The 144,179-nt window shown below is 43.6% G+C and overlaps 1 protein-coding gene across 4 annotated transcripts; it reads right to left on the minus strand.

Annotated features, from left to right (window-relative positions):
* Positions 1 to 45,870: 45,870 nt before the first annotated feature.
* On the minus strand, positions 45,871 to 90,691 carry dipk1c (divergent protein kinase domain 1C). Of its 4 annotated transcripts, XM_080193767.1 has the most exons (5): positions 90,022 to 90,690; positions 55,697 to 56,392; positions 53,569 to 53,733; positions 49,034 to 49,183; positions 47,577 to 47,663 (listed from the first exon to the last, which is right to left on the minus strand). In XM_080193767.1, the coding sequence occupies exons 1-5, from the start codon at positions 90,238 to 90,240 to the stop codon at positions 47,658 to 47,660; spliced, it is 1,236 nt and encodes a 411-aa protein (XP_080049893.1). In that variant the 5' UTR covers positions 90,241 to 90,690; the 3' UTR covers positions 47,577 to 47,657. The 4 variants fall into 4 exon arrangements, with proteins under 4 accessions (XP_080049895.1, XP_080049892.1, XP_080049893.1 ...); XM_080193769.1 differs by lacking the exon at positions 49,034 to 49,183 and having other exon boundaries at positions 45,871 to 47,663; positions 53,661 to 53,733; positions 90,022 to 90,691; XM_080193766.1 differs by having other exon boundaries at positions 45,874 to 49,183.
* Positions 90,692 to 144,179: the final 53,488 nt, after the last annotated feature.

Here is a 144,179-nt window from a genome sequence, read left to right on the forward strand (position 1 = left end):
TAACCTTGGTGCTGACTTTTCATGTGCAATAGTAAGGCAGCATTTGAGATAAGAAAGGAATCCATTTTGTATGAAAATAATCTTTTAGTATTAGGTTCCACGTTAAAGAATTGAAACAAACATTCATTTATATAGTCCCAAAATATTTCGGTCAATGAAGTACTTGTGAAATGTAGTCATTGTTGTGATGTGGGAAACACAGCAGCTGATTACTGCATAGCAAGCTCCCGCCGCAGTAGCAGCATGAGAATGGACGGCACGGTAGCACAGTGGTTAGCACTGCTGCCTCACAGCACCGGAGGCCAAGGTCTGATTCTAGCCTTGGGTGACTGTGTGGAGTTTGCACATTCTCCTTGTGCCGGTGTGGATTTTCCCCAGGTGCTTCGGTTTCCTCCCACAGTCCAAAGATGTGCAGGTTAGGTACATTGGCCACGCTAAATTACCATCTAGTGTCCAAAGATGTGCAGGTTAGGTTGATTAGCCATGGTAAATGCATGGGGTTATGGGGACAGGGCAGGGGGTTGGGCCTGGCTAAGATGCTCTTTTGGAGAGTCATTGCAGACTCAATGGGCCAAATGACTTCCTTCTGCATTGTAGTGATTCTATGATGACTAGATAATCTGTTTTAATCATGCTGGTTGAGGGATAATTATCAGCTAAGGATATTGGGGACGTCTCCGGACACTTCTTTTGAAATAGTACTCTAGGATATTTCACTTCCAGCTGAAAGGGCAGACTGAGTGTCAATTCAACATTTCAACCAAAAGCCAACACCTCCAGCACTGTGGTACCCCGTTAGTACAGAGTGTCAGCCTAGATTTTGTGCAGGTTTCTGGGGTTGGATTTGAACCCACAACATGCTGACTTAGAAGTGAGGATGGTATCACTGTCACTGAAAGCTTTCACTATCTGTGCGGAAATACATAATCGTTCATTATGCCTTGCTAATCTTAATTAAATCTGTGTTGGTCATGGGACATAGATGGCAGAAAGAAAGTCTTGTGTAATAGACGTTTAGAATCCCATGTGATAGGGACACATGCAGGCTACCACCAAGAAATATGTTTAAAGGGATATGGAATGCCGATGCCCATGGATTTGTGTTGTTTGAAACAGAAAATCAGGTGGAATTGTAGCTATAAATTGGAAGAAATCAGAAGTGGAGAGAGAAGAAAAGGTTGAATTAAGCTGGCTGTATCATCAATTCTTTTGTACATGCATCTTATGGAATCTTAGTGTTGGCTGTATATGTATTCACAGAGCCCTTGATAAACCTTCATGTCTCATTATTGGCACAAAGGTGAAGGACTTATTGGTGTAACAAATTGTCCCTAAATTAGTCTTCCCTCAATGTGGAATGCCATAAGCATAGACATAGGTCATGGGTGGAGAGGGGACTCATAATGTTAAAATGGTGGCGCGGGCTCATTGGGCCGAAGGGCCTGTTTCCCAGGCTGTTTTGTTCTTTGTTCCTTGACTTCAACCTCTTTTCATAATATGACAAAATTTACATTCCTAACAGGATATCAACTATCAACAGGATGTAATAACATCCTTCAAAGAAAATAATCAGCAAAATGATATTATTCCATGAGTATTTTCACACCTGAGAAAGCAAGAATGTTACTTTTTCATAGATATTAACTTTCATCGAGAAAGTTCTGAGACGTGTTTGTTCTTGCAGAGCTTTTTGTTTGAATGTTCAGTTGCATTGAATTTATTCAATACAGTGGATCCAATTCCCTGGAGGGATAGTCCACAGCTGTAACTTAACCCACTTAAGGAGCATCATTGCTCACTTAAATCTGAAGTCTTGGTACAATTTTATACAACATTGATTAGGCCACAGATGGAATATTGAGCGCTGTTCCGGCTAACTGGCTTTGAGGAGTGGGCAGTCGAGGTGGCAGGGGTGGAGTGCAATTGATCTATTGGAGATAGAGAGTGAGGATCAATGTATATCATGGAAGCCCAAGGGGTCAAGGGTGCCTCCATATTGGAGGCAACACATGCAGTCACTCACTCTCTCCTCTCTCATTTACAGGTGCCACCAGTAAGAGACAAGGCCTGCAAGTGAGAAACTCCTGTCCAACCCCACAGTTGTGTGCCACATGCCACACTATTGGAAGGATGTGATTGCCATGGAGAGGGTGCAGAGGAGGTTCAAAGGATGTTTCAACTATGAGGAGAAACTGGATGGGCTGTGTTTGTTTTCCCTGAAGCAGAGGAGGCTGAGGGGCCATCTGATAGAGATATACAAAATTATGAGAGGAACAGATCGGGTAGATCGTAATTAATATTTCCCCATGTTAGAAGTGTCTAAGACCAGAGGGCATAGGTTCAAGGTAAGAAGTAATGATTTAGAAGGGATCTGAGGAAAAGATTTCTCACTTAGAGGGTGGTGGAAATATGGAACGCACTGCCTGAGAGGATGATGGAGGTAGGTACTCTCCCAATATTCAAGAAATATCTGGACGAGTACTTAAATCACCGAGGCATAGCAAGCTATGGACTAAGTGCTGGTAAATGGGGTTAGCATTGACTGGTATTTGATGGTCGACAAAGACATGGTGGGCCGAAGGGCTTGTTTCTGTGCAGTATGACTCTGAAATTTTTTATCAAGGTTTTCATGAAGAGGAAAGCTAGCTTCAGGAGCTTTTGGAACATATGGAGAATTTTAACAGAATCAAAGAAAAAGATTGCAAAGCAGGATACAAGCCAAAGAATACTTGGAAGGTCTGACTCAGTACATCAACAAAAAGTGATCAATCGCTTAACACTTCAAAACTAATCTACTTCTGCATTAAAGGGTGTCATTTCTAAATAAGGGTAAAATTCTTAAGGAATAACCTGGAGGCATACTAATGTAACTTTGTCCTCTAAACTCTGCCAAATGCAAAATCCAACCTTGGAAGATAAATGTCAGTATAAGTACAGGGTTAAATCTAGCTGATAATGTGATATTGGATGAGCGGAATCTTGCCAAGTTATATCAAGGATCTGAATTTAATGTTGGCAAGTGCGAGGTGGTCCACTTTGGTAGGAATAATGGTAGGAAGGACTATTACTTACGTGGCGAAAAACTGCAGCAGGCGACGGTGCAGAGGGACCTCGGGGTCCTTGTGCATGAGTCGCAAAAACCCAGCCTGCAGGTGCAGTAGGTGGTCAGGAAGGCGAATGGGATGCTGGCCTTCATAGCGAGGGGGATTGAATATAAAAGGAGGGGGGTCTTGCTGCAGATGTATAGGGCATTGGTGAGGCCACAGCTGGAGTACTGTGTGCAGTTTTGGTCGCCGCACTTACGCATGGATATTTTGGCCTTGGAGGGAGTGCAGAGGAGGTTTACTAGGCTGATACCGGAGTTGAGGGGGTTGAGCTATGAGGAGAGGCTGAATAAACTAGGCTTGTACTCGTTAGGGTTTAGAAGAATGAGGGGAGATCTCATTGAGACATATAAGATGATGAATGGGATGGATAGGATAGAGGTGGAGAGACTCTTCCCGCTCAAAAAAGACAGTAGGACTAGGGGGCACAGCCTCAAGATAAAGGGGGGGCGGTTTAGAACGGAGTTGAGGAGGAATTTCTTCACTCAAAGGGTGGTGAATCTCTGGAATTCTCTGCCCGTTGAAGTGGTGGAGGCTGCCTTGCTCAATATTTTTAAGACGCGGGTTGATAGGTTTTTGATAGGCAAGGGGATTAAGGGTATGGGGAGAGGGCGGGAATGTGGAACTGAGCCAAGACAGATCAGCCATGATCTTATTGAATGGCGGGGCAGGCTCGAAGGGCTAGACGGCCTACTCCTGCTCCTATTTCTTATGTTCTTATGTTGAATGTGATTGTTTGGTTTTTGACAGTTCCGGGGTAATTTTAACCACACACCTACTTGGCCTCTTTTTAATTAGATTTTTAATGATGTGATTACAGTTGGAATGCAGACAGACCATTTCAGCAAGTCTCATGATTGTGACAGAGATTTGTTCTGGAGTCCTTGAAATGGTTTGAATTATTCTGGTTGAGGCTTGAAGTAGCCCTTACTGAGTGTGTGGACCGTAAATGAGCCCTGATACTGTTATTGACTGTGCATAAATTGCAGAGGCCCCTATGCACAGGGCATGCATATTGTAGCAGTAACAAAAATTGCTCAGGGCATTATAAAATCTATGGTTTTTAACCAATATTGTGCGCTAGAGAATTACCCTGTGCACAAACTCACCATATTGGATCATTAGTTCCCAGTGTATGTTCAAATCTGACTTGATGACAATAAACCTCTTGAATATGAAAGATAGGAAAAGATAATGCAACTTGCATAATCTTCTTACATCAGTACTCTCCACCCACCTAGCAACCAACCACTCAATTTACAAAGAACAAAGGACAACACAGCACGGGAAATAGGCCCTTCGGCCCAACGAGCCCGCGCCGCCATCTTAACCAAGCATTTTTCCTACACCTCCCTTTACTTATGGTACCCCCATTGGAAACCAGATTCAGGGGAGAATAATTTAGGGACAACTTATTCCTGCCAATCAGCCTAAGAGCACATCTTTGGGGTGTGGGAGGAAACCGGAGCACCCGGAGGAAACCCACGCAACCACGGGGAGAATGCGCAAACTCCCACAGACACAGGCCCAAATCCATGTATCTGCACAGCTAGCAGTGATAGTCACTGAGCTGTTGTGGTGCCCATCTGCTGGTCCAGTTTTAAGCACACAGAACGACGCGAAGTTTGTTTTGTTTCGGACTTCACGGAGGAGGACGTGAATAATTTTCCGGGCGTTAGTGATGGAAAGATGGTAGGAGTGGAGGGCCTGAATGACATTATTGTTACTAGAGAGGCAGTGCTCGACAGACTGGAGGGACTGATTGTGGACAAGTCCCCAGGACCGGATGGAATGCATCCAAGGGTTCTGAAAGAAATGGCGGAGGTGATAGTGGATGCCTTGATGATTATTTTCCAAACGTCGATGGATTCTGGGGAAGTGCCGGAAGATTGGAAAACGGCTAATGTTACGCCGTTGTTTAAAAAGGGTGGCAGGCAAAAGGCAGGGAATTATAGGCCGGTTAGTTTAATGTCTGTTGTAGGTAAAATGCTAGAATCCGTGATCAAGGAGATAATAGCGAGGCATCTTGAGGAGAATTGTTTGATAAAGCAGACGCAGCACGGTTTCGTTAAGGGGAAGTCGTGTTTGACGAATTTATTGGAGTTCTATGAGGATGTGTCTAGGGCGGTGGACAGAGGAGAGCCAGTAGATGTGGTGTTTCTTGCTTTTCAGAAGGCGTTTGATAAGGTGCCGTACAAGAGGTTATTACAGAAGGTCAGGGGGCATGGAGTTAGGGGTGGGATGTTAGCGTGGATAGAGGATTGGCTGTCAAATAGGAGGCAGAGAGTGGGGGTCAATGGGTGCTATTCGGATTGGTGGTTGGTGACTAGTGGAGTGCCCCAGGGATCGGTGCTGGGGCCTCAGCTATTTACCATTTATATAGATGATCTGGAGGAGGGAACCGAGTGTAAGGTGTCGAAATTTGCTGATGACACCAAGATTGGTAGAACGGCAAATTGTGCGGAGAGTGTGGAAAGTCTGCAGAAGGATCTAGATAGGCTGGGCAAATGGGCCAGGAACTGGCAAATGAAATTTAATGTTAGCAAGTGTGAAGTTGTCCACTTTGGTAGGAATAATGGTAGGAAGGACTATTACTTACATGGCGAAAAACTGCAGCATGCAACGGTGCAGAGGGACCTCAGGGTCCTTGTGCATGAGTCGCAAAAACCCAGCCTGCAGGTGCAGTAGGTGGTCAGGAAGGCGAATGGGATGCTGGCCTTCATAGCGAGGAGGATTGAATATAAAAGTAGGGAGGTCTTGTTGCAACTGTACAGGGCACTGGTGAGGCCGCAGCTGGAGTACTGTGTGCAGTTTTGGTCGCCGCACTTACGCATGGATATTTTGGCCTTGGAGGGAGTGCAGAGGAGGTTTACTAGGCTGATACCGGAGTTGAGGGGGTTGAACTATGATGAGAGGCTGAATAAACTAGGCTTGTACTCATTAGAGTTTAGAAGAATGAGGGGAGATCTCATTGAGACATATAAGATGATGAATGGGATGGATAGGATAGAGGTGGAGAGGCTCTTCCCACTCAGAAAGGACAGTAGGACTAGAGGGCACAGCCTCAAGATAAGGGGGGCAGTTTAGAACGGAGTTGAGGGGGAACTTCTTCACTCAAAGGGTGGTGAATCTCTGGAATTCTCTGCCCGTTGAAGTGGTGGAGGCTGCCTCGCTAAATATATTTAAGACGCGGGTAGATGGGTTTTTGATAGGCAAGGGGATTAAGGGTTATGGGGAGAGGGCGGGAATGTGGAACTGAGCCACGATGCGTGGAGACCACGCCGCCCAACGGGAAGCCTGACATATGGCCTCCGCTGGAAGTTCTGGTCCAGTGATAGGGGCACTACCACTGTGCCACAAGGCCACCTGAATCTTAACAGCACTGTGGGTGCATCTACACCACATGCAGTTCAAGACAAGTGGAATGGACAATAAATCTGGCCTAGCCAGCGAAGCCCACATCTCATGAATGAATAAAAAATAAATAAAGGGCTTTTAGAAGTACAGTTACTATAATAATGTAGCAAATGCGGCAATCAATTTACACACGCACCAATGTGATAGTGATCGGATCATCTGTTCTAATGGAATTCATTGAAAGATAGTTATTGGCCAGGGCAGCAAGGATAACTCCCTGTTCTTCTTCAAATTAGTACCATAGGATCTTTAGCATCTACCTGAGGAAACTGACTGACACTTAATGTCTCACCTAAAAGATAGCAGCTTCACCAGAGCAGCAATCCCACTGGAGTGTCAGCTTAGATTTTGTCCTCAAATCTTTGAAACATGTCTTGAATCTATAATCTTCTGACTTAGAGGTAAAAGTGCCACAGCTGATATACAGTGGAAGCATTGTGCATATTAGTTGGACCATCACCAAATATATGAATCATTCTTGGCAAAATACTGAAAGAAGTCAGGACAGACAAAGACTTTGGTGTTTTGTGCAGAGGTCACTGAAGGTTCACGACCAATGTAAAGAAACTGTCGCTGAAGATATCAGAGGGACACTTTTTCACACAGAGGGTGGTGGGGCCCTGAAATGCACTGCCAAGTAGGGTGGTGGAGGTGGACACGTTAGGTTCGTTTAAGACTTACCTGGATAGTCACATGAGCAGTCTGGGAATGGAGGGATACAAACAAAAGCTCTAGTTGGACCAATGAGCGGCACAGGCTTAGAAGGCCAAAGGGCCTGTTTCCTGTGTTGTACTGTTCTTTGTTCTTTGTAAAGCTAAAATGTTACTGTGTTGTATTAATAGAATGTGGTAAGAAGTCTGACAACACCAGGTTTAAGTCCAACTTGTCAGATTTGTTGTCAGACTTCTTACTGTGTTTACCTCAGTCCAACGCTGGCATCTCCACATCATTAGTAGAATGTAACAGTATATTCAAAAAGCATCATTTTGTCACTACATAGGTTGTTGGTCAGATGGCATGGAGAGGACCAGACCCAGTTTTGGTCCCTCGGCAGGATGGATGATATAATGGTCTTAGAAAAGATCCAAATGAGAGAAGAGAAATATTCTTGCATTACAGATCTTCAGCTTTTCTGATAGTCTCAAGAGCCTTGGTCGATTTACTTCAGAGAAGCATAAACTTAGAAGTGACATGATAATGATCTTTAAAGTAATTGAAGATCTGGATCACATCCCTGTTGACAGATTATTGCAGTTTAAACAGTTAGGGAGGGCAATGTGACATCATTTTAAACTATGTAAGAATATGAATAGTCTAGATATTAGACAATTCTTATTTTCCCCTCAGAACTGTGTGTCTCTGGACTATGTTGCCTGCTGGTTCGAAGGGTGTTAACTCACTGCACATTTTTAAGAGGGAACCAGACTGGTTCATTATTTTATTTCAGGTCAACTTGATGGAGGAGGTGGTCTTTTTCCACCTGTTATTTCCTTATGTTGATAATACATGTATTTATATTATCTACTGGACACAGGCACGTCCATCACATTTTATCTGGAACAGATAGCAATGGCTTCCTAAAGGTTCTAACACCCACAGAAAATGCTGTAGTATCCACGGACATGTGTTGATGTTATTCAGATTGTTGATAATGATAGTGAGGAACATTAGCCTAACAGTAAAACCGACAGTTCTTCACCAATAATTCCATATCCAATCACCAATAAGGTACTTCCACTCTGCACTATTCCCACCCTCTTCCTGGCCTTAATTCATCTGCTAATGAAATCCTGATCCGTGTCTTCTGTACTTCCAGACTTAACTGTTCTAATAATGATGTCCCACATTGTAGTTTCCATAAATCTGCACTCATTTCGAACTCTGCTGCCTGTATCCTATCTCGCAGTAGGTTCTGCTCACCATTCCTGTTCTCATTGGCCTACATTGGGGTGCCAGTCTCAATTTTAAATTACTCAATTAAAAACGGAAGATGCTGGAAATATTCAATAGGTCAGGCAGCATCTGTGGGGAGAGAAATAGAATTCATGTTTGACCTTTATCCTTACTCTCAAATCCTTCCATAATCTCACTCCTCCCTACCTCATTAATTTCCTCCAGCCTGACAAATCAACATGATCTCTGCACTCTTTCAATTGCAGCCTTCTGCATATTCCTGATTTTCATTGCACCACAGCTGACAGTCATGAGTTTAGCTATGTAGGTTTCAAGAATTGAAATTCCCTCCCCAAACCCTTCTACCTCTCTGTCTTTCTTCCTTTAAAATGCTCCTTAAAATCTATCTTTTGACCAAGCTGCTGGTGACCTGTCCCAAAATCACTTTATATTACTCTGTTAAATTCTCTTTGATAACACCCTTGTGAAGTGCTGCAATACTTTATTATACTAAAGGTGATAAATAAATGCAAATTGTCGCTGTTCTTGGAAAAATTGCTGCCCTTAATGATAACATTCAGTCAACAACAAATGCAACCATTAATCTAAAGATCAACCTTACTAATTAGCCTTTGCACCTTGTCAGATGCATCCAAACAGTGAAATCTTCAAAGCCTCCTGTATGCATCAAACATCTAATAGTCTTCTCAAAAAAAAATCAACTGGGTTAGCCTTTTTCCCAAAAGCCACATTCAGAGACTCAAATAACTATCTTCTTTGTCAAGATATTGACATGAAAAAATTAACATGGTCAATTCCACCATCTGGCCTCAAATCTAAGTCAAACCATATGGGCCTGCAATTTCCTGTTTCTAATATTGGCCTTTTTAAATATGACCAACTTCGTTCCGTGGGAACAGTCACGTACTCTGGTGGGCCATTAAATAAACTTGCCTTATCAGTGACCACCCTAGAGGTTTGCCACTACAACCAATGTGAGCAATGTGCGGGGGAGGGGTGGCAGTGGGAGGTTTGCGTGCAAAATTATTTTTCCTTTGTTGCTTTATTTTGCCAGAAGTTTTCAAATATGAAATGCAAGTTTCAGAAGTGTATCGTGATCTGACTTAATAGTTCACTTCAATGGGAAAATAACAACTCAGACCGGCAGTCTTGGATCTGGAGAGCAGAGGCTCACTGGCAATAACATATACGTTACAGTTCAGCTGAAGTGAACTATTAAAATCAGATGACTTCTGAAACCTGCATTTCATATTTGAAAACCTTTGGCAAAATAAAGCAACAAAGGAAAAATAATTTTGTGGGCAAACTACACCCCCCCCACCCCCCCCCCCCCCCCCACACACACACACACACACACGCGCGCATTGCACACATTGGTTGTAGTCGCAAACCTCTAGGGTGGTCACTGATAAGGCAACTTTATTTAATGGTCCACCAGAGTGTGTTGGAATTTTGCCAGATATAATGCACAATCCCCAGAGAGCTTAAAGGTGTGACCAGAAACCTGCTACAAAATAACATTTGTGTATAGAATTGCTGACATACTGTTGCCAAAATGCCACACTACATATCAAGTATTGATTATCAGATGAGAAGCACTTTTGGTTTTCACTTTGTGGCCACAAATGGTTAAAGGAAGACTGGCCAGCTGTCTTGGAGTGATGAAGTTATGTTTCATGTCTGTATTTCCTGTGGCGAGGAGGATAATTTTGAACAGTTTTCTTGTTGGAATCATCTGGCCTGGGAGTAAAACATGTGGCTGATTTGTTTGCCACCCATCTTGTGATGCTGAACAAGACCAATTTCAGCCTCAAGCTCTGTTAATAGGAAGGTGACAGCAACAGGCACAGAACAAAACAAAGGAATAGCTATTACATTAATGGCAACTATGCATCATCAGCAGATCACGTCTCTAAGACTCAGAGAGAGAGCCTTATGCTTATCCATCCATGTACTTAATGTAAACAGTTAATAAATGTTTGGAAGTTCCTTGTTTCCAATAGTTTATATTAAATACGCTCTGAAGGGCCCATTTCCGATATTCCTACATGGTGGCAGTGGTAAATTAACCAATTCATAAGGATCGTCAACACATCACCAGTGGCAGGAAGGGAAAAGCCATCAAACAGAAAGCAGTGAGGGAGTGATTGTAGCAAGGAATAAAAATAACTGCCAACCGAGTCCCAAGATTAAAGTAGCAATGAGCTATGGAAAGGCCCTACCAATATACAACATTTTGACCACATGGAAGGCCCTGACCAAGCCTTTCACTGGAAAAACCGGGGTTGCTTCATGGTTAGCACAGAAGCCCAATAAAGAGCAGGTCAGCACACTCCTCAATTTCATTAGTAAATGACTGTTGTAAGGCAGGGTGTGAATGAGGACACAACAAAGAGGCATCAGGCCATTGACTTGTATATTTCAGTCTTCAGAGCAACATTATTACCCACCAAGCGTTATCTGACTTTCTGCAATCCAGAAAAAGGTTAACCTTACCCAAAGCCATTCAATTAGTCAGACAGGCTGAGCTTTGGAAGTGGAACTTGAGCTTTAATCTGTGGTAAAGGACAAAATTTGTGGAGTCAGACTACTGACTCTGTCCAGTTTCTGAGCAATAGAGATAAAGGTACCAAAGTACTCACTAAAAATAGCCCAGAACTATTATACAATGCTGCCATTCAACATCCCAACGTTCCAGGTCTACCAGCAGTGGGGCCATTTTAAAGTGGTATGCCACAACCAAAAGCTTCCTATTTGGAGATTCTAAGTGAGACTAACCAGATCAAACAGTATCCAGAAATAAAGGATACAGAGGAACACAAAGTGCCTTTCTTGGTTGAAGTTGCAAAATCCAAGGAGACCTTTCGGAGTATGGATTTCCCAGTGCACAGCAGACACACCAAGAAACATCCTTCACCCAGTTGAATTTCCCTGGCACCATCTTGACTTGTCCCTCTCCCTCTGAGTGCTGCACCCACCTCTTAGAACCCCTCAAAGTATTGTTTCAGTGGCACCAATGCTGTACCCTTCTTGATGGTGGATGCCATGTGTGTTAGCTTTGGCCAATGGGTGACCTGCCAGCTGATAGGAACAATCTTCTTCTGCGTGGGGTTGACAACGTTGCTTCAGAGCACGTTAGGATACAGGTATTTATTTAATCACTGCCACAGAACAAGGTGGAGAAAAGAACCCTTTGCAAACACACATAAGCATTGGCATCGTGTGTCGCATTGTGTGTGTGAGTGTCACTGGCAAGTGCGATATTTTTTACTCATCCCGAATTATCCTTGAGCAGGTGGTGCTGAGCTGGAATACTCTTTCTGTAAGAGCAATGTTAATCTGCATCCTTCTGCATCTTTGACTTGTGTCAATCCAGTTGGCTTCCATCTCTAACATTTCTGATTGAAAGAACTGTTGAGGCAGATCAATGGCCCTCTTGTTTGGTAAAAGGTCAAAGCCAGGAGGGGGTGGGGTGGGGGGCTCAGAACGAGACACCCATAAACAGGAAGACGTGGTTTCCACACCCCAGCCCTGCACCTCTCACAGTCACAACATAAGCGGGTGTACAGGTACAAAGGTTTCTAGGTGTGGCAATGCAAGTGGAGAAGGTAGTCAAGAAGGCACACGGCATGCTTGCCATCATCGGCTGGAGCATTGAGTTTAAAATTTGACAGGTCATTTTGCAGCTTTGTAGAACCTTAGTTAGGCTGCATTTGGGATATAGTGTTCAATCCTGGTCAACACACTACCAGAAGGATGTGGAGACTTTGGAGAGGGTGTGTTGGAGAGGTTGGAGAGGGTACAGAAAAGATTTACCAGGATGGCAAATGCCTGGTATAGAGGGTATTAGCTATGAGGAGAGGTTGGAGAAACTTGGTTTGTTCTCACTGGAACAATGGAGGTTGAGGAATTACCTGATAGAAGTCTACAAGATTATGAAGGGCCTGGACAGGGTGGATAGTCAGAAGTTTTTTTCCCAGGGTGGAAGAGTCAATTACTATGGGGCACAGGTTTAAGTGCAAGGGGCAAGGTTTAAAGGAGATGTACGAGGCAGATCTTTTATACAGAGGGTGGTGGGTGCCAAGAACTTGATGCCAGGGGAGGGGTAGCGGAAGCAGATATGCTAGTGACTTTTAAAGGGCATCTGGACAAATCCACGAATAGGATGGGAATAGAGGGATATGATCTCCGGAAGGGTAGGGGGTTTTATTTCAGTAGGGAAGCATGGTCGGCACAGGCTTGGAGGGCCCAAGGGCCCGTTCCTGTGCTGTAATTTTCTTTGTTCTTTTCTCATTGCACTGCTGTGGGCACATTATTTAACATAGAGTATGATTCTGGCTATGGGCCCAATAATGATATGCTAATGCATTCCAATGAGGTTCTACACAATTGAATTGCAGGAAATGTGGCTGATTACTGACCAATAAAGGGGATGATCGCTTCCTATTTTTATGTCTATATGAAACATGACTTTGGCTTTCTTGCAGTATTTTCCACTTTCGCTGCCAAACCCACCCAAAGGGAGGGGAAAATCCCAGCCACAGTTTTCCAGCAAGCATTTAAACAATATGGAGGCACCTCAGATCAAAACACTGAGACACGTTGGATCATATTATTCTGTGACAGACTCATCTCTACCTGTTGTTTGAGGTGCAGAATGCTGGTCTGAACTTCAGCTTGTCAGGAATATTGCGTATTCGTTATATATGGAATCATGATAATTGTACTGCACAGATTAGATAGCACAAAAGAAGCAATGATTCATGAGCCTCACTAATAGGATTGTGCGCCTGTTAAATTTCCCCACTCCTTAGATTAATCATGCTCCTGTGTGTAACAAAATTCCTCCACGCAGCATAGTTTAAAGGGATTTTTTTCAGCTGAAAACCAGTGAATGAATCTGAACATTGTTAAGAGGACAAAATCCAATAGAGCAGATCACGAGATTACATTTTAAAAACGTAAAAAGCTGCCTGAGCAAATGTAATTAAGTGGAAAAGGGTTCTGTAAAACTACCAGTATTTAGAAGCAGTACTTAATTTACTGAGCTCATTTAATTTAATATCAATAAGGATGAAGGTTTTAGCAAGACTTGTCTGGCACACAATTACACAAACTCCATTAACATTTTAAACAAGTGTACTGAATGTATTCAAACAAAATCCAATGGGTATTACAAGAATTCACTACACTGTGCAAATAGAGTGTATTGAACTACTGTAAACAAAGTGTTTTATGGGTTTGCAAAAGATTTAGAGAGTGGGCAGTATAAATTCACCTTAAATTCTTTGTGGAAATCAAAATGGGCTGACAATTTGCTCTTGACTTTTGTGCTAGTTGCCAACACAAACTGGTATAAATGTGGCTCCTAAATCTTGGGCTAGATTTTCAATCACCCACAGGGTCGAGGCACATTTTGAAAGCAGCACAACCCAAATAGAGTCTCAGTCTTCTGTTGTTTCTGTTGCGTGCGGAAATTTTCAAAGGGAAGTATGGAGAGAGGAGAGTCAGCCACCCACACACCTCCAACTAACTCATTTTAAGTTGAGCTTTCTCTACACCCTAGCTATGCATGTTTCATTACATTCTGCACCCTTCCCTTTCCTTCTCTATGTTCAGTATGCTTTTTCTGTATAGCCCACAAGAAACAATACTTTTCAATGTATAATAACACATTGGTATCCGCAAAGGAAAGGAACATGCTGACGATGGTGTCTCAGACGGGTAGGTAAACTCTCTAGAGCAAGTTATTATTATGAAGGAGAGAGTGTTAGGTGTATTAAAAAGCATTAAGGTAGACAAATCCGCAGGGCCGGATGGCATCTATCCTAGATTAATGCCTCTAACAGAAATCTTTGTTTGCTTGTTGGCGCAAGTGAATTCCCAGAGGATTGGCAGATAGCTAATGTTGTCCTATTATTTAAGAAGGTTAGCAAAGATAATCTGGGTAATTCTTACTAGCGAGCTTGATGTCAGTGATAGTGAAATTATTGGCGAAGGTTCTTAGAGATAGAATCTTAGGAATAGAATACACATTTGGAACTTATTAGCGACAGACAACGTGGTTTTGTATAAGGGAGGTCATGTCTCATTAATTTGATTGAGTTCTTTGAGGAGGCAACAAAAATGATTAACAAGGGGAGGGCTGTGAATATTGTGTACATGGATTTTAGTCAAGCATTTGACAAGGTCCCTCATGGCAGGTTGATGCAAAAAGTTAAATCGTACGTGATAAAGGGTGAACTAGCCAGATGGATTCAGAATTGTCTTGGCCATTGAAGACAGATGATAGGGTGTTTTTCTGAATGGAGGTCTGTAATTAGTGGTGTTCTGCAGGGATCAGTGTTGTTTGTAATATATATAAATAACTTGGAAGAAAATGTAGCTGGTCTGATTAGTAAGTTTGCGGATGATACTAAGATTGCTGGAGTTGTGGATTGCGATGAAGATTGTCAGAGGATATAGGATATAGATCGGCTGGAACATTGGACTGAGAAAGGCAGATGGATTTTAATCCGGACAAATGCGAGGTATTGCATTTTGGTAGATCTAATTCAGATGGGAGCCTTTCAATAAATGGCAGAATCATCAGGAGCATAGACACACAAAAAGATCTGGAAGTACAGGTCCACCAATCCTTAAAAGTGGAATCACAGGTGGAAAATGTGGTGAAGAAAGCATATGGCATGTTTGCCTTCATTGGCTGGGGCATCAAATATAAAAGTTGGCAAATTATGTTACAGTTATGTAAAAGGTTGGTTAGGCCACATTTGGGATACTGTGTCCAATTCTGGTTGCCACACTACCAGAAGGACATGGCGGATTTGGAGAGAGTACAGAAAAGGTTTACCAGGATGTTGCCTGGTATGGAAGGTATTAGCTATGAAGAGAGATTGAGTAAACTAGCATTGTATTCCCTCGAAAGATGAAAACTGAGGGGTGACCTAATAGAAGTTTATAAAAATTGTGAGGGGCATAGATAAAGTGAACAGTCAGAAGCTTTTCCCAGGGTAGAAATGACAATTACAAGGGGGCACAAGTTCAAGGTAAGGGGGGAAAGGTTCAATAGAGATGTACTGGAGAAGGTTTTTAGACAGAGAGTGGTGGGGGCCTGGAATGCACTGCCAAGTGAGGTGGTTGAGGCAGACATGTTTGTGGTTTATTTAAGACTTATCTAGATAGACACATGAACAGGTGGGTTATAGAGGGAGACAGGCGGTTGGTCTACATAGGACAACATGATCGGTGTAGGCCTGGTGGGCTGAAGGGCCTGTTCCTGTGCTCTACTGTTCCTTGTTCTTATGTGATAATAGTAAATCAGATCAAACTCATTGAAAAGTTTGTTAATGGATTGCAGAGGGTAAGAAAATTAAATTTTCAAAACTAAGAATGGAAAGAGGGAAAGCTATTGGGAGCATGACAGGAAGCCATTATTTATGGTCTCAATTTCTTTCATGGGATGTAGGGGTCTCTGGCAAGGTCAGCATTTGTTGCTTATCCTTATTAGCTCTTGAACTGAATGGTTTATTAGGCCATTTCAGAAGGTAGTTAAGACTCGATCATATTGTGATTTGAAATGTTGGAAGAGAAAGAATAGTTAAATTGAAGCGTTCATTCAATGGCCCAAAGTTGTCATCACTTTGGCAGAATGGCTTTATTACATGATGAGTGAGCACTTTGGTGAATGATTGGACCATTAGGCATCGGGTCCTCTGCTCTCGTCCCTGGTTCAGCCCTAAGTTAATGTCAAGTCCGGTCATGGTTTTGGGATTCACCCTCCAGAGCTAGTTCCTCACTCCAGGCAGTGGCCAGTACGACTAATTGTGGACACTAAACTTGCTTATCTAAATTGCATTGCATCACTGATGCTGACGTGTCACAGTGTTGGTACTTGGAAATGTTCCTGGTGCCACATTCCCTAAATTATCACTCAGTTTCACAGTCCAATGGAGTAATAATAGAGATAAAATGCAAGATGTCACGTCATGATTATTGTCCATTTAGTGCCATACCTTCAAACCACTGATGGAGGATAAACTTATATTAAGTGGAGGTAGTTCTCCTTCAGAAGAAAAGAATGATCAGAGGGTATATTATGTAAATGGCTACAGTTGGTAATTGTCAAGTACCATGTATTAATTGTTAACTAAACATGATGGCTGAACTAATTATAACCAGTTGACTAAAGTGGAACACTGGGTAAACTCCAACGGGAATTTTAAAGCCTGTACTGGCAGAAATCCTAGAACTCATAGCATGACACTGGCAACCTCTCATTCAAAAGATTGGAATGACTACAATTGGATAAAACAAAAGCAATCACCAAAGCACAGATTACAATGTCATCAAATTATACAATAGGCCATATGCAATCCTGTAGTCTAACTCAATAATGTATTCAACAATGTAATAATGTAATTCAATAATGGGCAGCACTGCTGTACAGTGGTTAGTACTTCTATCTCACAGTGCCAGTTTCCTGGGTTTGATTCCCGGTTGGGTCACTGTGTGGAATTTGCATGTTCTCCCTGTGTCAGTGTGAGTTTCCTCGGGGTGCTCCAGTTTTGTCCCATGGTCCAAAGATATGCAGGCTAGGTTGATTGGTCATACTAAATTGCCCCTGAATATGGGGAGATTTTCAGGGTAAATAAGTGGGGTTATGGGGATAGGGCCGGCTGGGATTGTTGTCTGTGCAGACTCGATGGGCCAAATGGCCTCCTTCTGCACTGTAGGAATTCGATGACTTCAAGCTCAACTCTCCCCACACTTGAGAAAAGAAGATTGTCTTGTAAGATTTTGATGTATTTGCATGAAAACCATTTCCTGTACACTTTGTGTGTGTGTGTGTGTGTGTGTGTGTATATGACTGCATGTGTGTATGTGAGTATCTGCATGTGTGAGCGCATATGTGTGTGTGTGTGTGTGAGTGTATGTGTGTTTGTGGGTGTGAGTGAGAGAAACCATGATATTGCACTCCAGAGTACTGCAATTCTATGTATGCCTAAAACTGCAAAAAGTCAGCCTAGATGCTTCTTGCCGCGTGTGACATGGCCTGTGTCTGTTGCCCTGACTGATCTAGTGTGGGCGAGCTACTTGTGTATTGAGCATACACAGTGGGTTGATTGTGATATCAAGCAGTCTCTAAAGCTGATTTCATGCGTACTCTGCCATTCTAGACCATGTAGTTTCTGTCAATAACATAAAAACTAGAAGTATGAATAGGCAATTCAGCTCCTCAAGCCCCTTCTGCTGTCCAATATGACCATGGCCGATCTTGTCTTGCCCTCAACTCCACTTTCCTGCCCATTTTCCATAACTCTTAAACCCATTACTGATTAAAAATCTATCTCCTCAAATTTACTCAATGTCCCGGCATCCACCACACTCTTGGGTAGTGAATTCCACAGATTCATCACCCTTTGAGAGAAATAATTTCTCCTTATCTCAGTCTTAAATCTGCTACCCTTATCCTAAAACTATGACCTCTCATTCTATATTGTCACAAAAGAGGAAACATCCTCTCTACTCTAGCCAGTCAATCCCCTTTAACATCTTATATGCCTCAGTTAGATCTCCCCTCATTCTTTTAAATGCTAGAGAATAGGCCTAAACTGCTCAATCTTCCTTCATAAGACAAACCCATTATCTTTGGAAGCAATCTAGTGAACCTCCTCTGAACTGTCTTCAATGCAACTATATCCCTCCTCAAATAAGGGGACCAAAGCAATGCACAAGACTTCAGGTGGAGTCTCACTAATGCCTTGTATAATTGTAGCAACACTTTCCTACTTTTATACTCTATTCCTTTAACAATAAATGCCAAAATTCCATTTGCCTTCCTAATTACCTGCTGTACCAATATAATAGTTTTCTGTGATTCATGCACGAGGACACCCAAATCCCTCTGCACTGAAACACTCTGAAGTTTCTCTCCATTTAGATAATAAGTTGCCTTTCTATTTTTCCAGCCAAAACGGATAACCTCACATTTATCCATGATAAACTACCTGCCAAATTTTGGCCCATTCACCTATTCTATCCATATCCATTTGTAAATTGCTTATTTCATTACTGCAACTTACCATTCCACCTATTTTATTGTCACCTACAAAGTTGACTATAGTACCTTCTATCCCTGCATCCAAATTATTCATGTAGATTGTAAACAGTTGGGCCCGAGGACAGAACCCTGTGGCTGCCCCCTGTAGTTACATCTTGCCAACCAGAAAAAGACCCATTTATCAGAACTCTCTGCTATCTGTTGGTTAGCCAACCCCCTCTCCAAGCTAACAAATTACCCCTAATCCCATGTGATCTAATGCCCTCTCTTAAACACCCAAGTTGGAGCATATACTCAGCTGCACAAGGGACTCCACTTGTGCTGTTTAAAGGATTAAACCCAATTTTGAGCAAGATGCTTTTGGTCTACTTTTACGGTGCAGAGCTATGTTCAATGCTATTGGAGGAATTTGTCAAACATTTTGCATTTACAATTAAGGAAATGATGCTGGATCTTGACAAGGAGGTTTGGGAATCTGGTCAGCAGAAAGTTTGTTTCAGGCTCATACTTTCACCATGATGGAGACTGCCTACTGTTGAATGTAGTCAAACTGTCTACAAATTATAAGTCCCACTCCTGAACATGACACTTCCACTTCCACTTTAGCAGGGGTGGGAATGGGGGAGGGGTGCGTATTGTACATACATGGCTTTGGTAGTTGAGAACTTGAGGTGTGTGAATGCACAAAATAGAGCTGGTAAGAGTATCTCTGAGCTGGGTGTATTCCTTTAAATAGCATGGGAAGAAGTGTTTGGAATAGGGCACCTCTGTAGTTTTTCCCTTAAAATTATATTCACAACGCCAGAAGTGGCACAAAAATTTCAACAGTCTTCCCATAACCCAAGGGAGTAAGAATGTGGGACACTTGGTCTCAATGGCAATTATTTTTGCCCCTACTGCCTCGTGCGCCTGGGTGCCAGGAACAACTTGGTGCTGAAGAAGGGCACATTGCGCTTCATGCAAAGAAATAGAAGATGGACGTGGCACCTTGCACTTAGAGGCCATAGAAACCAGTCACCATGGTCAGTAGGAGACCAGAGAGAGGGCAGGAGGTCAGGAGGAATGGGCTGCTATCTGCACGTCAAGAAGAATGTGGAGCTGAGGCAGGACAAACAGGTTAAAAAGGTGCACAGAATTAGGAAATCCTATCTCTAACATGACAGAGGTTATTGCCTTCATCCAGGCCAATATGTAACATTGTAGTGTGGATGAATGTGTCAAACCAAGCACTTGTGCTTAAGATGTACCTGCTCCCCGGCATCATTGAACCTCCCTTAAACACAAGCTTAAATGGACAATGAAAAATACAAGGAGCATTTCAATGCTTGAGACTTTGAACAGTGGAATCTTATACAACAGAGAAGGAAGACGCCTTCCAAAGCATCACAAATTTGCTGAGAAGCTGGATCCTGTTGATGGCACACAGAGATGGCCCTCAACAGGCCATCCTCATTATTACAACTAAGAACCAACTTCATAATGTTACCTTTTTTTTGAGCTCTGTAGTGTACAAACATATATGTCATGTACAAGTGTAAGTAGATATATTTAAGAAGTGCTCAAGTGTGCTATAGATTTCATAAAAGTACTTCAATGTGGAATGCCATAAGCATAGACAAGGGTCATGGGTGGAGAGGGGACTCACAATGTTGAAATGGTGGCGCGGGCTGGTTGGGCCGAACGGCCTGTTTCCCGTGCTGTGTTGTTCTTTGTTCTTTGTTATAATCATGGTGAACCTATTAGTGGTGTAGGCCAGATGGTGTCATTTGTTCTCTCACATTCCTACAAAGTGCCCCTTCCGGAATTGTCTCAGAGAAGGTAGAGGCACTTGTCTGACTCCTTGGATTCGGGGAACACTGCCAGATTTCCATATATCTGTTGCTGATTAAACCAACTTTACACCAAAGGTTGTTCAAAACATTGAGGACCGGGAATGGGGGTGTGATTTTCCTGTTCTGCTCTGAGCAGGCTAGGGGTGGACCATGGAAAAATCCATTGACCTTGGGTGGGATTTTCCAGTTTCAGGGTGAGCATGGCCAAAAAATCCTGCCCTTCATCTGGAGTACTGTGGACAGTTTCGGTCTCATTTAAAAAATGATATAAATGTACAAGAATCAGCTTAGAGAAGGTTCGCTCAACTGATAGCTAGAATTGGGGATTTATCTTGAGAGGTTGTACAGGCTGTGCCTGTATCCAATGGTGTTTAGAAACTGATCTCACTGAAACACAGGATCCTGAGGGGACTTGACAGGCTGGATGCTGGAAGGATGTGTCTCCTTGTGGAAGAGATTAGAACTAGGATACACAGTTTAGGAATCTCCCACTTAAGAAGGAAATGAGATGATTTGTTTTCTCATGAATAGTTGAAATTCTCTTCCCTGGGCAGCAGTGGAGGCAAGGCAATGAATATTTTTCAGGCAGAGGCAGGTACATTTGTGACTCAGAAGAGAGTCAAAGGTTAGTGTGGTAGACAGAATGTGGGGCTGAGCTCCCAGTTGATTAGCCATGATCTTATTGAATGGCAGAGAACGAAGAACAAAGAACAAAAACAGCCCGGGAAACAGGCCCTTCGGCCCAACGAGGCCGCGCCGCCATTTTAACACTACCAGTCCCCCCCCTCCACCCATGACCCTTATCTATTGTTTTATGGCATTCCACATTGAGGGAAACTAATTTAGGGACAATTTATTACTGCCAATCAGCCCAATAGCACATCTTTGGGGTGTGGGAGAAAACCCACGCAAGCACGGGGAGAATGCGCAAACTCCCACAGACACCGGCCCAAATCCATGTGTCTGCACAGCAATCGGTGATAGTCACTGAGCTGTCGTCTTGCCCAGCATCTGGTCCAGTTTAGGCACACACTAACGACATGAAGCACTAGGCCAATCTCGAACAACCAAGAGCAGCCCAAGTACAACCCATCACGTGTATGTCCCTCGTTGGACAACAAGGCGGACCGACTTAAAACCTGTGAATGAAAAGAGAAAAAACATTATTATCATACCACATCCATTTACCTTACCAGGGACGCCCCAATGCTAATGAACCTTATTTAAAACAATCTCTTATATCCACCCATCTCCGACCCACTCATGTGCCTGTCTAAATTACTCTTAAACAACTCTAGCGTGTTTGCCTCCACCACCTTACTTGGCAGAGCATTCCATACACCCACTACTCTCTGTCTGAAAAACCTCCCTCTAATATCTGTGTTATACCTCTCCCCACTCACCTTAAGCCCATGGCCCCTCATACTGTGTGTCTCTATCATAGGAAATAGCTTACCTCTGTTTACTCTACCTATACCCTTCATAATCTTATATACCTCTATTAGATCCCCCCTCAGTCGCCATCTTTCAAGGGAAAAGAGCCCCAATTTGTTCAATCTTTCCTCATAACCCAGTCCTTCCATACCAGGCAACATCCTGGTAAACCTCCTCTGCACTCTCTCCAGAGTTTCTACGTCCATCTGGTAGTAAGGCGACCAGAACTGGACACAGTACTCTAAATACGGCCTAACCAACATTCTGTACAACTGCAACATTAGACTCCAGCTGTTATATTCTATACCCCTTCCTATAAAGGCTAACATACCATAGGCTTTCTTCACAACATTCTCCACTTGCACTGCCACCTTCAAAGACTTGTGAACTTGCACCCCCAGGTCTCGCTGCGATTCTATACTCCTTATAGGCTTACCCTTTATCATATAACTACCCCCTACATTATTCCGACCAAAATGCATCGCCTCACATTTATCTGGATTAAACTCCATTTGCCATGTATCTGCCCAATATACCAGCCTATCAATATCCCGTTGTATTGCCAGACACTGCTCCTCACTGCCCGCCAATCCAGCCATCTTGGTGTCATCAGCAAACTTGCCCTGCGGCACACCACTAGTGACAGACCTCCAGCTAGAAAAGGACCCTTCCACTATTACTCTCTGTCTCCTCTTTGCAAGCCAGTTCTCAACCCATCTAGATACCTGGCCACGTATCCCATGAGCCTTAATCTTTTCTACCAACCTACCATGAGGGACTTTGTCAAACGCCTTACTGAAATCCATATAGACGACATCAACGGCTCGTCCTTCGTCGACCGTTTTTGTCACCTCCTCAAAAAATTCTACCAGATTCGTAAGGCAAGACTTCCCCTTTACAAAGCCATGCTGTGTATCCTTAATCAGATCGCAACGCTCTAAGTGCTCATACATCCTATCACTAAGAATCATCTCCATCAACTTACCTACCACTGACGTTAAACTCACCGGCCTATAGTTACCTGGGTTATCCCTCCTACCCTTTTTAAACAACGGTACCACGTTCGCTATCCTCCAGTCCTTTGGGACCTCACCTGTGTCCAAAGAAGAGACAAAGATTTGCGTCAGAGAAGGCTCGAGGGGCTGAATGGTCTACCACTCCTAATTTATATGTTCTTATGTGTGTTTGTACGATGACAGCGTTGTCTCAAGAAGCGGGTCTATGGCCTGGCCCATGACATAACCTTGTAAAAAGCATCTGCTCCCTGTGGCCTATAGCACAGGTAAACACAATGAAAGTCACCTTTCTGCTGAGTGTAGAGATTTCCAATGAAAAGTAAATGAGATAAATTTCTGACACTTTCTTAGTCCACAACACATCACTGCTGGCATTCAAATTAAAAGAATAAATAGATTTCCTCAGCAGAATGTGCCCGTATCAGATTGGATGAGGGGAATGATGAGGAGGCTGGCACATTTGTGTAAAACTCTGCTACTACATTCTGACCACGTACCAGAAAGACCAATCTGGAAATCCTGCATGCTCATTCCACCACTCACCATCTTTTCACTTCAAAGCAAGCAAAGTTGCAATCTGGAAATATGTGTGGTTTTGCAATTTACATTCCCAACTTGCACCAAGCGACCTTGCACCCTTTTGTTGGAACAGAGCAGAGAGAGTTTTGCAGTGTACTTGGTAAGACCCCTGGATTTGGATCAATCGGTAATGACAGCTTCATTATACTGAGCAGAAGGTAATTAATTTTAATGAATGGAAAGTTGTGGACCCTGGTCAATCAGGGGTGTGCCTGAAGTCCTGTTATATGGTCCTGGTGTGCAAAGTCTTGCATTTGGATTAAGTTATGGGATAAATTACAGTCAGACCAAGATATATTTTAACTGTAGATCAGAATTTCCCAGTCTTTCATCATAAAAACTTCACAGAAAGTTTGCTTGTTTTCTTAATGTGGTTATTTATAAATTGTCCCGGGCAGCTGGAACAGTAACTGGAAGGGGTGAAATCCTCTGAAACCAGTCCAAAACCTTAAACTCATAAAAAGCTGAAATTAACAATGATAATGTTTCAAACATACAATTAGAGTCATGTTGAATGTTATTCAACTCTGCAACTCACTGTTTTAAGCTGCATTGCCATATCCCAGTCCTTCCCCATCTATGGTTCTATAGAAAATTGTAATCAACCACAAAGCCCACTTACAAACACTGGAACTAAAATTGGCAGAATGATCAAGAAAGACGTACCTAAAGCTCTCAAGAAACAAGATGAACATTGAGAACTCTACATGATGTGTACTTATTCCCTTTGGAAAATGCACCTGTGGCTATGTAATATGTGGCCTGTTTAACAGTGTTGTGGACAACCTTTACAGTTATAATGAGGGAGAAATTAGAACATAAGAGAACAAAGAACAAAGAACAACACAGCACAGGAAACAGGCCCTTCGGCCCAAACAAGCCCGCGCCGCCATTTTAACATTCAGTGGACACCTCATTCCAATCCTTCTTCTACCTATAACTTTTGCCTGCGTCTCTTGGACTCCACAATAAAGGTGTGCAAATTTAGAGAATTATATGTGTGCCAGATTGAGGGAGGTCTAATTTAGGGACAATTTGTTAAGACCAATCAGCCTAAAAGCACGTTTTTGGGGTGTGGGAGGAAACCAGAGCACCCGGAGAAAACCCACGCAAGCACGGGGAGAATGTGCAAACTCCCACAGACACCGACCCAAGTCGGAGATCCAACCCAGGTCCATGTATCTGCACAGCAAACAGCGATAGTCACTGAGCTGTCGTGTTAGTGAGAATGGGCAGACAGTGTTACAGTGAGTAGCACTACTGCCTCACAAATCCAGGGACCAGGGTTCAATTCCAGCCCTGAGTCACTGTCTGTGTGGAGTTTGCAAATTCACTCTGTGTCAGCGTGGATTTCCTCTGGATGCTACTGTTTCCTCCCACAGTCCAAAAATGTGTGGGGTTAGCAGATTGGTCATGCTAAAATTTCCCCTTAGTGTCAGGGGTGATAGCAGGGTAAAATATGAGGGTACGGGGATGGGGCCTGGGTGAGATTGTTGTTGGTGCGGGCTTGATGGGCCAAATGGTCTCCTCCTGCACTGTAGGGATTCTATAATATGATAAATATAAGAATAGAGTTTGCATCTGACAGAAGTGACTGCAGAGATGGCAGGTCATGATCTTCCAAAATTTCCTATATTCTGGAAAGGCTCCTGTTTGGATTGGAAGATTGCTAATATAATGCATCTATTCAAGAAAGAAGGGAGACAGAAAGTGGGCAACTACAGGACAGTTAGCATAACATCTATAATAGATAAAATCATAGAATCCCTACAGTGCAGAAGGGAACCATTTGGCCCATCGAGTCTGCACCGACTCTCCCTATCCCTGAAACCCCTCGTATTTAACCTACTAACCCCCCCTAACTTATATACGTTTGGACTCTAAGGAGAAATTTTGCATGGCCAATCTAACTGTCCTGTAGGAGGAAACTGGAGCACCCGGAGGGAAATCCACACTGACATGGGGAGAATGTGCAAACTGCGCACAGTCACCCGAGGCCGGGTTTAAAATTGGGTCGCTGTTACTGTCATGCAGCAGTGCTAACCATGTGCCACCATGCTGCGTATGTTCAAACTCATTTTTGAGGAGGTAATAGCAGGACATTTTGAAAATCACAACACAATATAGCAGGGTCAGCATGAAAGGGATATCATGTGTAACTAATTGATTAGAGTCATTGCGGAGGTGAGGTGAGGAGGGAGACAGTTGCACTGCGGTAGTATTATTGGACTAATAATCTAGACGACCAGGGTAGTATTCTGTAGTCACAGGCTCAAATTTCACCACAGCAGCTGGTGGAATTTAAATATAATTAGTAAATCTGGAATTGAAAAGTTGTGACCATGAGATTATGATCGATTGTAGTAAAAACCCATCTGGTTCACTTCATGCCCTCTAGGAAAGGAAATCTACTTGTGACTCCAGACCTAGGCAATGTGATTGATTCTTAACTGTCCTCCAAAATAGCCTAGCAGGACAGTCAGTTTGAGGGCTATTTGGAATGGGCAACAATGCTTGGCCTTGTCAATGATGCCCACATCCCATAAAAGCAGAAGGAGGAGGTTTCACAAATTTCCCCACCCTCAATTAAAGCTAAATCCTGGGAATCTGAGATAAAAGCAAACAATGCTGCTGGCTTGTGTGGAGAGAGAAATAGCATTTCAAGTTTGTATGACTCTCTGAAGTTAATGGAAATGAATATTGGGAAAGGTGTATCATGAGTATCTAAAGATCACCCATTTTGCACTATTACTCAAGGTCGAAATTACCCCAGTATTCTGCTCAATTATAACAAGTGTGGGAGTCTGAAATCAGGAACTGGGTTAATCTTGCCAAACTGGTTTTACTGAGCTGTCTCAAATTGGCCAAGGAGACATGCATTTATTCATTCGCTCAGACTGTATAGTCAGGTAGAACAAGGTTGATCGCAAAAAGCAGTTAAAATGGGTAAGCCAATGGAGTACTAGAATACCTGAGCAACTTCTCTTTCTGGGCCAGGTGCTCTCTTAGCTTCTGAAGGGGTTGTTTCACTTTTCTGTGTATAAACTTACCTTGGCTAATTGTTTTATCAGATTATGAATGAATATGAAGAAAGGATCTTATCCATGCCTTCTGAGAAATGAATTGGAGATGTGAAATATAGCTTACTGAGTCATTCACTCATTGACACTATCTCCCAAATGAAAGTTTCTCTTTAATTGATGAGTTAAATTTGTTTCTTGGCTATCACATTGCATTCGATGTACACATATCGCCACAGCAGTGATCCACTGTAATAATTACATTGCTGTTTTTCTTGGGTTTTATTCAGTTGAATATCCACAATGGTAGAATCTTATGGAGGTGACTGGTGTCTCACCTGTTGGCTGCAAATCGGTGAGAGATTCTTATTGCCTCAACAGGAGAGGGTCCACTGGCTCAAAAGCCAATCAGGCAATTCAGAGCCAATAAAGAGCCATTCTCCAGAATAAGGAGGCACAGGTCCCAGTGAAAGCTGCTAGCCAATAGCAGGCTAAAAGCTCTTTTGCTCAGCAGCGCCACTGGAGAGACAGTGGTTGCCACTGGAACAACAACCACCAGGGGTCCCATGATCTAGGAGCTGACTCAGGACACAAACAAATAATCATGGAAGGGAGTTCGCAGGGTTGTGGAGTGTGGGGATTGATAAGAACAGGTCTCAGTGAGCTCACCTTCTTGATTCTGGGTACCTCAATTAGGCACTGAGTGTGTTTGAAGGAGGGACACCCACTGAAAACCTTGGGAGGTAACCAGCCCTCACAGGTTTACTTGCTGTAAATACCTGATGGCGACAGGACCACCCATACCTGGGTTAATACCAGTGGCGTTGGGATGAGGCCCTTAAGCAGTCAATAATTGTCCACTCAGTTGGTGGTGGGACAGGAAGGTTGTGCATAGGATTTCTTCTCTGGTTTAAATCAGGGTGGAAGCTGGAATATGACAGAGTTCTCATCCCTCACCCTTCCACCCGAATAAATGCCTGCCCCGCTTCCAAACATGGCACAAGAGAGAGCAGATGATTCCAGCCAATATCTTTTGGGTTGTAATGCTGATCAACAACATGAAACAATCCTCCGATATTCTTGCATCGTCAGACCAACACCTTGCTTTCTGTCTGGTGATGGCTAATGTCATATCTGTTAAATAGTTTGGTCATTAAACCACTAAAAACTGCCACTCTCAAAGCAAGCTCCTCTTCACAACAACCAACACTGTTCAACAATCCAAAAAATAACCCCACTCACAACACAAAAAAAACTTACACATTTAATCAGGGCATGAAAGAAAAATGTTTGAAGTATCAGCCTTTGGGCGATCGATGAGATCAGATACATTTCAGTTTAGTAATTTCATTGAAAGCAGCTGCTACTGAGAAAAAAAATTCTCATGGGCAATTTTGAATTAGGATGTAAATGCTGACTGACAGTTCTTGCACTTTGACATGTCAAAGCTGGGAAACATGAAACCAGTTTGCCAAGAAAAGATCAAGATCATGTAAAAATCAAAATATTTCAAGCTCAGGAGTTTATTTTCTCTCACTTTCCTTCTTTCCCCTTAATGCCCATTTTCTCTCCTTTTCTCTCTGATATTTATCCTGGGTGTAAAGATCAAACTGTCACCAGGAATAGGGGCTAAATTTAATGCTGGCTGTTATGATATTTGCCTCCATGCATTGTAAGGTAAAGATGCCCAGCAGAGCAAGGGTTAACGTTAGTACTGAGAAAAGCACCCATCACACTATGATGGTGACAGACTCTCAGAGGACAGCCTAGAAACAGAACTCTGGAAGTGAGCAGCCAGCTTGCATGGTGGGCCAGACCTTGGAACTAGTTAAAGGCTAGAAATAAATTGTTCATGTTCCAACATGCAAGTCCCAAGATCTTAAGGCACCCACAGCAGTGAGACACCTTTTCTAGAGAACCTATACCATGGCACTAACAATAATTACCTGGCTGGCGTGAAAATGAGGGTGACCCCACCACAATAACCAACAGGACCTGGGACATATTTGTCAGCAGAAGCCAATAAAAATTTCTATTAAGCACAGCCACATACCCACTGCTGCCACCCACCACACCACCCACCCCACCCCGCACTCCCCCAACTCCACACTCCTTCAACTGATGGGTTGGCTTAAGATGACAGATATCTTCCTTCACCTTTTTATAGGCACCGTCATGTCTCCCAATCCATCCAACAAGGGCTGGTAAAATCCAGTCTTAAGCTTTACATTGTATATGCTAGTCCAAAAAGAGCAGAAAAGTAAATTTTAATGAATTTGTGCTCCCCAGAATAACATATAGTCTGCTGATATCCGCATCCCAATCTCTAATATTCCCTTTGCATGTACAGTTCTACACTGGATACCCAGATGTTTAAATGTACTCTTGATGCGTTAAAGTTGTTTTGTTTCATTCCGCAGCAGGTCCCCAGTGAAGTAATCCATATATTCGTCCAGGAATTCAAACTCTTTGTCATGCTGCTTGCCAATTTTTTCAAAGAGAAGGGTGATAAAGTCAGCACAAAGCATCTAATCGGCCATTAAATTCAGAGCTTGCTCCGAGAGGGGTGATCTGGGATGGTGAGGCCACCATGGGTGGCTCAGGGTTTCCGTGCCAGGTTGAAAGGCTCCTCCTGGCCCACAAACAAACTTGCAAACAAAACCCCTCACATATCTGAGCATCTTCTGACTGTGGTAGACTATATCACCATGTGGAGATGCCGGCGTTGGACTGGGGTAAACACAGTAGGAAGTCACAGTAAGAAAGAACTTTCCACTCACCCGACGTAGGAACAGCATTCTGAAAGCTTGTGGGTTTACTATCAGATAAACTTGTTGGACTTTAACCTGGTGTTGTGAGACTTCTTACAGATTTTATTACTGCAGGAAGCCATCACAGCTCCTCAAATGAGGATTCAAGTTGAAAGGGCAGACTGGACCCCAATGATACCATCAAATACTGACCTGCACATTCAAAAAAGAACCTTGTTGGCTTGGATGTGGATCTCCTGGCTGACATCGGTTACATTGAGGCACAAAAGGAGTGGCTAAAGCCACCATTCTGTTTTAACTGCTACACTTTAGGAAGGATGTGAAGGCATTAGAGAGGACACAGAGGAGCTCACGAGAACGATTCCAGGAATGAGACATTTCAGTTATGAAGACAGATTGGAGAAAATTACACAATTTCCTTGGAGGAAAGAAGGATGAGATCAAATTTGATGGAGGCATTGAAAATCATGAGGGGTCTTCACAGAGAAGATGGGGAGTAACTGTTCCCACTCAGCAAAAGATTGCGAGCGAGAGGGTTTAAAGTAAAAGGAAAGTAAAGTGAAAGAAGTAGAAGTGATAAGAGGAGAAACTTTCTACTCAATGAGGAATTAAGGTTTGGAATGCATTTCTTGGGAGTGTGGTGGAGGCAGGTTCAATTGAAGCATTCAAAAGGGAATTAGACTGTTATGTGAACAGGAAGAATTTGCAGGGTTAAAGAGAGGAACTAGGTGAGTTTCTTATTCGGAGAGCCGGTACCCGACAGGACAAATAGCCTCCTTCTGCATTGTAACAATTCTGTGATTCTGTAATTACCTCCTGTTCAGGTTGCTGACAAGCCATAGAAGTTAACATTTACCCCATTATCCTTTGCCATACATAGTAACATCTGCTTTATGAATTTATTATGAGAGGGCATGGTGACACAGTGGTTAGTACTGCTACCTCACAGTGCCAGGGACTTGGGTTCGATTCTCGGCTTGGGCCACTGTCTGTGATTGCACATTCTCCCCGTGCCTGCATGGGTTTCCTCCGGGTGCTCCAGTTTCTTCTAACAGTCTGAAAGACGTGCTGATCAGATGCATTGGCCATGCTAAATTCTCCCTTAGTGTACGCAAAGAGGATTATGGCAACTAGGGGATTTTCACAGTAACTTCATTGTAGTGTTCATGTAAGCCTACTTGTGACACTAATAAATAAACTTCAAAAACTGCTCAAGACTTTTTCTTTTAAACTTTTCTTTTGCAACTTTTAAAAATGTTAGCCTTACATGATTTGTAGTTAGATTTTAACAGGACAAAGTCAAATCAGCTTGACGTCAATTGCTTTTGGTATCTGAAATCTGTTCATTGTGTCAAAGTGATACTGGATTCAGTTACTTTTACTATTGTGCTTTATGTGACAATATCAAACCACTTTGAAATTGTGAACATTCTGCAGTTTAACTCCATTATTTTTCTTTCTCAAAGCAACTGTAAGTTAAATTTGCAGTTTTCTATCAGATTTCTGTTTGAATAGGCTTGCGCAAAGGGTGAAAAAAGCAAGAGCTTGTTTATTTTTAGAATGGAATGGAGAGAGGAGCGCATTAAAATTCCCAAGGTAGAGTAGGAAGTAACATTTGGTGGGGTTCGAGGAGTGGAGAGGGTGCAATGACCAATCCGTTCTCAGGAAGCAAGTCGATAAGTGAAAGCTTTGAAGGTGAAGCTACGTGCCTCAATTTTAACAGCAGTTTTCTTGTTAACTCATGGGAGCTGGTTTCCCAGGCCTCAAGAAATCAGGCAAAATAAGTAAGAAAGGGATATTTTAAGAGTGTTTCTAACACTGCCTCTTGGGCAGGAGGAGGAGGAGGAATTTTTCCTTCAGGCCCAACAAGCAAATCTCTTTACAGGTCCTGTGACCTCAGAATCCCCCAACATTCCTGATCTCTGAACTTCTCCCCGGCTGTCATTGATTTCGCATCCCCACTACCCCCCACCACCATCTCCACCAGCTACCTCCCTAATAGCCTTCAACCTCCAGGATAGTGTCCGATCTCCATCTTTCATCCTCCGTGATATCCTCTGACTTCTACAATAACCTATCCAATCTCCACAATCTACCTCCTGAATCCTGTAGTATCGCCTCTGACCTCTATGATCATCATCCACCTTCAACCACCCATTTTCTTCCCCTGATTTCCACACTTTCCCTCCCAACCTCCACAACTTCCCTCCCAACCTTCACAAACTCCTTCTTCTCAACCTCCAAATCTCCCTCCTCCCGGCCTCCAAATCTTCCTCCCAACCTCCATACTCTCCCTCCCAACCTCCACACTCTCCTTCCCAACCCCCATACTCTCCCTCCCAACCCCCACACTCTCCCTCCCAACCTCCACACTCTCCTTCCCAACCTCTACAACCTCCCTTGCAACCTCCACACTCTCCCTCCTAACCTCCACACTCTCCTTCCCAACCTCTACAACCTCCCTTGCAACCTCCACACTCTCCCTCGCAACCTCCACACTCTCCCTCCTCCCAACCTCCACAACCTCCCTCCACCCAACCTCCACAATGTCCCTCCCAGCCTCTACAACCTCCCTCCCTACCTCCACTCTCCCTCCTCCCAACCTCCACAATCTCTCTCTCAATCTCCACAATTTCTCTCCTAATCCCAATCCTACCCCACATATCCTTTCTTGACCCTGTGTAAACCAGATGGTGATTCTTACATTATCACCTCCTTTGCTGGTTTGTGTTCTGCCCATTATCTTGCTATTAAAAGCTTTTTAAACTCATTGTTGATTAACTCATTTACATTTTCAACGGCATCATCACTGAAAGCTTGTGATATAAAAGCGTTCACGTACTTACTGTTTCCCTCTTGACTAAGGCTGGTTATCTGTCACTGAAAATTATTTCCAAGTCACAGTTAGTTTGATAACATATGGAGAAACTTTCCAAACACCAGTGCCAAATAAGACTGTTCTACTCACTGTTTCAGCTCTGCTGTAATACAGCCATGTGTTGTAAACCAGTTTATCAAAGTCACAAACTCCAGATTCGGCAAACAAAGAAATATTGTTGGAAAAAGCACTGGGGCGATTTTCAACAACTAAAGATCCTTCAAGATGGTCAAATAAGATCTCAAGCTGAGAAGTTAGTACAAGATCTATTTTGGTAAAACAACTGAGGCATGCACTAGGAACAGCTACCCGGAGGCTTATTAAATAGTTGGTTGCCACTTAAAATGCCCACTAATATTCATCATGGAGTGCGATAACGTGGCCCCATTAAAGGGGCGGTCCTTCACAGGCCATGTGATCAGGGCAGACCCTAGAGAGAAACCTGGTGGTTAAATCAAGTGGGAACAAGGTGCTTAACCTGGGAATGAGAGGGCACTCAGTTAGAGGCAGGGAGGAGAAGAGAGTAAATGTGTATTACTGTTTTGTCAGATCTTTACCTTGTATATATGTTATAATAATAATAAGTTGTTCATTGTTGAAGCCATAATGAGTCGATTTCAGTTTTATTATACTGGCAACAAGGAAAAACAATGTTAGTCATCGGGAGATTGCAGTGAGCAGTTAGAGAGGGAGGAAAGTGATCATCAAAGCAGAGAAAGGACAAGCACGGAAGCCCTTCAAATACCTTTAATCAAGAAGATTAAGCTGCTTTATCAGAGCTGGGGACAATACCTTGAAGGTTGTGTTACTTCTTCATAGTTACTGAGATCACAGTGGTGGGAAAATGAAAGGTAATATTACTTACAACCTGTGGCCCACAAACTTCCAGCCTAGTGAGGAGTTTAACATTGCCTGACGCTCCAGAAACAAAGGCTAGAATTCTTTGGCCACTCACCTGTCACCGCCACTGCCAGAGAGGATGGAGAACTCAGCTAAATTCCCGTTCACTACAATGGGACAGGAGAATCCTGCTGGCATGAACCTTGGGAAAATCAGGCCCAAAGTCTTTTGACCAGATAGTGGAATTAATCAAAAATCAGTTAACCCCCAACCTTCAATCATCATGTTGAGGTATAAATTTCATTCTGCTGCGAGGGAGCAGGGGTTTCCATCTCTGGGTTTATGGCCCAGATCAAACCTGTTGGACTTTAACCTGGTGTTGTGAGACTTCTTACTATGCTTACCCCTAGTCCAATGCTGGCATCTCCACATCATAGTACACAGTGGCAGGGATCAGGGTTAAGGGCAACAGGCCAGGATGTGCAGGTTCCCAAGAAGGACGTAGGCACCTTTGTCTTCCCATTCCTCCCTCCTGCAGCAGCTGGTGTTGCTCTTGTTGGCCACATCTTCCTCCCATTCTTCCCGAGAAGACACCAGCAAATCTTATGATCACATACTTATTTTCATCCTGGTATCCAGTAAGGGACAATAGCAGAGTACGTACGTTTATTAGGTGAACTCCTCAGTGAATTTGAGAAATAAATTAAACTCAGCAAAATAAATTATACTTGGCAATGAACAGCAAGTGAACATAGCTGCTGAAATCCTCTGCAAAGACTAATTTGCTTCCAATCATCTAGTTCCTGTTAGGAAAGTTGTTTAGGTCAATTGCTAAAAGATTGTGAAGGCTTCTTATAGTAAATTCAGAAGTGACTTGTAGTGGCTTTAACAAGAAACGGTGTATTAACTACTGTAATATATAGACACAATAAGGGTCTGACAAAACTAATACACATCTACTCACTCCTCCTTGGATCCAACTGAGGTTAATCTCCAATCCAGGATGCATACCCTTGCTCCCAATTGGCTCAGCTTCCTGCATGGTCTCTCCATAGGGTTCAGCGTGATCACGTGGCCCACAAAGGATGGCCCTTTAAAGGTTGCGTTACTATACTCCTTTTCCCCCCTAACTCTCGTGTCTACTTATGAATGAAAAGCAAAAGAAACACCATCAGACATGACACATTGACACATTAGGGACACTCAAGGGAAAAGTCCATTCACAAATTCACAAGTTTTGGACTCTGGAGGAATGTCTCAATTCATTACTGGGTCCTTCAGCGAGCATCGAATCTGAGCAGGCGGATGCAAAATGCAAACTCAACAATCTGGGGTCAACACCTTTCTCAGTTGCTCCTTCCTCCTCGTCTTCTGAAAACACTGGGCTTCACAGTGGCTGTTGTACATGGGTTCACTGCAGGACATATCTGTTGGTCCCCTGGATCAAGTCCATCTCTCTTCCTCAAATGATTCATACGCTTTTTTATATGGTGACTTCTACAACATTTGAGACTGGTCCTGTTCTTTCCACAATTTTGTCTGCCACCCATGTTGGTCTATCATCAATGTCCCTGGCCATAACTAAATCATCGACCTAAAAGACTCTATCCCTTTTTCTTGGGTCATGGTTTTCTTTCTGGGAAGTTTGCCTAGCCTCCACCCTCCCCACCAAATTTGTAAACACCAAAACCTAATGGGTTTGTAGATGGTGTCCTATTAGTAATGCAGCTGGCATAACCCAATGGTCGCATATGGCATTGCATTACACAACAATAAGAAACTTGCCAAGTGTAACTGCAGTGGTCTCTGAACTTGCTTCTTCATGAATGAACATTTGTACAGGTCATTCTGCTGAACCATTCAAGCTGGGTGGTAAGGGGATGACCAATCTTGGTGAATACGCTGACAAAAATTTTTCAAAACTTTTTTTTCATGATTTCATGAGTTGGACATCCACCCATTTTGTTTGTGCGTCAAGCACAATGAAAACCATGTCCCATGTCCTGCAAAATCTAAATGCGGTTTTGCCCATAGCCCATAGAAAATCTGGTGAACAGGTGCAATGACAATAATCTCTCCCTCAATGTTAGCAAAACAAAGGAGATTGTCTTCGACTTCTGGAAGTGTCGTGGAGGACACGCCCCTGTCTATATCAATGGGAATAAAGTGGAAATGGTCAAGAGCTTCAAGTTTCTGGATGACAGATCACAAACAACCTGTCCTGGTCCCTCCATACCGACACTATAGTTAAAAAAGCCCAACATTGCCTCCGTTTTCTCAGGAAGCTAAGAGAATTTGACATGTCTGCTATGCCTGTCACCAACTTCTACAGATGCACTATAGAAATCACTCTCTCTGGTTGTATCACAGTTTTATTATGGCTTCTGTCTGTCCAAGACCACAAGAAACTACAAAAGGTCGAGAGTGAAGCCCAGTCCATTAGGCAAACCCTCCATCCATTGATTCTTCTACACTTCCCACTGCCTCAGAAAAGCAGCCAGCGTAATCACCCCAGACATACTCTCTTCCACTTTCTCCCATCGTGAAAAAATTACTGAAGTCTGAAGTCATGTACCAACTGTCTCAAGAACAGCTTCTTCCCTGCTGCCTCGGAGCATCTGCAAAGCAGCTCCTGAAAACATCCATCTCAAATATTCAATATCTCCAGCCAGTCTAACCAACCAGCATCTGTTCCACCCAGTATCAGCCCACGAGACAAGATCTGTGACCCTCAATCACTAGAACATGATGTGGAGATGCTGGTGTTGGATTGCGATGGACAAGGTGAGAGGTCACATGACACCAGGTTACAGTTCAACAGATGTCATGTGACCTCTCATCTTGTCAGCGATTTCAAATAAACATGTTGGACTAGAAGAGGTCATTCTGCTGTTTGGTTTCTGCAGGATACTGTAACTGTAGCTGACTCTAATGCATACGTAGACAAAATTGCTTCTGAATTACTCAGTCTCAAGGGTTGCAGTCCTTTCTGGAGTATCAGACTGCTTCTTCCCCTATAACTGTGGCCACGGCTCCTGTGTCAGCCTCCATTTTAAGAGATTTGCTGCTGATAATCATGCCCATTTCTGTAGGTGACATCCTATTGTGTTGAGGTTTAAAGTACAAGTTTCAAATCCCTTGTTGGGCTCCCTCAGCTAATTGCTTTAATGGTGTTAATCGAACCATTATAATTTTCTTTCTTTCTTCTATCCTGCTTGCTTCAGTGCCTGTAAACTAATCTTCTTGTAATGGAAACAAACGTGATTTCTGTACCAGCAAGTTTCCTGGAAATGTTCTTCCCCCACGCTGAAAACAAGCTTTCACCCTAGTGCTGTACTACCCCCCTCAGGCTCTGCTGCAGCCTCACTCAGGCTGTTCCTCACAGCAGCCATTTCTCACTACAAACAGTTCACTTCGTTGGGCACACCTTGCAGTTTACATACGCCCCGGCTCAGCACATTCAGTCACCTGGGCCATTTCTATGGCTTTGTCCAAAGAGATTTTAGCCTCAGCGAACAGGTATATTTTTGTATTGTTAGGCTGCTGATCCACAGACCAACTCTCCCCCAAAGCTGGGCTGAATTAGCAATGTTCTGCTGACCCTCTCAATCTGTTGGTCTCAAACCTGTTGGACTTTAACCTGGTGTTGTGAGACTTCTTACTGTGTACCAATCAGACTGTTCCATACATTCAGCCAGGGAGAGCACATTTATTGTTCCTTTAAAATTGCAGTTAATCAGTAGTTGAGTGCAAAAGCTGCAGGTGACTTGTTCAGCACCTCCAGGCGAGTTCAAATTACGATAATTGGCCTCCAACTTGTGTGTTAAACGCAGACTTTCTAACAGACTGCTCCCATTAGCACAACAACCATTCAGATTCACCCTTTGGCTACAACAAGGCCAATAGCTCCTGCTACTCTTTCTGACTGATTCTCAATCTTAGTGCCAGTGACTTTCTTCCCTCAATCTTATCCTTAAGCATTTGATTAAAAGTACTAGGCGAATGAGCATGGAAATGAGACTGTCAAAATCACTAGTTCAATCCAGAGCATGTTTGACTAGGTTACTGCTAACAGCAGCTTCAGGAAGTGGAACTGAAGTCTGGCTGCTGGATTAGGTGAACTGACTAAAAGAAAAAAAACTCATCACATAGAATGCTGTGGTAATAAACCCAAAACAGGAAAGCTGTCCAACTCTTATCAGTTAACCAGTTAAACTAAATTCGACTAGCTGAGGGACAATATAAAAGGGATCAGCTCCTTAAAGGCAAACTGCCCTAAACAAAAGCAAAGCACAAGTCAGGAATTGAACCCGGGTCCACGGCACTGTGAGGCAGCAGCGCTAACCACTGTGTGACTGTGCCACCCACAGAGGTCGATTAGTGGAATCATAGGGCACTCCTGTCAGTGCGGTGCCCAACAGGCAAGGAAAGCCTCGATGGTGCCCATGGACACCAAATTGTTATCTGGCTCTAAACTTAAACACTCCCAGCTTCAAGTGCACTTGAAATAAAACTGGTAAAATTTCCTCCTCTGTTCTTTATGGTTACTGGGCAAAGGCGCAACACCTTGAGATTACTGTCAAGTTGAGAACAGGCTGGGGAGAGAAAAGAATGTGAGAGAAATTGCAGAATGGGGGGGCAACATTCAGGTAAGTGTAGAGGAAGAAAATAAATCACGTAGAGTGGGTAGAGAGATCACTGTGTTCGGGCTGGAGGGAATACCCCATTCCTCCTGACCCACAAGCAGTGAAGAAAAGACAATTATGGAAGGAGTACTTCTTGCTTCTTTATAGTTTCCCAGTTTCCCAAAACTGGGGAGACCTGGCCGACTGCTACTAAATAGAATCACTGTTAAAGTAAAAGCATGCAGCCTCCTAAAAATGTTTTATTGGCAGAATTATCTCCTGTAAGCAGATTTGTCACCGTTTGTTAAAAATGGAAGTGGCCAGTTTCTTGTTTTAGATTTTTCACTTTTCACTTTAACAAACGGACACTTTTTTTTCAGTTAAATATTGCACCTATAATAGAGGAAGTGCAAGTGTCCATTAATAATAGACTTCAAGAGGACATTAACAGCTGGTAGAATGGGTGAATATGTGACAGATGAAATTAAACACATACAAGTGTGAGGTGTTACATTTTGGTATGAAAAATGAGTACAGGAAATATAAACTTGACCAGCACAGTGGCACAATGGTTAGCACTATGCCAAGGACCCGGGTTCAATTCCAGCCTTGCGTCGTTGTGTGGAGTTTGCACATTCTTCCCGTGTCTGTGTGGGTTTCCTCTGGGTGCTCTGCTTCCTCCCACAATCCAATGTTATGAAGGTTAGGTGGATTGGCCATGCTAAGTTATCCCGAGTGTCAGGGGGATTAGCAGGATAAATGGGTGGGTTACAAGGATAGGGAGGGAGTGAACCAGGGTAAAAAGTTCTGTTGGAGAGTCAGTGCAAACTTGATAGCCTGAATGGCCTCCTTCTACACTGCAGACGTTCTATGATTCTATAAAGAGTACAATTTTATATCATTGAAGGTGGCAGTGTAGATTGAGAAAGTGGATAAGACATATGGGATCTTAGACTTTATTAACGGGACCATAAATTGCAAAAGCAAGGAAGTTTCAATGAACCTTCATAAAACACTAGTTCACCCTCAACTGGAGTATTATGTACAATTCTTGCCACCACACTTGTGCAAGGATGTGAAGGTGTTGTAGAGGGTGCAGAAGAGATTTACAAGAATGGTTCTAGGAAGGAGGAACTTCAGTTACATAGCTAGACAAAGAACAAAGAACAGTACAGCACAGGAACAGGCCCTTCAGCCCACCAAGCCTGTGCCAATCATGTTGTCCTACCTAGAGAATAACCAACTGTATCCCTCTATTCCCCGCCTGTTTATGTGTCTCTGTAGATTAGCCTTAAATATCACTAATGTGTCTGCCTTAACTACCTCACTTGGCAGTGCATTCCAGGCCCCCACCACCCTCTGTGTAAAAAAAACTCTCCCTGCACATCTCTACTGAACCTTTCCCTCCTTACCCTGAACTTCTGCGCCTTGTGATTGTCATTTCTGCCCTGGGAAAAAGTTTCCTACTGTTCACCTTATCTATGCCCCTTATAATTTTATGAACTTCTATCAGATTGCTCCATAGCCTCCTTCTTTCCAGGGAGAACAATCCCAATTTATTCAATCTCTCCTTATAGCTAATAACCTCCATACCAGGCAACATCCTGGTAAACCTTTCCTGTACTCCCTCCAGAGCCTCCATATCCTTCTGGTGGTGTGGTGACCAGAATTGGACACAGATTCCAAATGTTGCCTAAACAACATTTTAGATAACTAACATAATTTGCCAACTTTTATACTCAATGCCCGGGCCAATGAAGGTAAGAATGCCATATGCTTTCTTCTTCACCTTTTCCACCTATGCTGCCGTTTTTAAGGATCTATGGACATGTACCCCCAGATCTCTCTGTTTATCTATGCTTCCAATGGTTCTGCTATTTATTTTATAGCTCCCACCTCAATCAGGTATACTAAACTGCATCACCTTGCATTTGACCGGATTAAATTCCATTTGCCATTCTACCCAATTTTCCAGCCTATCTATATCTTGCTGTATTCTTTGACAATCTTCATCACTATCCACAACTGTTGCAATCTTAGTATCATCTGCAAACTATCCAATCAGACCAGCTACATTTTCTTCCAAGTCACAGAATCCCTACAGTACAGAAATAGGCCACTTGGCCCATCAAGTCTGTACTGACTATAATCCCACCCAGGCCCTATTCTTGTAACTTCACATACTTACCCTGCTAACCGCACCCCCGACTAGAGTCACTTAGCATGGCCAATCAACCACACATCTTTGGATTGTGGGAGGAAACCCATGCAGACGCAGGGAGAAAATGCAAACTCCATACAGGCAGTGACCTAGTCCGGAATCGAACCTGGGTCCCTGGCGCAGTGAGGCAGCAGTGCTAACCACTGTGCCACCAGGCCACCCTTATATATTACAAACAACAGAGGTCCCAGCACTCTAGTTACAGGCCTCCATTCAGAAAAACACCTTCCACCACTACCCTCTGCCTTCTATGGCTAAGCCTGTTCTGAATCCACCTAGCTAGCACTCCCTTGATACTGTGTGATTTAACCTGTTGCACCAGCCTGCCATAAGGGAGCTTGTCAAATGCTTTACTAAAGTCCATGTAGACAACATCCACGGTCCTTCCCTCGTCAATCATTTTTGACACCTGCTCAAAAAACTCAATCAAATTATTGAAACACAATGTCCCTTGTACAAAACCATGCTGCCTGTCACTAATAAGACCATTCAGTTCCAAATGTGTATCGATTCTACCTCTAAGAATTTTCTCCAACAATTTCACTAACACTGACGTCAAGTTCACTGGCCTATAATTATCTGGGTTCTCCTTGGTCCCCTTCATAAATAACAGGGCAACAATCTTCAGTCCTCTGGGAATTCTCCTGTGGCTAATGGGGAAACAAAGATTTCTGTTAGAGGCCCAGCAGTGACCAAGACATTATCAATCAACATGTCCCTCCCCTTTGCGAATACCAAAGCAAAGTACTCATTAAGGATCTCACCCACTTCCTTTGGTTCTATGCATAACTTTCCTCCTTTGTCCTTGAGTGGACCAACTCTTTCTCTAGCTACCCTCTTGTTCCTAATATATATGTATATAAAATGCCTTGGGATTCTCCTTAATCCTGCATGCCAAGGACATTTCGTAACCCTTTTTTGCCCTCCTAACTCGCTATTTGAGTTCTTTTCTGCTCTCCTGTATCCTTCAATTGCTTCATCTGTTTCTGGTTGCCTGGACCTCATGTATGCAGCCTTTGTCTTTTTGACTAGACTCGCAATTTCCCTGGTCATCCCAAATCCTGCCATTCCTGTCCTTCTTTTTCAGTGGCACATTCTTGCCCTGCATTCTGATCAACTGCTCTCTAAAAGACTCCTACATGCCAGATGTGGATTTACCCTCAAATAGTTTCTCCCAAAACAACAGCCTCCAAATCCTGCCTCGTCCGGTTATAGTTACCCTTCCCACGATTTAGCACCTTAACGTTGGGGACAACACTTGTCCTTTTCCGTGAGTAACTGAAAACTTGCAGAATTGTGGTCACTGTTCACCACATAGAATCCCTACAGTACAGAAGGTGCCATTTGGCCCATCAAGTCTGGACTGACCACAATACCACCTAGGCCCTATCCCCATAATCCTACATATTTTTGCTGCTAGTCCTCCTGACTCTAAGGAGCAATTTATCATGGCCAATCAACCTAATCTGCACATTTTTAGAGTATGGAAGGAAACTGGAGCACCCGGAGAAAGCCCATGCAGACACAGGGAGAATGTGCAGACTCTGCATAGACAGCAACCCGGGCTGGAATTAAACCTGGGTCTCTGGTGTTGTGAGGCAGCAACGCTAACCACTGTTTTCCTACTACAACTTTGATGACCTGGCCAGGCTCATTCCCTAGTACCCCCTCTTTAGACGGACAATCTACCTATTGTTCGAAAAAATCTTCCTGAGTGCACTTAACAAATTACTCCCTAGCCCTAAGGACTTTACAGTCATATGAGGAAAATTAAAGTCTCCTGCTACAACAACCCTATTATTTCTACATCTGTCCAGAATCTGCTTACATATCCGTTCTTCAGCTTCCCATGGGCTATTGGGAGGCCTGTAGTACACCCCCATCATAGTGACTATCCCCGTCCTGTTTCTGAGCTCTATCCACAGTGCCTCGTTACATGTTTCTTCCAAGGTGTCCACTTCAGTAGTAATATGTTCCCTAACCAGTACTGCAGCTCCCCCACCTCTTTTGCCTTCCCCTTTGTCTGGCCTAAAACACCGATATCCTGGAATATTTATGTGCCAGTCCTGTCGCCCTTTTAATCACGTCTCCGTTACCGCAATCACGTCCAAGTTCCACGCATGAATAAAGGCTCTAAGTTCATCTGTTTTACCCATTATACTCCTTACGTGATGCAGATGCACTTCAGGCCACCAGGCCTACTGATTTCAACCTCCCCCAGCCTGCTCTTCCTCTTGAGGTGGCCTGGCTTTGTTCCCATGCTCATCCCCAGTCTCTACACTTGCTGACCAACTGTTATGATTCCCACCCCCTGCCACACTAGTCTAAACCCGCCCAAACAAGATGATCAAGGGATTGGATAGGGTGGACAGTGAGAGCCTTTTACCTCAGATGGTGATGGCTAACGCAAGGGGACATAGCTTTAAATTAAGGGGTGGTAGTTATGGGACAGATGTCAGAGGTAGGTTCTTTACTCAGAGGGTAGTAAGGGCATGGAATGCCCTGCCTGCAGCAGTTGTGGACTCGCCAACTTTAAGGGCATTCAAATGGTCAGTGGATAGGCATATGGATAACATTGGAATAGTTTAGGTTAGAGGGTCATTAGATTGGTTCCACTGGTCGGCGCAACACCGAGGGCCGAAGGGCCTGTACTGCGCTGTAATGTCCTATGTTCTATGTTCAAACCACACGAGCAAACCTCCCTGCCAGGATATTAGTGCCCCTGCAGTTCAGGTGTAACCTGTCCTTCTTGTACAGGTCTCACCTTCCCTGGAAGGCACCCCAAAGCTGAAACCCTCCCTTCCTGCACCAGCTCTTTAGCCACATGTTCAGCTGCACTATCTCCCTGTTCCTAGCCTCACCAGCATGTGGCATGGGGAGTAATCCTGAGATTACTACCCTCGAGGTTCTGCTTTTTAATCTTCTACCTAACTCCCTAAATTGCTGTTGCAGGACTTTGCTACTCTTTCTACCTGTTATTTGTGCTAGTATGTTTGATTTCCCTCCTATTTTAGGATGCTTTGTATCCACTCAGAGACACCCATGACCCTGACACCAGGGAGGCAAACTACTATCCTTGAGTCTCTTTTGCAGCCGCAGAAGGGCCAATCTGTACCCCTGACTGTTGAATCCCCAATCACCATTGTTTTGCCGTGCTTTGTACCCCACTCTGTGCAGCAGGGCTAGCCGTGGTGCCTTCGCTGTCCCCTGAAGGACCCTCCTCCGCATCAGTATCCAAAACGGCATACCTGTTAGATAGCAGAACGGCCCATAGGGGACCCCTGCACTGGCTGCCTACCCCATCTGGCTGTCATCCATCTATCTTCCTGCACTTTGGGTGTGACTCATCTCTGTCGCTATTATCTGTAACAGTTTCAGCTCATTGTGTGCTCCTCAGTGATTCCAGTTGCTAACCAATCCATGCATTCGGTGAGCATCTGAAACTGGATGCACTTCCCATAGGTGTTTTCCTCAGGGATACTTGAAATGTCCACAATATCTCACATCTCACAGGAGTAGCACACAACCCCACCATTGACATCCTTCGCCCTCTATTGGTTGTTAGATTAAAAACTAAATATTAGTTAGACACTTAAAAATTACTGCTGATCTTGTCACAAATAGGCCCTGAAAATTAATGTGCCTCCTGATTAGTACAGGTCGGTATAAATATTAAGTCTAGCTTGCCACCCTCTGGTAAATGTGAAAAAACTCTTACCTTACAAACTGTAGCTCAGGTTCTACTCCTGTGAACTTGGGAATGAACGGGTAAGGACACAAATTTATAAAGAACCAATCAGGAGCCTCTCCCTTTTTTAACAGGCTGGAATCAGCAGGAGGTAATCCTGAAGGTTAGACCATTTGATCATAAGATATAGGGGCAGAATTAGGCCATTCAGCCCATCGAGTCTGCTCCATCATTCAATTATGGTTGGCATGATTCTCATGCAGGAAATGGCAAATGGAATTTAATGTTGGCAAGTGTGAGGTGGTCCACTTTGGTAGGAAGAATGGTAGGAAGGACTATTACTTACGGGGCGAAAAACTGCAGCAGGCGACGGTGCAGAGGGACCTCGGGGTCCTTGTGCATGAGTCGCAAAAACCCAGCTTGCAGGTGCAGCAGGTGGTCAGGAAGGCGAATGGGATGCTGGCCTTCATAGCGAGGGGGATTGAATATAAAAGTAGGGAGGTCTTGCTGTAGCTGTATAGGGCATTGGTGAGGCTGCAGCTGGAGTACTGTGTGCAGTTTTGGGTGCCGCACCTGCGCAAGGATATTTTGGCCTTGGAGGGAGTGCAGAGGAGGTTTACTAGGCTGATGCCGGAGTTGAGGGGGTTGAGCTATGAGGAGAGGCTGAATAAACTGGGCTTGTACTCGTTAGAGTTTAGAAGAATGAGGGGAGATCTCGTTGAGACGTATAAGATGATGAATGGGATGGACAGGATAGAGGTGGAGAGACTCTTCCCGCTCAAAAAAGACAGTAGGACTAGGGGGCACAGCCTCAAGATAAAAGGGGGGCGGTTTAGAACGGAGTTGAGGAGGAACTTCTTCACTCAAAGGGTGGTGAATCTCTGGAATTCTCTGCCCGTTGAAGTGGTGGAGGCTGCCTCGCTAAATATTTTTAAGACGCGGGTTGATGGGTTTTTGATAAGAGAGGGGATTAAGGGTTATGGGGAGAAAGCGGGAAAGTGGAACTGAGCAGCGACAGATCAGCCATGATCTTATTGAATGGCGGGGCAGGCTCGAAGGGCTAGATGGCCTACTCCTGCTCCTATTTCTTATGTTCTTATGTATTCCCATTCTCCTGCCTTCTCCTTGATCCCATTATTGATCAAGAACCTATCCAACTCTGTCTTAAAGACACTCAATGACCTGGCCTTCACAGGCCTCTGAGTTCCACAGATTCACCACCCTGCAGCTGAAGAAATTCCTCTTCATCTCTGTTTTAAAGGACCGTCCCTTCACTCTGAGGTTGTGCCCTCAAGTTCTAGTTTCTCCTACTAGTGGAAACATCCTCTCCACACCCACTCTATCTAGGCCTCTCAATATTCCGTAGGTTTCAATTAGAACCTTCCTCATCCTTTTAAACTCTATTTGAGTATAGACCCAGACTCTTCAACTGCTTCTCATATGACAAACTGAACATTCCTGGGATCATTCCTGTGAACCTCCTTTGGACCCCTACTTCCCTAGGAATGGAGTCCAAAACTGCTCACAATATTCCAAATAGGATCTGAGTTCTCCCGCTGCTGCTGAAAATGGAGTGCTGATTTGGGTCTCATGGGCAATTTCTTCCAGTTAGGCCTTCTGGAAAAGACTAGGCTACAAAGTCCACCTTGGGCTCTTTTTATACACTTACCTCCCTCAGTCTCTGCCTCATGGGTGCCGATTTGGGTCTCGCGGGCTGCTTCTCTCAGCTAGGCCTCCTTGCTTTTACTTTACTTGTCCTCCTTTTGTTTTGGTTAGAAGAGGAGGGACAGAGGGAAGCACCCATTGTAGTGCCTCGGGCTTAACTGCTCCATGACACCAGTTCTTCGGCTGCCCACAGAACAGTCGAGGTGACTGACTTGACTTCTCCCAGAACCCTCTTCTGCACCTCTGCTAGAGAAGATGTGCTGTTCTCCTTTGTGAAGAGAAAGTGAAGAGGAGGTTTTATAGACAAGTTCAAAATCATGAAGGGTCTGGACAGAGTGTTGTCGTTGGCGGAAGGATCAAGAATCTGATGATACCAATTTAGGCAAAAGAATCAAAAGCAAAATGAAGAAAATCTTTTTCATGCAGCGAGTTGTTAGGATCTAGAAAGTATTGCCTGAGAGTAACCACATTAATTGTGGTTTCAAAAGGCAATGCAATAATTATCTGAAGGGCAAAATGTCAAAGGGGAAATTGGGGGAAGGGCATTGGGTACTGGGACGAGTTGAGATGTTCTTGCAGAGTGCCAGCACAGATAAAATGGGCCAAATGGCTTCCCGCTGTGCTCTAATCATTTAATGGTTCATAGCAGACTATAAAGTAACAGTGTTTTTCACACAGTTAGGAATGCTTTGCTCAATATCTACTTGCCTTAATTTACTAAGATATTCAGTAACATATTATTTTTGTTGAAATCGTATATTGAACTTACATGTAAAATCTTTCAGAAATGAGCCTCACATTTTAATTCAGTCTGAGGATTCCTTTGATTTTGATTCAAAGCCATGCAATATTGGATGCCTATTTTGTAATCACTGAACATGATTTCATTTTCAGGGGAGAATACTTCTGACTCCACAGAAGACCATTTATTTCAATCAGATTCCAAAAAAACAGTTACTAATGAGAAAAATAATAGGAACAAGATAGAATCTGCCTTTTACTGGACATCAACAACATTGGAATGGAGGTCTTCATTTTCTTGAAACATGGATGCCAATTCTTTGAATGCCTTGTACTCAGCAAACTCTTTTATTGAAACTGGAGTCATAGGAGTCGTCATGGGCCAGAGAGAAGCTAAACTCCATTAACACTTCAGAGGCGAGTAAGTCTAAAAATCCAATGTCAAATTAAACACTTACTGTTGCATGTGCTAAGTGTACATAAACAGGCTTTTAGTCCTCAGCAATGGGTATTTACATAGCACAGAGTCAAGCCCAGCTGGTCTGCAGTGACTGGCACATAATGACAATTCTAAACAGCGGAGGCCAGCGCACAGTGGTTGCTATCTCCAAACTGCAAACACAAAAAAAAATCTATGTATAAAAGTGCCTTCTGTCCTTCGATTAGCGAGAACTACTGTGTATTCCGCCAGCTGGTTTGGCACACTCTTTGAATGCACATTTCTGAGCATGTAACTGTTATGAAATCGATAATAACAATAAATGTTTTGAACAATGGAAACAGTTGAAAAGTTCCCATACTCAGTTTGCATTGTTTGCTATCCTGAAAGTTGGCCACCAATGATCACCACAGAAACTTACGCAAGAACAAACTGGATCTTCAGGGTAAGTCAGGCCAATAAGAAAGCAAAAAGGGTTGTTTTAGTGTGGTGACATAAAGTAGCAACATAACAACAATCTGCTTTTGCATTTTCCAGAATTATCTGAATTCGCACTGGCAAACAATATTAGCACACAAATATACATTTATATAGAACACAATTGTTGTCATTTAATGAGGCATTAGCCAGTGTAAGAGAAAAAATAAACTAAAGAGGTCAAGACCACTATCAAAATAACTGGAAAAGGAACATTATGTGGCTGTATTAATGCAATTGTATGTTAATGATGCATAGTGTGCCTCATTACACAGGCATAGTTGGTTCTACATTATAGATCGTTGCTTATAGAGAATTCGTGACAAGTCAGGTTTATGCAGGGGGATCAACAACAGCCAGATGATTATTATATTCTAACAAATCAGTGGCATAAAGCTGTGACTTGTCATTCTGAGTTGTACCATCCAGAGTCAATCTGAATATTCAGAAAGGAAACTCCGAACTCTAAACCTTCAATTTTAGCAAGAGAAAAATAATAATTTTCATTCAACTATTGTGCCTTAGAGTGCAGTATTCACTGTAAAACTACAGATAACTTTGATGCCAAACTGGCTCCAGGAAATACAGTTACTATAAAATGGATCATTTTAACAGCACCCAATATTTTTTCAATTTCTGCATAAGTTCTTTATTTGTAAGCTGTACGCAAAATACTTCCATCAAAAACAGAGGCTTGTATTTTATAAATATCCTAGCTGCCTATATGTGACAATCACCTTGCATGCAGGAACTCCATTCCAAAAAGAAGTTCAATGTACATTTAAGTTGAACAGTATTGCATAACAACTGTGGTTTTTAGCCCGGCTGAAAATGCATTCAAATGAAAAATTGGCACAAGACTCTAACGAGCGAGACATGAACTTTTTTCAGCAAGTGGCTGGGCTCCAAGTTCCTTCAGGCAATTCGGATAATCCATTAGGGCTGCAGATAAAACACAATGGGGACAATTTTAACTTTGACGTCAATGAAAATGAAAAGTGAGATGTATAACGAGTGGCTGATTGGATGTTGACTGTTTTTAAGACTTTTTCCCAAACTCAAAATGACCCCCGCTGTGCTTTCTCCAGTGATCAGAGAAATTAACACATGATGCTGCAAAGCTCACAAACATACAGTCTGACGTGAAACCAAGTATTGAATCGGTGTATGCTGAGATGGGAGGTACTACTCCTCAAGGCCCAATTAATTATACCTGCCAGGCCTTGTTCCCATATGACTGCTCTGGTCGGTGAATCTCATAGGCAGCAGGACACCCTTCAGCCTTTTTTGCAAACCCTTTGCTGAGCTCCCAAGGTGGTATATTTCAAGGATGAATACACCTCTTAAAGGAAGGTTCATCGAATGTAAACACTGTCTTGTGTTCACAGTTTGATTCTGTTGGATAATTCGGTAGAAGGAAAAGGTTGACCACAGCATCTCAGACATCTCCTTGGAGGTGATGTTGGCAGAGTTTGCACTGTACTGTTGCTTATTCTCACTCCTTATGCACCTGCTTTTGCTCTCTCCAACGTTTTTATTAATGGCCTGCTCTTCCGGCCTGATAGCAATTGCAAAACTCGTGGCTTCTACTTGAGATCTTCCCTAACTTACGCCCTTATTTGCTGTTCAACATGCTTTCATCCTGAGACGGAGTACTCAACTTTGTGGTCTTTACCAGGTGAACATGAGACACAGTAGGCTACAAGAGCTAATACTATTGGAAATGGCGAAGCCAGTAACTGTGTGACTGCTTATCATTTGGACCCCACTGTGTACCACAAACAATTGCACTTCAGCCAAGCTTAAAACCTCAAGCAGTATGGTCAATCCCATTCAAGTGTTACTATTCAGCCTGGCATTGCCATCCTAACACTTGTGCCTTTCCTCTTTCTTTTAGGTCTTCCCCAGCAACAAGAACCTCTTCCCGATGCTTTTGAAGTGCACATCCCTTTTGAGGAAATACTATCAGATGCCCAATGCCTCTCAAACAGCAGTGCAGAATTAGCACTGTGGGTGGGTAATACAGGGGCTTGCCCACACTGAAATGCACAGTGCTATTGAGCAGGAGCAGGCAGTGGGGGCAGCATTTCTTTAGCTGCATTCAAATTGAGCCAGAAATAATTTAAAATAGTTCATTTTTGATTCTCAGTTGAGTCTGTCGCCCATCCTTAAACAGAACATATCATTTTCCCTGAAGTATAACTGAGCTATTGCATGAAAATAGTAACATCTCGGATAGTCAATTTGTTATATTAATTTTATAGATCTCTTTGACAGGCCTTGAACAAATTGTGCAGTTCAGAGAATGTAACCTCCATTGTCTTCTTGTCCACGCTGCCCTGGTTGGACAGCTCAGCACACCTCTGGACGGCTTCATACAGCTGGGATTGTAACGGATGGTACACCCTAAGTTCACTTAGCCGTGGCGCAAACAAGGGACGGAAAATTTTATCACAAATAACCTGTGAGAGACAGATAAGCAAATCAGTCATTCCATCTGATTGTGGTTTTACTGTGAAATACCCATTGCTGGAACATATCAAAGAATTAGACAAAGAAAAGGTGACCCAGTAACCAAAACAGTAAGGCTGGGTGAGGATCATAATCCTGATGCTCACCAGCTATTGGAAAGACTGTGTAATTGGAGATAAGCCATTTTCCCTTAAGATTGAGAAAAATAAGACCTGAATATTAACCTAAATCACTCTACCATGCATCCACAGAATTAGTTACATCATAATATTGAAAGAGGAAAAGGCTGATGATGCCAAACAGGACCCAAATAATTATTTTTCTAACCTTTTCCTTAGAGGCATAATTCCACATACCAGCAGCTATCAGATACCTCATGTCAACATTGTCTTTCATGCATGATTCTCAACATGAAGAGTTGATCAGCTATTTGATCTGGTGAAAGATACTGTAGCTGAGCCTCATTTGTCTGATGACCACCATAGTCACATTTCAACTCAGCAAGTGCCAAGTTCTGATCTGTGACTCCAGTTTGGTACATTGCCTCTTTCTGGAAAAAGTGCATCCCCTCTTCTTGGCATCTTCAAGAAAACTCAATCCTGAGATCAAGATTTCTTGCTAAATTGTATTCAGCTGCATCCTACCATTACTGTGTTACACCACAAGAGCATATCTCCCCATGTAACTCACAATATCAGGTATATCTGTGGCAAATTCAGGAGAAAGTACACTAAAAGTATCTTCTCAGGCTGGAAAGGATGTGACAATCAAGAAGAAGAGTTAACCCAGTATTTTCTTTGGAATGAAGACAAATGGGAGATCTGTTGGACGTTTAAAATCACTAAATCGTGAAAGGATCCATATAGTTTTCCTGCTTGAGTGTTAGAATTAGATTGTTTGAGGCCAACACAAAGGAGAAGTGAAAATGGAATGTGGGGCGAAAGTAGGAAGAGCTTATGTGAAGTATAAGCAACAACATAAACCATGTGGTGTGAATGGCATGTTTCTGCACTGTAGATTTTAAGCAATTATAACTAACTTCTCCCAATAACAAATACACAGCAGGATCAGGTAAACATATATCACAATGTATAGTTCAAAATATGATGTGGAGATGCCGGCGTTGGACTGGGGTAAAACAGAAAGAAATCCCACAACACCAGTTTAAAGACCAAACAGGTTTATTTGTAGCAAAAGCCACTTTTGCTACAAATAAACCTGTTTGGATTTTAAACTGGTGTTGTGGGATTTCTTTCTGGTTCAAAATACCCAGAATTGTTTGGTTATGTTGTAATGTTTGACTGTAATTTTTAACAGTTGGAAGACATATAAAAGTTATGTATGATTCAGTCTTGGATCTCTAAAGATCTTGAGGTAGAAGTAATGTTTCTACTATCCCACTTGATTTGAGAAATCTTAACCTTAAGAAACCTCCTCTTACCCAACAAAAATCTCTCCATTTCTGTTTTGAAATTTTCAATTGACTTATACTCAACAGCTTTTTGGGGTAGAGAGTTCCAAGTTACTGCTACCCATTGTGTGAAGAAGTCTTTCCTGCCATCACCTCTGAACAGCCTAGCTCCAGAGGTAAGATACATCCCTCTAATTCTGGGTTCTCCCACTACAGGTAATAGTTTTTCTCTATCCACTCTATCAATTCTTCTGATCATCCGAAAAAGCTCCGTTAGATCACCACTTAATCTTCTTTACTCAATAGGATACAAGCTTAGTTTGTGAAACCTGTCCTTATAATTTAACCCTTTTAGTACTGGTTTTATTTTTATGAATCTTTCCCTGCAAGGACAATATGGATGAGATTTTCCGGCCTTCCAGCTGTGTGCTTCCTGCTGGCAGGAGGTGGCATGTTGTTTGCTAGCTGTGGGATTCTCTGGTCCCGCTGCTGTCAATGGGACTCCCCACTGATGTTAACCCACGCTGGCAGGAAATCCATGGTGGGGGGAGGGGTGGTTGTACTCCTGGCAGGACCAGAGAATCCCACCAGTGTGAACGGCTGGAGAATACCAATCTATATCTTTCATAAGGTGCGGTTCCCAGAACAGAGGGGTCACAGGTTCAAGGTGAGGGGGCGAGGTTTAACTCAGATATCAGAGGGACGTATTTTACACAGAGGGTGGTGGGGGCCTGGAATGTGCTGCCAAGTAGGGCGGTGGAGGCGGACACGCTGGGATCGTTTAAGGCTTATCTGGATAGTCACATGAGCAGACTGGGAATGGAGGGATACAAACGAATGGTCTAGTTGGACCAATGAGTGGCGCAGGCTTGGAGGGCCGAAGGGCCTGTTTCGTGTGCTGTATTCTTCTTTGTTCTTTGAATGTATTTCAACTCTAACCCCAGCTCTGTGCAACTGCCTAGTGAGCAGCTAATTCTGGACAATTGATTTTAGTTATGGGTCCAATAAATGCCCCATTCCCATGGTAACTTAGATTTTCAGTTGGCAATGCTGGCAATGACCTAGACTGATGTGATGGACTCAGGATGGGAACTCTAGCAAGGATGGTGGGGCCAATGGATTGTGTGGGGGACACTCCTTCACCCATAAAGGCTGCTGGGCTAATTGACTTGTTTTTCAGAGGGCATGTTCATGTTACCATTAACTGTCCTAGACCTTTAAACATTATGGTGGATCTGTCTGGAACATGCCATGTATAGTCAGGACCCAGAACTGAACCAGGACTGAATTCTTGGCTCTGAATGGGGTCTTATGGTCCCGTCGACAATGCACCCTGGGTTTCCCTGGCTTCATTCACTGGGAAACCCTGTTGACAATAATGGGACCATAAGTTTATTTATTTACTATTGTACAAGTAGGCTTACATTAATGCTGCAATGGAATTACTGTGAAAATCCCCTCATTGCCACACTCCGGCACTTGTTCAGGTACACTGAGGGAGAAGCTAGCATGGTCAATACACCCAACCAGCACACCTTTCCGACTGTGGGAAGAAACTGGAGCACTCAGAGGACACATAGACACGTGGAGAACTTGCAAACTCTGCACATACAGTGACCCATGCCGGGAATCAAACCCAGGTCCCTGGCACTATGATGCAGCAGTACTAACAACTGTGCCACTGTGCTGCCCCTGATCTCACCACCAGCGAGCGTGTGCCACCTCCCACTGCCACTAAATATGCGGTGGTGAGGGAGAAAAATCCCACCCACAATCATTACATATTTGGAATAATTTGCAAGCTTCAAGCAGATGGAACAGGAAACAGTGAGTTTATAGAAAATAAATATGGAATGATAGCAAGTAGTGAAAGGAAGAGAAATGATGGAAAAGAACAGACAACAAAGGGGAGGAGTATGCCAATTGTAAAGGCAAGAAAGGGAGAAACAAACCTGGGAAAGCACTGATAAGTATTTCAAATGCAATGAGTAGTGAGTCACAGCAAAAGATGGAATTAAGATTTGTGAACTTCATGATCTCCACCACTTAAACATATCAATTTAGGTCATCTGTAAAGCTGATTTCCTTTTAGAGTAGAATTGCTTTCTTTCAAATTAAAAATGTTATGGCTTATAGAAAATATTTTAATGATAAGTTTGGAAGAGAGGTGGATTTACTTCTGCTCCACTTTACTGAAATTCAATATGACCTTAGGCATTTACAAAACTTTGTGGGTTAAGATTGAGACCTGCATGAACAATATGTATGTACATCAGATTTATTTTTTGCAGATGGCTAAATCATAGTCATTGTGGTTTTAGTCCATATATGTATTAAAACTAAGGAATTCAAATTTGACATTGGTCACTGGTTCCACTGAGTGTCAGCCAAACCAAATTCCTGCACCAAACCTTCACTGAATGAGAAGTATCTCAGTTTAGGGTGTATTGCGGTTGCATTCTCCAAGTTCGCTTTTGGTTTAATTCTTTCATGGGATGTGGGTGTCACAGACCATGCCCATTCTTAAATTGTTGTTGAAAAGATGTGGGAAGCTGCCTTCTTGAGCGACTGCGGTGGAAGTACACCCACAGTAGCCACAAGCAGTATGAAATAGAAAGCAGATGGAACAGGAAACAGTGAGTTTATAGAAAATTAACTATGGAATGATAGCAAGCAGTGAAGGAAAGAGAAAGAAGGGAAGAACAACAGACAACAAACAGGAGAAGTGAGAATGACAATTTTAAATGTAAGAAAGAGAGAAATAAACTTGGGGAAAAACTGATAAGTGTTTCGAAGACAATGAGTATTGGGTCGTAGAGAAAGATGGAATTAAGATTTATGAATTGCTATGCTAATGGTGGCCACTGGTCATAAGACAAATTCAATATTACATCAAATAACTGGGGATGTGTGGGCATTATAGACAATATTGATGAAATTCAAAGTAAAAAAATTACAACTGACCTGCAGGTTATTATTTGTGCGCTCGGCTTTGCATTTTTTAGTCTTTATATTACACCTAGAGAAACAGTCAAAAAAGTTGCAGTCTTCATCACCTGTACAATTTTGTTCAAGGATGTCACGCATTTTGGGTTCAAAAAAGGCCATATCTACATCAATTGCAACAACCTGTAACAGTAAAATGGAAATACAGCTTATATTTACAAAATAATTTCAACAGCATTTAATTATGCATGCTCAACTATAAAATTAATTTCCATGTATAAGGATGGAAAATACCACAAACAACATTAACAGAAAAATCTAAAAGTGTTCAGTAATATTCCTGTTTGTTCTTTTAATTGAAATGTTAACACATGTAATAGAAGCTAAAGGCAGAAATTGGACTCGGAAGTAACTCAAAGTAATCAAGTTAAGGCTGTGGTAATTCAATGAAATTTTAAAGAATTTTAACTACTCATATCGAAGAGTTGGCCGTCCTTTAGCTATTCAGTCATGTGATATTTGACATAGGCACATGAGAAGCTTGCATTAAAAAAAATGAACTAAAACATAATATTTTTATGTACCATGCTTCAGAGTATTAATTTTCCTAACTTGCACATATGTGACTGCATTACAAATATTTTTATATATTCTCAATATTAAAGATTGAAAATATAAAAATTAAAACCAGGAGTCACTATAGGCACAAATGTATTAAATAAGCACCTTCTATTTGATGGTTAATATTAAGCTATTCATTCTTGTTTTTTTCTATGTGAGTAGATGATAGTATTAGAGTTCAAATTCAGCTCAGGCTTTTAACGCTGATCTTTCTGATGCATAAAAGATCCGAGATGAATATGCAATCTCCAATCAAGTTCATGGTGAGAACAGGACCATAGCATCAAACCATCCAGGAACTGCTCGCGTTTTGCATTAAATTAGTATTGCTACTCACAGAGTTACAGTAATCTGTAAACTGTGTGTGCTGTTATATGCTCTGTCTGAGGCCAGAACTCTCCATTCACCTGGTGAAGAGGCAAACTCTGAAAGCTTATGAGTTTACTGTCAAATCAATTGGTTGGACTTTAACCTGATGTTGATGACAGAAGCCAGGGGGTGGTTATAGAAGGTGATTTTTCAAACTGGAAACCTGTGACTGATTGGTGCTAGGTCTACTGTTATTAGCTTTGGGGTTTAAAAAAAAGGGTGACATGGACAAGTTGGGCCTAAGGGCCTGTTTCTATGTGGTAAAACCTCTATGACTCTATGACTAATATATCTCGTGCACATTTTAATCTATATCCTTAAAATCTAGGAGCATAATAAGAGAGACAAGCCTTTCAACTACTCAAGTTATTCTGTCATTCTGTTAGATCATGGATGATCTATATATAATTCACCTCCAATTCCTCACAGTTGTCTCTTATTCCCTGAAAACCTTATCTAAAAAAACATTGTGCTTTAACAGATTTAATAAGCTCCATGGAGTTTTACTTCCACACAGATTTAATGAGGTGTATACTATATTTCTATCATCTTTTAACCCCATTCATGACCGCACATGAAATAGGAACATGTTGGAAGCACAAGCAGATCCACCAAAGAAAAAGGACATTTCAAAGATTATGTAGTTGTTGTGTGGAGGACAAGGGCAGCAGAGACATGACAGCAACATCACCTGCAAGTCCTCCTCCAAGTCACTCACCATCCTGACTTGGAACTCTATCACTGTTCCTTCACTGTCACTGGGTCGGAATCCTAGAGCTCCCACCCTAACAGCACTGTGGGTGGACCTATACCGCATGGACTGCAGTGTTTCAAGAAGGCAGCTCACCATCACCTTCTCAAGGGCAACTAGAAATGAGTAATAAATATGATGTCCCCTTCCCACAAAGAATTGAATCACAAAAAGCACTAGTCTCTCTTTTCCCTTTTCCGATACATTTCAAGTATTTTCAGATTTTGAAATCTGGTGGACATTGATTTAGTCTAACAGAAGGATTATGATCCTGAATATCATGCATTCCATGAAATAGACAACTGGGTTCTTCAATTTATTAAACTTTTTCAATTTATGTATGAATGGGAAAACAGATTAACCTGTCTTTTCAATACCGTCTCCAGTTCTCTATTCATAAATTACCGTTAAATCAGCCCTGATGGCAAAGTTCTCTGGCTTGATGTCACAAAGGTGAAGCTGGTGAGAAAAGTCATTTTCAAAGTGCCTCGTCAACTCAAGGAAGCTCAGTGCAATACCATTCATCATCTGCCACAATGCCTTTCTGCTACTGCCTCGCCAGGATGAGGTGGTGAGCTTCTCGAGAGAGAAGAGATTGCGATGCCAAGCATGACCAGCTGTAAGGTACTCAACAGCGTAGAAATGCCCACACGAGCCCAGCACTCTGAGAACATGCTTACTCAGATCCTGTAACAACTGGAAAAACACATATTCCTCTTGTTGAAAGAGGGACCACATACTGGCTAGCTCCGCCTGTGAGAATGAACCTCTTCTGTCTTTTAAGTGCTTGGTCCATAGTCGCGGTATTGTGACATTCTTCACCTCCAGACCCAAGGAGTGCTTGATCTCTAGTGCAGTAAAGACGAGAATATCAACATCCGGAATGGATCTGCTTTCTCGCTCGTCCAATAGGTACAGACTCTCATAGCTCAAGAAGTTTTCCAGTTTGGATTTCAGAATTATTGGCCGACCGTTCCAATCAGCCTGGATGACTCTTTTCCCTTTATCATAGTAAAGGCAGCGTTTATACACCATCGTCTGTGTGACACACAAATCCTCACACAAATCTCCTGTTAGCACTCCTTCCCTGTAGTCATGGCACTGGAATAAACAGGAAAATACAGAGTCAGCTCCACAGCATTTCACTGACACAGGGGGCACCAAAACATGAGTGTTCAAAGTTTCTAAAGTTCAACTAAACGTCAAAGGTTCATGCATGAAAATCTTAACTTTACTCTGAAATATTAAGTAACACTGAGGAGGCGATTTTATCATTGCATTACACCCATTTTTGGCACAACCTGGTGGTAAAGTGGGGTGTAAAGTGCTTGGCGCGATTGACACTGGTTTGTGACCAGTGCCATTTTACAACCTCCAGATTTCCGCGTGGTCAGCTGCTCGCTGGAAATCGGGGTGGGGTGGGGAGAGGCAGGTTAATGTAAGGAAATTTATTTAAATACTGTTTTACATCTGCTTAGTGAGCCCAGCACTCAATCGTGCAGGCTCACCCCCCTTTATGACCTTGTTGGGAAAGGCTCTTGGCGAGGAATAGACATGTTCCCCATGAACAGAGAGCAGTCGACTTGACCTCGCCACTGATGGCAAGGGGGTGGGGGGGGGGGAAGGTGTCCCTTGGGCAGTGCCAGGCCTGCAGTGCCACCCTGGCACCTGGGGAATGCCAGCCTGGTACCTGGAAAATCTTCATTGGGCACCTGGGCAATGCCCACTGGGCAATGCCAGGGGGCAGGTCTAACGTGGAGGGGAGAATGGGTGAGGGGCTAAAGGGGAGTGGGGGCTTGCTGCCACTCTGCAGGGATTGACTGGGGGGGGAGGGCGGTGTGTCCGCAATCGGTCTGGGAAGAGGGGATCCGCAATTGGTCTGGGAAGAGGGGATCCGCAATTGGTCTGGGCAACCGGGGTGGGGAGGAGGGGGGGAAGTGGTGTAGGTGAGGCGGTCTCCGGGGCGGGGGGGAGGCTGGCAGGGGCTGGGACCTCAGGCCGCAGGCCTCCGTGATTGTGAGGGGAAGGAAGGATGGAGGGGAGCTGCACTGGCAGGAGCTTGCAGCCCTTTCCCTTCTGTCAGACCCCTGCCACTCAGGCCTGCCCAGGCCCACTACCTCCCTCTGCAGGTTTCTGGGTGTGCTAAACCCCACCAACAGGCTTCTACAATGAGCAACGGGCTTGTTCAAAATTTTGCAGGCAGAGTGAGTGTGGGTGAGGGCCTGAAAATATGCTCAAAAGACGGATCTGAAACTCTCCCAGTATCAAGTCTGACCAGCACTTAGAAAACAAATGGTAAAATTGCCGCCATAGTAACGTTTTGGGAATGATCATAGGATCCCTACAGTGCAGAAGGAGGCCATTCAGGCCATCAACAATCCCATCCAGGTACTATCCCCATGAATGCACGTATCTACTCTGCTAGTTCCCCCAGGCACTAACGATCAATTTAGCACGTCCAATCAACCTAACGTGCACATCTTTGGACTGTGGGAGGAAACTGGAGCACCCAGAGGAAACCCACACAGACAGGGGGAAGGCCGTGCAAACTCCACACAGTCATCCAAGGCCAGAATTGAACCCGGTCCCTGGAGCTGTGAGGCAGCAGTGCAAACCACTGTGCCACCGTACGGCCCTCACTGTGCCACTGAGGCGCCCTTGTTGAGACTTTTGGATTGTTGACTCTATCAAAACTCTTATGTTCAAAACTTCTGAACTTTTTTTTACAGGCTTTATAAAAATTAAAACTAAAATCATGGTGGATCTGCAGAAACATAATTAAATCAGCAATCTCTGAAGCATATGTTATACATTAGACCAACTTATCCTCCCACAAAGAAGGGAAAAAATAAATTTGTTTGCATTTGTGTTTGTTGTATGAAAAGCACAGCTTTGTGCAGCATGATCTCACAAGTAGGAATGCTTGTTCAATTTATATGATTCTGGTCATTTGTTTAAGGGAAATATTGGCCAAAACACTTTGGAGAACTTTCTGCTCCTATCCTGCAGTGTTACAGGCAGTCAAGAGTGCTTGCGTTAATCTGAAGAATGACGCTTCAGACAGTGCAGCACTCCCTCAGCAGCGGATTGTTCAGTCGATGTGATATTGCTCCCGGGTGCAGAGGTTTCCGATGGGACACTGGAGTGCCATGAAGACCTTCAAGTGTGCCAGTAAAATGACTAAAACTAACCTTCGTCTTCAGTTTTTGTTGCCATTTCTAAGACCCAATGAACCTCAGGCCTCCCACACGTGCGCTGGTCAGGAACGAGTCATAATGCGCAGTTTAAATTTTTTTACATTGTTCAGGCTCAGGGCCACTAGGACTTGGTGCTGAAGACAAAGGCCCCATGAAACCGCACAAAAAAAAAACTTACAAAGGGTGTAAAAACCCTGGGAGTTGTGAGAGAAACAGGGGTAAAAAATGGCATATGCTGTTCTGAAAATCCCAATATTGAAATCAGGCCAACAACTTGTATCTACGGTTACATTTAGTTAACACCTAGATATAAGGTTAGCATTATGCTGAGACTACGGTCCTGCACTTCAATTTTCTCCTCTTTTGTAATTAAGTTACCGCTTTTTTCTCATACTTCATTTCTCTACCTGAGATAATAGTATTCAAAACATTAATAAAAAAAGCAAAACACTGCAGATGCTGGAAACCTGACACATGAAGAAAAAAAAATGCTGGAAAAATTCAGTTAATCAGGCAGTATTTGTGGAGAGAAACAGTCAACATTCATGTTGATGACCATTTCAAAATATTACATTTTGTACAAACTGGATAAATTATTTGTGAACTTTGCTTTTAAGGAATTCAGGGTTCGCTTTATATAGTTTAGATTTATATAACATTGCTTACATTTTTCCAAGTCAATGGTCCATGTTTTGCGATAGCTGGAACTGGAACTATCAGCGCTCAGCATCATTATGTTGGGAATCAGATTTTTGGCATCCACAGTAAAATATGGAAACAGTTCCCGATGCTCTCCAATTTTTCTGCCTGTGTCGCTGATCTCTCTGATGGTGAACACAGACTGAAAATTGTCCCCCAAAAGTATTTTACTTCTTTTACTTGTGCCATGACATATAAAAGGTTGGGAACCACTGCCCTAGGGTGTAGTTAATATAATTTAACAGTGTTGTAGTAACTGAGCTAAAACGTATGTGATTTTGCTTAATTTCAATTCCTTGCAGAACGAATTTAAAGTTAGGGATAACACAGTCAAACAGCCGTTTAGATCATCGTTAGACATTGCTAAGCAACAGTGACTGATTGATCAATAAGCTAGTCACATTCTGGTTTTAAACCGCGAAAGGCATTTAATCCTATTCATCTGTGAGAATTGTTATGCTCCAAGCGTAAAGATTGGAATGAGGAAGGTACGATTTTATAACAGGGCACCCAAAGCCCCCCGGAAGCTGTAAAGCAAACTAACCCCTTAATGTGTGGCTGCACCAAAAGCCCCTTGCTCTTGGAACAAAGCGGGGGGACTCAATAGGCAGTTCAGGTTGGGGGTTTGGGAAGGCCGTGGTGAGGAGTGTTTAACATATTCAGATTCTGAATCCTATCCACCACCCACCTCCAGTTCATCACTTTTACTTTTATTAGACATGGGATGATGGGGCAGGGCACCAATCTACTCACAGGAGGCAGGTTGGCACTTTAGAATCATAGAACACTACAGTACAGAAAGAGGCCCTTCGGCCCATCGAGTCTGCACTGACCACAATCCCACCCAGGCCCTACCCTCATATCCCTACATATTTTACCCACTAATCCCTCTAACCTAAGCATCCTAGTACACTAAGGGGCAATTTTTAGCATAGCCAATCGACCTAACCTGCACATCTTTGGACTTTTAAGTATTGTAACAAGGCCGCATGCTTTTATTTCTATTTGCCAATTGAAATTGAACTCTGGAGGGCCGTAAAACCCCACCCATATGTTTATGCCTTACTTTATCTTCATATTTTACCATCTTCTGACTCTGGCTTCCTGCCCATCCCATCCATCTCCATTCCTGCCCAGCTGGTGCAGGACTATTCAACTGCCTCCTTAATCCTTCCACCTTTTTACTTCTTGACTTTAAATAACCTTTTGTATCTTTTTTCAAATCTGGAATTCTTTTTACCTGATGTTCCGTTTCTAAAATTCCTGCTGTATGAAGTAGCTTAGGATATTATGTACGACAGATAAATGCAAAGTGTTGATACATGTTACATGATGTATGTGACAGCAAATCAATGTCCCTGAACAGTGAATTTGGACTACTAACAATATAAGCGCACATATATGCTATTCAGGAAGTTGTTGCCAATTAAAACTTCAGAGAAGTTTGATTCTCACCTCTGCTAAAGCTTGAAGCAGCTTCCCAGCATCTTTCTATTGTGTTGTTATGGAGCAGGTGGTGTACCATAGTTTTGTCAAAAGCCTCTTTGGCATGTATTGCAATTCTTCACTTCATATGTTTAAGCATATGAATTGTTGCTTTAGAATTCTAAATGATTGCTTACAACACTTGTTCATCAACGCTCTCCATTTTGTAAACATTCTGTCAGACTTCAACAAAGACAGCAACTGAGTCACCGGCCACTGATAGAAAATTCCAAAGGCGTGATGTTCCCACTGTGTCCCCCTCTGAACAATTGTTTTTTAACAGGACAGGCACCATTACTGATTTAAATAAACGTATAAAGGCAGGAAAATGGGGATGAAGAGCATATCAGCCACGATCGAATGGCAGAATGGACACGATGGATCGAATGGCCTAATTCTGCTTCCATATCTTATGAACCCTGCTTGATGTATCCGCAATTATTTGGAAGCAGCTCCCCTCCTCATTTTTCCAGAAACCACCATACTTTTACGGGGGCTCTGAAGAGAAGGAGTGCTCCTTCAGGGTCACCAAGAAAACCGAATTTCTGGCACTCATAGCTTGTCCCTCTCCTTGTTAAGCTCACTCCCTCCATGACCCTACCTTCCTATCAGCCGGTTTGGGCTCCAGGATGAGCAGAATCCCCCCCGCTAGCCAAACAGCAAGATGCAGCTCAGTGACATCAACTGAATGAGGCTTGAGTCTAAAAATGGCTGAAGTGTTTCTGTTGGGCCATTGGATGGGAGCGTGCCCGTGCCCCTCACTGATACCCCGCCCAAAGGTCAAAATCTATACCCATTTGCGTAATGGGCGCACATCTTAAATTTCTGGAGTCCAAATGGGTACTCCACATCATGGGTGCATTTGGTTACGCTGCTACAGACAGTTATTGTTAAACTTTATGTAGGAGTTTGTAAAGATGTTCATTCACCAGTTTAGGGGAAACACAATTTACAGGTTAAAACTATACAGAGATTTGCCATGTCATGGCTGCAATCAGTTCCCGAGATGACTCTGAGTACGGAGGTCCGCACATACCTTGGTGAGCCTCCACCCTGCTCCCTGATTGGTTCCCCAGATCATGTGACCCTGACTCTGAAGATTGACCCTTAAATGGAAAGAAGGCATCTGTCACATAGAATCCCTACGGTGCAGAAGGCGGCCATTCGGCCCATCGAGCCTGCACCGACCACAATCCCACCCAGGCCCTATCCCCATAACCCCATGTATTTAGCCTGCTAATCCCTCTGACACTAAGGGGCAATTAAGCATGGCCAATCAACCTAACCGGGATATCTTTGGACTGTGGGAGGAAATTGGAGCATCCAAAGGAAACCCACCGAGCCACAGGGAGAACTCCACATAGTCATCCAAGGCAGGAATTGAATGTGGGTCCCTGGCACTGTGAGGCAGCAATGCTAACCACTGTGCCACCATGCCGTATCACATCTGATATTGCAAGTGATAGCAAGCTGGCTAATGTCAGTGATCAAATGCTGTAAATGAGTTTAAATGGTTTGGATGTTCATAGCAACATTGATGTTTACACCCAGTGGGAGCGCAATGCTGATGTATAAATAGCCCCCCCTAACAATGTCTATTAATTTTAGGCTGTAATTGAGTCTATAGAGCATTGTTTTATTTTGTGAGATCGCTATAGTGTAATGTTCAACAAGCAAAGAGTGTCTCTGCGATCTGTGGCACCGCACCTGCGCAAGGATATTTTGGCCCTGGAGGGAGTGCAGAGGAGGTTTACTAGGCTGATACCGGAGTTGAGGGGGTTGAGCTATGAGGAGAGGCTGAATAAACTAGGCTTGTACTCGTTAGAGTTTAGAAGAATGAGGGGAGATCTCATTGAGACGTATAAGATGATGAATGGGATGGATAGGATAGAGGTGGAGAGACTCTTCCCGCTCAAAAAAGACAGTAGGACTAGGGGGCACAGCCTCAAGATAAAGGGGAGGCGGTTTAGAACGGAGTTGAGGAGGAACTTCTTCACTCAAAGGGTGGTGAATCTCTGGAATTCTCTGCCCGTTGAAGTGGTGGAGGCTGCCTCGCTAAATATTTTTAAGAAGCGGGTTGATGGGTTCTTGATAAGAGAGGGGATTAAGGGTTATGGGGAGAGGGCGGGAAAGTGGAACTGAGCCACGACAGATCAGCCATGATCTTATTGAATGGCGGGGCAGGCTCGAAGGGCTAGATGGCCTACTCCTGCTCCTATTTCTTATGTTCTTATGTTCTTATCTCACTGGCTTCTTGGCTCTTCCAGCCCCTTGCTCCTTAAACCTGTTACTTCAGCACTGCCAACAAGCTCCATGCAGCTGGGAACACCCGGTTGTTTCTGAATTTATACAACTTCACTGTTCACACTAAACAACGCTATTGGCCTCAGATGCTGCTGTTCATTCATTTTAAATAACTTGGTATAAATTTCAGCTGAAACTGAATTCACAACTATCCAGCAATGCACGTTGCATTTATGTTATGAGGAATTTCTAATAATACTACATAAAGAAATATATGTTTATTCAATTCTCTCATATCTGACAGATACAATGCTGTACATCTCTCCTACACTACAGAAATGCAGTAAAACAAACTCCTCTTAGCATAATGAAGGTGTAAATAAACTCACTTGACTGATGATAGACGTCTTCCTCAATAAACATTTTATATAAGCTACTGATTATCTGGAAATAAATTACAGGGCCAGAATTCTCCAGCTATTCACACCCTGCTGCTGCTGTCAGACAGAATGCAGAATATCGCACTCAGCCAAATCTCCATTCACAACAGCGGAATCAGAGATTCCCCCCAAGGAGTTGGAATGAACTGTAAATCTAAAAAAGGGAGTCTAAGCAGTACAGGAACATCAGCTAAAGATCTATCCTTCTGATAAAAACAAAATGTTGTGGAATCGGAAAGAAAAACAGAAAATACTGGAAAATCTACAGTACAGAACGAGGCCATTCAGCCCATCGAGTCTGTACCAACAACAATTCTACCCAGACCCTATTCCTGTAACCTTCACATATTTACCCTGCTATTCCCCCTGACACTAAGGGGGAATTTTAACATGGCCAATGCACCTAGCCCACACATCTTTGGACTGTGGGAGGAAACCGGAGCAACTGGAGGATACCCATGTAGACACAGGGACAATGTACAAACACTACACAGACAAGTCACCCGAGGCTGGAATTGAACCCAGCTCCCTAGTGCTGTGAGGCAGCAATGCTACCCACTGCATCTGATAAACAGTTGTTCAGATTCAAAGGGGGAGATTCTCCCAGTATCGATTTCATGTAAAAACTGGAGTAAAACACGCTCGTTTTTAAAAAAGTTCAAAAATGAACCTCCCACACTCTGTACTCTGCTGAGTCCACTAGTATGAATCACGCTAAAGATCAGAGGATGGGGCCTAGTTCCACCTGGGAGGCCGGCAGTATAGTGCTGAGCGAGCCAATGCGCATATGCCGATCTGTCTGCACTGAGATCGACCCATGTGCAGTGGCCCCTGTCTGCCAGACTCCCAGTTGCTGGTCAGTTTGATCGCTGGCCAGCCCTATGACCTCCGCATTGCTGGCGATGCAACCCCCCCCAAACCCCACCCCCCCCCTCCTTAGACAGCCTGCTCACTGGCACCCCAAACATGTCTAGGCCCAACCTCAACTCAAACCATCCCCCCACCTCAGCAGTGCAGACCCCTTCCCCGCCCCAGCAGGCTTCACTCCCCCCCCCCACCCCCATCCCAACTTCAATGGCCAGCCCCAACTGCTGGACTCCCTTCCTCCCCCACTGATCCTGACTGCAACGGCAGCAGGACCTCCCACCAATCACTCTCCTCTAGAGACCTCACTCCCCATCAGATCGGGTTCCTCAGAGGCACCTCCCCTATTAGGCCCCATGCCTGGTGGGCAATGCCAAGGTACCGCTGGGCAGTGCCAGAGGGCCCAGGCTGGCTCTGTTAAGGTGCCAATGGCCAGGAAGTCACCAACCCCTCCACCACCCGACCCTCTGGGAGGAAGGCCTGATTGCGCCCCCTTCACACCAGTGGGGTTGGGCCGCTAGCTCCCTGCAAATGGGAAGCTATAGTAATCCCGGCTGGTGTGAAATACTCCTGGTGAGGGGGTGGAAGCTTTCAGTCCTGTGTCCGCTCATGCCATTTAAATGAAGGACTGCATATATTATGCTGATGGCTCTGGGAATCTGGTACTGGGAGACCTGCCTGATGCCGGATGACCAGCATGGGTCGCGCTAAGCGGGCACTGCTTAAGTCTCCCAACACACTGCCCTAAAAAATCAATGCAGCAGGATGGGAGAATCATCCCCAAAACATTGGCTCTATACCCTCTCCATGGATGCTGTCAGACCTGCTGAGATTTTCCAGCATTTTCTGTTATCCAGTAGAACATAAGGTGATATTTATAGTGTTAGGGTGGGGCAAAGAGAATTGATAAGCTTATCAATGCTTATTGATAAGCAGTAAGCATCGATTGCTGATCAATGACAGGCAATTTTTATTGCCTGTCATTGATAAAAAGGCAAATTCATAGAAACCCTGGGTTTAGCCCATCGAGTCTGCACTGACCACAATCCCACCCAGGCCCTACACCCATATCCCTACATATTTACCCACTAATCCCTCTAATCTACACATCTTGGGGCACTAAGGGGCAATTTTAGCGTGACTAATCAACCTAACCTCCACATCTTTGGACTGTAGGAGGAAACCGGATTACCTGGAAGAAACCCACACAGACACGAGGAGAATGTGCAAACTCCACACAGACAGTGACCTGAGCAGGGAATTGAACCCAGGTCCCTGGAGCTATGAAGCAGCAGTGCTAACCACTGTGCTAGCGTGCCACCCACCATAGAAATTCCATCCAAATGGAATTGTAAATGGTGGCGATCGCAGCGAAGACGGGTGCTGATAGTGGCCATTAAGAGATCAAAATGCGTAAATGGCAGAAACAAAGATAAGCCCAGCGTGAATGGACAACTTGAGACATGTAACAGACAGCCCTGGTGGAGTGGGGAGAGAGGACACAGTGGTTGGGTGGGAGGTGAAGATGGAAAGCAGGATTAAAAAAGGTGGAAAAATAAAATGATGAGAATTAAAAAAAGATATTTTTAAATATATATATAAATAAATAAGATCAAATAAAATGAATGGAAATAGGGTGAAGATGAAGAAGCGAATTCATGCTCTGAAGTTATTGAACTCAACGTTCAGTCCACAAGACTGCAAAATATTCAACTAGAAGATGAGGTGCTGTTGCCCCAGTTTGCGTTGGGCTTCACTGGAACATTACAGCAGGCGAAGGACAGACATAAGGACAGGAGAGCAGTGTGTTGAAATGAAAAGCAACAGGAAGGTCGGGGTGCTACTTGCAGACAGACCAAAGGTCTTCTGCAAAGCGATCGCCCAGTCCATGTTTCGTCTTAGATATAGAGTAGACCATATAGGGTAGATTGGGAGCAGTGAGTATAATAAACCAGTGCTACTTCAGCTGAAATGAGTGTTTTGGCCCTTGGATGGGAGAAGGGAGGAGGTAAAGGGCCTTTTGCGATTGTACAGGAAGGTGCTATGAGCAGGGGATGGGGTGTTGGGTGTGATGGAGGAGGGGACCAGGGTATCCCAGAGGGAATGGTCCCTGCAGAATACAGGGGGAATGGGGGGAAAATGTGTTTGGTGGTGGCATCATGCTGGAGTTGGCAGAAACGGCGGCGAACGATCCTTTGAATGTGGAGGCTGTTGGGTGAAAAGTGAGGACAAGGGGGACCCTATTCTAGGAGGGAGGGGAGGGAGTGAGAGCAGTGGCCCGGGGGATGAGTAGGATATGGCCGAGAGCCCTGTTAACCATAGTGGGTGGAAAACCACAATTCAGAGAGAAGGAAGACATATCAGCAACACCATTTTGGAAAATGATGTCATCAGAAGAGGTATGACAGAGGCAGAGGAACTGAGAGAAAAGGGTGGGGGTCTCACATGTCACGGGATGTGAAGAGCTGTAGTCGATGTAGCTGTGGAAGTTGGTGGGATTGTAATAGATAATAGTGGACCACCAGAAAGGTCAAAGAAGGAAAGGAAAGTATTGAGCATGTGAAGGTGACAGAGGGATGGAAATTGGAAACAAAATTGATAGCTGTTGATGTACCAGTAAAAGAATTGAGGGAGGGGGCCCGTGTAGGACTGGATCAAGGACCATTCCACATAAAGCAAGAGTCAGAACTAGGACCAATGCAGGTCCATGCCCTATAATTCTGATTGTTATTTAGCATTTCTCCCCAAGAGGAATATTTCATTTCCAGATTTTGGGGAAAATTGTCTGCTGATTGGTATTGTTTCCCTGTGGTTTCCCTCTGAAGCTGCCCATTTGAACTTGCCATTAGCAGGGGATTAGCAGGGTAAGTACATGGGGTTGCAGGGATAGTACCTTGGTGGAATTGTTGTCAGTGCAGACTTGATGGGCCAAATGGCCTCCTGCTGCACTGTAGGGATTCTATGAGCAGAATTCTCCAGCCGTGGTGGTGTAAAAGCTGGAAATCCCCACCCAACCATCATTGGCGTTTCACATTCTCCACCCACTGCTGAGGTTCCAGTGGCGGGTGGGATGGAAGAATTCCAGCCTATGATTTTATTATTCTATTTTACTTGGTGTCACAAAATAGGGAAATGCATTTGCTCCAGCTTCCGTATTTCAAACAAAGTAATGGAGAAAAGCTATAAAGACAAACCAAGACCAGAATTATTTCTTCTGGCTACAGCTATCTGTTTTTTTAATTTCAGTCTTCACAGTGGAGGACACAAACAGCATGCCAATAATTGATGGTCATGGGACTGTAGGGTGTGAGGACCTTAAAACGATCACTATTACTGAAGAGGTAGTGCTGGGTAGGCTAATGGGACTAAAGGCAGACAAGTCCCCTGGTCCAGATGGAACACATCCCAGGGTACTAAAAGAAACGGCAGCAGTAATAGCAAATGCATTAGTTGTAATTTATCAAAATTCGCAGGACTCTGGGGAAGTGCCGGCTGATTGGAAAACAGCTAATGTAATGCCACTGTTTAAAAAAGGAGGTAGACAAAAGGCGGGTAACTACAGGCCGGTTAGCTTAACGTCCGTAGTTGGGAAAATGCTGGAATTTATCATTAAGGAAGAAATAGCAGGACACCTGAAAAAGAATGGTTCGATCAAGCAGACACAGCATGGATTCATGAAGGGAAAGTTTGGTTAATTTACTGGAATTTTATGAGGATATAATGAATGAGAATTGACAGAGGGGAACTAGTAGATGTGGTGTATTTAGATTTCCAGAAGGCATTCGATAAGGTGCCTCACAAAAGGTTGCTGCATAAGATAAAGGTACAAGGAGTTGGGGGTAAAGTGTTACTGTAGATTAAGGATTGGCTACCTAACAGAAAGCAGAGAGTCGGAATAAATGGGTGCTTTTCCGGTTGGCAATCAGTGGTGAGGCCGAACCTAGAGTACTGTGTACAATTTTGGTCCCCTTATTTGCGAAAGGATATATTGGCTTTGGAGGGGGTACAGAAAAGGTTCACCAGGTTGATTCCGGAGATGAGGGGGTTAGCTTATGAGGAGAGATTGAGTAGGCTGGGCCTGTACTTATTGGAGTTTAGAAGGTTGAGGGGAGATATTGTAGAGACATATAAGATCATGAAGGGGCTAGACAGAGTAGAAGCAGCAAGGTTATTTCCACTTACAATGGAAACAAGAACTAGGGGGCAGAGCCTCAAAATAAGGGGGAGTCAATTTAGAACAGAGTTGAGGAGGAACTTCTTCTCCCAGAGCGCAGTGAATCTTTGGAATTCTCTGCCCAATGAAGCAGTAGAGGCTACCTCGTTAAATGTGTTTAAGTCACAGATAGATTTTTAACCAATAAGGGAATTAAGGGTTATGGGGAGTGGGTCAATAAGTGCAACTGAACCCACTATCAGATCAGCCATGATCTTATTGAATAGCAGAGTGGGCTCAAGGAGCTAGATGGCTTACTCCTGCTCCTATTTCTTATGTTCTTATAACAAAAATACCTATGTCAGATTCCTACACATACATTACAGCTCAGCCTTTAACACCATTATTCCTATGAGACTTGACTCCAAACCTTACTCAGCTCCGCCCTTTACAACTGGATCCTGAACTTCCTAGCACACAGATCGCAGTCAGTAAGGATCAGCAACAACACCTCCTCCTCAATCATCCTCAACACCTGTGCTCTGCTGGGCTGTGTCCTCAGTTCCTTACTATACTCCTTATGACCAAGTTCCCCTCCAACTCAATTTTCAAGTTTGCTGATGACACCACCAGTCTCAAACAATGACGAGACATAGTACCGAAAAGAGAAAGAGAATCTGTGAACTGGTGCAATGACAATAATCTCTCACTCAATGTCAGCAAAATGAAGGAGATAGTCATTGACTTCAGGAAGTGTAGTGGAGTGCATATCCCTGTCTACATCAATGGGGACAAAGTAGAAATTGTTGAGAGCTTCAAATTTCTAGCTGGTCAGATCACCAACAACATGTCCTGGTCCCTACATGCAGATGCTATAGTTAAGAAAGTCCATCAATACCTCTACTTTCTCAGGAGACTAAGGAAATTTGTCATAGCCATTACAACTCTCATTAACTTTTACAGATGCACCATAGAAAACATTCTTTCTGGTTGTATCACAGCTTGATATGGCCTCTGCTCTGTCCAAGACTTCAGTAACCTACAAAGAGTCATGAACGAAACCCACTCCATCATTCAACCTAGCCTCCCATTCATTGATATAGTCTACACTTCCTGCTGCCTCGGAAAAGCAGCCAGCAAAATGAAGGACACCATCCATCTCGGATATACTCTCTTACACCTTCTTCCATTGGGAAAAAGATACAAATGTCTGAAGACACATACCAACCAACTCAAGAACAGCTTCTTCCCTACTGCCTTTAGACTTTTGAGTGAAACTAGCTCACATTAAGTTGACCTTTCTCTACATCTTAGCTGTGACTGGAACACTGCACTCTGTATTCCCTCCTTTCCTTCCCTATGTATGGTACGCTTTGTCTGTATAGTGCGCAAGAAATAAAACTGTTCACCATATACTAATACATGTGTACTAATACAATCTGCATTTCAGTCAATCTCTTCCAACCCCTCTTTTTAATAAGTGGTGCCAGAATTGAACACAGGACTCAATACAATCCAGCTGAACCTAACTAGAATTTTCTAATAGTTTAGCAGAACGTTGTTACTTTTGCACTTTTTTTTATTAACAAAGAAACCTATGTGTGTTTTTAACAGCTTTCTTTTTCTGTTGTTTTCAAAGACCAATGTGCATACACCCACAAGTCTCCTCCATTCCTGCAACATCTCCAAAATTGTGTTGTTTAGTTCATGCTGCCTCTTCTATTTCTGCCATCAAAATATATTCCTTTCCACATCTCAGTGTTAAATATAACCTGTCACATGTTTGATCATTTCATCAGTCAGCCCATGTTTCCTTGAAGTCTGTTCCTGTTCTCATCACTCATTATTACATTTTCAGCTTGACTGCAAACTTTGAAATTATGCCTGATGTGTTAACACCCAGTGCTAGCAGCTCATCTTTTACCTTCAGTAGGTTTATTCTAAATACAGTTCGGTACGGTTACAAACTCCTTATGGTTCCCCCACTGTGACTGTTTCAGCTGTGTCCATTTATACTCCTTTGGAGGTTGAGCCAATAATCATCATATGTCTGTGATAAGCTTAACAATGTAATTGCCAGAGCATGCATTTACTGATACTTTGACACTATATAAAGTTTAAAGTTTATTTATTAGTCACAAGTAACATTAACACTGCAATGAAATTACTGTGAAAATCTCCTAGTCACCACTCTCCGGCACCTGTTCGGATACACTGAGGGAGAATTTAGCATTGCCAATGCACTTAAACAGCAAGTCTTTTGGACTGTGGGAGGAAACTGGAGCACCCAGAGGAAACACACGCAGACACAGAGAGAACGTGCAGACTCTGCACAGACCCAAGCCAGGAATCAAACCCAGATCCCTGGCACTGTGAGCAGCAGTGCTAACAATTGTGCCACATGCTGCCCGCAGGTTAATAATTATGTAGTAAAAAAAACACTGGTCCTGATAGCAGCCCCCTAGTGAACATGACTATATTTTTAAGAAATTCATTTATGGGGTGGGGCATTGCTGACTAGGCCAGCATTTATTGAGCTTATCTATCACTATTACTATCACCATCTCATGCTTAATAGTCTCGCAATAATGCCACTAGGCTATCACCTCCCCTAACTATATAAATATATGTATTGTGTTCCATATCTTTTCATATGTCTGTATTTGTGTCTGTATATATACATGTCTGTACAATTACATGCTGAAAAGAAATTCAATGAAGACAATTGAAAACTGGGTAACAAACTCTTAGGTATTCTGCCTTGCATCAATGAAAGCACGTAACAGTTGGCTCAAACAATATTAACATTAAACTTTAATGTGTTTGGTGCATTGAACCAGCCGATCATATACAGAATAATTCTACATCAGGAGAAGGGAGTACATTAATAATCTATTATTACAATTTACCATTAAATAGTAAAAAGGTTAGTAAAAGAATGATTGGGGTTAATTAGAATTCGAAAAGGAAATATCCTAATGGAGACAGAGGCAATGGCTGAGGTACTAAAAGTGTACTTTGCACCTGACCTGACTAAAGTTACTGCTTCCTTTTATATTGCTACCTTGGCCATACTCTCTCCAAAAAGGATGTGGCCAATGTATCAGTATAGAAGGAAGCAGCAGCAATACAGAATAGGATGGTGATAGTGAACTGCCTTCTTGAACCTCTGCGGTACAAGCAGTGTTGTTAGGGAGCAAATTCCAGGATTTTGACCCAGCAACAGCGAAGGAATGTCGATATATTTCCAGGTATTCAGTCAGAAAAACATTAATCACCAGTACTGTCTGCACTTAACCCTTAGCCAATTTTGTATTCATGCTGCTACTCTCTTGTTTAATTCCATTGGCTTTCTTTTTATGAACACAGTTACTGTGTGTGCAACTTCTTCAAAAGCCTGTTGAAAGTCCATGTATGTAATATTAACAACATCGTTATTATCAACCTTATCTGTTACTTCGTCAAAGAATTGAATTTAGTTGGGCAAATCTAATTTGCCTATAACAAATCCATGTTGACTTCCGTGTATTAACCTATACTTTTCCAAATGCAAACTAATTTTGTCTCAGATTATTGTATTTTTGAGTTTCCTATGACCGATGTTAAGCTGGCTATGGTCTGCAGTTGTCTGATTGATCCCTCTTCCAGTCTATAAGAAGGGATGTAACATAACAATCTTCCAGTCCTCTGCCATCACCTCCAAACAAAAGAAGGTAATGGAAGCCTGTGTCCAGATTCTGCACATCCTCACCCTTACTTTCTCAGTGAACTAGGCTGCGTCCCATCCAGACTGGGTGACTTTTACATTTTGAAGGCTGCCAGCTTTTTAATTACTTCCTCTTTATCTATTTTTATCCTATTCAGTATTGCTGCTGCTTCCTTCTGTACTGATACATTGGTCACATGCTTTTCAGAGACAATATGGCCAAGGTAGCAATATAAAAGGAAGCAGTAACTTTAGTCAGGTCAGGTGCAAAGTACACTTTTAGTACCTCAGCCATTGCCTCTGTCTCCATTAGGATATTTCCTTTTCGAATTCTAATTAACCCCAATCATTCTTTTACTAACCTTTTTACTATTTAATGGTAAATTGTAATAATAGATTATTAATGTACTCCCTTCTCCTGATGCAGAACTTTTCTGTACATGATCTGCTAGTTCTGTGCACCAAACACATTAAAGTTTTATATTAATATTGTTTGAGCCAACTGTTACGTGCTTTCATTGATGCAAGGCAGAATGTCTAAGAGATTGTTACCCAGTTTTCAATTGTCTTCACTGAATTTCTTTTCAGCATGTAATTGTACATACATGTATATATACACACACAAATACAGACATATGAATAGATATGAAACACACAATACATATATATATATATTCTATATACTTACATAGATATATAGTTAGGGGACGTGATAGCCTAGTGGCATTATCGCAAGACTATTAAGCCAGAAACTCAGCAAATGTTCTGGGGACCTGGGTTCAAATCCTTCTGATGTGAAGATGCCGGAGTTGGACTGGGGTAAACACAGTAAGAAGTCTCATAACACCAGGTTAAAGTCCAACAGGTTTATTTCATAGTAAACGCCACTAGCTTTTGGGGTTTGCCCCTTCATCACCTGATGAAGGAACAAACCCCGAAAGCTAATGGTGTTTACTACCTGTGAGGGATGGTAGCGGTAGTGTAATTTTTGAGTCAAGCCATCTGGGGCGGAAACCATGACAGAACAGTTAGTGTAACCTGAGGGGTTAAACGCTAAGACCAGCAGATGATGAAACACGCAGAAAAAGAAGAAAAAAAAACATGAGACTGGCAGGCGCTCGGGGTCTTCAGCATAGCCTAAAAGAGATTTACACCATATAAAATAAATGGGTAAGCAATTTACGGGACAATGAAAAAGAGTTAGCTGAATTGATGAGAGGTAAAACGATTTAAGCCTTAAAAGGGGTGATTGGATTAGAGTTAATGGGATGTCAACAAGGGAGGAGATCACTCAGTAAAGAGATTAAGGAGTGGTACCCAATAAAGAAAGGAGGGCTGTCCTATTGTTATCTAGGAAAAATGTATATAAACCAAGATTGTGTAAAGCAAGGTGTGTGTACCCATGGGACGGCACCCTTTCTTGCAAGATCGAATAAACCGACAGTTAGCTGAACTCATCCGTGTATTTGATTCAAGGGGGGGAATCATAAAGTGAGTATCTGACCGTTTCTCACAATTGGGGGCTCGTCCGGGATCTGGAATTATAACGGGGGTTTCCCTCGACTAGACCAAATCGATGGAATAAGACGCGTCTAGTGTATATTTACACGTAAAAACGTCGTTTTGGTCTGGGAGGAGGGGAATCTGAAACCACTCAGTTGAGATAATTCTGGACCCTGGAAATCACACGGATGACTTCTATACACTAGGACTGCTAGGACTGTGACTGAAATCTGTGAGGGGGTATACACATCATTGGAAGAAGTCGGACAACTCCGTGCACGGATCAAGGTAAGAAATTTCTCTCCCGGGAATTCGGCTGATTAAGGGTGAGAGTCATTTTCTTCCTTGACGACTTTATGGTTATGACAGTTTGATCTGAGGGCACAAATAAATTAACTTGTGTCCAAGACGACAACTGAAGACTAACCATGGGAGGTAAACCGTCCAAGAGTAAGGATGGGAAACCGGGAAATAATAATGATGAAAAGGGAATACCCCCCGACAGTCCTCTGGGACAGTTAGAAAATTGGGATGGGGACCGAAAGACTAAGGACTTAAAAAAGAAGGTTATGATAAAATATTGTTGTTTTGTGTGGACGAAGGAACCAATCCGGAAACCATCTGTATTGTGGCCAAAATATGGATCGGATGAGGATTGGGTCTGTCAGATATTAAATTTATATGTTAATAGTAAACAACCCTTTAACCCCGAGGAAAGTAAGTACGCTACCTGTTGGGTGGGCGCGATGAGTAGATCGCCACAGCCAGTCTCCCTGTATCCAATGATCCCACAGAGCAGACCGGGGCAATGGGACCCTCTTGACAACCTCCCGCCGCCACCCCCTCCTGTACCAAATGTACCCCCTGCATATCAACCAAATAATAATGGGGCCCAAGGGCCCCGAGGGGATGATCTCATAAATCTTGAGAACGGCACAGGAGGCGGACCCCCAGTTGAGGGTCTGCGAAGGTCCGAGAGGTTGGTAATAAAACAGTCCCTGGAACAACAGCAGAATAATGGGGCTTCAGCGCCCGAGGTGGAAATGCACCCTCTCAGGGAGGTTCCCTTCGGACAAAGAGAGACAGGGTTCGTGGTGGTGCCTCTTAACTCGGCAGACATCCGACAACTTAGGAAGGAGTTGCCCCCTCTCCTAGAGGACCCTGTCGCGGTAGCGACACAACTTGACCAATTCCTGGGTCCAAGCATGTATACTTGGGGGGAACTCCGGGCCATAATGAGCATATTATTCAACTATGATGAAGGAGTTATGATCCGAAATAGGGCCATGGAAATTTGGGATAGGGATCACCAACAGCAAGAACAACTCAGGGGAGATCAAAAATACCCTCTTGAGGATCCAAATTGGAATCATAATACCCAGGAAGGGCGGACAAACATGTCGGATCTCCGGAATCTTATAATTCGGGGGATCCAGACATGTGTCCCCAAGCAGCAGAATGTGGCAAAAGCATTTGATATTAGGCAAGGAAAAGATGAATCACCCAGCATGTTCTTAGACAGACTGAGGGAGTCTGTCCGCAAATATTCAGGAATCGATCCTGATGGTGAAATTGGAAAGGGAATGCTAAAAATTAATTTTGTAACGAAATCCTGGCCAGATATCCAGAGAAAACTACAAAAGATTGAGGATTGGAGTGGGAAGGACATGGCGGAATTATTGCGGGAAGCGCAGAAGGTCTTTGTTCAGAGAGAGGTTGTAAAGGAAAAGCAGAAGGCAAAGATGATGGCGGCAGCCGTTAGGGAAGTACGTAAGTCCACCGGGATAACGGATGAAGGATATACAGTAGGTAGAGGAAGGTCAAGGGGAGGTTGGAAGGAAGGGGGGGCCAGGAGGGGCCGAGGTAGAGGACGAGGAGAATTTTACGGTGGTGACCGGCCCCGGGCGGCTGAGTGTTACCACTGTGGGAAACCGGGACACTTCAAAAGAGAGTGTCCTGAATTTAAGAAGGAACGAGAAGGGATTTATGAAATGGAATGTGAGGTTGATTAGAGGGGTCAGGGGAGAATCGGAAAAAGGACCTACCAAGAACCCCTGGTAAATTTAAAGGTGGGTCCACAAAAGGAGGATGTTACATTTTTAGTCGACACAGGGGCAGGCAGATCCTCAATCCCAATCTATCCTACAGGAGCCAATTACCAAACTAAAATGTTGAACATATCAGGAGTAAAGGGAGGGGTATTTAGGGCGAAACTATTTGAACCACAGGTACTACAATGGGAGGAAGAGGAGCTTTTAGCAGAGCTCCTCCACCTCCCTCATCTCCCCTATGGTCTGTTGGGGCGGGACCTGATAATCCGCTTCGGGCTCCGAATAAATGTAGGGGACGACGAAGACCTGGTGGTAACTATGTCATACCTTAGCGAGGACCGACTCACGGGTATAGACTCTAGAGTATGGACGGCCAAGGGAAACAGAGGGCGACTCTCGATTCAGCCTGTAAAAATTGATCTTAAGCCCCAGAGCCCCTCTGTCAAGATACGTCAGTATCCTATCTCCCGGGAAGGGAGACAGGGCCTGAAAGAAGTGATGAAAGACCTGATAAGTGATGGGCTGGTGGAACCATGTATGTCGAGATATAACTCTCCCATTTTGCCAGTCCGAAAGTCTGACGGCAGTTACAGAATGGTCCAAGACTTGAGGGAAATCAATAAGATTGTACAGGTACGACACCCGGTGGTGCCGAACCCATACACTATACTGGGGCGGATACTCCCAGAACATGAATGGTTCAGTGTAGTGGATTTAAAGGACGCCTTCTGGGCCTGCCCGTTGGACGAGGCCAGTAGAGACTTATTCGCCTTCGAGTGGGAGGACCCTGACACGGGCAGGAAGCAGCAATACCGCTGGACAGTGCTTCCCCAGGGGTTCACCGAATCGCCAAATTTGTTTGGTCAGATTTTAGAGCAGGTATTAGAGGGACTGATCCTTTCCCCAGCCCTAAAACTCATACAGTATGTGGATGACCTCCTGTTGTCCGGACCCACAGAAGCGGAGGTCGTAGCGGGAACAAATACCCTTCTGAATTATTTGGCAGGACAGGGACTAAGGGTGAGCCAGAAGAAGCTCCAATATGCAGAAAGAGAGGTTAAGTATCTGGGACACTTGATAAGCCAGGGACAGAAGAGAATAAGTCCGGAAAGGGTGAGGGGAATAGTTGAACTGGGACTCCTGGGAACTAAGAGAGAGCTACGAATGTTTTTGGGACTCTTAGGTTATTGCCGATTATGGATAGACGACTATGCCCCCCTAACCAAGGGTCTGTACCTAAAACTTGTAGAGGGGGCTCCTAACAAAATCCAGTGGGACGAGAAAGAGGAGGAACTAATTGAGACCCTGAAACAGAAATTGATGACCGCGCCAGTCTTGAGCTTGCCAGATTTCAGTAAGGCATTCAGACTCTTTGTAAATGCCAAACAGGGAACCGCCCTCGGAGTTTTAACCCAAGATTGGGGGGGAAAAAGGAAGCCAGTGGCATTCTTATCAAAGATACTGGACCCAGTTTCCCGAGGCTGGCCAGAATGTGTCCAGGCGGTGGCTGCCACGGCCAAACTGGTGGAAGAAAGTAGGAAGCTGACATTTGGGGCACCCTTGACGGTCATTACCCCCCACCAGGTTAGGACTATTTTAAATCAGAGGGCTGGAAGATGGCTGACGGACTCAAGAATCTTGAAGTATGAGGCCATTTTGCTAGATCGGGACGATCTTAAGATAGAGGTCAATTCCTGTCAGAACCCAGCTGAATTCCTCTGGAAGGGGGAAGAAGGCGAGGGACTCGAACATTGCTGTTCGGACATAATAGATCTCCAGAGTAAGGTAAGGGAGGATCTAAGGGACTCCCCTCTTCACACTGGAAAGCGATGGTATATAGATGGATCCTCCCGGGTGGTAAACGGAAAAAGGCATAATGGATACGCGATCATTAGTGAAGCTGGCTGGAATTTGGTAGAAAGGGGGCGACTGCCTAATGTCTGGTCTGCCCAGACATGTGAATTATATGCTCTACACCGGGCTCTCAAGGGCTTAGAGGGATTGATAGGGACCATCTACACCGACTCCAAGTATGCGTTCGGGGTGGTACACACTTTTGGAAAAATTTGGAAGGAAAGGGGAATGATAAATAGTAGGGGAAAAGAATTGATACATGAGGAATTGGTTACTAAAATATTAAAAGACCTGCTGGGGCCACGGGAAATTGCTGTGGTCCATGTAAAAGGACACCAGAGAGACAATGGGATAGAGACAAAGGGGAACCAGTTGGCGGACGAACAAGCAAAATTGGCAGGGACGGAGGAGGAGATAGTGGACTGCTTGGTCTGGGTGCCCCAAGTGTCTGAAGTAATAGAAACACCAGCATTTAGCGAAAAGGAAGAAGCCGAGCTAAAATCACTTGGGGGTCAGAAAGATGAAAGAGGGAAATGGACATTACCCGATGGTCGACAACTATTAAACCGACCGATGACCAGAGACATAATTAGTCATCTCCATCAGGGAGGACACTGGGGGACACAGGCGATGTGCGATGCATTTCTGCGTCAGTACGCACATCCCGGTTTATACACTGTGGCTAAGCAAGTCATGAAAGATTGTGTAATTTGTCGGAAGATAAATAAAAAAGGACTGAGACAGAATACGAAGCAAGGAGGGAGAAGCCCAGCCTATAGGCCCTTCGAGTATATCCAAGTGGATTATACCGAACTCCCCCCCATAGGGCGCCTGAAATATCTTTTGGTAATAGTGGACCACTTGACAGGGTGGGTTGAGGCGTACCCAACCGCCATAGCCTCGGCGACACAGGTTAGCAAGGTCCTTCTCGAACAAATTATCCCACGATACGGACTCCCCCGGGCCATCAATTCAGACCAGGGGAGCCAGTTTACGTCCACTGTCCTACAGAACATAGTGCGGGCAGTGGGGGTAAGCTGGGATTTCCACACCCCTTGGCATCCCCCGTCCTCGGGCAAGGTGGAAAGAATGAATCAGACTATTAAAAAACAGCTGACAAAACTCAGGACAGAGACCGGGTTGCCCTGGACCAAGTGCCTTCCCCTTGCCTTGCTGCAAATACGAATGCAGCCACGGCGGGACTTGGGGGTGTCCCCATACGAAATAATGTTCGGTCTCCCCTTTAATGGGCAAAAAGGGGAACTCCCCACATTCGAGTCCCGCGATGTATTTGTGCATAAATATGTTGAGGTCCTGGGGTCTGCTCTATCTCATTTACGCCAACAGGGACTCCTGGCACAGACACCACCTCTCGAGTTTGCGATACACACCATCAAGCCAGGGCATTGGGTCCTAATCAAGAACTGGAAACTCCGGACTTTAGAACCGATCTGGGATGGTCCCTACTTAGTACTTCTGACCACGGAAACGGCTATCCGCACGGCTGAGAAAGGCTGGACGCATTACACTCGAGTGAAAGGACCGGTGCCAGAACCAGCAGAAGAAGTGCCTACTCCTGGCCACCACACCGCGAAGAACTGATTGGACTTGATTTTTGATATGTCAATTTGGGCAATATACGGCAATAGCGGGATGTTACTAATAATATGTTTACTCTATGGGGGCATAGGTGCTGGGCAGGCGGCCCAAGTGTACTCCCTTACTATAATCCAATCACCCCAGGCACAGGTAATTGAGATCGACCTCTGTCGAATGGTACCCTGCAAAGACGACCTTACGGGGCAGAAGAGATACCAGGGGAGGGAAATAGAATTACTTGTCTTCGATAAGAACCCAAAGTGTACTAAAAATGAACAGGGGAAAGTAGAATCTTGTCAAGTAGGGGGGTTAAATGAAGACGTTAAGTTAAGGATTCGCGAGAAAGTATCACTGGTTCCACGGAAGATCTTTCCCAGAGACTGTAAGCTAAACCAATGTAACCCCCTCTACCTCACCATAAAAAAGTCAGACGACGGTGGGACAGAGGGCCTCGACGGACAAGTTTTTGGGGTCAAGATCAAGGAACACACAGGGAGGGTGGGGGCGGCCCTGTGTTGTGTGAGGGTTACAGTCAAAAATGCCGAAACCAGGAACTCCTCCGCCCCTAGCCGGGGAGTCTCGGGAGAAGTCAGGGTAGTAGAGGTAAAGGATTTAAGAGAGACCATTGAAATAGAAACGGGATTCAGGGAAGCGAACACCTGGATAGAATGGGTCAAATATACAGTACAAAGTGTCGGAAAAGGTAACTGTTATGCGTGCACCAGTAGCCGGCCAACTCCCCAGGTGGTCCCATTCCCGCTGGGATGGGATAAAGAACCAGCTGAAATGGAGTGTATGGTGAAACTGTATCAAAACAGAGAGGCTTGGGGAGACCCCACTTGTCGCTCCTTGAGCCTGACATTTCCCCCAATCAAACTGAACAGGGCGTCTCAACCCCCCCCTTTTTCCGGATTAACGGGGATACATCACACCTGTATCACCCGGACTGGGGATGGATTGGACAGGGAAGTGGGAAGCTTCGATAGGTGTGGAACAGTTAAGGAAGTCAGCGACACCACCGAGGGAGGAAACTACTCCCAAATCCAGGTACCTAGAGCTGATCTATGGTGGTACTGTGGAGGGAGGACTTTGAGACCCGTTTTACCTCAGAAATGGAAGGGCACTTGTGCACTTATCCAATTGGCCGTACCCTTTACCCTGGCATTCGAACATCAGGGACCCCGTGGAAAAGAACGAGGGAAAAGGAGCCTCCCGGGTTCTTCTGATGAACGAATATATTTGGACGCCATAGGGGTCCCTAGGGGGGTCCCTGATGAGTACAAAGCCAGGAGCCAGATAGCAGCAGGATTTGAATCCCTGTTCTGGTGGGTGACTGTCAACAAGAATGTAGATTGGATCAACTATATCTATTATAATCAACAGAGGTTTGTTAATTATACCCGAAATGCGATCAGCGGGATAGCGGAACAATTGGACGCAACCAGCAGAATGGCCTGGGAAAACAGGCTAGCCCTGGACATGATTCTAGCAGAGAAAGGGGGGGTATGCGTCATGATAGGAACTGAATGCTGCACCTTTATCCCAAATAACACAGCTCCCGATGGGTCAATTACCCGAGCCCTCGAAGGGCTAACGACCCTAGCTAATGAACTAGCTGAGAACTCGGGTACAGACCTAGATCTCACTGGGTGGTTGGAAGCTTGGTTCGGCAAATGGAAAGGAGTAGTAATGTCCGTCCTTGTCTCTTTCATGGTAACGGCAGGGGTATTGGCCGCCCTAGGGTGTTGTATCATCCCTTGTGTTCGGGGGTTGGCTCAGCGGCTAATCGAAACAGCCCTGACTAGGGGGGATGTCCTGAATGGAAAAGTGACAAATATGAATTTAGAGACGGAAGAGAGGATAAGCCTCTTAGGCGATAAAACTCTGGATGAACAGGCCCTCGACCTGCTGGAACGCCTGGAACACCAGAAGAATGTCAAAAATTACAAAGCGTAAGAAAAACAGGGGGGATTGTGAGGGATGGTAGCGGTAGTGTAATTTTTGAGTCAAGCCATCTGGGGCGGAAACCATGACAGAACCGTTAGTGTAACCTGAGGGGTTAAACGCTAAGACCAGCAGATGATGAAACACGCAGAAAAAGAAGAAAAAAAAACATGAGACTGGCAGGCGCTCGGGGTCTTCAGCATAGCCTAAAAGAGATTTACACCATATAAAATAAATGGGTAAGCAATTTACGGGACAATGAAAAAGAGTTAGCTGAATTGATGAGAGGTAAAACGATTTAAGCCTTAAAAGGGGTGATTGGATTAGAGTTAATGGGATGTCAACAAGGGAGGAGATCACTCAGTAAAGAGATTAAGGAGTGGTACCCAATAAAGAAAGGAGGGCTGTCCTATTGTTATCTAGGAAAAATGTATATAAACCAAGATTGTGTAAAGCAAGGTGTGTGTACCCATGGGACGGCACCCTTTCTTGCAAGATCGAATAAACCGACAGTTAGCTGAACTCATCCGTGTATTTGATTCAAGGGGGGGAATCATAAAGTGAGTATCTGACCGTTTCTCACATACCAAATAAACCTGTTGGACTTTAACCTGGTGTTGTGAGACTTCTCACTGTTCAAATCCTTCCACAGCAGCTGGTGGAATTTGAATTCAATAAAAAAGTCTGGAATTCAGAATCTACTAATGACCATGAAATCATTGCCGATTGTCAGGAAAACCCATCTGGTTCACTAATGTCCTTTTAGTGAAGGAAATCTGCTGTCCTTACCTGGTCTGGCCTACATGTGACTCCAGGGCCATAGCAATGTGGTTGACTCTCAATTGCCATCTGAGCAAGGGCAACTAGGGATGGGCAATAAATGCTGGCCAGCCAGCAATGCCCATGGCCCATGAATGAATAAAAAATACATACGAATGTATATAAATATAGGATATATCCAGATCAGAGAGGTTATCTTAGGGAGAGAAAGGAGAGTTCTTTGATGTTGGAAAATATGCCCAAAGCAGCTGAAGAGGTTTAGAAAATAAGGTTTGTAAAGATCTGCTCAGTCATATAATTTTCATTTCAGTGGTTCTCGGGAAAGTCAAACTAATTAGGATTTCAAGTGAGAGGAACACATGCAATGAGCACACATTATATGAAATATAATTATATAGGGAGATAGAGAGTGGATCTCCCGGGCTATTGTAATATAATGTAAAGGGGCAGCACGGTGGCACAGTAGTTAGCACTGCTGCCTCACAGCGCCAGGGACCCAATTTCAATTACTGCCTCAGGTTACTGTTGGTATGGAGTTTGCACTTTCTCCCCATGTCTGTGTGGATTACCTCCGGGTACTCCAATTTCCTCCCACAATCCCACAAAGATGTGCGGGTTAGTTTAATTGATCATGCTAAATTGACTCTAGTGTCAGGGGGATTAGCATGGCAAATGTGTGGGGTTACAGGAATAGGGCCTGGTTGGTACAGACTCGATGGGTTGAATGGCCTCCTTTGGTATTGTAAGGTTTCTATGATTCTATGAATAACCTGGAATTTCCAATCTCACAGAATGACTTCTGCATTGCAGCAAGAAATCAGATCCTCACTTCCATTCCCCCATCAGATTCCTAACCCAGTTAAAGCCCAAACACTACCTCCCTTCCTCTTTCTCTGGACAAAAAAAAATCATTGTGAGGACCACAGGCAAAGGAAAGATGAGCTGAGATTCGGTTATCTTTTTAACTGTAAAAGGGCAGTAATAGCACTTGGGCCAGTAGCGTGCTCCTCTTGCCAGATGTAGCAAATCAGGGAGCATTGCTGTCTCCCTGAAAACTTTGTCTGCAAGAAGTGTGTCCAGCTGCAGCTCCTCACATTGTTTGGTTAGAGCGGCAACTGGATGCAACTGCGGCGGGTACAAAGGGCTGAGAGTGATGTAGACACTAGTTACAGGGAAGTTGCCACATCATGGGTTCAGTCAGGTGGATGGGTGACTACCAGGAGAGGCGGACAGGCAGTGCAGGAGTCCAGTGGCTATTCCCTTTTCAAACAGGTATACTGTTTCAGATACTGTTGAGGGGGCTAGTCTCTAGGGAAAATACCAGCAGCAGCAGGCAGGCCTATGGCACCACACCTGGTTCTGCTGTAGACTAGGGTTGGGCATGGAACAAGCTAGCAGTGGTAATAGGGGACTCGCTAGTTAGAAGTACAGACTGGTGTTTCTGCGCCATGATCGAGACTCCAGGATGATGACTTGCCTCCCTGGTGCCAGGGTCAAGGATGTCTGTGAGCGTTTGCAGGAGGATGATCTGCCAGAGGTCGTTATCCACATTGGTACCAACAACATAGGTAGGAAAAGGGATGAGGTCCTGAAGTGTGAATATAGAGAGTTAGGCAGAAGGCTAAAGTGCAGGACCTTGAGGGTAGTAATTTCTGAACTACTGCTGGTGTCACATGCTAGCAACAGTAGGAAAAGGAAGATTAGGCAGATGAATGTGTGTCTTGAGAGCTGGTGCAGGGGGCAGGGATTTAGATTTGTGAATTATTGAGATCTCTTCTGGGGCAGGGGTGGCCTGCTCAAAAGGGATGGGTTATACCTGAACTAGAGGGGGATTGATATCCTGGTGAAGAGATTTGTTGGAGTGACTCAGGAGGGTTTAAACTAGTTGGCAGGCAAGTGGGACACAAAGCAGTAGGGAAACAGAAGAGAAAGTTAAGGACAGTATGGAAGTTAAAGAGGGCACATTAAATAGTAAAGGTAGTATCAGAAATTCTAATACTAGACAGATCAGGCAAGAGCAGGGCAGAGATCAAGGGAAGTCTAGATTAAACTACATTTATTTCAATGCAAGAGGCCAAAGAGGCAAGGCAGATAAAGTGGAGATGCCGGCATTGGACTGGGGTAAGCACAGTAAGAAGTCTTACAACACCAGATTAAAGTCCAACAGGTTTATTTGATAACACAAGCTTTTGGAGTACTGCCCCTTCATCAGATGAGTGGGAGTTGTGTTCACAAACTCAATTTACAAGATAATGGTTGGAATGTGAGTCTTAAAGACAATGTGAGTGGACAGAGGGTGAAGCACAGGTTAAAGAGATGTGTTTTATCTCCAGCCAGGACAGTTGGTGAGATTTTACAAGCCCAGGCAAGTAGAGGCGGTAGCAGATAGTGTGACATGAATCCAAGATCCCAGCTGAGGCAGTTGTCATGTGTGTGAAACTTGGCTATCAGTTTCTGCTCAGTGATTCTGCGTTGTCCTATGTTATGAAGACCGCCTTGGAGAACGCTTACCCAAAGATCAGAGAAGATTGGATTTTAGCCTGGCGTTGCAAGACTTCTTATAAAGCAGATGAACTCAGGGCATGACTGAGTACATAGAACTAAGGGAGGCAGCTCAATGTTCCAGGATACAAATGCCAGAGGAAGGAGAGAACAGGAGGTAAGAGAGGAGGGGAAGTTGTGTTTTTGATTAGGGAGAACATCACAGCAGTACTGAGAGGGGACATATCCGAGGGTTCACCCACTGAGTCTATATGGGTAGAACTGAGAAATAAGAAGGAGGAAATTGCTTTGATAGGATTGTACTATAGGCCCCCAAATAGTCAGTGGGAAAATGAGGAGCAAAGATGTAAGGAGATTACTGGTAACTCCAAGAAAAATAGGATGTAATATTAGGAGATTTTAACTTTCCCAACATTGATTGGGAAAGCCATAGTATTATGGGCTTGGATGGAGAGAAATTTGTTGAGTGTATTCAGGAGGAATTCTTCATTCAGTATGTGGATGGCCCGACTAGAGAGGGAGTAAAACTTGACCTCCTCTTGGGAAATAAGGAAGGGCAGGTGACAGAAATGTTAGTGAGGGATCACTTTGGAACCAGTGACCATAATTCCATTAGTTTTAAGATAGTTATGGAGAATAATAGGAATGGCCCAAAAGTTAAAATTCTAAATTGGGGCAAGGCCAATTTTGATGGTATTACGCAGTTGATTGGAGGAATCTGTTGGCAGGTAAGTGCGAGGCTTTCAAAAGCGTGTTAACCAGGGTTCAAGGGAAGCACATTCCCTTTAGAGTGAAGGGCAAGGTTGGTAGAAGTGGGGAACCCTGGATGACTCGGGATATTGAGGCCCTGGTCAAGAAGAAGGAGGCATATGACATGCATAGGCAGCTGGGATCAAGTGGATCCCTTGAAGACTGTAGAGGGTATCGGAGTAGAGTTAAGAAAGAAATTTGGAGGGCAAAAAGGGGACACAAGATTGCTTTGGCAGATAAGGCAAAAGAGAATCCAAATATAAGGCCAAAAGAGTAACTGGGGAGAGAATAGGGCCTCTTAAGAATCAACGAGGTCATCTATACAACCTCAGGCACAAGAAATGGATGAGATCTTAAATGAATACTTCTTATCAGTATTTACTGTTGAAAAAGACATGGATGTTAGGGAACTTGGAGAAATAAATAGTGATGTTTTGAGGAGTGTACATATTACAGAGAAGGGGGTACTGGAATTCTTAAAGTGCATCAAAGTATATGAATCCCTGGGACCTGATGAAGTGTATCCAGGACATTTTGGGAGGCTACGGAGAAAATTGCGGGTCCCCTAGCAGAGATATTTGAATCATCGACAGCCACAGGTGAGGTGCTGAAGATTGGAGGATGGCAAATGCTGTGCCTTTGTTTAAGAAGGGCTTCAAGGAAACCCTTAGGAACTACAGGCAGGTGAGCCTAATGTCTGTAGTGGGTAAGTTGTTTGAAGGTATTCTGATAGACAGGATCTACAGGTATTTAGAGAAGCAAAGACTGATTAGAGACAGTCAGCATGGCTTTGTGAGTGGGAAATCCTGTCTCATGAATTTGATTGAGTATTTTGAAGGGGAAATCAAGAGGATAGAAGAAGGCAGGCAGTCGATATTATCTACATGGACCTTAGCAAAGTCTTGTCAAGGTACTACATGGTAAATTGTTGCATAAGAATCTCATGAGATTCAGAGTGAGGGAGCCAATTGGATACAAAATTGGCTTGATGACAGACGACAGAAAATAGTTGTAGAGGGCTGTTTTTCAACCTGTGATCTGTGATGTGCCTCAGGGATTGGTGCTTAGTCCACTGTTCTTTGTCATTTATATTAATGATTTGGATGAGAATTTAGGACACATGGTTAGTAAGTTTGCAGATGACTACAAGATTGGTGTGAAAAAGTTATCTAGGGTTGCAGCGAGATCTTGATCAATTGGGCCAGTGAGCTGATGAATGGCAGATGGAGTTTAATTTAGATAAATGTAACGTTTTGGTAGATCGAACAAGGGTTGCACTTACTCAGTTAATGGTAGGATTTTGGGGAGAGTTATAAAACAATAAGATCTTGGGGTACAGGTTCATAGCTCCTTGAAAGTGAAGTCACAGATGGACAGGATGGTGAAGAAGGCATGCTTGGTTTCATTGGTCAGAACATTGAATACCGGACTTGGAACGTCTGTTGAAATTGTACAAGACATTGGTAGGGCCACACTTGGAATATAGTATTCTGGTCATCCTATTATAGAAAGGACATTATTAAACTTGAAAGAGTGCAGAAAAGATTTACTATGATGCTACCACAACTTGATGGTTTGAGTGAAAAGGAGAGGCTGGATAGGCTCGGATTTTTTTCCCTGGAGCATAGGGGGCTTAGAGGCGATCATATAGAGGGCTATAAGATAATGACAGGCATAGATAAAGTAGATAGGTAGTCAACATTTTTTCCCAAAGATAGGGGAATCTAAGACGAGTGGACATAGATTTAAGGTGACAGAGGAGAGATACAAAAGGGCCCAGAGGGGAAATTTTTTTCACTCAGAGGGTGGTAAATGTTTGGAACAAGCTGCCAGAGAAAGTAGTAAAGGCGGGTGCAATTTTATCTTTTAAAGAGCATTTAGACAGTTACATGGGTAAGATTGGTAGAGAGGGATATGGACTAAACGTGGGTAATTGCATCTATAGTGGTAAAAACTGGGTAGCATGAACAAGTTGGGCCAAAAGGCCTGTTTCTATACTGTAAACCTCTGTGACTATATAATATTTCCCTTACATCAGGCTGACAAGTAAAATTACAAGTTTCTGCACCCTGGAAAAAACTTCCCTTTCTGCAAATTTTTGCTCTTGACTGTTGGTGACTCAGGTTAATAGAAAAATCAATAATTCTGATGGTTTGCTTTGATGGTTTTATACAAAAATAAAAAGAGTCTTAGCTACCTGTGAATTATTCAACCGTGACTTTTATAGTACTTATAACTGTTAGTCCTTTTCCTTCATTGAACTTACAAACAGCATGTGTGTGATAAGAATCGCCAGGCCTATTGTAGATTGTAAAATAAAGCATGCTAATTATGCACCACCACCACCCACCCACCCCACCCCACTCTCAACCCCCACCACCCACTACAAAGTATAAACATTCACTTGACTGAGCAGGATGGCAATCCTACATGAAGGTTCACAGAATGCTTTATAAAGCCTGACCCGAGAAAATGTAATCTGCTCCTTGGTGGATCTTCAGTAATTCAGCTAATTAGAGTTATTTGTTGTTCAGTCCAACTAAGCACTGGTGAAGGACAGGCAAACCTCCAGGTATAACATTACTGGAGAGATCACTTTATTATTATGTATATTTAAAACTTCACATTATAAATCTTACTTCTGTCACAATGTCCTCTACTTACTGAAGACACAAAATGGTGCTGGGGAAGATTTTCAAAATATATTTTTAGCTATGCAATGGGAATCAATTTTCTTAATCATCAACATTTTTTTATTCATCCATGGGACATCATCATTGGTTGGACCAGAATTTGTTGCCCTTGAATTGAGTGAATTGTTAGGCCATTTCAGAGGCCAGCTACAAGTCAACCATATTGCTGTGGCTCTGGAATCTCTTATAGGCCAGACCGGTAAGCACAGTAAAAAGTCTGACAACACCAGGTTTTAGTAAGTTGTCAGACTTTTTACTGTGTTTACGCCAGTCCAACGCCGGCATACCCACATCAGACCGGTAAGCACAGCCTATTTCCTTCCCTAAAGGATATCAGTGAACCAGACAGGTTTTTCTGCGATAATGGTTTCATAGTCAACAGTAGATTCTTAATTCTAGACTTTTTTTATTGAGTTCAAATTCCACCATTCAAACCCAGGTCCTCAGAATATTAGCTGAGTTTCTGAATTAATATTCTAGAGATAATACCACCAGGCCATTGCCTCCTCTTACAACTTTATTGAGAAAGTGGTGCTGACTAAGGATGGTCGATTACCAGTTTTCTCATTTCCTTGATGACCTTGATTTCATTTCTGCTTTTCATGGTATGTCAGTTAACTGTTCAATTGGAATCTGTTGCTGTCTCATCGCAAAAATAAAATCTGAGTTGTTAAAGGGCTCAAACATTTTCTCCATGATAAACCTGACTCATGTATGTGTGACAGTGTGAAAGATCCAGATCCCTGTCACATATCAATGTGTACAATCAAATATTCTATGAATCTTTCATTTATAAAGATATATCAATTACCATTATTGGCTGGTCAATAACAAAAATAGTGAAATTAACCTGGTGCACAGTGGCTAGCACTGCTGCTTTACAGTGGCAGGGACTTGGGTTCAATTTCTGGCTTGGGTCAATGTCTGTGTGGAGTCTGCACGTTCTCCTTGTGTCTGCATGGGTTTTCTCTGGGTGCTCCGCTTTCCTCCCACAATTTGAAAGACATGCTGATTAGGTGGATTGAGCGTACTAAATTCCTCATCAGAGCACCTGAACAGATGCTGGAGTGTGGCAACTATGAAATTTTCACAGCATTGTTAATATAAGCCTACTTGTGACACTAATAAATTGACTTTAAATCATTTTTCACATTTTTAAAAAAATCATTCTAAAATTATGCAAAAGTAATAGGAAATCCGCTTCAACTTCAATAAGACAGAGAAAAATAACGTCTTTTCAAATATTAAGTGCTACTTGAAATTGCCGCTTTCACAGAAATGTATTTATCTACTAAAGGAAATGGAAATTGCCTTTTATACTGGGATCTCTGCGGAGTCCAACAAGTCTCCTTTTACATATAATTGTAAACTGCGATTACAAGTAACTTAAGTTGTTAGGTAGGCAGTAATAAAAACTTAATAAACATCACAGTGTTTACAAGCAAGATGTACATGAGCGTTCGGCGATAGTGCGAATCCTCCCCTGAACAACTGATCCTAAATTATCCACTGCATCATCCAGCGAGACAGTGGAGTCTGCACTAGGTTAAAGCGTGGCTAGAATAGGAGGACTATTAAAACAACGCTCGATGGATGAAACATCCCCTCTAGAGTGTGTTTTGATTTTGATTTAAATAGTTGGCCCCTTGATCGCTTTTTATAGCAAACAAAAATACTCGATAAAATGCGCTGGTGTAACAGCTTCTTAAAGGCACAGGCAGAATCTCCTTCTTGTACTTGTTAATGGGTCATTTTTGTTTGGATGGATTATAAAGCTGACTCCAGTCACGGGCTGAACTGGATCTGTTTGTTTCCTCTGCAGTTTGGGGGAGATACTTGTCAGCTATTCTCTTACCTCCCCAAGTGATATCATTCATTTCACAGTTAGGAGACGCACTTTAAAAAATAATAGTGGAGGTTTGGTTAGCCGATCGTTTTGACTCTTACGTAATTATCCAAATAATCGCTCTCCACCCAAAAAAAACCCGAAATGAACAAATACACCCATCCAGGCTAACATTAGAAAACTCGAGGGGCTATCCACTTGAACTTGAATCTTGCGTTTGCCAGCAATAAAAAACTTGTGTTTTTCTTTTAACTATAGCAAACTCGAGTTAAAAATATTAAATGGTAATTTATTGATTAAAAGGCAGGTCCTGTTCAATATAAAACTGCACCTTTCGGAAGGGCAAAGTCCAGGCATTTCCTATCAGTGAGTTGCAGTGCAGACATCTGTTCCCTGCATTATATTGTAAAAACCTCTTACCAGTTTGCGGAGGATCGCCTGACTTTCCTGGTCAGTGCAATATTCGGCAAAAATGCTGCTGTGGATGAAGATGGATGTGTTGACAAGAATCCAGCAGGCGATCCAGAAGAGGAAACAGAACAGGGCAGATCTCCTGAGGGTCTTGGGTCTAATGTGCCGGAAAGCGAGGGGGCTCCAAGTGACTGGCATCGCTTGGCTGAAGTTGTCAGCCCTCCGCATCCCGAGTCAAGCGAACGGCCGGCGGGGGTGGGGGGGTGGTGGGGAGACTCAAATGTCTGAGCCGGCCCGCCGATGGAGCCCGGGATCATCTCCCTGGCAGCCTGCGCAGCCCCCACCGAGGCATGCCCCCGACCCCAGGTCTGCTGTGCCATGCACCAAGGCAGAAGAGAGGAGAGCGGCCCGAGAGCTCCCCATGGTCTGGCTGACAGCCTGCTCTGCCTCCCCGGCCAACACACACACACACACACTACACTCCACTCACATTCCAGGATGCAGACACAGGAAATCCCAAGCCTGTCTCACGTTTATCCCCAAGTGTTTCATTTTCTGGAGGTTCCCAGTTTAAGAACGTACTTCCGCATCATGAGTGTCATAAATAGGCAGCGTTAGGGTCAGGTTTGATTCTAATCATTCCCGTGGAATCATCCCCTGAACTTCATCCTTTTGTTTAACACTATAAATAGTTTATTTTTGAACACAGAGAGAGAATGTTTTCGCTGAAAGTGAACAGTTGGTCAGGAACACCCTTGGTACATCATCAGAGATTATACCCTCCATATGCCCCCACTGTTCATAGTCGCTCATGTTCATGGTTGGCCCAGGTATAAATAAGATACGATAACACAAAGGGAGAAACAACCCGGAGCACTTGACCCCTGAATCGCCTCCACGTATTAGGAATGCCTTTGGAGAAATAATTTGCCTTCTGTTCAAAGGGAGAGATGGTGTGGGTGACATTGCGGCGTAACCTGGTCAAGTTTTCGAAGCGGCGACCCATTTTGCAGCCACTAAATCCAAAGTTCTTTCCGTCTCCAATCAAAGAAGCACGATTAAAGATCATTGCAATGAGACTGAGAGGATAACATGTCAATATCATGTTTGGGAAATGTCAAGGCGCGTGCAGAATTTAACGTCGCCATTTAGTAATGGACAATAACATCTAAATCTCAGGATGTCAAATTAACATGGCAGCTGATGTGGGCATAGACCATCATTCCGTAAATGGTAAGATGAACTGTACAGAATCTTATCCAAAAATCTTCCTTTGCTTCTGGTCCAGTCCAGAGGTCTCTGTCCTCTGACACTCCTACAGCCAAGCCCAGTCAAAATGTACAAATATTGTCTTTTCATCTGTTTTCCCCTGGTGCATCCCTATACCCTGGCTATTACCTAACCTCTTCCCTGATTCTCAGGCTCTTTCATGAAAGAGTCTCCAGTTTCCCCTTTGTCTGCTCTGAGAATGGGCCCTGCCGATTTAGATTGACTTTACCTTTGTAAGCGGGATTGGGAATCCTGTATGATATCTTGTCTACTTGGTGCCAGGGTAAAGGACACCTCTGTTGTTTGCTGTATGTCTGCTCAGGAGCTCTCACAAGTCGGTAACTTCCAGGTTCCCCATCTGCATTTGAGGGGGTGGGGGTGGGAGGGTACCCCAATGGTGCACTGGGGAAACCTATGGATTTACCTGGCAATTGTCCAGAAGTGCTAACTTTCTCTGTGCAATTGTGCTGGGTTTGGAATCATCCATCAGAAATAATGTAAATCATTAACTGGTTTTGCCAGTTTTATCCTTGTAGTTACTTTGGAAGAGTTTGAGGAAGCAAAATCCCTTCTAACTCCAGAATAACTTTGTAAAGCCCCAGACCCAGCCTTGCAGGGGACCCACCAGCCCCGCTCCTGGTCCAAACCCCTTCCTGCTCTGACCACCCCCTCCCACCCCCCCCCGACTCTGACTCTCTCTCCAGCTCTGGTCCGGTCTGACCCCCACTCCTGACCCAACACCTCCTTCACACTCCAACCACCCCTCCAGCTAAAATCCCTCTCCCCCTCTGGTTACAGTCCAGTCTGACCGCACCCCCCCCCCTCCCCTCATCCCACTGTGGCTCTGGTCTGACACCTGCTCCAGCTCTGACGCCCTCCCCTCTGCTCCAAGTAAGTTTGTTGAGAGTGGCAATTCAACAGAAATTGCCACTCTGCAGAAGTTATGGCCTAAGTGGTTATTGATAACCCATAACTATGCACACAGATGTAGGGTCTAGCCCGAGCTATGAGCGAACTCAATGCTTGCTTCTACTAACCTCTGTCCAGTTTCACTTGATTCTAGCCTCAGGTTTCTTTGCAGAGCACCATGGGGTGGTACTATTTCCCAGTCCCATATTAACCATTGTTATGTCAGAAATCCTTACACTACAATTTACATATAAACACATTGATACAAACATATGAATTAGGCCATTTGGCCCCTTGAGTTTACTCCACCACTCAATGCTATCATGGTAAACTGATTGTTGCTTCACCTCCAAATTCCACCTACCCTCAATAACCCGCGACTCCTTTGTTAGTCAGGAATTTACCTACTTTTGTCTTAATTTGGAAAGAATATTGGAGCAGATGGGAGGGGATTCAAATTATTGTGATTCAGCAAAATTATCGGGAAGACTGTGCAAGAGGCTGTGGTTGGAGAGTACTAGGTATTAAGAGCCAAATGACAGAGCAAGACCTCAAAGATTATAATCTCAAGAGATTATTGCCTGAATCATGTGCAGGGATGTTGGGATAAACAGGTGAACATGTGACCAAAGGAATGCTGTGGGGAGAGGGATTTTATTTCTTGGGATTCTAGCTCCAGTATTGGCACAGGAAGAGGGCTCACCTGAATCAGGTTGGGACCAGGGAAAGGATAAATTGGGGAGGCTACATTAGTAAGTGTTGGTGGTGGGGGGGTGGTTAGGAGAAGGGCTCAGGCGTAGAAAGGTAGCATAAATGATAGTTTGAAAATTACCTAAAAGAACAAGAGGAGCTTAACAGGCAGACATTGTGCTTTAGCTGTAACAAGGCAAAAGAAAACTGAGGGTGCAATTTTCCCAAATTTGCACAGAGTGTTGGAGCAGGCACCTTTTCTCTGCTGATTTGACAGAACTGGATGCAATTTCAAAATAGCGACGAGGATTATACAGGCAGAGGGGCGGAAACTCGCTGGCAAAACCTTGATTCTGAAACCATGTTTAAAGGGCACCTCAATCTCAAAGTTAAATGGAAGAATATCCCCCTCCAACCCCATGAATATTGGGACCTCTCCTCCACAAAGATCAAGACCCCCTCCCAAACCGCGGAGCATTTCCCCCATCACTGTGCTAACATTGGGACTCTGCTGCCTCCCCCACCCTTAGCACACTCACAGGCATTATGGCTCTCCCCTCTCCCCTACCTTCTCAAGCATTGGGGTTCGCCCTCCCCGTACACTCACAGGCATTGGGGCTCGCCCCTCCCCTACCCTCACAGGCATTGGGGCTCTACCCTCCCCCCATCCTCACAGGCATTGGGGCTCGCCCCTCCCCCTACCCTCACAGGCATTGGGGCTCTACCCTCCCCCCATCCTCACAGGCATTGGGGCTAGCCCCTCCCCCAACACTCACAGGCATTGGGGCTCTACCCTCCCCCTACCCTCACAGGCATTGGGGCTCGCCCCTCCCCCTACCCTCACAGGCATTGGGGCTCTACCCTCCCCCTACCCTCACAGGCATTGGGGCTCACCCCTCCCCCAACACTCACAGACATTGGGGCTCTACCCTCCCCCTACCCTCACAGGCATTGGGGCTCGCCCCTCCCCCAACACTCACAGACATTGGGGCTCTACCCTCCCCCTACCCTCACAGGCATTGGGGCTAGCCCCTCCCCCTACCCTCACAGGCATTGGGGCTAGCCCCTCCCCCTACACTCACAGACATTGGGGCTAGCCCCTCCCCCTACACTCACAGACAGGCATTGGGCCACTCCCCTCCCCCTACACTCACAGGCATTGGGCCAGTCCCCTCCCCCATCCTCACAGGCATTGGGGCTCTCCCCTCCCCCCATCCTCACAGGCATTGGGCCACTCCCCTCCCCCATCCTCACAGGCATTGGGGCTCTCCCCTCCCCCCATCCTCACAGGCATTGTGGCTGTCCCCTCCCCCAACACACAGGCATTGGGCTCTCCGCTCCTGCAACATATAAGGGGAATTACCCCCCTGCAATGGAGGAAGATAACCACCCCCCCCCCACACCAACAGAGGCCACCATCAAAGTCCCCTTGGCACTACCTGCTTGATGTGCCACCATGGCACTGCATACTTTATGTTCCCCTTGGCACTGCCCTCAAGCTGTTGTCCACCTCTATGAGAGAGGTGAGATGGTTTTTGTCGAGATACATCCTGAGCAGTTCTGTGGCACAGGACTCTGTTTTCTATGGCCTGTGCCCAGGGATATACACCGAGACAAACATCAGGAGATGCTGGATGATCATCAACTCAGCAAAAGACATTCTTTGGTTTGCCCAAAACTTGTTGGTCTTCCAGTGCAAGGAGTTGTCCCTGACCAAGTGTTACAGCTTGCACATTCCAAAGCCCAGGGCTACGTGCTGAGGGATGAACTGAAGCTTGGGGTAGCTACCACAGAGGCACTATGGGGAAAGGTCACTATCTAAGGCCTTTCAGCCAAAGTGCACCTAGGGGAGGGGAATTGTATAGACTCACTCATGTGAAAATTACATGTATCACAATTGTATTCAAACAGCTCAGAGTGCAACATGACAGAGGTAGACAACTTATATACCATTGCACTTTCTGCAATGATTATTTTGAAATGACCTTCTGCTTGTACTGAAATACCTCAGAATGCAACATGATTTACATAGGAAATCCAGTATTATTGCATTTTCTGTATAGGCCATTTTGAAATTTTTGAAATATTCTTTTTGGTATTTCACAAATAAAGTATATCTTTGCAAAAGAAGTAATGTGCTAAAGAAGTATTGCCCTAAGGAGCAATAGCTTGACATGTTAAAAAAAATCTGCCATGGTTGTTGAAGGAGTTATTAAGTAACATAAAGCTATAAGAAAACACATGCAAAAGTGCCAAATATAGGAGAGATCCTGATAAAAGGGTGAGTTATAAAAAGCAGCCTGTGAGCAGATGGTAAAAGCTACCTGGTGAGAGTAAGAAAATAAACCCCCAAGCAATATCAAAATTAACACAATTCTTTGAACTATTATATTCAGAAGAAATGTTAGGAGTAGTGTGGGCCCCTTAAAATCCAACAACAATGATATTTTCAATGAAAATAAGGCAATGTTGTACATGTTGAATGATTACTTTGTATCATTTACAGTAAGAAGAGAGAGTTTAGCATGCCAAACATTTCGAGGAAACTAATTGAATAAAGGATAGGAACTCACCAAAGTTAACATAAGCAAATTAACATTAATAAATAAAATAATGGCACTACAAATGGACAAACCTCAGGACTAAGTGGTTTTCATTGCAGAGCTTTAATCAAAGTAGGTAAGATGTTGCAGATGCCTTAAATTTAATCTTCCAAAACTCTTTTGATTTGGAAGCTGTTCCTTTAGATTGGAAAATTGCACACGTCACTCCTCTGTTTAAAAAAGGAGAGACTATTCACCATCTTTACTAACAACTTAGATGATGGGATAGAAAGCTACATATCCAAGTTTGTCAATGACAGAAAGATAGGCAGCATTATAAACAGTGTAAATGAGAATATAAAATTATGAAGATATATAAATAGAGTGGAAGGGAAAAACTGGGGCAAATGAGTTTCAACGTAGGTAAATGTGACACCACCAATTTTAGATTGAAAAGTTTGGGACAGAATACTTTCTAACTGGTGAAAAACTAGAGAGACTTTGGGGTCTATGTACATTGGATCAGAAAATAATCAAAAAAGCTAATGAACTGCTTATTTTTTCAGAGGATGTGGGCATCACTGGCAGGGCCAATATTTGCTGTCCATCTTTATTTGCCCTTGAAGTGAGTGGCAAAGTTAAGAGCCAACCACATTGATTTGTGAGTGGAGCCACATATGGTCAGGTAATGACAACAGATTTCCTTCTCTGAAGGGTATTTTTCTTAGGAAACATCTACATGAGTTTTTCTGACAATCAGCAATGGTCACTATTATTGAGACCAGCTTTTATTAATTGAATTTAAATTCCACCAGCTGCCACAATGGGACTTGAACTCATGTTCCTGGCGGGTTAGCCTGGTTCTCTGGATTGCACCTCTAGTGACATTACTGCTAAGTATGTTGGGACATAGCCCCTTTAAGGAAATAGGTCAGGTGATACAGGGTGTGGGGTGATCTGCCTGGGGATCACCCTGAGAGAGCAGTTGTCATTTGGAATATAAAGACGTACCATTTATTTCAAGAGTTCAAGCAATTTCAAGCAGATCATCAAAAGGGTTATTTAGCTTCAAAATAGAGCGACAGGACCCCTCCAATAAATCTAACCTATACAATTAACAACAGATCAATTGTAATTTTTCTTATAAATTTTTCCCACCTTATATTAACTTAAAATCCATTACATTTGGTATACATATATCAATAATAATCCCTGACATTCGGCTCAGCCAATTGCATTTAACCATCCAGCATAATGATATTGCATTCATCCATTAAATCCGAACGTTAACTCCTTCTTGGTTAAAATCACTTCCCTGTTGCCTGGTTGCCTTAGACACTTACTACAGGGGTCAAATTGGACATCCCCACTGGATCATTGCTAAACGGGATAGACATGTGGTTCCACATCTGGAAACGCTTCCATCCTAAGCCTAGACAATGAATAGTCCTATTCATAAATGTTGAGATATGTGTTCCCGTGTAAGAAAATTTCTGATGTGAATTTTGCTAACTACAGGGTTCCCAGGCCTTTGGCTCTGAACTATTCACCTTTACCATCATACCTTGCTGTAACCTGCTTTCTGCTGAAGAGAACATTGATTCATACAATACTTGAAATACATTAAATTATCAGCATATATGATTGAAAATCATAATTACTTGTTTAATTCCCTTACTGCATTCACATGTGTAAACTATTCTCTCATTAGCTTATTAACATGTTTCCTGAATCATTTAATTCTTTACTGTCCTGTCAGTATCTTAATGTCTAAAACCCTTATTAACTGGTTAGAAATCTCCCACTTCGCTTCTGATAGGTGCAGCAGCCTCAGACAGTCAGTGCAGCCATCTGACCAGGCACCAGCATGTCACAAGAGATTGCTAACCATACCTCTTTGCGACAATGCAAACCTGGGAAGCCCACCCATTGAGGTCTAGGTTCCAAAAGGCAGTTTTGCAGTGAAAATGGGACTCTGCTCTTATAAAAGGGATGTACTTGTATCTGTATTTCTTTTTTTTGTTTTCTTTTAAGTAGTTAATGGTATCATAGAATCATAGAACTCTACAATGCAGAAAGAGGCCATCTAGCCCATCGAGTCTGCACTGAACACAATCCCACCCAGGCCCTACCCCCATATCCCTACATATTATACCCACTAATCCCTCTAATTGACGCATCCCTGGACACTAAGGGGCAATTTCTTAGCATGGCCAATCAACCTAACCCCACACATCTTTGGACTGTGGGAGGAAACCGGAGTACCCGGAGGAAACCCACACAGACTTGCGGAGAATGTGCAAACTCCACCCAGACAGTGACCCGAGCCGGGAATCGAACCCAGGACCCTGGAGCTGTAAAGCAGCAGTGCTACTGTGCTTCCCCAAAGTAACTTAAGTACTGCTCATTTATTATTGTCACAAGTAGGCTTACATTAATACTGCAATGAAGCTACTGTGAAAATCCCCTAGTCACCACACTCAAGCTCCAGTTAAGGTACACCGAGGGAGAATTTAGCATGGCCAATGCACCTAGCAAGTACGTCTTTTGGACTGTGGGAGGAAACTGGAGCACCTGAAAGAAACCCACTCAGACACAGGGTGAACGTGCAGACTCTGCACAGACAGTGACCCAAGTCGGGAATTGAACCCAGGTCTCCGGTGCTATGAGGCAGCAGTGCTAACCACTGTGCCGCCATGTGCTGTCATTGGCTCACTCAAACTATAATTTTTAGATTTATTTTAATTATTGAACATGAGTATTATTTAATATATATTAATAAGTACAAATAAACAAATGTTTTGTTTCAAATCTGTGAAAGTATTATTTAGAGTCATAGAATGATAGGGGTGAATTTTCCTGTTCCACCTGCCAGGAGAATTGCAGTGGATGAGGGGCAGACAATGAAAAGTCATTGACCTCAGGCTGGATTTTCCAGTTTTTGGCTGGAAAATCCCACCCATAGAATCTCTACAGTGCAAAAGGAGGCCATTCAGCCCATCAAGCCTGCACCGACAACAATTCCACCCAAGCCCTATCCCCGAATTTACATTGCTAATCCCCAGACACTAAGAGGCAAATTAGCATGGCCTATCAACCTAATGTGCACATCTTTGGACTGTGGAAGGAAACCTGAGCACCCGGAGAAAACCCACGCAGACATAGAGAGAACGTGCAAACTCCTCACAGACACCCAAGGCTGGAATTGAGCCCAGCCCCCATGCGTGGCATGCTTATAAGTGTTTGTGTATTTTAATTTAGAATATGGTCAGAACTCCTTGAACCATGATTTGGACACATGCATGAGATTGATCAAAGGAGAATCCACGTTTTGGGCCATGGAAAATTTAGATGTGTTTATCATTAGTATTCTTCCACTTTGCTTACTTTATTTATAATTCTCATATTTAATTGTTCTGTATGTTTCAATAAAACATTTGTATAATTTCATATTTAAATGTTGTTTTCTTTCAATAAAGCTTTAGTAGAATTTTGTAGTTTAATGGCAAACGTTTACTAACAAAAATGTTATAAATACAAAACTTTGATATCATGTTAACTTTTAATTAAACATTTTACTTCAGCAGTTGCAGTAACATGTCTTTTCAAGTTTCTTACAAAATATATATTTCTTTAACATCAATAAAATATCTATACATTAACACAATAATTCTGTTGTCGCCAAACAAGGAGATGAGGGATGAATATGAAGGGGGAGAAAGTGGAGGCAGGGGAGAGGTAAAGGAGGAGAGGAGGGGAAGAATGGGAGAAGGAGTGAGGGGGAGGGGGAAAAGGGAGAGGGAAAGGTTTGGATTTTACAAGTAGTGTGAATCTTCCATGTCCATATCAAAGTCTCAAGAAGAACTTCAGTTAAGAATCAAGTGAAAAAGCATGATGTTCCAGCAGTGGTGGAACATGACTCCAGATTTTCAAGCTGCACTGCATTCTGTAATACCGAGTTCACATCAGCTTACTTGCATATGTCATCTTAAGTAATACTCTTTTCTAAAGCATTTGAACTAGCCATGTTACACATGGATCAATATTGCATCAGAGAAGCTCTTAAAACATATTAAAAAACTGCTTAAAATATATTGTGAAATCCAAATGCTGAAATTCATTCCAGACACTGACATCACTTTGTTATATACGAACAAACATTTTTAATGGAATTAGTTGTCGTGACAATGTTGTAAAAAAAATTTAAAATCATTCTTTCATTTTCTGTGTTTTACTTATATGTTAAACAATTTTTTTAAAACATGTACAAAAAAAAAACCCCACCCAAGAATGTTTGCTGCCGCTATGCGCTGCAGCTGGACCAAAAAATATCTCACCGAACAACCACTGGCAAAGAAGGTTTCAGCACAATTACAGCTTGAGGACCAGCAGCTTTCAGAACCTCGATTGGAGGTTCAAAATTGCTGCTCTTTCAGTGCACATGCATTTGCCTCCAGATTTCTGTGATGTCCCACCTGCATGTTCGGCGCTCAACGAACATAACTCGAAATTTTGGGCTGAAAGTTACACCTCCTTGAAGATATTCCTATAATTACCACTAAGCTTCCGCCTCCCCTCATATAGTTTGCGGCTGTAACATAACTTCTACCTTTGATATCCTAGCCTACAAGATATAAAGTCTGGTTAGACACTTGGAGGTCACCCCCAATGAAGATTTGGCACAACCTGCAGTGAAGAAGACTATAGATAAGACTTGGCAGCAACCCAGAGATGATGGAAGAGGGCATTCGAGAACCACCTTGATGATGAAGACCGTGAGATGGCAGAAGCTCAGAGAATTGGTTCAGTCAAATTCTTTGTTAAGGTAGCATTAGAATCTAAGGCACATAGGGTTAAGATAACTTGGGAAAAGTAACTGTGTGTTCATATTTATTGAACTTGTTAACAAACTTGGATTGAACTGCAATCTACGTCTTGTCCTTTTGTTCATCTTGTAAAGAAGAGCATCTGGGTAAAGTGTTTGAAATGTATGAACTGGTCCAAGTGTCTAATTTTTCTAGACAATACATTGGACATGATGTAATTGTTTAAAATATATTTTCTGTTCATTTTCTTTTTGTGCATTTTTACTTATAGAATGGATTAAGGATTAGATTTTGTATCATACGCCCGACTCTACGGCAAGATCTACACATGAAATGTTGATTTCTACATAAACTGACTGACTCACTGTGTATCTGCAACATTGTGCACTTTATTTTTTCCTTCACTGTTTTTGCTGCCAGGATGGAATTGGTAGTGTCTTCCATCTAGCCCTCATTATGTGTCATTTTCCGAGATGAAGACCAGGCGTCTGCTGCTGCTGCTGAAGAAACATCAAAATGCCCATTATGGCTGGGAAAACTTGGCACTTAATCTGGGTCGCGTACTGGGAGCTATTCACAAATGAATGAATGAACAGTGATGTTGCTCGGAAATCTGCTATTCACTGCCTACAGAACAGTCAGGATTCAGGCTGGTCACTGTTTCACAGAGGCCCAGGAAAGAATGTGGGAGGGAAAGAAAAAGCAGAATACTGCACAGGAAAACAAATATATTCCAAAATAATTTAGACATACCATTGTCTAACAAGCTAACTTTATTAATCTAACTAAGTGAATTTATGTGAATAATCAATGCTGCAATCTGAATATCAAAACAGCGGGTATGTGGTATGGTTCACTCAGGAGTTTGAGTTGCTGTGGCAACACACACTTTCACACGCATATTGTAGTCTGGAGTTGTAGGTAGTGGTGATCGGGGCTCAAATTTTCTTTCTGTCCCATGGTTGACCAGGAATCTTTCCTAATCTTATCCTTGCCATTGGTTTAGGAAGGATTTGCAGGTTGATACTCAGCCAGTTTGGCCGTATTATAAATGCCCCTTCTTCGGTCATACAAGTTCTGGGGTGTGTCTCGAACCTGGTGCTTCTGACTTGGAGGCTGGGATGCTATTCACTCTGCCACAACCTCCAGAAGTATAGAAGGCCTCAGAGAAATTTACATTCCTGCAAATCTTGACTTTAAGTGAAACAACTTGAACTGAATCTTTGGGCTGAATAACATGCTCCGAAAATGGGTCTGCTCCATACCTGAGATGACGTGATAATTGGTTTGATAAGGTTGGGTTGTGTTCCCAAAGTCATTACGCCAGAAGGCAATAATATGGTCAGCAGATGACCCTAAGGAATCAGGAACCTGCCCACCATATTCATATAGTTAATTATTTGGGCTCAATGACAACCAATCAACTATAATAATATGTGATTAATGCAATAATATGTTCAAAGTGTGGGAAAAATGTCAGGCGGGGAACTAATTCTATTCCTTGGTTGCATGTCTGGACAGGTTTAAAAGGTGTAGTTGGGTTCAGTGCTTGACATGAGCAATCCAGCATGCTGTGAGCTGCCTGAGCAGTTATTCTCTGAAGGCGTGCATTGCGTGTAACTTATCAATGTTTTAGTCCTGCGAGTTGCCTTCAGACCTGTGCACCGAGTGTCTCATCTGCGTTTCAGCCTGTGTAGTTTGAGCAATGCAACGATAGCGGTCAGCATTTGGGACAGGAGGAAATTTGGAAAGAGACAGAGAAGGCTAGATGGTCAAAGGCAGACACACTAAAGCACATGAAGGGGGCTGACCCACTCAGGATCTCTAGAGGGCAGTGATGGACAACAATAATTTAATTCTTTCAACCAGACTTACAAATTTTGATGGGAGCAGACGAGCACCTAGCTAAATTGCAAAGAAAGATGCAATAAACATATGTATCCCTCATCTACAATGGGGGAAGAGATAGGTCCCTCATGAGCTCAAGAAGCAGACAATGGAGGGAGATCAGTTCCAATGTGGTGTAAACACAAGAATGTGAGGTGAGATAGACTGGCATCCTTGAGATCAATTATCAGCAACAAATAAGTGGCTTGCCTCTTTCACTGAAAACCCTTCCTTTAAAAGAAGGAATATCAAGGGTAAGGTTTTTACTGCCTCGCTCTTCCTGAAATTCCGCCTGAGGTCAACAGACGTTTCCATTGTCTACCTCTCGTCTGTTCTAATTCCCATGGTAGTAAAATTCCAGCCCATAAATTACTAATTGGAACTATAAGATTGGATAATTGCCAAATTTGGGGAACGAGTTGGCCAACCCAGCAACAGAAATAGTATAATTGTGGATGGGAATGATAGTCCCTGCAGGCAGTCAAGGATATTGGCAGGATCTGCTCAACTCCACTGAGGGACAAACAACACTGTCAGAAGTCCAACTGAGGGGTACAAAACACCCAGTGGTGGACAGCAGACTACAGAGTCTTGTAGCTGTGGCTTGGTGGTCTGATTTGAGAAGGAACATGGAGAGTTATGTTCACAATTGCTGGTGCATGCAGTTAACAACACAGACTTACAGAGAAGGAAGGCATCAATGGGTCACACCCACAAAGTAGAGGGCCCCTGAAAAAGTGCCCAAATAGGCTTTATTGGATCCCGCCCCTTCACTAAGGAGCAAATATTGTTTGGTATTAGTGGACAACTTTACCAAATCGATGGAATTTACCATGTAAAGCATTTACTGCTCTATTCACTACAAGATGCTGGTGAATAAAATGTTCTCCTGATGGGGTCCACCAGATAGAATAAAGTAAGATCAAAGACCCTATTTCACTGGGCAAGTGAAACAAGTGATTCTGGCCATGTTGGGACTCAAATGCAAATTGCATGTTGCCAATAACCCAGCGATTGTAGAAAAGATGAATAGAATTCTCAAGAAGAAAGTAAGGAAGGCGTTGGGAGAAATAAATCAGAAGAAATGAGATGAGGCCTTACCTCTCATTCTGTTGAGGATACAGCAGGGAATAAAACCACAGGGTGTTATCCACATGAATTAGCTGTAGGTAGAGAAATGAGAACTGTGATGCATTTGTTAATCTCAGAGTGAAAGGACAAGTTAGAGCAGGAACCCAACAGAGACAGGTATGTGCAAGAGCTAATGGAGAGACTGTCAGAGATTCAGTTAAATGTTGCTAAAAATATAGGAGGTAAATACAGAGAGAAGGATGGAATTCAGAGGAACTCAGAAAAGGGGTCATGGTTCAAAACTATGCCCAAATAATACTGTTTGAATCCATTATTAAGGGCCATATACCATTGTGGTAAGGCAGGTTCTTTGGTTTGATTTGACTTATTATTGTCATATATTAATGTACAGTCAAAAGTATTGTTTCTTGCATGCTATACAGACAAGGCATACCATTCATAGAGAAGGAAAGGAGAGGTTGCATAGAATACAGTTAGGTTGTAGTATACAGGCATAGTACACAGTTAGGTTGTAGAGAAAGATCAACTTAATACAAGTCTGATGGCAGCAAGGAAGAAACTGATTTTGTGTTCGGTTGGTACGTGACCCCAAACTTTTGTATCCTTTTCCAGACAGAAGAAGGTGGAAGAGAGAACGTTCGGGTTACGTGGGGTCCTTGATAATGCTGGCTGTTTCTCTAAAGTGGCGGGAACTGTAGACCATGTCAATGGATGGGAGGCTGGTTTGCATGATGGATTGGGCTACTTTCACAACCTTTTGTCATTTCTTGTGGTCTTGGTCAGAGCAGGAGCCATCCCAAGCTGTGATACAACCAGAAAGGATGCTTTCTATGGTGCATCTTTAAAAGTTGGTGCGAATTTTAGAGGACATGCCAAATTTCCTTAGCCTCTTGAGAAAGTAGAGGCATTGGTAGGCTTTCTTAACTATAGTGTCGGCATGGTGGGATCTGGACAGGATGTTGGTGATCTGAACACCTAGAAACCTGAAGCTCTCAACCTTTTCTACTTCGTCCCCATTGATGTAGACAAGGGCATGTTCTCCGTTGCGCTTCCTGAAGTCGATAACTATCTCCTTCATTTTAGAATCATAGAATCCCTACAGTACAGAAAGAGGCCATTTGGCCCATCGAGACTGCATCGACCACAATCCCACCCAGGCCCTACCCCCATATCCCTACATATTTACCCACCAATCCCTCTAACCTACGCATTTCGGGACACTAAGGGCAATTTTAGCATGGTCAATCAACCTAACCCGCACATCTTTCGACTGTGGAGGAAACGGGAGCACCCGGAGGAAACCCACGTAGACACGAGGAGAATGTGCAAACTCCACATAGACAGCGACTCAAGGCAGCAATCGAACCCAGTTCCCTGGAGCTGTGAAGCAGCGGTGCTAACCACTGTGCTCCCGTGCCGCCCTGACATTGAGGGAGGGATTATCGTTTTCGCACCAATTCACCTGATTCTCTTTCCTGTACTCTGTCTCATCATTGTTTGAGATCTGACCCAATACGGTGGTGTCATCAGCAAACTTGAAAATTGAGTTGGAGTGGAATTTGGTCACACGTTTATAGGTGTATAAGGAGTATAGTAAGGGGCTGAGGACACAGCTTTGTGGGGCACTGGTGTTGAGGATAATCGTGGAGGAGGTGTTGCTGCCTATCCTTACTAATTGCGATCTGTGGCTTAGGAAGTTCATGAATCAGTCACAGAGGGAGGAGCGTAGTCATAGGCCACGGAGATTGGAGATGTGTTTTGTAGAAATAATGGTTTTGAAGGGTGTGCTTTAGTCAATATATAGGAGCCTGAATAAGTATCTTTTTTATCCAGGTGTTCCAGAATTGAGTATAGGGCCAGGGAGATGGTGTCTGCTGTGGACCTGTTGCGGCAATAGGTGAAATGTAGTGGTTCCAGGCAATCCGGGAGGCAGGAATTGATTCATGCCATGACTAACCTTTTGAAATACTTCATAATGATGGATGTCAAAGCCAGCAGACAGTAGTCATTAAGGGAGGGGCGGGGGGGGAAGGTGGCAGCCGGGGAGTGGTGGGGGGGAAGACTCCGGCTGTCAAGAGCCACAATAACCTCTCGATGTGAAAGGGTGTCCGGAGAGATTACTCCCAGCTACGTGGCTGGTCACTCAATGCATTCGCCGTGAAGCTCACTGTGGTGCTGAACTTTGTTGCAACTGGATCTTTTCAACTCTTGCAACTGGACTGGCAGCACGGTGGTACAGTAGTTAGCACTCTGTCTTACAGTGTCAGGAATCTGGGTTCAATCCCAGCCTTGGGTCACTGTCTGTGTGGAGTTTGCATCCTCTCCCTGTGTCCGTGTGGATTTCCTCCGGGTGCTCCAGTTCCCTCCTACAGTCCAAAGATGTGTGGGTTAGGTGGATTGGTCACACTAATTTGCTCCTTGGTGTCAAGGGGCTGAGCAAGGTATATATGTGGAGTTATGGGGATAGGGGTTGGGTGGAATTGTTGTCAATGCAGGCTCAGTGGGCCGAATGGCCTCAACTGCATTGTAGGGATTCTATGATTTTCAGTTTGTGCGCCAGGTCCCCAGCGGAATAACTCAGTCTGCTGCCCAGAGCGTGAAGGTTTCCACTGATGCAATGTTTCAAAGGGCAGGACAGTATATTGCATTCTCAAAGCTCTGCTACTGTCAATTTGAATGAGCTAGAGGGTTTACGGTGATGGCAGTTTATCCCAGCGTTCAGGGAGTGATAGACTGCACGCATCTCACCATAAAGTCCCCAACAGGCAAGCCATGCGCATTTATAAAAAGGAAGGGATATCACTCTCTAAATGTGTAATTAGTATTTGAGCATCATTACAGAATTATCCAGGTCTGTGTTAGGTACCTGGCGAACAGGTACAACTCTTATGTTCTCAGGAACTCACAAGTGCCAAACATGTTCACCAGTTCTGATGCCCCAGATGGATGGCATTTGGGTGTTAAGGGCTCCATTTGAAGAAATGGGTCCTGACGCCAGTGAGGGCTCTTCAGATCGACACAGAGAAGAGCTACAATTTTAGCCACGGCACAGCCAGGGCTTTCAGAGACCAGACCATTGGTCTCTTAAAGAAGATGTCCTGATCCATGAATCGATCAGGAGGAACGCTGCAGTAGGTTCCATCCAGAGTATCATTGATGGTTGTTGTGTGCTGCACTCTGCAGAACCTTACGCTGCAGAGAGGGGAGTCCCTGGAGGAACAGCAGCCACAAGAAATCAGTCAATCCTCACAGAAGTGCAATGGTGGCTGCAACACAAATAGACCTTAATAATGCAGAGGTTCCAGTAGGTCGTGTAGCCAAGGCCTCTGAACTGCTTATACTGCGGGCACATTTCCTTCAACCCATCACCACAGAAAACTCGTTTCAAAAGTAATTTCAGCACAATCACCGTGGCTGTCCATTAATCATTGTTGCTGCAGGACACACCTTCACATGGACCACACATCCATCGTTTCCTCAGACTGGAAATAGAGTCATAAAGGTTTACAGCATGGAAACAAAGCCTTCAGCCTAACTTGTCCATGCTGCCCTCTTAGTTCACTCAACCTCTGCAGAATGGCTATGAAATATGTTATTTATTTATATATGGCCAACGAGCCCTCAAAATCTAAATGTATGTAAACTGGTGTGTGCCTATTATACAATCCTTCATCATCTCTTCTGTCTGTCTGGTGCCCACATGCTTTGTGCTCTGAAGACTCCAGTTATTCAGGGCATGTGGCCTGGATAGGCACCTCCAGAATACAGGAAACGACACGCGATAGGAGGCAGAGAGTGGGGGTCAATGGGTGCTATTCGGATTGGCGGTTGGTGACTAGTGGAGCGGCATCTCCCACTTTGTGGACAACTGTAGGGACTCATCATCGGAGTGGGACACAGACTCTGGATCATTTTGAATACCCCTCTGACTGCCCGAGGCCTGCTCCATCTCTGGCAGCTGCCTGTGCGATTGTGGTGCCCTCACAAGTTTGTGTTTCTCCTTGCTCCAAAGTGCGAAACCTGACTGAGGTGCCAATATCGCACAGGGAGAGGAGGTGCCGCTGTACCCTTTGAGGCTTCCTCTTCCTCCTCACAGGTTAAGGTGGGGGTCCCTCTGGGGTGGGCTGTCATAGCAGCCAATGCTTCAACTATGCTGGAGACACAAAATGGGGGGCAGGCTATGGTCATTCAGCAAAGCAAATCTCACCATGTGTATCTGTGTGTGTGTTTGCATGTGTGCACACATGTGTGCATATGTATGAACAGAATGCAACAGTAATATCAAGAAGGAGACTGCAGAATGTAGCATCACTTCTCTTCCTCTCTCTCCCTGTTATTCTCAAGTTTCAGACATCAGAGATAGAGAGCTTTAATCAAAAGGAATTTCAACACCATAATATCCACTTAGGAAAAAGATGGATTACAGTTTAAAGAGAGAATCTCCAGAAAAACAACCCCCTTCCCCCCAAAAATATAAAACGTTGCCCCCCCCCCTCACCACTGACCAGGGGAGCACCACCAACCCCTCACCAAATTGGGGTTTCCTACAAATAACAGGTTACGCAATCCCGCACACCACATAGGCATGAGGGTGACCTAAGCCTCCCCCCCTCAGCTGCCCTCCTCACAAAAAAATCCCACTCAGCCCCCCCTTCAGGCAGTGTTAATGGTGCTTTGGCATCCTGGCACTGATACCTTAGACTGGAACCTTGGGGCCCGAGGGGTGTTAAGGAGGTAAGCCCAATGGCCACTTGAGCTTTTGCCACTGCCAGACGCTGCAGCAGAAGAAATCCTCAAGTGCCTTGGAGGGTGGGTAGGCTCCAGCTGGGGGCAAGGGTTGACCTCACCCATCCCCCCACCCCCCTGGACTTGGGTCTCATGGCATGACTGCCCCTTCTAGCTTTGGCAGGCCTGAAGATCACTCCTGGCACAGTGATTTCAGGCAGCTGTGTGATCAACATTGCCAATCCTGCCTGCCACCTGTGAAAATTTTGAAGTGGCCAGGTCCCTAGTCACATGACAACCTTTAATATCACTGCATAGAGATTTCCCTTTCACCCTCTTAAAAACTGCAGGTGTGAGCAGCCCCCTTTGAAGTCCCCTGACAGAGAAATGTCAATTTCACTGGGGGGAGAGAGGGGTTCCATTCTGCACAGCTGTGCACTCCACCCCAGTGCATTCACACAATTTTGATTCGAAGTCTCTGAGGCTTTCTAACAAGCTGAAACCTTTATATATTCCTCTACATTCAATTGGAAACCTTTGCTCTCTGACAACTTCAAGGTTCTATGGTTTGACAGAGGTTTCCATTGACAGCTTAATGGATTTCTACTCAAGCTCTAGTCAGCTGTGTTTATTTACATTTCCCTTCATGTCTTGAATGCATCTCAAGTAACTCTATTGTTCCTATCTGCAATGTTGAAATTCATTCAAAGCCTGATTGACTTTGATTTCTCCAAAGGGAATAAGTGGTCTGCAAAAGAGGAAGTCAAACCTCAGAGTCAGGGCCTGAGGGGGAAGGAGGCCTGAGTTGGTGGGTCTGAAGGAGAGGAGGGCATGAGTGGAGGTCTTGGAGGGAAACTCGCTTGGTGCTGTGCCCGCTGGGGGACTGGGTGAATGGTGTCTCCAGCTTTAACGAAAGGTCATTCAGATTCAAAATGTTGGGTCTGTCCTCTCTCCACAAACGCTGACAGACCTGTTGAGATTTTCAGCATTTTTGTTCATTACTCTGCATCTCGCTCTTTATAAAGCAAAGCATCGCATGTGTTTTTCTAATGGCCTTTTCAATTGCACATACCACTACTTCTTGCTTTTTCTGTTCCTTAGCCAATCATGTTGCACATTTAATCCTAATGGTTTCTATTTTGCTCATTGGTCTATTAATGTGGTTGTTCATAAAAAGTCTTTTGAAAGTTCGTCTAAACGTCAACCTTCATTCAACTCAGTCAAATTAATCAAACATAATTTGCCTATAATAAATTCATGTTGGCCGTCATACATCATCACATATTTTTCCAACTGACAGTTACTCGTTTTCTTAGATTGCTATTGGTGAATGATTCTCCACCAGTTATGTTGGGCTGACTGGGCTGTGGTTACTGAGTTTATCCCTCTGCCCTTTTATTGATCAGGATGCAGCATTTATTCCAGTCCGCCAGCACCACTCCCATATCCAAGGAGGATTGGAAGATTGTGCTCAGTGCCTCCGCACTTCCATTCTTACTTCCCTTGGTAACCGAGAATCCATTCCATTTGAGCCAATTGATTTTTCTAATGTGAACTCTGCCAACTTTTTAATTATGTCCTCTTCAAGTTTATTGTTTGGAATTGCTCTACTATAGGCTCCTTCAGTTCCTACCTGTCCAGACAATTCCAACTAGTTTGTATTGATTTTGCTACCAAAATGAGTCAAAGCTCTACCCCATGCAATGGAATATTTAATTTAGCAGCTGTTTGTTGCGTAGTACCGTTGATCTTTTCATTTAGATTAATCTTCACTACCATTTAATTAATCTTTTGACATTTATTGTAGAAAAGTAACAAAATAAGTATTTTCAATACTCAAATGCTGAAATTAATTTTTGGATCAGTAAAGTTTCATTCTACAGTTTAAGTAACAGGGAATTCAGAGTACCTGTTTATGCCTTGGACATGAAAATGTTGATTGCTTTGCTGATTGTTTTTGTAATATCTTTGCATTAGTCAATAATTTGGCGAGACCAGTTTCAAAGACACACCAGCTCAGTAACATTTTCTTTAGCAATTATTTTCGCAACGATTATAAACAGTGAGAATTGCCTCCTTTCCCGACAAGTATCGAAAATATTTTATATGCTTGATTGCTCCTCATAAAAGTTATTCTTTCCAGTGGGGCCCTGGATGGTGATTCTAAAACAAAAAGCAACGCAAAATAAATTGTCACTAAAAGTTTTTATTAAGCAAACTAAAATAACATAATTTTTGCACATACCTTTTGGGAAGCTACATTCAGACCTGCATATCTGACCACCTGGTGATTTATTACCTTTTGTCAAATATCCTGTATTATTTTCACATCATCACATCATTCTTTCAGTATTGTCCTCAGGCCATACTTGACTTGATTACCTACAAAGTGTACAGCAGCAGGAGTCTGTCCAAAAATCGATCATATGCCTACACCTTTTGATGTTAAGAGCTGCTGGAACAGATACTTTTTCTTCTAACAACCATATTGTAAAACTTCTTTCACAGGGTGTGGGCAGCATTGGGTAGGCTAGCATTTATTGCCCATCCCTAAGTGCCCTTGATGTTGGTAAACCACCTTCTTGAACCACTGCATTAAGTGTGGTGTGGTCAACATTGGTACTAAACGTTCCTGTCACTTCTGGTCAAAATCCAGTTCCACTATCAGTGAAAGAAATACTGGGTGTGAATTTCAGTTCTAATAAGGTGACTTTTTACTATCCTCTTTTCTGATAAATATTAGCGGTTAAAGTTTAATTAGTAACATGATAAAATTCCCTTCCTAACAGCACTGTGGGTCACCTACACAACCTGAACTGTGGCGGTTCAAGCAGGAGATTCACCATCACCTTCTCAAGGGCAATTAGGGATGGGGCAATAATTCTGGCCTTGCTAGTGATATCTTGCTAATATATAATGCCTTTCATGACTTCAGGATGTCTCAAAATGTTTGACAGCCAATGAAGTACTTTTAAAGCGTAATCATAGGAACATAAGAACATAGGAACATAAGAAATAGGAGCAGGAGTAGGCCATCTAGCCCTTCGAGCCTGCCCCGCCATTCAATAACATCATGGCTGATCTGAAGTGGGTCAGTTCCACTTTCTCCCCATAACCCTTAATCCCCTTGCCTACCAAAAACCTATCTACCCGCGTCTTCAATATATTTAGCGAGGCAGCCTCCACCACGTCAACGGTCAGAGAGTTCCAGAGATTCACCACCCTTTGAGTGAAGAAGTTCCTCCTCAACTCTGATCTAAACCGCCCCCCCTTTATCTTGAGGCTGTGCCCTCTAGTCCTGCTGTCCTTTCTGAGCGGGAAGAGTCTCTCCACCTCTACCCTATCCATACCTTTCATCATCTTATACGTCTCAATGAGATCTCCCCTCATCCTTCTAAACTCTAACGAGTACAAGCCCAGTCTATTCAGCCTCTCCTCATAGCTCAACCCCCTCAACTCCGGTATCAGCCTAGTGAACCTCCTCTGCACTCCCTCCAAGGCTAAAATATCCTTGCGCAAGTGTGGCGACCAAAACTGCACACAGTACTCTAGCTGCGGCCTCACCAGTGCCCTGTACAGTTGCAGCAAGACCTCCCTACTTTTATATTCAATCCCCCTCACTATGAAGGCCAGCATCCCATTTGCCTTCCTGACCACCTGCTGCACCTGTAGGCTGGGTTTTTGCGACACATGCACAAGGACCCCCAGGTCCCTCTGCACCGTAGCATGCTGCAGCTTTTTGCCCTGTAAGTAGTAGTCCTTCCTACCATTATTCCTACCAAAGTGGATAACCTCACACTTGCCAACATTGTATTCCATCTGCTAGGTCCTCGCCCACTCGCTCAGCCTATCTAGATCCCTCTGCAGACTTCCCACACCCTCCGCACAAATTGCTGTTCTACTTATCTTTGTGTCATCAGCAAATTTCGACACCTTATACTCGGCTCCCTCCTCCAGATCATCTATATAAATGGTAAATAGCTGAGGCCCCAGCACCGACCCCTGCGGCACTCCACTAGTCACCATCCGCCAATCCAAATAGCACCCATTGACACCCACTCACTGCCTCCTATTTGACAGCCAATCACTGTGGTAATGCAGGAAATGTGGCAGCCAATTTGTGTACTGCAAGCTTCCCAGATTTCCTGTAATTGGGGATCAGTAGGAATCTTGGAAATGTAGCTGCTCTTTGGGAATTCCACTGGTCCTGCTGACAGCACACTCCTGCTGTGGGTTACCCAGGAATGTGAGGTGGAATTAATGGGAGATCCCATCACTTATTAATGGCACGCTGCCTTCCACTGCCGAGAAAAATGGCACGGGGAAGCCAGGAAATTCGAGCACGTACCTCAGTATGTGGTACCAAACAAGGCTGGGATATTGCACCAACCCTCTTCTCCATCTTCCTCCCTTCAACACTGCACCTCACCTCCAGCAAATTCCCCGCATGCCTGGAGATAATTTACAGAACACATGGGGAACTGTTCAACCTGTACCATCTTCAATCCAAATCCAAAATCACGCTAACCACAATCATTGAACTTCAGTTCTGACTGAGATCAGAGGCATTGATTACAAGAAAATGGACCATTCACTAAACACCAATAAAACAAAGTTCCTCTTCCCATCAGCTCCCATGGCATAACACCTCATCCAATTGATTCAGACAGGAATCTGGAAAATATGCATCTTTTCCATATCTTGAGAGCATCTTCTCGATGAAGGCAGACAAAGGCAATAACATTCACCTTCAATGTGTCAGTTCAGCCTTCAGTCAACTGATTAAAAGGGTACATGAGGACCAAGGTCTCCAATCCAGTACTTAAGGTTACGGTTAACTGGGCAGCAGCAATCCCCACTCTCCAGTATGCTTTGAAGACAAAGAACAAAGAACAGTACAGCACAGGAAACAGACCCTTTGGCCCTCCAAGCCTATGCCACACATTAGTCCAACTAAATCATTTGTTTGTATCCCTCCATTCCCAGGCTGCTCATGTGTCAATCCAGGTAATTCTTAAACGATGCTGGCATTTAAGACTTGGACAACCAACAGTAAACACATTGAAGAGACTTACCACCAGCAGTGTCTTCACAATACCTTTTATATATAGCAGCAGGAAACACAGTCCAACAGCATCAACATGTGCCCAGCATCAAGGTGTTAGTCACACAAAACCAGCTCTGCTGGGCAGGACCTACAGACTCTCCAAATAACTGCTTGTTTCTGAAATAACTCCCAAAATGAGACAGCCAGGAGGACAATGCTTCATATACAATTAAATATTTCTGAAATGTAATCACTGCTAATAAAAAAGAAGTGCTGCTGTCAACTTGTGCGCAACAAACTTCAATAAAAAGCATTGAGATAAATGACCAGGTAATCAGGTTTTAGTGATGTTGGCTACAGGATAGAAATGGGCTCAGAAACCAGAAGAACTCACCTCCTTGTCTTCAAACATTTCAGTGTGGTTATTGAATGAGTGCTACACAGATGTGTTGACTTTCTGATAAGATGTTAACCTCTTCACGATTTAGAAGATTACCTGACACTATTTGAAGACAATTTGGGAGTATATATAAAAGATGTGTGCATAAATGGAGTGGAGCTAGACTGCAGAACCTTCTGACTCAGAATGAAGACACCGTCACCAAACCGAGGCTAAGTGATTGAGAAATCTCCTTGACGGTGTTGGATCTGATATGTAATTATGGTTAAGTTGCACTTGCCTGATAAGTTAGCCCACCATTCTGGTTTTAATTGCCTGCACCCACAGATCACAAATTGTCTGGGTCTTGCCAAGCTACGCAACGTAATGGCACAACTGAAAGTCATTGAGTTATTGTAATTGACATGCTAGAAGGTATTTAAATAGTGACACTGCACAGCTACAGACATGTGGAAGCCAATTAACCTACCTTGTACATGACTCAAAATTCTGAGCTGCCTCTGCCTTCTCTGCAGGAACAAGCTGGCCTCTGGAAAGGAGCATAAGGACGAGCAACACCAGCTGCAGGAACATCAAACAGCTGGTTCTCTGCACGTACAGACTGCTCTACAGGATAGAGGGGAAAGGACTGCTGAAACTGCTAATAAGCAAAGTTTTTAGCGTAGCCTGTAATACATGATCAAGACTTGTGGGAACATATTCTAACAGGATTGAGAACTGTGGCGGAGGGGGCCAATGTGAAGTCATATAGAATACCATTGGACAGGGAATAATAACGTTTGAATTAAAAGGTAGTTAAATGGTGACAGCAAAAATACGGTCGTTAAAAACCTATCTGGTTCGCTAACGTCCTTCAGAGAAGGAAATCTGGCATTCCTTACCTGATCTGGCTTAAGTGTGACTCCAGACCCACAGCAATGTGGTTTATTCTTTACTGCTCTCTGCATGATATGGAGAGGTTGAATAGGTTTGAGTTATAAGAAGAGACTGGATAGACAGAGGCCTTTTTTCCCCCTGGAGCGTAGGAGGCTTAGGGCTGATCTTCCAGAGGTCTATAAAATAATGAGGGGTGTGGATAAGGTAGACAGTCAACGGGCCCTATTTTATCATTGGGCACGAAAATGAGATAAAGTCGAGTGAGGGACCGTTATCGCGATCCACACCCACGTCCGCGCAGATTGCCACTTTACCGAAACCCAGGAATGTTGGTGATCCATGCGTTTACATTGAATTAATGAACTGCCCACCCAACTTTGTCAGCATTATCCTCTTTTCCACCACATTTGCCAATCCAGAATCGCGCCATAATGGGCCTGCTGAATAAAAGTCTGAATCGGGCGGTCCAGCTTCTGAAGAGCGCGTCCAGTGTTTCTAAAGGCTCTCTGACTCAGATCAGTGGTGGGAAGGAGGAGGGAGGCAGGTCAGATCTTTCTCTGGTTGGGTGCAGGGGGAGAAGGGGAGTGAGGTTGGATCATTGTCTGGTTGGGGAGGCGAGGAGCAGGTTCAGATTAACCTCTGGCAGGTTGGGCCGGGGGGACGGGGTGGGGGGGAACGGGGCGCGATTGTTGTCTGGTGGTGGGGGGGAGGGCAGATTGTTATCTGGTGATGAGGGGGAGGAAGAGGCGGGTCAGATGTCCCTCTGTAATGGATGGGGACTGAGGCTAGACCATTCTCTGGGGGATAGGGGTAGTGAGGCCAGATCATTATCTGGGAGGTGAGGTGGGGGGCAAGGGAGATGGGTAAGGTGTATCTCGGGGGCAGGGAGGGGGTGGGGAGGCCTGACCGCTCATTGGTGGGGGTGAGGGGCAGATGGATGTCTGGTGGGGGGTGGTAATGGGTCTCTGGTGTGGGGGGACGAGGGGTCCGCTGCCACTCTGCGGGCAATCGGTGGGGAGGTGAGGGGAGGGGGCAGGGGCGGCGATCAGTCTGGGTATTGGGGGGAGTGTGGATAAGGGGGAGAGTGATGTGTGTGGGTCGTGGGGATTGGATAAAGGGGATTGTGATGTGCGTGAGTAGTGGGGGGTGGATAAGGGGGACAGTGATGTGTGTGAGTAGTGGGGGGTGGATAAGGGGGACAGTGATGTGTGTGAGTAGTGGGGGGTGGATAAGGGGGACAGTGATGTGTGTGAGTAGTGGGGGGTGGATAAGGGGGACAGTGATGTGTGTGAGTAGTGGGGGGATGGATTAGGGGGACAGTGATGTGTGTGAGTAGTGGGGGGGTGGATAAGGGGGATAGTGATGTGTGTGAGTAGTGGGGGGATGGATTAGGGGGACAGTGATGTGTGTGAGTAGTGGGGGGGTGGATAAGGGGGATAGTGATGTGTGTGAGTAGTGGGGGGGTGGATAAGGGGGATAGTGATGTGTGTGAGTAGTGGGGGGGTGGATAAGGGGGATAGTGATGTGTGTGAGTAGTGGGGATTGGATAAGGGGGACAATGATGTGTATGTGTAGTGGAGGGGTTGATAAGGGGGACAGTGATGTGTGTGTGTAGTGGGGGGGATGGATTAGGGGGACAGTGACGTGTGTGAGTAGTGGGGGGTGGATAAGGGGGACAGTGATGTGTGTGAGTAGTGGGGGGTGGATAAAGGGGATAGTGATGTGTGTGAGTAGTGGGGGGATGGATAAGGGGGTCAGTGATGTGTGTGAGTAGTGGGGGGTGGATAAGGGGGACAGTGATGTGTGTGTGTAGTGGGGGGATGGATTAGGCGGACAGTGACGTGTGTGAGTAATGGGGGTGATTGATAAGGGGGTCAGTGATGTGTGTGAGTAATGGGGGTGATTGATAAGGGGGTCAGTGATGTGTGTGCACCATTGCTCCCGCTTGTCGCCCCTGAGCCGCTTTCTCCACTTTCTGTGGCTCGCGAACGATCTGACACGGGTGCGCTTCTTCAAATTTTTTTCCAACTGCACACGCGCAGTTCAGAGCTCTGATCATTTCAACCTCACTAAGCCCTGTCCACAGTGCGAATGGGACTGGAGATGGCTGGGTGTATATGGGGGCATCTGAAAGCAGATTTCAAAGTCAGATCTGCATTGCACCCAGATTCAGCACTTAGAATGAAAATGGTAAAATCAGGCCTAACATCTTTTCCCAAGGGTTGGGGAATCTAAAACTAGAGGGCTTAAGTTTAAGGTGAAAGAGGAGGGATACAAAAGTGCCCAGAGGGACAATTTTTCACACAGAGCGTGATGAGTGTCTGGAACGAGCTGCCAGAGGCAGTAGTAGAGGCGAGTGCAATTTTGTCTTTTAGAAATCATTTAGACAGTTACATGGGTAAGATTGGTATAGAGGCATATGGGCCAACCATGGGCAATTGGGACTAACTTACTGGTAAAAACTGGGTGGTATGGACAAGTTGGGCCTAAGGGCTTGTTTCCATGCTGTAAACCTCTGAGACTCTATGACTCTGTAAGCCACTTAGCTGTATTAAATTGCTACAAAGTCTAAAAGGAATGAAGTTGGATGGGCCATTGAGCTTCTGCCAAGGTATCAGACACACCCTGTCGAACCGCAAAATCATCTCTACTAACATCTGGGCTCTTGTGTCAGAAGTGGAAGAGTTGTCCCACAGCCAAGTCAAGCAACAGCCTGACACAGTCATAATCTGGAATCACACCTTCCAGATGAGGGTCAGAATTCTCCAGCCACGCTGGTCTAGAAACCGGAAATTCCCACCTGACTGTCAGTGGGGTTTCACGTTGTCTGTAATCCACCTGCTAAAACTGCAGTTGCGGGCAGGATGGGAGAATTCCGCCCAAGGTCTCAGACACCACATCATCATCCATGAGTATGTCCTGTCCCATCAGCATGACAGATCCAGCAGAGATGGCAGCAAGTGATATACACTAGGGAGGATGTTGATCCAGGAATCCCCAACATCAACACTGCACCCCCAGTATCTTCAGGTCAGACATGGACAAGGAAATCTCCTGTTGGTTGCTACATATCATCCCACCCCACCTCCCCCCACCCCCAGCTGATGAATCAGTACACCTCCATATTGAACACCCCACGGAGGAAGCAGTGAGTGTGGTAGGAGCACAGAATGTACTCTGGATGGGGATTTCAATGTCCATCACTAACAGTGATTCAGTAACATCACTACTGACCAAGCAGATCGAGTCCTAAAGGTCATAGCTGCACGACACTGTATGTGATAGGTGGTGAGAGAACAAGCAAGAAGGAAAAACATCTTTGACATCATCCTACCAAATCTACAGATACTTCTGTCCATGACATTATATAGAAATGACCATCACACAGTCCTTGTGGAGACAAAATTCCCTCTTCACTTTGAGGATACCCTCCATTATGTATGGCACCATGCTAAAGAGGATAGATTTCAAACTGAACTGGGCATTCATGAGACCTCTGGATCTCCAACAGCAGCAGGGTTTGTTTGCAACTGCAATCCGTAACCTCATGGCCTGGCATATCCCCCACTCTACCATTACCATCAAGCTGGAGGACCAACCTTGGTTCAATAGTGCAGGATGGCAGATCCTTGACACCACATGTTGGCTGCTGACAGCCTGTGTAATCTCCGGGGTGAGGCTGGCTGGCTTTCTGCTTCCATACTCAGAGAAGAAGGTTTCTCTCCTGGCAGTGGTGGCTCCACCATTATACCTAACTATGAGTCAATAACCAGGGCTGGGGGGCATTTAGCTTCTTTCATGACACAGTTTCCTTCTTTAGGATTTGAAGCTTCTAGTGTCACTCTTGCTGGGGTTACTTTAAACATAAATATTCCAGCGATAGATTTGGCTTGTGGTCTAGTCCACTCTCAATGGATCTGAGAAACTGGAGCTGATGCTAAAACTGTGGGTCAGTTAAAAATCCATGGCAAAGCCATGGTGGAGATTTTTTCTAGGTTCCTGACCCACTAATGACCCCGTTTTGGCAGGAACTATGAGAAAATTACATTCTATAAAGCAGTTTCCAACCGAGGGCATAACTTATTTTTACTGGAGCAGAAGTTCAAAGATATTTTTATTTGATTACTTTGCTTTTGTAAGTAATTGTGACAAATGATTGCAATGTTTTTTAATGCATCCATGAGTCCTAATGAGCTGGAACACAACAAGCTTTCTTTCCCACTTGCCCTTTAATTAATCATAAGTTTAAATTAATCGTGCATGTAAATTAATCGTGCGCTTGGCAATTTAAATAGCTAATGAGAGGTGCTATTTCCTTGAAGTAATGAGTCTCTGTATTTCATTTTATGAACAATTATAGTTACCTTGCCAGATTTTATTTACCTTTTCTTCTATCTCATTAGTTTAAATCACTGTTTCCTGGGTGACTTACCCCTCAGTCTTCTCTACAATTATTGCTTTGCAAGCATTTCCTAGGAGTGTCATTTTGTGCCTTGGAGTGACTCCCTCAATGAGATTGGATATATTTTTATCTACTTTATTAAAAAAAGGTCCTCTCCCCAATGACAATTAAGATTAAGAACCCAATTGTTCTGTCCAATTCTGTATGTTGCAAAATCAGTCTGCCACGCTCCCGTTTGATAAGCTATGATGTGGAGTTGCCGGCATTGGACTGGGGTGGGCACAGTAAGTAGTCTCAAAACAACAAGTTAAAGTCCTACAGGTTTATTTGGTAGCACAAGCTTTCGGAGCACTGCCCCTTCATCAGGTGAGTGCAGGATTTGTTTTACAAACAGGGCATATATAGACACAAACTCAATTAAAAAATAATGGTTTGAATGCAAGTCCTAACAGGGAACCAATTCCTTACAGCTGCAGATAATGTGAGTGGAGAGAGGGTTAAGCACAGGTTAAAAAGGTGTGAACCGTCCCAGGCCAGGACAGTTAGTGAAATTTTGCAAGCCCAGACAAATCGTGGGGGTTTACAGGTAGTGTGACGTGAATTCAAGATCCCAGTTGAGGCCATTCTCAAGAGTGCGGAAATTGGCTATCAGTTTCTGCTCAGTGATTCTGCGTTGTGAAGGCCACCTTGGAAAAAGCTTACCAAAAGATCAGAGGTTGAATGTTCTTGACTGCTGAAGTGTTTCCCGACAGGAACGAAATACTCCTGCCTCGTGATTGTCGAGCAGTGTCCATTCATCCGTTATTGTAGCATTTGCATGGTCTTGAAAATGTACCACGCCTTGGGACATCCTTTCCTGCAGCGTATCAGGTAGACAATTTGACCAAGTGACAAGAGTATGTACTATGTACCTGGTAGATGGTGTTCTCACATGAGATGAAGGCATCTGTGTTGATGATACAGCATGTCTTGCAGAGGTTGCTGTGGCAGGGTTGTGTGGTGTCGTGGTCACTGTTCTCCTGAAGGCTGGGTAGTTTGCTGCGGACAATGGTCTGTTTGAGATTGCGCGATTGTTTGAAGGCAAGTAGTAAGGGTGTGGGGATGGCTTTGGCGAGATGTTTGTCTTCATCGATGACATGTTGAAGGCTCCAGAGAAGATGTTGTAGCTTCTCCGCTCTGGGGAAGTACTGGACGATGAAGGGTACTCTGTTCGCCCTGTCCCGTGTTTGTTTTCTGAGGAGGTCGATCACTGTGATGTGTCAGAACTGTCGATTGATAAGTCAAGCGCCATATCCTGCTCTTATGAGGGGATCTTTCAGTGTCTGGAGGTGTCTGTTGTGATCCTCCTCATCTGAGCAGATCCTGTGTATATGGAGGGCTTGTCCATAGGAGATGACTTCTTTAACGTGTTTCAGCTGGAAGCTGGAGAAGTGGAGCATTACAAGGTTATTCGTGGACTTGCGGTACAGTGAAGTGCTGATGCATTGCTTGATGGAAATGTATGTGTCCAAGAATGCAACCAATGCTGAAGAGTAGTCCATGGTGAGTCCGATGGTGGGATGGAACTTGGTGATGTCGTCATGTAGTTATTTCAGTGATTGTTCACCCTGAGTCCAAAGGGAGAAAATGCCATCAATGTATCTAGTGTATAGCATTGGTTGAAAGTCCTTTGTGGTGAAGAAGCCTTGTTTGAACCTGCGCATGAAGATATTTGGTCTCCACGGCTGTTCCATGTGTCTGAATGAAGAACTGGTTGTTGAAGGTGAAGACATTGTGGTCCAGGATGAAGTGAATGAGTTGTAGAATTGTATCTGGAGATTGGCAGTTGTTGGTGTTGAGTACTGAGACAGTTGCAGCAATGCCATCATTGTGGGGGATGCTGGTGTAGAGTGCCGAGACATCCACTGTGACAAAGAGTGTTCCTGGTTCAAATGCACTATGGGTGCTGAGTTTTTATAAGAAGTCTGTAGTGTCATGACAGAAGCTGGGGGTTCTTTATACGATGGGTTTCAGGATGCCCTCAATGTAGCCGGAGAGGGTCTCGCACAGGGTCCCATTGCCCGATACAATGGGACGGCCGGGTATGTTGGCCTTGTGTCCTCAGGAGGCAATAGAGATCTCCAATGTAAGGAGCACATAGGATGAGAACACGGAGGGTGCTCTGAAGGTCTTGATCAGTCTGTTGAGTTGACGGGTGTGTTCTTTGATCGGATCTGCGGGTAACTGTGGTGTTCCTCATTGTTCAGTTGTCAGTACAATTCATAAGAACATAAGAAATAGGAGCAGGAGTAGGCCATCTAGCCCTTCGAGCCTGCCCCGCCATTCAATAAGATCATGGCTGATCTGAAGTGGATCAGTTCCACTTTCCCGCTTTCTCCCCCTAACCCTTAATTCCCTTACCTACCAAAAAGCTATCTATTCGTGTCTTAAATAAATTTAGCGAGGTAGCCTCTATCACTTCAATGGGCAGAGAGTTCCAGAGATTCACCACCTTTTGAGTGAAGAAGTTCCTCCTCAACTCCATTCTAAACTGCCCCCACCTTTATCTTGAGGCTATGCCCTCTAGTCCTGCTGTCCTTTCTGAGCGGGAAGAATCTCTCTACCTCTACCCTATCCATCCCCTTCATTATCTTATACGTCTCTATAAGATCCCCCCTCATCCTTCTAAACTCCAACGAGTACAAACCCAGTCTATTCAGTCTCTCTTCATAGTCCAACCCGCTCATCTCTGGTATCAACCTAGTGAACCTCCTCTGCACTCCTTCCAAGGCCAAAATATCCTTGAGCAAGTGTGGCGACCAAAACTGCACACAGTACTCCAGCTGCGGCCTCACCAGTGCCCTATACAGCTGCAGCAAGACCTCCCTGCTTTTATATTCTATCCCCCTCGCTATAAAGACCAACATCCCATTCGCCTTCCTGATCACCTGCTGCACCTGCGGACTGGGTTTTTGCGACTCGTGCACAAGGACATCCAGGTCCCTTTGCACCGTAGCATGCTGCAGCTTTTTGCCCTTTAAATAGTAATCCCACCTACTATTTATTATTCCTGCCAAAGTGGATAACCTCACACTTGCTAACATTGTACTCCATCTGCCAGGTCCTCGCCCACTCGCTCAGCCTATCTAGATCCCTCTGCAGACTTTCCACACCCTCCGCACAATTTGCTTTTCCACTTATCTTCGTGTCATCAGCAAATTTCGACACCCTACACTCAGCCCCCTCCTCCAGATCATCTATATAAATGGTAAATAGCTGAGGCCCCAGCACCGATCCCTGCGGCACTCCACTAGTCACCAACCGCCAACTCTCTGCCTCCTATTAGACAACCAATCCTCTATCCACGCTAACACCTTACCCCCAACTCCATGCCCACTAACCTTCTGAAGCAACCTTTTGTGCGGCACCTTATCAAACGCCTTCTGAAAATCGAGAAACACCACATCCACCGGTTCCCCTCTGTCTACTGCACTAGTCACATCCTCATAGAATTCCAATAAATTTGTCAGACACGACTTCCCCTTAACGAATCCATGCTGCGTCTGCTCTATCAAACAATTCTTCTCAATGTGCCTCGCTATTTCTTCTTTGATCACGGATTCAAGCATTTTTCCCACAACAGACGTTAAACTAACCGGCCTATGATTACCTGCCTTTTGCCTGCTACCCTTTTTAAACAGTGGCGTAACATTAGTCATTTTCCAATCTTCCAGCACTTCCCCGGAATCCAGCGAGGTTTGGTAAATAATCACTAAGGCATCTACTATCACTTCTGCCATTTCCTTCAGAACCCTGGGATGCATTCCATCCGGTCCTGGGGATTTGTCCACCATCAGTCCCGCTAGTTGATCAAGCACTGCCTCTCTAGTGACAGTAATCGCATTCAGGCCCTCAACTCCTACCATCCTTCTATCTTTAATACCCGGCAAACTATTTGCATCCTCCTCCGTGAAGACCGAGGCAAAAAACTTATTTAAGGCTTCAGCCATTTCCTCATCCCCCACCACTAAATCCCCCCTCTCATCCTCTAAGGGTCCAACATTCACTCTAGCCAGCCTCCTTTTCTTTATATATTTATAAAAACTCTTACTATCCTTTTTTATATTTAGTGCTAGTTTAGCTTCATAGTCTATCCTTCCTTTCTTTATCATCTTCTTAGTCAATCTTTGTTGATTTTTAAACCTCTCCCAATCTTCTACTCGCCCACTACTTTTAACCACTCTAAACTCATCAGCTTTTAATTTAATACTCTCCTTTATTTCCTTCGATAACCACGGCTGATTATCCCTTCTCCTACGATCCTTCTTTACCATTGGAATAAATTTCTGCTGAGCACTGAAAAAGATCTCCTTAAAGATCCTCCACTGTTCCTCATCAGTCCTACCGACCAATCTGCACCCCCAATCTGCATTTGCCAATTCCTCTCTCATCCAATCATACTCCCCTCTGTTCAAACAGAGGACACAGGTCTGGGACCTTACTTTCTCATCCTCCATCTGCATCAAAAACTCAACCATACAATGATCGCTCGTCCCAAGAGGATCCCTCATAACAAGGTCCCTAATTCTACCTGCCTCGTTACATAACACCAGATCTAAGGTAGCTCGCTCCCTCGTCGGCTCCAACACACACTGTTCAAGGAAACTATCCCGGCAGCATTCCAAGAACTCTTCCTCAAGCCCACCGTGTCCGACATGGGTCAACCAATCAATATGTAGATTGAAATCCCCCATAATTATCGCCGTTCCATTCCTGCACGTATCATTTATTTGCTTGTTTATAGCCCGCCCCACCTCCAAGTTATTATTTGGGGGCCTATAGACCACACTCGCCAGTGTCTTCCTCCCCTTACTGTTCCTTATCTCCACCCACAACGATTCCACGTTCTGCTCTTTGGAGCCTATATCTTCCCTTACTACCGCCCTGATATTATCCTTAATCAGCAGAGCTACGCCCCCCCTTTTTCCTCCCGTCTATCCTTTCTAAGCACTTGATACCCCTGGACATTCAGCTCCCAGTCCCTGTCAGCTTGCAACCACGTTTCCGTAATGGCCACCAGATCATAACCAATTTGCACTGATCTGTACCACCAGCTCATTCACTTTGTTCTGAATGCTTCGTGCATTCAGATAAAGTGTCTTTATCCCAGCCTTTATCTGGACCCTATTTGAACGAACGCTACCAACCTTTCTCATGCCCCCTGCTCCCTTTATTATTGGGACATCTTTATCCTTTTCCGGTACCTGTACCCTCTCTTTTACTTTAGACATTGTAATTTCTCCTACCCCTGCACCCTCCACCCCCCAATTAGTTTAAAGCCCTATTCTTTGCAGTAATCCATTCTGTTCAGTATGATGATGGCCCATTTTTTTGTCTGCTGGTTTGATGATAATGTTGCGGTTGGTCTTGAGAGCGAGGATAGCGTTGCATTGCGCTTGGATGACGTTCAGGGCTGTCTTGTGAGTGCGGCTGATGAATCGGGCAAAGACACACCTCCTGACAGCTTGGGACATGTCAAGTCAGGAGCACAGGCCTTCTGGAGGAGTCCAATTCAACTCTTTCCTGCCATCATCTCACATGAGAACACCATCCACCAGGTACACGGTACATAATCTTGTGACTCGGCCAACATTGTCTACCTGATACGCTGCAGGAAAGGATGTCCCGAGGCATGGTACAATGGGGAGACCATGCAGACGCAATGACAATGGATGAATGAACACCGCTCGACAATCACCAGGCAGTAGTGTTCCCTTCCTGTTGGGGAACACTTTGGCAGTCAAGGGCATTCAGTCTCTGATCTTTGGGTAAGTGTTCTCCAAGGCAGTCTTCACCACACACGACAACACCGAACCGCTGAGCAGAAACTGATAGCCAAGTTCTGCACACATGAGGACAGCCTCAACTAGGATCTTGAATTCATGTCACACTATCTGTAACCCCCACAACTTGCCTAGGCTTGCAAAATCTCACTAACTGTCCTGGCTGGAGACAATACACATCTCTTTAACCTGTGCTTAACCCTCTCTCCACTCACGTTGTCTGCACCTGTAAAGACTTACAGGTCTTTACAAACATTACCTGTACAGACTCGCATTCCAACCATTATCTTGTAATTGAGTTTGTGTCTTTATATGCCCTGATTGTGAAACAAATCCTGCACTCACCTGATGAAGGGGCAGTGCTCCAAAAGCTTTTGCTACTAAATAACCTGTTGGACTTTAACCTGGCATTGTGAGACTACTTAATGTTTGATAAGTTAAACTTGTACTATTGGACCATGCTGTGTGAAAAATGGTTTCTTAAACATTGATTTTAAAATGCATGAAAGTGCACACAAAATTATTGGTGTTTCAAACATTATCCGGATTTTCCCCTTAGATTCGGGAACCACAAGTGTGGCTATTTCCCAATGTCACATTCCTGACTCCTAAAAGCTGGGGAACTCCCAGGAGTTTGATATCTGGGAGCCAGAAGTAAGGGGGAGGTAGGAAGACCACTCCCGGAGGCTACCTAAGGAGGCACAGAGAAGTGCAGGTGGTGAGATGGCCCAGTTATAAGACCTATCTTGGTTCATTGGAGTGTCGTTCCAGTTCTGTCAGTCCTCCGAAAATAGTCCATTCCCCCTCAGTCTCCTTTCATATCTCCCATTCTCTCTCCATGCTCGATCATATTCCCTTCGTATACCCCACCCCGGCCTCTCCCTACCCTCTGCCTTTTCCATATCCCTCCTATTACCCCCATGCCCTTCATGTATCCACTTTTCCAGCATTCATTATATACAGAAACAGTGCACTTGTAATGTAATCAGACTTGTATGTAATATTTACCATGGGGGACTGCAAAGTACACAGACCGCGAAGGACATTGCTAGCTATGTTTGACATTTTTCCAAAAATGTCAATTTGTTCTTCAATGTATCACCAAGGAACTGTGAAGATTATCAAAATGCACCAGAAATTTCATCAGTTTTTGGCTGTTTTGTAATGGAGGAGAATTGAACAGCAACACATGGTATATTATTCATTTTCAATTCCCCCTTTGCTCTAGGGTCACATTTACATCATTATCCTTAGATAGTATTTGGTAAACCTGTTTGCTTATCTACTAAATCACTGCGCAGCGCTGTGATTCCTGTCTATATGTGTAATTACGGTAAATGCAGCTGCAACAAATTGAAGAGTATTGAAGTTGGAAATCAGGCACGCTGCATTATGCAAAACCCTGTAATAAGCTGATTACAGCCACTACCAATAAGGCTATTTAATTCATCTACAAACACGAGGGGCACACCACAGTAATATCTATGCTGTTGGTTAATGCCATCTGATTGTTATGCAATGCAGTTTGTTTGCTCTTTGTAATCATATACATGAACCAAGCCAGATTACTACAGTAAAAATACATGCACCAGATCTTCCAGCAGAAAGGAAGTATGGTACACAGCTTGGAATATCACAAAGCCTGCTATGCCTATGAATAAAGAGTCATCTGCTCCACACAAGCTATCATGTGGAGTTGCTGGTGTTGGACTGGGGTAGGCATAATAAGTAGCCTTACAACACCAGGTTAAAGTCCAACAGATTTATTTGGTAGCATGAGCTTTTGGAGCATTGCCCTTTCATCAGGTGAGTGAGGCAACATTGAATCATAGAATCATAAAACCCTACAATGCAGAAAGAGGCCCTTCGGCCCATCGAGTCTGCACTGAACACAATCCCACACAGGCCCTACCTCCATATCCCTACATATTATACCCAACTAATCACTCTAACCTCTGCTACCCTGGACACTAAGAGGCAATTTCTTAATGGTCAATCAACCTAACCCACACATCTTTGGACTGTGGGAGGAAACCAGAGTACCCAGAGGAAACCCACGCAGACACGAGGAGAATGTGCAAACTCCACACAGATAGTGACCCGAGCCGAGAGTCGAACCCAGGACCGTGGAGCTGTGGAGCAGCAGTGCTAACCGCTGTGCTACTAATCCACCCAATTGATGAGGCGACACTGATTTAGGTGACAGTAGCTAGGAGTATCCAATAGCAAAATTTGAGACAATGTGCATAGGTCTTGAAGTCTCCTGCTCTCACCCAGTTGCACTTGATGAAAATTGGTGCAATGTTTGCTATTTTCCATGTGACTGATGACTTACTAACAAAATTGGGTTCTTAGAAATAGCACATTTCAAAGTGGGGCATTCGGAATATTATTTATTACATTTTTAACCTTGTTTTTAACTGACCTTGTATTAGCCATGCTTGGTCAGTAAAAGGGATTCCAGTTGAACAGTATTTTATCTCATAAGAATTGACCACAAGACCATCTTTTATTTGCCCTAGACTTGAAGAGGTACATGCCATAGATCTTCAAATATTAGGGGTTGTCTCAAATTTGATATGATTTATTATTGTCACATGTATTAATATATAGTGAAAAATATTGTTTCTTGCACACTATACAGACAAAGCATCCTGAACATAGAAAAGAAAAGGAGGCAGTGCAGAATGTAGTGTCACAGTCATAGCTAGGGGGCAGAAAAAGATCCAATTAATGCGAGGTAGGTCCATTCAAAAGTCTGATGGCAGCGGGGAGGAAGCTGTTCTTGACTTGGTTGGTACATGCCCTCAGACTTTTGTATCTTTTTCCCGATGGAAGAAGGTAGAAGAGAGTATACCTAGGGTGAATGGAGTCTGCTGGCTGCTTTTCCAAGGCAGTGGGAAGTGCAAATGGAATCAATGGGCCCCATTTTACAATTTTGATTCTAAGTGCTGGATAGTCTTGAAACTGGGAGTGTTTCAGACCCGTTCTTAAGCGCCCCCATACGCACTCTGCCTGAAAAAAAATCAGTGATTCCGAATCGCGTTGCAGAAGCCTGTGGGCAGGGCTTAATGTACCCAAAATCCTGCAGCGCCAATCGGCGCCTCCAACTGTGCATGCACAAAAAAAAGATAGAATGCTGTTCCCTGCCACATCCCTCCCTGGCTGAATAATATCTCCCCTGGTCCCCACAGACATTGCTCCACAACCACAAAATTACTGACTCCCTTATTCCCCCAGCCACTCCACCCAGACCGATCACGGGCCATTTCCCCCCTACTGGCAGTGTGGCAGCAGACCTCCCATTGCCCCACTCCCACTAATCTCAGGCAGAGTGGCAGCAGACCCCCCTCTTCCCCCCTTCCCATTAATCTCAGGCAGAGTGACAGTGACCCCCCCCCTGCCCTTTCCCCCACTGATCTCAGGCAGAATGGCAGCCAATCCCCCCTTCCCTCTCACTGATCTCAAACAGAGAACTATCAGACCCACTCCCACCCCCCCTCCCCCCTCCCCCCCCACCCCCACCAGTCTCAAGCAGAGAGCCGTCGGACGCTCAGCACCTACTTTCTCACTAACTCAAGCACCCAAATCAGACTTTTGTGGAGCATGCCTGTTACGTGCCAATTCTGGATGGGTGACCGCAGTGGTAAAGGGGGAAGTGCCGGTAAGGTTATTCAGTTTAAATGCATGCAAATGTATTCAAATGGCTGTCGTGCCCGTTTCCGGTGTGGTCTCGATCGTGGCCATTTTCGGGCCTTGCTAAAGGGGAAACTGGCGTGGAGATGGGCACGGATTGGGCTACTCATCTCACGCCTGTCTTTATCAAGTTTTTGCGCCCGAAAACGGGCACAACACAATGGTAAAATCCAGCGCAATGAGGCGGGGAGGCTGGTTTGAATGATGGACTAGGCTTCGATCACGACCCTTTGTAGTTCCTTGAAATCTTAGACAGAGCAGGAGCCATACTAAACTGTGATACAGCCAGAAAGAATGCTTTCTATGGTGCATCCGTAAAAGTTGGTGAGAGTCGTAGCGGACATGCCAAAGTTACAGGCCATTATTCTTGTTAAAACTAATGTGCAGTTACTTTAATGAGGATTTTTTTTTTGTTTCATAAATAGCTAGAGTGAAAACAAGGTGCAAGAGGGATTTTGGAATTGATACTTCAGAATTTCTAAAGTTTTGGTCATCTTATCCTCTTGAGCTGAAACCAGTGATGTGATGAATTCTCTGGTACGTGCTACTTTAAGCATCTCAAGTATAGGAGCGTAGGAGCAGAAGTAGGCAAAATCAACCCTTCGAACATGCTTCGTCATTCAATCAGATCATGGCTGATCTCTCCCTGGTCTCAAATTCACCTGTCTACCTGTTCTTAAGAGATAGTCTTGTGGTCAATTCTTATCCTAACTTTTTTTTATTACTAGTAATGGTTATCATATCTGTTTAATTGTAAATAACACTTAAAATGTCATGCTTAATTCCAATGAAAGCCAAAAAAAATGCCTTTGAGACCCTTGATCTCATGTAGTAATTATAAATGTGTGACAAGAAAGTTCCACTCCATAATGCCACATTTTCGCATGGGGGATCATGTGGAGTGCACATTTGATTCTGCCAATGTTTCTCCCATAAGCTGGAAGGAGCTGTTAGAGAGCTCCCTCTTGTGTGGAGTTAGTGTTGGTGCTGAGCACTGATCCTTTTATGTTAATAATTTTGTTACGGTCGCCCTCTCCAACTGTCAGCATAAGGCATCATCTTTAGTTCAAACTCTGTCTTATCAATTAGTAATAACTACATTAAGAGATCTAGCAGGGATTTTCAAAATATTTTGGATGAATTGTGGGCAAATATTCTCCACAAATCTAAAGCATGCTGTGCTGTTAGCCTGGGGTATCAAGATGTACAACTGGGATTACTGTGGAGGTTTCACAGTTGTTCACATCATTTGTCCAGGATTTCCCCCCGTTTCCTACTGTTTTTGGGGCGGCACAGTGGTTAGCACTGCTGGCTCACAGCACCAGGGACCCGGTTTGATTCCTGGCTCGAGTCATTATCTGTGTGGAGTTTGCACATTTTCCCCATGTCTGTGTGGGTTTCCTCGAGGTGCTCCGGTTTCCTCCCACAGTCCAAAAATGTGTGGGTTAGATTGATTGGCCATGCTAAATTGTCCCTTAGCATTAGGGGGATGTAGGGCAAATATGTGGAGTTATGTGGATAGGGCCTGGGTGGGATTGTTGTCAGCGCAGTCTCGATGGGCTGAATGGCTTCCTTCTGCACTACAGGTTTTCTGATTCCTGCTTAAGTTCTCTCTTATGATGTCTATTTTGTGATGCCTTCTCTCCATTCATTGTACACCGAGCTCGAACCTGCTTTCTTTGGTTTTGTAATAAAGCAAAGACGTGCAGGTTGCTATTCTAACAAATAAACAGATGTAACAATCCCAGAATATTTCCATGGTGACATTATGACTGAGGGAGTACATAGAACCATTGAGAAATAAAGCAAACCCAGTCATTCACAAGTGACACCGACGGGTTGGATTTTAATGAGGAGGAATGCATGGGTTTGGGAGCAGGTGAAGGGTTAAGATTAATAAAATTGACAGAGTGCCAGGGAGCTGACTTCAACCTGCCAGGCTCTTGGTTTCACCCAAAGAGTTAAATTTTACATGGCCCCACCAGGTGTGTTTTCATTGCTTGATGGGGGTGGGGGAGTGGGGTTGGGGGGTGAGAACCTAAAATCAGGTGATTGTCACTTCTACCCTCTTCCCGCTTACCCCATAAGACAGAGAGTGGGTCGATGTCAAAATCAGCAGACCACCTACCATATTTAAATAAATGATCAAGGTCCAACCGAGCTTGTTCAGAAGCCAATTGACCCAGATAATGCACTGCCAATGTCATTATACAATTGGCATGGGCAGTTGGGTGGAAATGGGTGTGTTGTTTTTTAAACAAAAATCTTTTTTAAAAAGTCAGGAAGGGAGGGGTGGGTAATCTTTAGGGGGTGTTCCTTGTGCACCAGGAGAAAGTCCCACAAAGATAGTAACATATTTTCTGCCCATCTGCTCAGCAAAAAACTACCACCCCCACCACTTCAGCCCTGAGCGAAATCATAGAATCCCTACAGAACAGGAGGGGCCCATTCAGCCCATAGGGTCTGGATGGGATTGTTGTCAGTGCAGACTCAATCTCTGTATTTACCCTGCTAATCCCCTAACACTAAGGAGCAATTGAGCATGGCCAATCAACTGAACCTGCATATCTTTAGAGTGTGAAAGGAAACCCAGAGCACCCAAAGGAAACCCATTCAGACACAGCGAGAATGTGCAAACTCCCACAGATAGTCACTTGAGGCCCGAATTGAACCAGGGTCCTTGGCACTGTGAGGCAGCAGTGCTAACCACTATGCCACCATGCTGCCCAGTACCCCAGATTTACTTTGTTTTGTGATCCATTGCACCACCTTCAGTCTGCTTGCAATCCTGGCAGTGTCCATTCATGGCACAGTGGACTGGCAATCCCATTGATTGACTCAATGATAGAGCAGGACATTTTCCTCAGTGGGGGTAGAAATCCCACTGGCAGGCTTTATAGCCCATGCTGACTTTGTTTCCTAGTGGTACTAAACATCTGCTCAGCAGTCCCAATCTCCTATGAAAAGATAGGTTGCCACTCAATATATATTAATGCTCAACTTGAGCAATATTATGCAAGAAAATTAACATCAAAGGTTTCAAAATCCTCCCAAAGGTAATTCCTCCTGTCAGCACCGCACACCCACTTCTCCACTCCCAGGCAACTGGAACTGAGGTGTGTCCCCAATGACTGAGCGCTCAAATGCATCCACCATAATCTGCACCTAAGAAGAGGTTCTTAAGTTTCTCTTCCAGAAACCACAGCTTTTGGTTTGGTGAGAAATGATCAAGAGATACAGGAGCTAATCGAGCATTGGCACAATGTGATCATCAGTTAGAAGCTTCATCACACTTCAACAGAAAAGCAGCTGAGGGCAGGACACAACAACAACAAAAAACTGGACCAAAAGAAAGGTGGAACAGATATGCAACCCCTCAAATGTTTGGAAGGTGCTGCCTGAAGAGCCTTGGTGAGTTCCTGTAATGCATCCTGTAGTTGCTACATGCTATGCTACTGTTCTTCAGTGGTGAAGGGGGTGGATGTTTGTGGAATGTGTGCCAATCAAGCACACTGCTTTATCTTGGATGGGGGTCAAAGTTCTTGAGTGTTGTTGGAGCTGCAGTTATCCAGGCAAGTGGAGAGTATTCATCACACTCCTGACCTGTGTCTTGCAGATGTGGAGAGTTTTGGGGAGTCAGGAGGTGACTAACCTTTGACTGCTCTTGTAGTCGCCGTATTTATATGGCTAGTCTTGCCCAGTTCCTGGTAAGACATATTTGCTTTTATAACTGTTTGAGGACAAGAGCACAATGCAGAGGATGTTGCAACTCTGAAATAAAAACAGAAAATGCTGGAAATACTCACAAGGTCAGGCAGCATCTGAGAGAAAAGAAACAGAGTTAATTGTATAAGGAGTTGTTCTTACACTTTACTAAAGCTGACCATGCATAAAGATGTAAAATATCCTGAGTACTTCATGCTATCATTCAGAAATCACATGTACTGCCTGAGGACCAGCACTGATTCATGAGCTGAAAGTTCATGGGTTGTCTCATCTGAATGACTGAATCTGACAAATGATAATTGTTCACTGAGATGCTGAAAGTGAACGTTTAGGATAAAACATCAGGATATAACAAGCGAGATTGTGATTTATAGCTGCTATAAAAATGAGACCTCTTAATGCAAATTTAAGAATTCAAGAACTGATTATCATATTGCTGAGTTCAATGACAATAAAAAATGTGGTTTCCTCAGCCTTCGTATCCCATGTGAGTTTGAGTGTCAATTCCTCTCATAAATTTAAAAGCTTTGATTCTGATATCTAGACCTCATTCCTCCTTATAGACAAAGGACATTAACTTTGACAGCGAATGTCACACACTTATAAATCTGTATAAAGAAGCTTTTTCTGCCTCCTTCTAAATGTCTTACATTTAATTATTTATACATGACCCCCTCATGACTGATCTTTCAATTACTGGAAATAATCTATTTCAATTGCTTCTGTCCATTCAAATTATAATTACTGATTCTTTTGTAGCAGAATACACCACTTTGCACTTACTGACATTCAATCCCATCTGACATTCTTTGGCCCATACCCATATCTTTTCATTGTGCCTTCAAACTTTCCATTGATCTGAATAACTTAACATGGTAACATCTTCAAACTCAATACTACTTCCTCTAACTTCTTCTAGATCCAGATCCAAATATTTGGCATAGACAACAAACAGAAGTGGCTGCAGGAGTCAATCCTTTGGAACATCGCTCATTACTTTACTTATAGTGGAAAACTACCCTTAACTTCTATTTTCTGTTTTGTCCCTTGTATTCAATTTTTATTTAAATTTTCTATTTTCTCCCAATGGATGCCCAAGTCTCTTTGAGCCTTGTTTTGGTGAGGTTTCACCTACTCAATGATTGACTTGGAGATTCTCAGTACTTAGTTCTAAATAAATAGTTTCAAGAAAAACTATTTGCATTCAAGATCTAATGGTAAGAATATTGTTCTCTAGACACAGAGGGCAGGGTTTTCCAGCTGCGCTCACCTCAAGATCGAAAATTCTGTCTGAGGTCGATGGACCTTTGCATGATTTGCCAAATTTTATGTCCCACTCGCTATAATTCCCATGGTGAGCGGGATAGGAAAATTCCGCTCAGAGTGTTCCGTGTCTTGCTCACTTGGAGCCTCTTGGCCATCTGACTCTTGATGCTTACATCATCAATAACATCATTGTCAGATTTACATAACCATTAACTTTTTGCTCTACATCTCCCACCAGTATAATGTCAAAATGATCACATTATTTTGTTAAACTTTTTACATTTCATTCCTACCATCTATTAACCTCATGTACTGTTTACAGTTTTCTTCTCCAGTCAACCCCCACCTCCACTATCCCCAACTACCACTGTCCCCACCAAGCCACTGTTGCCAAAAGTAAGTATGTTTGACTCTCTTGGGGGATGTGTAGGACACGTACGTTCTGTTGTCTCCTTCTTAGAAGTCAAAAACATTGATGGAATGGGATAGCAGCTCCTCATGACTGCTGGCTTCTAGGTCATGTCTTTAAGGATGACCTGAATGAAAGCAAAGCAGTGAAACCAATCGATCAAAAACTAATTCAAGAGAGAAACCTTCAGGATTCAAGGGCTCACAATCCCTTGAAAAGAAAGATAATTAACTGGAATCCTCTGTTAATCTTCTCCTCTGTTGCACACTGGGGCACAATGAGAGCACCAGCTTGAGAAAAAGAAGCACTTTCAGCTCTTATGAAAAACTTTGCAGCTGTATCGTTCACAGCTGCTGCAATAACAGGGGAAACATTCACTTACATGAGACTCAAACAAATTTGGTAGACCTAAAGTATAACAAAGAACATCCTGAAGACACTGCCGGATATGAGAAAAGGAAGACTTCCCTACTACTCTTAAATAGAAATTTCACTTTCTGTAGGTAGAGGTATCATTTCCACACTTGTTTCATCATGAAGTTGCTTCGCTGCAGACAATGGAATTGCAGGGCCAACAGGATAAAGTACGATTACACCATCATCAACAATGGAATAAACCTCCAGACCTGGGTCTATGTGGAGTTTCTGTGTAGTACTCTTCAGCTGTAAAAGTTTTTTAGTTTGGGTCTCTGCTTCTTTGCTGGAAAGAAGATTTGAGTGTTGATTTGCTGGTGAGGTCTAAGTTTGAACTGCAGCTTATATTCATATCAATTAATAACCTCTGAACTTCCACTATTGGTTTGCTCCAAATTGAAGTTAAGGGCCTCATTCTTCTTCTTTGTAAAGCTCTTTGCTAGATGCTTGCAATTGTCATTGCATGTCATCAATAGGTTCAATGGAATAAGTAGACAAAGGCACCGCTTTATTACCTTCTTCAAAGAATCATTCTCCTCAACAGAGATAACAAAGTATTCACAATCATTGGCAGTGGAGTCAAAGAGTATAGGAAGATCTATGATCTATTCTTCCAACAGCTCATCTGTTTCTGTGATGGCTTCATTCGCTTGAACTCTCTTGGGGGATGTGTAGGACATGTATGTTTTGTTGTCTCCTTCTTGAAAGTCAAAAACATTGGTGGTGTGGGATAGCAGCTCCTCATGACTGCTGGCTTCTAAGTTATGTCTTTAAGAATGACCTGAATGAAAGCAAAGCAGTGAAAAGCAATCGATCAAAAACTAATTCAAGGCAGAAAGAGAGAGTGGGCGGCACGGTTGCACAGTGATTAGCACTGCTGCTCCACAGCTCCAGGGACCTGGGTTCAATTCCCAGCTTGGGTCACTGTCCGTGTGGAGTTTGCAGATTCTACTTGTTTCTGCGTGGGTTTCCTCTGAGTGCCCTGGTTTCCTCCCACCATCCAACAATGTGTGGGTTTCGTTGATTGGTCATGCTAAAATTGCCCCTTAGTGTCCTGAGATGCATAGGTTAGAGGGATTAGCAGGTAAAATATGTAGGGATATGGTGTTAGGGCCTGGGTGGGATTGTGGTCAGTACAGACTCAATGGGCCAAATGGCCTCTTTGTGCACTGTAGGGTTTCTATGATTCTATGAACTCTGTCCCAAAAAAAAAGCCAGCCAAGGTTTCGAAGTTCTTCTAATGCAAATGGTCTCCATCTTAGTTAGGGCATTCTACTTCCGGCTCTTCAAGCCTGCTTCTAAAGAGAAGTGAGAATTCTGCAATCTCATCCTATGGTGTTTTTACAATACAGACTGGCTCGCTGAATAATGAATCAACTTCAATATCTGCTGCAGCTTTGAATTTTCCCAGTCCGTGGAACAAATTTGGAAATTTATCTGTGTATTGCTCCGCTGTTCTGTATAGATACCTCATCAGTCTTTTATAGAAACAAAGTCCCAGCTAAGAAGAGGAATTTTCATGTTTTTAAGGTACACAAAAAAGGTTAATTTCTTCACATCCATGTCGAGGACATGTAGTGAACTGACCCTTCACTTTGAGGGATGTAAATGGCTTTATAGATAGGGCATGTATATATAGGTCCCTTTATGTATAGGGTCCCTTTTGCTTTATTTTAGATGGTTGAATTTCTACTTTCTTAAGCCAATTCTGAAGCCTATCCAATTTGTCTGATAAGTCTGTGATCCTGGTCCCGGTGTCCAGTTTAAATTTTGTTCTATTTCTCTGCACTTCCAACTCAACAGACCGAAACTGCTTACTGGATTTTTAAATTCTCCTAGAAAATCATCAGGTTGAAATATTATATTTCCAATTTCCTGGCCTTCAAACCGTTGGAAGCCTGTTTCAGACTTCTCTCTCTAAATTGACCTTTAGATTTACAGAATTATTTAAAATGTCTGGACTTGCCACAGAGAAGGCATTCGGCTCCCCCTGCTGGACAGACTTTGCACGATGTTGCTTTTTGATACTCCCTCTGGACTATTTTAAAATATGTGGAAAGATTCTTCCTGTCTCTCCAGTGTTTTTGACAGGCTTTATGATGGGCTAAGCTCCCAACTTTGGGCAAACATAGTGGATTGACCTTTCCTGAGCCTTGATGTCTTCTTGAAATACACTCTGATTCTGCTATCACTGCTCCTCCTGTCTTGTAAACTCTTTGACCTTCTCTAATGTTAAATCCTTCTTGGTTGGCGAATAAATCTGACAGTATGACATCAAGCACACTGATTATGATCTGGTTGTGAATTAATTCATAATTTAATGTTCTGCAGCTGCCATTCGTGGCTAGTGATATAATTCATTAATAATAGAATCAACTGATTCACCTGAACTTTGGTTCCTTCGGTTTGCTCTCATCTGTTCAATGACTAGATTGTTCTTTGGGCTGAAGTAATTATCAAAGACCCTCAAAATCTCCTTGTAGGACACTAAGTTCTCCCTGACTCATCTTGACAGAACATCATCAGCTGTGGCCCCAATTGTATATTAAATAATATTGATCTTGTATTTTTGTGTGTTTTCTTAGCACAAAACTATATGATACATTTCAAATTCAAAGTTTCCATTTTTGTCCTTGCTGCAGATGCTCAATGTGTTGGAAGAGCTATGGAAGTAGTAGCTGTTCAATGGTTGCCAACATTGTACTAGGTTCACTGTCATCTTCCAAGCTATGTTTTATTTTAATCCTTTTCTATTGCAAAGCTGAGCTGTTCCAAGGTCTTTACCCATGGGTTACCAATCTGTGGTTTCAGTTTTTTAAACTGTGACCTCCAGCAACACCACCTTGTTTGGATGAGATTTCACTTATTTTATGAGCGACTTGGAGATATTCTGTATTTAATTTTCCTTGAAAGCGATTATTTAGAATTATTAACATAAAGACCTCATGGTAAGACAGACTATTCTGTGCCATGCTGTCTTGCACCCTCTTGGTCATCTGAGCCTCAATGTCATGCTCACAGCATCATTAACATCATTGTCTGACTAACAAAATCCTTTACTCTATAGGCTACTACTGTTTCTAGCTTTTTAGAATTTCAAAGAAACCCTGTTTGAATTCTTTAGGTCTAAAATGATGACCTTACATTTGCCTACATTGAAATCCATTTGCCACAATTTAGCCCAATCAATTAATCTATTTTGTACTTTTGTAATTGTATGCTTCCATTAGCGTTGCTTACAATGCCTCCTGTTTTTGAGTCATCAGCAAACTTGAATATGTGGCTTTCTATCTCAAAATGTAAGTCATTTAATGAATACAGTAAATAACTGAGGTCTAGCCCAAACCATTGCAAAACACCATTAGTCATCCACTGCCAGAGTACCCTCTCCATTATCCCTTCCTCTGTCTCCTGCCACTCAGCCAATTTCCTAACCAGGGTCATAATTTTCCTTCAGTTCCACGACTTACTACTTAAGCTAACAGTCTCTTACGAGAGACTTCATCAAATTGAAGTCTTTATGAATAACATGCAGATTAGCTGAAGTAAGAATGATGTTAGACAATGTTATAGAGGCAAAATAACCAGTCCTAGTTAGGGCATGGATATATGGTTGGAAACTTATCTCGGGGTCATCATGGCACCAAGTTTGCAAACATGCTGGTTAAATCTTAGACAATTGGCAGGGTGAGGGCTGGAATTGGTAGCTAAGGAACAGAGTTTGGAGCAGAGATGGAAAACAATGGCTTTAGTCTTCCCAATATTTAATTGAAGGAAATTTCTCTTCATCCAGTACTGGATGTCGGATTAGCAATCTGCCAATTTGGAAACAGTGGAGGATTTGAGAAAGGCGATGGTGAGTTAAAGCTGGGTGTCATCAGTGTACAGTGAAATCTCACTGCTTTCAAAATGATGTTGCCAATGATGTTGGCAGCGTGTAGACAAGAAATACATGAGGTGACCATGGGATAGATCCTTGGGGACACCAGAATAACAAGGAAGAAGGAAAGAGAAGCCATTGTAAGTGATACTCTGGCGAGGATTAGATAGATAAAAATGGAACTAGGCGAGTGTAGTCCCACTCAACTAGTAGAGGGGCATTGTCATCACCCATGTCAAAAGGTGCAGACAGGTTGAGAAGGACAAGGAGGGACTTTTGTCACAGTCAGATACAGTCATTTGTGACTTTAAGTGCTGAGATGAAATCCTGATCATAGGGACTAAACTATGGGAATTCTGATAAAGATGGACATGGATTTATGAGGACTTTGGAGAGGAAAGAGAGGTTAGAAATGGGGCAGCAATTTACAAGAGCAATGGGGTTGAGAAATATGGGAGTGACAAGACAAATTTAAAGGAGATAGAACTGAGAAAATTGTCAACCAGAACAGTTAAGATGGGGACCAGGAGGAGAAATTGAGTGGTTTACTGTTCAGTTGGAATAGGGTTGATGGAACAGTAAGTAGTTCTCATGGACAAGATGCGCTCAGAGGCATAATAAAGAGAAATTGGAAAGAAATTAGAGAAAAGTACGATAAAGCAGGCAATAATTTATTTATAATGAATCTGGGTTTTGCCAATACATATCATAAATGCACATGTTAACAACTGTGAATAAACAATCTGATTTTAATATTGAATATGCAACATGTTTGAATGGCTGTGTTAAGTACAACAGACTTGCTTGCAAACTGCAAATTTTGTGGCAAACCTTCAAAAACATCAAAAATCTCCCCAAGATAATTCAGTAAATATTCAATTAATTGGTAACCAATTTAGCACTTAATTTAGACTTGTGCTACAAAAATAAAATTCTAATTGCATTATTTTAAATTCTATCTTTTTTAAAAACATTACATTTTAACAAATTCCAAAGATAACAAGAACATGAAAGTCAGAATTGTTTAGATTCAATTCAGATTGATACAATTTAGATTGAGGCTACCACTGGTCTCTCATTATAACTTTAATGGAAATGACAGGGAAGTTGTACGAGCTGCCATTTTCATCTGTTTACACCATTTCTCTGATTTCCATGGAATTATGAGTGGAAATTGGTGGTAGATCTAATTTATTTTCTATGTGAGAGAGATCTCCTTTATGCCAACATGCAGAAAAGTTGTGATTGCACCCTTTGTGAGATCATTTGATGGCATCATATATAGTACTGAATACAAACAGTATATAGAAAATCTTCCTGGTGCAATTAACAGATCAGTAAAATTAACTAGGATTGCAAAATGATTCTCAGGTAGTAGATGTTGACTTTGTGCAGCAGTGCACAATGAGTGACAGTGAATCGGCAGCCCAGCTTACAACTCTACCAAGTATGCTTTCCTATTATTTTAATGGAAATGAAGATTGCGTTGTAGAATGGGCTGCCAATTTGTTATCACTCAGTTTACACTTTTGCACCAGTATGCTTAGAGCTGTAGTCTCTAAGTAAAATCAACAACCCAAGGGGCAATACTTTATCCAAAATGATAGCAAATATCAGGTTTATCACCACTGACTGAATTTTATTTTACAAATGGCTACTTATAGCCAGCGCTTTGGAATGTCAATGACTATCAGTTTCTGCTCCACAACCTATTTGTCAGCGAGGCCACTTAAAGGAGTGAGCAATGGTATATGAAAGAAAAGCTTGATTTTAAATGTTAATTAATAGTGCTGGACTATTTTTGTATCATTGTTCATGTGTCTGTTTGCTATTGGTAAATTCCTTGTCCTTTAAAGGCACAACACCTAACATTCAAGGTGCCCACTACCTGCATTTGGATAGCATTCAGGAGCGGTGACTTTGTATTCTCTACATCAGGAGGTGCTCAGGCCAACCATTGCCTTAATTGTGATTAGCTAACTCAGCACAGCTTGCATATAGAACCTTGAACCTTCATGGCTGTTGGGTTTAGCTACTCAGTAGATAGCTTCAGTCAGGAACCTATTCAAACTATTGGATTGATTTGCAACTGTTTGCACAAGGGGTAAACAAGTGTTAGAAAGTCAACCACTAACACAAAGGAAAGGAAAATCAAATTGAATGTAAAATAATTGAACAGTCTGTTGTTGGCTGCTTTTCATTTAGCAGAGACAATTAAAATTGACCCCTTCATTGTAATTATAATTTTACCAATGTAATTTTTTTAAATTTCCTGTTGTCTGAAACATTAATCTCACTGGGCAGTAAGTGGCTAGTTACTTAAATAATTGTTTAATATATCTTAAACTATCTTAACAGAGTGAATTGGACTATTTATATCTTAACTGTTAATATCATTAAATTAATGGGCGGGATTTTATGGCCTTGTTCATCCCGAAACCTTAAAATCCCACCCGAGGTCAATGGTCCTCTCCATGGTCTGCCACCCGTCACCCACGTGGCGGGTGGGACAGCAAAATTCCAGCCAATTCCTTCCATTAAAAATATAACATACAAACATTTTCTTTGGCTTCGCAGCTTCCACGTTTCCAAAATTCAATGGCACAGGAAGTAAATTAAACAAAGATGCTGTGTGACTCACACAACAGTTACTGTAGCTAATACACACTGAATGTGGTAATGCCATTGAATAATTTTTTGAGATAAATTACTGTCATCATCACTGCTGGATAATGTGAATCAATTCTGCATTACTCAATATATTTGATTCTGAATAAGTTAGATGACATTAGGAGGCAAGTAAAAATGAAAAATGACAATCAAGACACACAATGCATATGCCAAACATTTCATACAGTAGGAGATGCACAAAGAACATGCAACTTGCATTTAAGTACTTGAAACATCACTGTTCTGCTCTATGTAGAAATTCATCTCCATGAATATTCTCAGATTCATTCAGTAGGACCTTTGATGAATTCCATGATTTTGGAAACTAGGTGCTCTTTCTTGTCCCTTGTTTTTACAGCTACACCACGACTTTTCAGCCAAGATTGAAGAGTAACGCTATTTAGTTTGGACAGCTGCGGAGAAAGAAAATAGATTTTAGAATTATCAACCCAAGCTCTAAATTGCATTTTTTTTTCATCAAGTGAAAACATAAGGCAAATAAATGACAACTTTCTTCCTCCATTCTACACCACCAACAGGGCGGCAGAGTGGTTAGCACTGCTGCCTCACAGCTCCAGGAACCCGGGTTCAATTCCAGCCTCAGGTGACTATCCGTGTGGAGTTTGCACATTCTCCTTGTGTCTGAATGGGTTTCCTCCGGGTGCTCAGGTTTCCTCCCACAGGCCAGAGATATGCAGGTTAGTTTGATTGGCCATGTTAAATTGTGCTTTAGTGTCAGGGGAATTAGCAAGTTAAATACATGGGGTTACGGGGATAAGATCTGGGTGGGGTTGTTGTTAGTGCATGTTGAATAGTCTCCTTCTGTACTATAGGGATTCTATGACAATCTATAATAACTCCTTCCCTTCCATACATGCTTTGCTGACAAACCATAAGATAGCTTGGGGTAAACACTCATTCTACTGCACTGATATATCTGAACTGATCACTATTGACCTTCGTCTATACATTAGTGACAACAATTTCAATAAAAATTCTCCTAATCAACAACTGACCTTGCCAGAAACCTGAGGAAACAGGGTAAAAACCGAAGTTTCCATCTATCTTTCATCAAAGTTGCAATGGAAGTTCTTGCTATACTCTAGAAATTTAACATCAAGCTTTCTCACATGATGTAACGAGCCAATTTAAATTAAGAACTAGGGAAGTTAAGTTGGCCTGAGTCATTTAAACTGTAATTTCTTACGCCACCTATTCTGCAAAGATTTTACCTCTTTGGGTTGTAATATCATAAATTTAAGGTAAGAGACAGAGGACGAAAAATGGAGTTAAGGAGAAACAATTTTACCCAGAGGATGATGGGAGTCTGGGACTCATTACCTGAATGGGTGGTTGAGTCAGAAACTCTAGTTACAAGAAATATTTACAAATTCACTTGCTTTTCTAAAACCTCAAGGACTACGGGCCAGGTGTAATCAGACCTTCATTGACCAGTGTGGGCATGTTGGGCTGAATGGCCTCCTTTGTGCTGCCAAAATCTATAAACCTAATCTAATCTAAAAATCATGAAGTCTTTAAAGTTGTATTATAGATAGGGCAAATATGAAATCTCTCCATGCAGACAAAAGCACAGAAAGAGATGGACAGGTAAGGCAATCTAAAAAGCACAAATATTAATTTAGCTATTAATTTGGCATAGTGCAACATGCTTCTAAAGTAATATTTCACAGCATGTAGTTACAGAAAAAATCATCGATTTATCCTCCTAATTTCTCAGTTTTTAGTATAATGCAAGGAAATAAGGAGAAATTGCCCCTTAAAAGCAGTTTCTGTAAAGGCTATGTACAAAATTCTGGGAGGAAATGTTTCTTATATCTTCCCCCTCTGAGATATATCCAGTGGATTTTCCAGTTGCACTCACCTTGAGATCAGAAAATCCTGCCCAAGGTCAATGGACCTTTCCATGGTCCACCCCTTGCCTGCTATGCTTCCCATAGTGGATGAATGGGAAAATTCACCACATCAGATTTATCAATTTAACCATAAGTCCCTAGCTACACATTCTTCAGCAATTGCCTCTCTTAGCATGCAATTTTCAATGATCCAGTGACTCAGAAATTATTATGTTCCAAACAGCATGCAATCATCTTTTTTTTCCAAGTTACTCTTAGAACCTTCAATTCCATTCTTCACCAGACATCTATACACCTCTGAAGTATATTTGATGTTTCTCTGCAGTACATCTGTTACATAAAGAACATACACAAACACAAGGAATAGAAGTAGGAGTTGGGCACCTGGCCGTCAATACAATCATGACTTATCTATGCTGGCCTCAGTTCCTTTTCTGTGCCATTTCCTCACAGCCTTTTAGTTCTGTTTGCCATCTATTTTTTGGCCATGCTTTCATAAGCACTCAAAGAAACTCAACACATTCAGTTCAGGACAGATGGCAACCATCTGCAAATACAAAGTGTCATACAAAGATCACAGAACAGCTACCAGGAGAACTCTTGTTTGCTGACAATTGTGCTCACAATTGTACATATTGTGGAGGAACTGCCAGTTGACCACTTTTTCCAAGTCTCAGAATGCTTTCGCTTTGTAATAAGTCCAAAAAAAACAAATTTGTACCAACCTGTCCCTGATCACAAATTTCAGGACTCATCGTTCAGTTCAGAAATTCTGTTACCCTTAGAGTATTCTCTACAACAATTTCTTGTTGGATGTTGAAATCGCCATCACCTGGCAAAAGCAAGTTCAGCAATTGGCAGTTTACCTACATGCTTTGGAGACAGCAGTATGACCCTAAGATCAAAGTCTACCAGGATGTAGAGATGATGGTGTCGGACTGGGATGGGCACATTAAGAAGTCTTACAACACCAGATTAAAGTCCAACAGGTTTATTTGGAATCATGAGCTTTCAGAGTGCTGCTCCAAATAAACCTGTTTGTGATTCCAAATAAACCTGTTGGAGTTTAACTAGTGTTGTGAGACTTCTTACTAAGTTTTCCAGGTAATGGCTCTTCCATCGCTTTTCTATGGGAATGTGAGGCATTTTATAAAGCAACTGGATGCATTCCACCTTCACTGGCTTAAAGGCCAAGACAAAATCCCAAACACCAGAGTTCATCTAAGGTGTTGCGTGCCTGGTTTTGAGGCCACGCTCATCAGAGTTCAGCTTTGCTGTGTTGGCCATGTGGCTCGCATAGAGGATTCCTGCATACTTATATTATTGCCACCTGAGCATGGAAACCTGCACTGAAGGATACCCTAAGCTCAGATACAAAAATATATTGAAAGCTATACTCAAAGCTATATTCAAAGTTGAACCCCACCACTTGAGACAAAAACAGACCCAGACAGAAGTCTGTCATTGAGCAATCTCAACAATTGAGGATAACAGGCCGCTATAGGACAAATCAGTAGCTGCAAAGCTGTGCCTTAACCCACTCCTCCAAGTGACTTTGTATGTAACATTTGCAAACATAATCGTGTTTACAGATTCTCTCCAGACTTTTAGCCCATGTCGCTTTCCTCTGACAGCAAATGTGGGCTGAAAATTGCTCCCTCAATGTTGGTGAATTATTGTTGAGCTTGTGAATGTTCCATCATGAAATCTCTCATCTATAAAAGAAAATTATCATGTTTGATTC

This window comes from Carcharhinus amblyrhynchos, chromosome 8, assembly GCF_965287045.1.
Source record: "Carcharhinus amblyrhynchos chromosome 8, sCarAmb.v2.hapA, whole genome shotgun sequence".
NCBI lineage: Eukaryota > Metazoa > Chordata > Chondrichthyes > Carcharhiniformes > Carcharhinidae > Carcharhinus > Carcharhinus amblyrhynchos.

Bases quoted from the DNA above. Each gene is read 5' to 3' on its own strand.
- dipk1c (XM_080193766.1), bottom strand. From the start codon at position 90,240: ATGCGGAGGGCTGACAACTTCAGCCAAGCGATGCCAGTCACTTGGAGC. The intron at 56,393-90,021 runs GTAAGAGGTTTT...TGTTTATTCCAG, and splicing joins AGGCGATCCTCCGCAAACTG to TGCCATGACTACAGGGAAGG. The intron at 49,184-53,568 runs GTCAGTTGTAAT...TGTCTCTCACAG, and splicing joins GCACAAATAATAACCTGCAG to GTTATTTGTGATAAAATTTT.